The sequence below is a fragment of the Gorilla gorilla genome, chromosome 20 (genome assembly GCF_029281585.2).
Source record: "Gorilla gorilla gorilla isolate KB3781 chromosome 20, NHGRI_mGorGor1-v2.1_pri, whole genome shotgun sequence".
NCBI classification, from domain to species: Eukaryota; Metazoa; Chordata; class Mammalia; order Primates; family Hominidae; genus Gorilla; species Gorilla gorilla.
The window spans coordinates 62,787,506-62,917,329 of NC_073244.2; the positions used below are offsets into that span (position 1 = coordinate 62,787,506).

General features: G+C 50.5%; 6 protein-coding genes, 2 long non-coding RNA genes and 3 other non-coding genes across 24 annotated transcripts; 4 read left to right on the top strand and 7 right to left on the bottom strand.

Moving 5' to 3' along the window:
- Positions 1-1,994: 1,994 nt before the first annotated feature.
- On the bottom strand, positions 1,995-21,353 carry SMIM47 (small integral membrane protein 47). Of its 9 annotated transcripts, none has more exons than XR_008673920.2 (8): positions 20,911-21,352; positions 18,546-18,586; positions 15,624-15,687; positions 9,303-15,284; positions 8,736-8,835; positions 5,947-6,044; positions 2,209-2,268; positions 1,995-2,090 (listed from the first exon to the last, which is right to left on the bottom strand). XR_008673920.2 is itself a non-coding variant. In XM_055370209.2 (3 exons), exons 1-3 carry the CDS (start codon positions 2,594-2,596, stop codon positions 2,079-2,081), a joined length of 309 nt encoding a protein of 102 aa, XP_055226184.1. In that variant the 5' UTR covers positions 2,597-2,848; the 3' UTR covers positions 1,995-2,078. The 9 variants fall into 9 exon arrangements, 1 of the variants encoding a protein (XP_055226184.1); XR_008673918.2 differs by lacking the exon at positions 1,995-2,090 and adding an exon at positions 2,360-2,905 and having other exon boundaries at positions 2,204-2,268; positions 12,153-15,284; positions 20,911-21,340; XR_008673921.2 differs by lacking the exon at positions 8,736-8,835 and having other exon boundaries at positions 20,911-21,351.
- ACP4 (acid phosphatase 4) lies at positions 6,746-11,494 on the top strand. Its single transcript, XM_004061251.3, has 11 exons — positions 6,746-6,856; positions 6,925-7,029; positions 7,105-7,191; positions 7,987-8,133; positions 8,404-8,502; positions 8,573-8,668; positions 10,024-10,156; positions 10,228-10,310; positions 10,795-10,919; positions 11,124-11,302; positions 11,379-11,494. Exons 1-11 carry the CDS (start codon positions 6,746-6,748, stop codon positions 11,492-11,494), a joined length of 1,281 nt encoding a protein of 426 aa, XP_004061299.3.
- On the bottom strand, positions 15,359-15,449 carry LOC115931688 (small nucleolar RNA SNORD88). The gene has a single exon (XR_004068133.2). It is a non-coding gene; the product is annotated as a small nucleolar RNA SNORD88 (small nucleolar RNA).
- LOC115931687 (small nucleolar RNA SNORD88) lies at positions 15,772-15,862 on the bottom strand. Its single transcript, XR_004068132.1, has one exon. It is a non-coding gene; the product is annotated as a small nucleolar RNA SNORD88 (small nucleolar RNA).
- Positions 18,657-18,747, bottom strand: LOC115931686 (small nucleolar RNA SNORD88). Its single transcript, XR_004068131.1, has one exon. It is a non-coding gene; the product is annotated as a small nucleolar RNA SNORD88 (small nucleolar RNA).
- Positions 21,354-27,320: 5,967 nt separating the features above from the next.
- LOC129528652 (uncharacterized) lies at positions 27,321-34,254 on the top strand. The gene is made up of 5 exons (XR_008673928.2): positions 27,321-27,666; positions 28,663-28,825; positions 33,336-33,482; positions 33,857-33,986; positions 34,160-34,254. It is a non-coding gene; the product is annotated as an uncharacterized lncRNA (long non-coding RNA).
- Positions 34,255-35,112: 858 nt separating this feature from the next.
- KLK1 (kallikrein 1) lies at positions 35,113-39,744 on the bottom strand. The gene is made up of 5 exons (XM_019016132.4): positions 39,656-39,744; positions 37,669-37,828; positions 36,122-36,408; positions 35,867-36,003; positions 35,113-35,316 (listed from the first exon to the last, which is right to left on the bottom strand). The coding sequence occupies exons 1-5, from the start codon at positions 39,699-39,701 to the stop codon at positions 35,161-35,163; spliced, it is 786 nt and encodes a 261-aa protein (XP_018871677.3). The 5' UTR covers positions 39,702-39,744; the 3' UTR covers positions 35,113-35,160.
- Positions 39,739-49,156, bottom strand: KLK15 (kallikrein related peptidase 15). Of its 3 annotated transcripts, none has more exons than XM_019016134.4 (5): positions 47,409-47,482; positions 43,598-43,748; positions 42,813-43,096; positions 42,556-42,692; positions 40,949-41,893 (listed from the first exon to the last, which is right to left on the bottom strand). In XM_019016134.4, the coding sequence occupies exons 1-5, from the start codon at positions 47,449-47,451 to the stop codon at positions 41,741-41,743; spliced, it is 768 nt and encodes a 255-aa protein (XP_018871679.3). In that variant the 5' UTR covers positions 47,452-47,482; the 3' UTR covers positions 40,949-41,740. The 3 variants fall into 3 exon arrangements, with proteins under 3 accessions (XP_018871680.3, XP_018871679.3, XP_055226186.1); XM_055370211.2 differs by lacking the exon at positions 42,556-42,692 and adding an exon at positions 49,063-49,156 and having other exon boundaries at positions 40,951-41,893; positions 42,931-43,096; XM_019016135.4 differs by lacking the exon at positions 42,556-42,692 and having other exon boundaries at positions 39,739-41,893.
- Positions 46,493-67,054, top strand: LOC134757700 (uncharacterized). Its single transcript, XR_010132035.1, has 3 exons — positions 46,493-46,527; positions 47,058-47,252; positions 66,822-67,054. It is a non-coding gene; the product is annotated as an uncharacterized lncRNA (long non-coding RNA).
- Positions 67,055-70,824: 3,770 nt separating this feature from the next.
- KLK3 (kallikrein related peptidase 3) lies at positions 70,825-77,089 on the top strand. 4 transcript variants are annotated; one of them, XM_063702033.1, is made up of 5 exons: positions 70,825-70,911; positions 72,228-72,387; positions 74,009-74,295; positions 74,439-74,575; positions 75,515-76,152. In XM_063702033.1, the coding sequence occupies exons 1-5, from the start codon at positions 70,866-70,868 to the stop codon at positions 75,611-75,613; spliced, it is 729 nt and encodes a 242-aa protein (XP_063558103.1). In that variant the 5' UTR covers positions 70,825-70,865; the 3' UTR covers positions 75,614-76,152. The 4 variants fall into 4 exon arrangements, with proteins under 4 accessions (XP_063558103.1, XP_018871682.4, XP_063558102.1 ...); XM_019016137.4 differs by having other exon boundaries at positions 70,831-70,911; positions 74,439-74,612; positions 75,963-77,089; XM_063702032.1 differs by having other exon boundaries at positions 70,831-70,911; positions 75,963-77,089.
- A 25,528-nt stretch (positions 77,090-102,617) lies between these two features.
- On the bottom strand, positions 102,618-107,025 carry KLK4 (kallikrein related peptidase 4). Its single transcript, XM_019016146.4, has 5 exons — positions 106,965-107,025; positions 105,540-105,702; positions 104,838-105,088; positions 104,618-104,754; positions 102,618-103,343 (listed from the first exon to the last, which is right to left on the bottom strand). The coding sequence occupies exons 1-5, from the start codon at positions 107,023-107,025 to the stop codon at positions 103,191-103,193; spliced, it is 765 nt and encodes a 254-aa protein (XP_018871691.2). The 3' UTR covers positions 102,618-103,190.
- Between the last annotated feature and the right edge of the window lie 22,799 nt (positions 107,026-129,824).

The window sequence follows — 129,824 nt, forward strand, 5'->3', positions numbered from 1 at the left end:
TGGGAGGGGGGAGGGAGGTGAGGGCAGAGGAGGGGAGAGGGGGAGGAGGGAGGGGAGGGCAGAGGAGGAGAGGGGAGAGGGGAGAGGAGGGGTGAGAGGGGAGGGGGAAGGGGGAGGGGGAGAGGGGAGTGGAAGGGGGAGGGGAGAGGGGAGGGGAAGGGGGAGGGGAAGGGGAGGGGGAGAAGGGAATGGGGAGGGGGAAGGGGAGGGGGAGGGGGAAGGGGAGGGGGAGGGGGAGGGGGAAGGGGAGGGGGAGGGGGAGGGGGAGGAGGGAGGGGGAAGGGGAGGGGGAAGGGGAGGGGGGAGGGGGAGAGGAGGGGAGGAGGGAGGGGAGGGGGAGGGGGAAGGGGGAGGGAAGGGAAGGGGGAGGGGGAAGGGGGAAGGGGAGGGGGAAGGGGGAAGGGGAGGGGGAAGGGGGAAGGGGAGGTGGAGGGGGAGGGGGAAGGGGAGGGGGAGGGGAGGGGAGGGGGAGGGGGAGGGGAGGGGAGGGGGAGGGGGAGGGGGGAAGGGGAGGGGGGAGGGGGAGGGGGAAGGGAAGGGGGAAAGGGGAAGGGGGAGGGGGAAAGGGGAAGGGGGAGGGGGAAAGGGGAAGGGGGAGGGGGAAAGGGGAAGGGGGAGGGGGAGGGGAGGAGGGAGGGGGAGGGGATGGGGAAGGGGGAGGAGGGAGGGGAGGAGGGAGGGGAGAGGGGAGGGGAGAGGGGAGGGGAGGAGGGAGGGGAGGAGGGAGGGGAGAGGGGAGGGGAGAGGGGAGGGGAGGAGGGAGGGGGGAGGGGGAGAGGGGAGGGGAGAGGGGAGGGGAGGAGGGAGGGGGGAGGGGGAGAGGGGGAAGGGGGAGGGGGAGGGGGAGGGGTGCCGGGAGAGGGGAGGGATGGGAGGAAATTTGTTGGGCTTTTTCAGGAAAACCTAGCATGTGCAGTCAACCCTACTCCAAAGCTGGCTTTTCAGATACTGAGCTGAAATGAAATTGCTTTTGACTAGATGAGAAGGTAGGTGAAATGCAACTGAAGGTGGAAGTGTCCCCCAGGGCATTGACCTGAGGATGCTGGAGGTAGAGGCAGGGGGTGGGGGAAGGGCGCTAAGCAAGGGGGCTGCTAGCGAACTGCCTATGGGGGCGGGTCTGCACATTTTTATAGGAAGGGACATTGCTGGTGGGTGTTGAAGGTTAAACAGGAGTTTGTTAAGAAGAGAAAAGAGGCTGAGCACAGTGGCTCACACCTGTAATTCCAACACTTTGGGAGGCCGAGGTAGGAGGATTGCTTGAGGCCAGGAGTTAGAGACCAGCTTGGGCAACATAGAGAGACCCTGTCTCTAAAAAAAATTAGCTGGGCATGGTGGTGAACACCTACAGTCCCAGCTACTCAGGAGGCTGAGGCAGGAGGACTGCTTGAGCCTGGGAGTTCAGGGTTGCAGTGAGCTATGATCATATCACTGCACTCTAGCCTGGGCAATAGAGTGAGATCTCATCTCAAAAAGCAAAGAAAAAAGAGGAAGATGTGTTGATACAGTATGACAGTGATGAAGATGATGACGATAACTACAGACCCGCTGCAGCTGACAAAGTGCATTCACATTTTGGATCTCTGGCGGCCCTGGCTGTGGTTTTCCGGGGCCCATTGGACAAAGATTTTCGCCTTTGTCTGATGGAGAAGAAATCACAGGATCAAGGGAAATAACAAATCCGAAGCACACAGCAGCCTGTGTTGGTGCCGGGTGCTCAATCTGCCCTGCTTGTTCTTCCCTCTGTGCCCTTACACCAGGTTGAAATGTTCTTCCTCTTCTTGGAATGCCCCCACACAGACTCCTACTCATCCCTCAAAACCCAGCTCAGATTCCCAGCTCCTAGCCTCAAACCTACGAGGGTGGGCCCTCACCACTCTCCTACCTCAGACCCTGGAGTCCGGACCCCCATCCCACTCCCTCCTGAAACACAGAGCCCCAGGTGTGGTGTAGGCCTGAGGCCGGGCGCAGGGGCAGTGGGTCGGCGGAGCAGGATGTGCGGATTCAGTTACATTTATTTGGCCTCAGAGCGATGGTAGAGGGAGAGGCAGGGCTCTTGTGCGGGGAGGTCCTGTGTCTTCTCACTGCTGAGCCTGAGAGAGGAAAACAGGGAGATATACAGAGACGTGGGAGAGACAGAGAGACCAAGATGACAAAACTGGACCAGGGAGACAGAGACTCAGCCCCCACCTCTGCCCTTCTCCCGCTCACCTTGTTGAAGAAATAGATGGAGGTCAGGATGGTGAACAAGGCCATGGCCAGGGTCACATTCTGGGGGGGAGGAGATCAGAGGTCAGGACCCTTCCCCTCCCTGCCCTCTGCCCCGCCCCAGGCCTCCCTTCCCTGCCAGACCCCTCCTCACTTCCTGAAAGTTCATGGCCTTGGGACTCCAGCCACCCCTTGCTTGGTCTTCTCTCTCTTTCCTGGGCCTCTGAGCCAGAGAGGGGAGAAGCCACTGGAACCCCGAGAGGGGGTTGTCGGAGAGACCAGAATGGTGGCCATGGCAACGGGGAAAGGGCATTCTGGTAGAGGGGACAGGCAGGGGCATAGGGCAGAGACAGACCCTGGTGTGGCCCGCCACATGTGGTGTCTGTGACATCGGGACATGTGAGATTGGAGAGTCTCAACCTTGAACACCACACTGAGGCGTTTGGGTTTTGCCCCGGAGGGTGCTGGGGAGCCATGAGAGGGTTGAGAGCAGGGGAGGGACCAGGTCAGTTCTGGGTATAGAAATATCTCAAAACAGGAGCCTGCAGGCCAGGAGAACAGTTGAGGAGGCCCAGGCAAAATTTCCTTCTCCAGATGGGAGGATCACTTGAGCCCAGGGGGTCGAGGTTGCCATGAGCCAAGATCACGCCACTGCACTCCAGCCTGGGCAAGAGTGAGATCCTGTCTCCACAACTAACAACTGAGAAAAAATAAAATAAAATACATATGATACATTTGCGAGATACCTATTTACCTATCTATCGCTACCACAAAAATGGGGAATATACAATCTGCTATTCATGTAGCTATTTGCGTTATTTGTGGCGGATATAGTCTTGCTATTTTTGGTAGTTACGTTGTACAACTGTGAACACTTACTGTGGAAATATATGTGTGTATATATACACACACACACACACACACGCAAACACATATATATAGGGTTGGGTGCGGTGGCTCATGCTTGTAATCCCAACACTTTGGTTAAGTGAGACAGCAGAATTGCTTGAGCCCAGGAGTTCAAGACCAGCCTGGGCAACATTGTAAGATCCCATCTCTTTAAATATATATAAATATAGGCCAGGTGTGGTGGCTCACACCTGTTTTCCCAGCACTTTGGGAGGCCGGGGCAGGAGGATCACCTGAGATCAGGAGTTTGAGACCAGCCTGGCCAACATGGCGAAACTCCATCTCTACTAAAAAACAAAAAAACAAAAAAATTAGCCGGGCATGGTGGTGCACGCCTGTAGTCCCAGCTACTTGGGAGGCTGAGGCACGAGCAACACTTGAACCCCAGGTGGAGGAGGTTAAACTGAGCCGAGATTGTGCCACTGCACTCTAGCCTGGGCAACAGAGCGAGACTCCATCTCAAAATAATAATAATAAATAAAAATAAATAAATAAATAGAAAAATATATACTTTTATTAATGAAGCAATGGGTCCTTATTTGCTGATTCAGTGGTCACAGTTATACAACATCGCTACTATGAATAACAAGAATTGATTGTAAACACGATACCTCACGGCACCACCCAGAACATTCCAGAAGGCAACACATTCTGCAGAGCAAACGGCACCGTCTCTCCAACAAATCCATGCCACAGTGCAAAACAAAAGCAAGTAGCCTTGCTATATTTGAAAAAAATCCGTTAAGAGACACAAGACCAGCTTTGAGGGGTGATCCTGGACCGGGTTTTGGTTTGGACAGAACAAGTTATAAAGGCTCTTTGTAGCGGGAGGCCGAGGTGGGCGGATCACCCGAGGTCAGGAGTTTGAGACCAGCCTGGCCAACATGGTGAAACCCTGTCTCTACCAAAAATACAAAAATTAGCCAGGTGCAGTGGTGTGCACCTATAGTCCCAGCTACTCAGGAGGCTCAGGCACGAGAATCATCAGAACCCAGGAGGCAGAGGTTGCAGTGAGCCGAGATCGTACCACAGCACACCAGCCTGTGTGACAGAGTGAGATCCTGTCTCAAAAAACAAAACAAGACAAAGTCTCTTTGGGGAGAAACGGAGTGACATTTGAATAGGGAGTGGGTATCAGACAAGACGAAAGCACTACTGCCAAGGAGAAGAGGAGGTTAACTGAAAGACGCAGGTTACAAAATTGCAGGTTCTGTATGATCTCATTTTGGTAAGAAGTACATATATGAAAAACTGCATTTAAACATTAGGTTTCACTCTGTCATCCAGGATGGAGTGGAGTGACAGAATCAGGGCTCACTGCAGCCTCGACTTCGGGCTCAAGCGATGAGTGGCTGGGACTACAGGCATATGCCACTACACCTGGCTAGTTTTTTGGTATTTTTAGTAGACATGGGATTTCACCATGTTGCCCAAGCTGGTCTCAAACTCCTGGATTCAAGTAATCTGCCCACCTTGGCCTCCCAAAATGACAGGATTACAGGTGTCAGCCACCATGCCTGGCCCAGTTATATTGATTTTAGACTTCCAACCTCCAGAACTGTAAGGGAATAAATGTGTGTCGTTTTAAGCCACTGAGTGGTAACTTGTCACAGCAGCCAATACATCAGTAGATATGAAAGTGCTGACATCTCCAGGGGCTAGAACGTGGTTTCTAGTTTCTTAATTTTGCTTCAGGATTTTTTTCTCTTTTCTGTTTTTTTTAGAGACAGGGTCTTGCTGTGTTGTCCAGGCTGTAGTGCAAAGGCACAATTACAGCTCACTGAAGCCTCAAATTCCTGGACTCATGTGATCCTCCCATCTCAGTCTCTTGAGTAGCTGGGACTACAGGCACACGCCACCATACCATGCCTGGCTAATTTTTGTTTATCTTTTATAGAGATGGAGTCGGGTGCAGGGGATGGGTCTCACCATGTTGGCCAGGCTGGTCTTGAACTCCTGGCCTCAAGCAATCCTCCCACCTTGGCCTCCCAAAGTGCTGGGATTACAGGTGTGAGCCGCCAGCTCCTGGTCTGGCTTCAGCCTCCAGCTCTTCTACTTCTTTATTCCAGGGGCCTCTAGCCTATTTCAAGTATGAGGAGAGACAGAGATTCACAAAACTTTTGTATCTGGTGCAGGGGCTCACACCTGTAATCCCAGTGCTTTGGGAGGCCAAGGTGGGAGGACTGCTTGAGCCCTGGAGTTTAAGAGCAGTCTGGGCAACACAGCAAAACCCTGTCTCAAACAACAACAAAAACCCAGGACAGGACTGGAGGCTGACTGTGCACAGTGAAGCAGGAGAGCCAGCCAGCCCCAGGTGGTGCTGCGAAGTGTAGATTTTATTAGCATTGTGGGATGGTGAGGCCGCCTGAGCAGCAGACGATTGCCATTGAAAGATGACTTGTTGGCTGGGCGTGGTGGCTCATGCCTGTAATCCCAGCATTTTGGGAAGCCGAGGCGAGTGGATCACCTGAGATCAGGAGTTGAAGACCAGCCTGGCCAACATGGCGAAATCCCGTCTCCACTAAAAAAAAAAAAAAAAAAAAAAAAAATATATATATATATATATATATATATATATATATATATATATATATATATATATATATACACACACACACACAAAAATTAGCCGGGCTTGGTCGCACGTGTCTGTAATCCCAGCTACTAGGGGGAGCTGAGGCACGAGGATCGCTTGAACCTGGGAGGTGGAGGTTACAGCAAGCTGAGACTGTGTCACTGCACTCCAGCCTGGGAAAGAGAGTAAGACTACATCTCAAAAAAAAAGGAAAGAAAAGAAAAAAGAAAGAAAGGAAGATGACTTGTTATACTCACAGCTTCCCCAGAGGAGGGGGCATGCCACAGGGGCCACATGGGGACGCACCAAGGGTGCCCAGGAGGTAGACCACGAGCAAGCGGCTTCCTTGTGTTTTCTGTGGGATAAGGTAAGGTAAAGAGTGGCTGGTTGAGCCATTTCAGCAGGCTCTGGGGCACAGGGGCTGTCCTGAGTTGTCCAATACCCTGCCCCGGGTGATCAGGGCAGGTGGATGGTGGCCTGGGTGGTGGGTTGGCTGGTTTGTACAGGAGAGGCATGCGCTTGGGCCAGTCCCTGACAATCTCCAGGAACTGGTAACCCTGGGAGGGGCGGTCCTTCTATGATCAGCAAGGCCCCTGATGTCAAAGCATCAGAGTACAGAAAATCAAGCACATAGTTACTATCGTCAGCCTCTGCAACTCAGGGGGTCAAGGCTGTTGCTGAGACGAACAATGTGGGGTGGGGGTCTCTGTCCAAGTCTGCATCCAGGTTAAAGGCACCTGGGTTCAAATCGCAGCTTTGTCTGAGAAATCTCAGTGTTTTCTCAGGCCAGTTAGGGAACCCTTCTGTGCCTCAGTTTCCCCATCGGTACAATGGGGATGGTGGTAAGCACATCAGTGTCTCCTGGGGCAGCAATGAAGATGAAACGAAGATGAAACGGGTTAATCCACGGCTGGCAGAGGCGCTTGGGAATGGGATCTGTGGCCCCTGGGGGAGCGTGCCAGGGCCTGCTATAATGGGGGTGCTGAGTGCAGGGCTGGGACAGGCGGGGCTGCGGCCCAGACAGTGGGCTGAGCTCAGCGTCTGGGCTGGGTGGAAATGGCCGGCCTGGGGTTTTGGGGCCACCCTGCTGGACCTCTCCTGCTGCTGCTGCTGCTGGTGCTGCCACCCCGGGCCCTGCCAGAAGGACCCCTGGTGTTCGTGGCTCTGGTGAGGCGCCCCCACCCCGGCCTGCCCTTAGCTCCCCCAGGGCTAGCCCTGACCAGTCCTGTCCCCAGGTATTCCGCCATGGCGACCGGGCCCCGCTGGCCTCCTACCCCATGGACCCACACAAGGAGGTGGCCTCCACCCTGTGGCCACGAGGCCTGGGCCAGCTGACCACGGTGAGAAGCGGGTAGGTGGTGAGGGCAAGGGTGGGAGGGGTGGGGAGGGGTAGGCTGAGGCTGTTCTGTCCCCAGGAGGGGGTCCGCCAGCAGCTGGAGCTGGGCCGCTTCCTGAGGAGCCGCTACGAGGCCTTCCTGAGTCCGGAGTACCGGCGGGAGGAGGTAGGGCCATAGTGACCCCCACCTGGCCCCCTGACCTCCCACCTGTGACCTCCACTGACTACAACGCTCTCTTTGGGCCTCCACCTCTGGCCTTTGACCTCCATCAACCTGACTTGCCCTCTACCTCTAATCTCTGACCCCCGATACACTGACTAACCCACACTGACTTCTGACCCCATCTCAACCTGTCACATCTCGACCTCTGACCTCCATCAACTCTGACTTTATTTTCTGGCCTCCATCTCTGTTTTCTAAGTCCCATTGACTCCAATCAGAACTCTGGCCTCTGACATTTGACCCCAAACTTGATTTCGATCTTTGACCCTTGTTGACATAACTTGCCCTCTTGACCTCTAACCTTTAACCTCTACACTTTATCAATTCTGACCTACCTTTTCTGTCTCCTCCTATGTCTTCTGACATCCCCCAGCTACAGACAGTCCTCCTGACCTCTGAAGAACATGTATTGAACTCTGACTCCAAGTCCTCCAAGCTGCCCTCCTAAACTTGACCTCTAACCTCCAGCCTCCACTGATTCTGATCTTCCTTTTTGACCCTCATTGACTCAATTGACCCCCTAAATCCAACATGGCTGTCCAGCTTAGGACGTCCAGCCCAGCTGCTCCTGACATTAGCCTCTGGACCCTTGATCCCAACTTCCAACTTCGAAGGCCACCTGATTCTCAATGTCTGACCCCTACTCCAAAGTGAATCTGAGGCTTCTGATTTGCCACGACAGCTGACCTCTGTCCCCAGCCACGACCCCCCGCGTGTCCTCTCTCCACCCCGCTCCAGGTGTACATCCGCAGCACGGACTTTGACCGCACGCTGGAGAGCGCCCAGGCCAACCTTGCCGGGCTGTTTCCCGAGGCTGCTCCAGGGAGCCCCGAGGCCCGCTGGAGGCCGATCCCGGTGCACACGGTGCCTGTGGCTGAGGATAAGGTCAGGGGGCTGGACCCAGGTGTGGCGAGGGAGGGAGCGGGTGGAGAGAGAGGCAGCTCTGGGTCTGGCCGCCTGAGCTGGCTCCGAGAAGCAAGGCTGTCCTCGCGCTGGTCTGTCCAGACCAGGATGAGCCCCGGCCCACGCTGCTCTCCTGGATCTGGGAGAAACTGCGACAAAGACGCAGGGGCCGAGAGCCCGGGTTCCCCCGACCCGCTGTGAGACCCAAGGCAAGGCACACGGCTGTCCTCTCTGAGACTCAGTTTTCCCCAGCTGCTGAGGTTCCCCATGCGCAGCTGTCCCCGATACCACGAGCTGCTGCGGGAGGCCACCGAGGCCGCCGAGTACCAGGAGGCCCTGGAGGGCTGGACGGTGAGCAGGGCGGCGGTGGGGGGCGGAACGCAGGGGATGGGCCTGGGCTCACCCAGCCCCGCGCATCCAGGGCTTCCTGAGTCGCCTGGAGAACTTTACGGGACTGTCGCTGGTTGGAGAGCCACTGCGCAGGGCATGGAAGGTTCTGGACACCCTCATGTGCCAGGTGAGCCCTGCCCCTTCCCAGCCAAGGGTTTAAGGACACCTGTTTCCAATCCCAGCTTGCTACTCACTAGCTGTGTTCCCTCAGGCATGTAGTTAATCCTCTGTGCCTCAGTTTTCCCATCTGCACAGTGGGGATGGCAACACCGGTATCAACAGCTCCCCAGGACGCTGTGAGGATTCAAATGGGTTAATCCACGCACTGTGCTTACGATAGTGCCTGGTGTACAGTGAGGGCCTCGCCAGGGTTTGAGGCTACCCATTTGGCAACTCCTCCCCACAGTCCTATAATCAGAAAACCCAAAACCTGGGCAGCGGGGGCTGACCTGAAATGATGCAATGCCTTTTTTTTTTTTTTTTTTTTTTTTGGAGACAGGATCTCACTCTGTCACCCAGGCTGGAGTGCAATGGCATTATCACAGCTCACTGCAGCCTCCATCTCCCTGGCTATAGGAATTCTCCTGCCTCAGCCTCCCAAGTAGCTGAGGCAGGCAGGTGCACACCATCATGCCTGGCTAACTAAAAAAAAATTAATTTTTTGCAGAGATGGGGTCTCACTATGTTGCCCAGGAACTCCTGGGCTCAAACAATCCTTTCGCCTCCCCAAGCGCTGGGATTACAGGCATGAGCCACCATACCCAGCTAGTACTCTTGCTAGTCTTTGCTCACTCCAGCTCACGGGAATGTTCTGAATCGCAGGGTGGGAGCAGCGATGTGTGTGACTAAGGGGGCTGCCCCGGCCCTTGCTATGTGTGTTCCATGCTGTGTGGTGTCAGCACCATCAGACCTTTCTAAAGTCCAGAATGTCTGAGCTGTGAAATACCTCTGGCCCCAGGGGTTTCAGATAAAGCCTTCTGGGCTGTGTAATGACAATGTCTATTATTAACTAATAATCGCTGTTGGCTGGGCGTGGTGGCTCACACCTGTAATCCCACCACTTTGGCAGGCTGAGGTGGGCAGATCACCTGAGGTCAGGAGTTTCAGACCAGTCTGACCAACACAGTAAAACCCCGTCTCTACTAAAAATAAAAAAAAAAATTAGCCAGGAATGGTGGCACGCACTTGTAATCACAGCTACTTGGGAGGCTGAGGCAGGAGAATCACCTGAACCCGGGAGGCAAGGGTTGCAGAGAGCCAAGATTGCGCTACTGCACTCCAGCCTGGGTGATGGAGCAAGGCTCCGTTTCAAAACAAAAAACAACAACAACAAAAAATCACTGTTATCCACATCATGATTTCCCAGCCAGATCCAGATCCGGCCCATGGGTGGACTCAGAAGAGCAGGGGGCAGCACAGGCCTGCGGGGCCAGAGGCAAACTCGAGGGCTCAGGATGGTCCATCTGTCCTGTCTCCCCACAGCAAGCCCACGGTCTTCCACTACCAGCCTGGGCCTCCCCAGATGTCCTGCGGACTCTTGCCCAGATCTCGGCTTTGGATATTGGAGCCCACGTGGGCCCACCCCGGGCAGCAGAGAAGGCCCAGCTGACAGGGGGTGAGGTGTGGGTCCGGGAGGCTGGGGTGCCTTCCTCTGGGAGAGTCTAAGCTCTTTTTTCCCATCCTCAGGGATCCTGCTGAATGCTATCCTTGCAAACTTCTCCCGGGTCCAGCGCCTGGGGCTGCCCCTCAAGATGGTCATGTACTCAGCTGTGAGTCCTTGGGAAGCAGTGCCACGTGGCACTGAGGCACAGGGATGAGGGTGACAGCGATTTAGATGAGGAGGAGCCTGTGGTCCCAGTGGATCTCAGCCCACTGCCTGGGGTAACCCGTATCTCCAAACCCTACTCTCAGGCTCTACCATTAGTCTGGAAAGAGGTGACGGTGTAATGGGAGGAAGAATTTATGAATTAAATATAATTCCTTACTTGTTTTCTTTAAGAAACTATGATTGGACTAAGCAGTCTGTCCTTCCGGAGGAGAAAGGCTGCTTAGTCCAATCATATTTTGCACCTACTTGAGCAATCTTTATTAAGTGGCCGCCTGCAACTGTTGGTACTGCCTTCAGGAGAGGAAGGAGTAGCTTTGGGGGGTTGGTTCTAAGAAGCCTGGGGGACATCTGGATGCACAAGTCTAGTGTTCAGGAGAAAGGCCTCCAGAGAGAAGTGCCGTCTCAGCCCTCGGGTCCACCTGCAGCATGACAGCACCCTGCTGGCCCTCCAGGGGGCCCTGGGCCTCTATGATGGACACACCCCGCCATATGCTGCCTGCCTCGGCTTTGAGTTCCGGAAGCACCTGGGGAATCCCAACAAAGATGGAGGGTGAGAATGGTTTGGTGCCCAGGGACATGGGCGGGACAAAACTCTCAAAGCAAGGGGTGATGTGTCAGGCAGAGGGCATGGCCAGGCGGGGAGCTGCATGGGATGGTGCTGGGAGGATGACAGGTGGGAGTCAGAAGCCCTTTTCTCCAGGCTTTAAGATCAATGACAGGAGGGAGGAGGTGCCACCATGTCCTCTCTCTCCAGGAATGTCACCGTCTCCCTCTTCTACCGCAATGACTCCGCCCACCTGCCCCTGCCTCTCAGCCTCCCCGGGTGCCCGGCCCCCTGTCCACTAGGCCGCTTCTACCAGCTGACCGCCCCGGCCCGGCCTCCGGCCCATGGGGTCTCCTGCCATGGCCCCTATGAGGCTGCCACCCCCCCAGGTGACAGTCCTCTGTGTTGGGGTGGGAGTGGAGGGTCTCCAAGTCCTGGCACTCACCCACCGCGTTCTCCCTGCAGCTCCAGTGGTGCCCCTGCTGGCCGGAGCTGTAGCTGTGCTGGTGGCACTCAGCTTGGGGCTGGGCCTGCTGGCCTGGAGACCAGGGTGCCTGCGGGCCTTGGGGGGCCCCGTGTGAGCCAGAAACCAGGGCTTCCCTACCCCCAGCTGACACTGGACCCCAACATGTGTGCTCACTAGCTGCTCTGGCTTCTGTGACTTACTGTGCGCCTGTGTGCATGGGGAACGAGGGCTGTGTGGAGTCTCCGGCCTGGAAACCAGTGTGTGTGCATGTGTGCGTCTGTGTGACGGTGGCATGAGTGTGCATGCATGCGTGTCACATGTGTGAAGTTTCTGCACTTAGACGCGTGCACAGGTGGTCTGTACATACATGCTGGTAAAAACATGTCTGTGACATACATTCAAGCACAAATGTTCCCGTCTGAACAAGCAGGCATGCCTGCGTGGCACTTTTTTTGTAGAGACAAGATCTTTGTGGCCCAGGCTGGAGTAGTGGCATGAGCATAGCTCACTGCAGCTTTGAACTCCTGTCTCAAGTGACCCTCCTGTTTCAGCTTCTACAGGCGTGCACAATACCTGGTTTATTTTGTTTTCTTGGTATGTTGGCCAGGCTGGTCTCAAATTCCTGGCCTCAAGCAATCCTCCTGCCATGGCCTCCCAAAGCACTGGGATTACAGGTGTGAGCCACCACACCCAGGTGGTATGTTTATGCACCTTTCCATATAAGCATTGGAAGCAGGTAGGCTGGCTGAGGACATGGTGGACCCTGTACGTACCTCCACTTGCAGCTTGTGACGAGACCTTACTCAGTGAGCCTCGATGTGGACCATGTGCTCTGTGGAGACCAGGCTCACAGGAGTTGGACCCTCAAGTCTGGTTATTTGGTGACCTCCATAGCTCTCAATGCAACCATGAACTTGGGTAGAGTCGGGGGGATCTGGCAGCAGACCTGAGAAAGGTGCACGATTCAAAGCCTGGTTTCCGAGGCTGTGCGCCTCTGGGCAAGTGATAGGCCCTGATGTGTCTCACTTGGCAGAACCACGACTCTAACCCAGTGGACTCCACAACTCCCAAAATTAACTTCCTGGGGACAGGCAGAGAGCAGGGAAAACCGATGACACTCTCGGCTGTGCACTGTAACTGCTGCAAGTGATGTGGAGGCGCTGGCCAATACAGTAGCCATGACCATGTGTGGCTATTTAAATTTAGGTTAAATAAAATGGAGTGTTCAGCTCCCAACCATCACATGGGCCACACATCCACCACTGCAATCATTTATCAGATGCTGATGAGAGCTACTCCGCCCATACTCATGCAGCAGCAGATGCCGTGGAGCACCTGCATGGGTGCCGTTTGAGCCCCTGGCCCCCAAGGGGAGGCCACCATAGTGTGGCCTAGAGCAGGGCGCCCGCCCCTCCCAGGCCTTGCCCCACACCCATGGCTGTGTGGCACTAACCAGGGAACCTGTAGGGAGCCCTGGTACAGTGGATGCTTAGTTAACAGCCACTTGGCCCCCATTACATGGGGCAGTCGGAGGAAGGTTCAAAGCCACTCCCAGTGACCCAGGACCTAAAAAAGGGACAGGGTCCAGAAACGCCAGGGAGTGGAAGCTGGGACAACCCTTCCTCCACACAAGGGCCACCTGCATACTGCCCTAGCCCATTTCTTCCCAGGGTGCTGAGGGCAGCCTCTCATGCAGTCTCATCCCTGGGGAGTCCCCAGACCTGCCTCACTGCCCTACCCGGCATTCCCTAGAGGAGCTGGGTGGTCATGGGCCACCCCAGATGGATGCCAGGAGCCATGACCCTGGGAAGGCTGAGGAATGAACGCCCCTCATACTTTCTGGCCCTGGGAGGGAGCCTGGCTTCCTTGCAGGCTCACGGAGACCCCAAGTGTCAGGTGGGGTTACCTGTGGCTGTGACCAACTCCCACCTGGTGGCAAGAGCCCACCCTTTCCCAGCAGCCTCCTGGAAGGGCCCGTTCAGAGCTGGGGGCCTGCTAGTGGGCAGAGGCCTGGGTGGATCCCCCTGGACGCAGCTCAGCAGCTGAACCCACAGACGATTAAGCACCAGAGTTTGGAGTGTTCTGTCCGCTGTTTAACAGGGGCCCCTGTGCCCAAGGCCTCAGCTGTGAGGTCAGAACTGCTAGGGCTCAGTGAGTCCTCACAGAGCTGCCACCTGAGATTCCGGCCCCAGCACACCCTAAACCCAGACCACACAGAAGCCACACACAGCAAAAGCAGACCCATCAGAAGGGACTGGATGCCCACAGCACACAGCCAATGCACGCTTTCAGAGAAAAGGCATAGCAACAGAGACCTTAAGAGAAAACCCGTGACAGGCCAGGCATGGTGGCTCACACCTGTAATCCCAGCACTTTGGGAGGCCGAGGCGGGCAGATCACCTGAGGTCATAAGTTCGAGACCAGCATGGCCAACAATGGTGAAACCTCATCTCTACTGAAAATACAAAACTAGCCAGGCGTGGTGGCAGGTGCCTGTAATCCCAGCTACTTGGGAGGCTGAGGCAGGAGAATCACCTGGACCCAGGAGGTGGCGGTTAGTGAGCTGAGATTGCACCATTGCACTCCAGCCTGGGCATCAAGAGCAAAACAGTCTCAGAAACACAAAACAAACCAATCCTTACAAAAACGGAGTAAAAGCTTCAAGATGCTTTTATGTCAAGGGCGTGGGGTTGCCCTGCTTGGCCTGCGGTGCTTTAGGGCCCCATGTGGTGGAGGGGTGGGCACCCATGGTACCCACCCACCCTGCTGCCTGGGCAGAAATGCAACATGGCACACGATGCCTGGGGGATCACTCCCCCCAGGGACTCATGGTCAGTGTCCACTCACAAGGCCTGCTTCCCTCATGACGTCTGGCCAGTGACACCCACGGGGGAGGTTGGGGGCAGACACCCTTCTCTTCCAGCACCCTTGAACATGGTGTCAGGGTGTGGCTAGCTCGAGGGACACCGAACAGCTCCACAGGGAGGGTAGTGCCCAAGGCTTTTTGCCTCCCCTACCGTGTCCTGCACTTCCTGACTGCAGCTCAAACCAGGAGCAGCTCCCCCAGGATTCTGGCCTGCTTCACCCCTGGAGCACCAGGCCAGGCGGTGTGTCCTTGAAAGCCAGGCCCAGGTCTCATGGTGGCGTATGGACAGCTCCTCCCCATAGGCCTGGTCACAATAGGGAAGCAGGGGTGGCTCCTCCCCTAGCCTGCAGGAAGCCCTTGGTAGCCCACTTATCCACCTTCTCCTGGGTGTGTGGCTCAGCAGCCAAGTCCTTGTGCACTGGGTTGGGTCCCAGCATGAGCCTGGTGGCCTGGCGGGCCCTGGCACCATGGAGAGCAGCCTGCTGTCAGTGATGGCCTGGATCTCCAAGACGGCCTCCAGCACTGTCATGCCCTTGACCCGCTAGTGCTGGTACAGGACCTGGGTAACAGGCATGTCCTTGGGCGTCACTGGCTCAGGGGCAGAGGACGAGGTTGAGGAGAAAGCTGGATACCCCTGTCCATGGTGGGCTGGGGCTGGAAGGGTGGCTCAGTGGCCTCGAAGTGCCGGGAGGACTCCCAGGTGGCACCAGGCCATCAGCAGCCGGGTGGGCAGTGCCGTGCTGCTGTTGCCCTCAGGGCCTTGCAGTGGTAGCTGAAGACGGCACCTTGTCAGGTTGGATCAGGTCACCCAGCAGCAGCAGCTCTCGAGAGCTGAGGCACAAGGCAGGGGCCCGGCTGTACACCTACAGGACCCAGGAGAGCCTGTTGCGGTTCTTGCCCGAAGCGCCGAGATAGCCAGCTCAGTGTCCCTGCAGCAGGAGCAGAACCAGCTCCGGCCCAGGTGGGTGGGTGGCAGCACTTTCCTAGCCATGGCTGCAGCCACGCCTAGGCAGGAAACAGCAGAGAGTCTGGAGGGATGCTGTCAGGGGAAGGACACAGAAAAGGCACTGAATGGGGGAAACGGCCACACCCCCACCATCACCTCCCAGAGTGGGGCCCCTCAGACCCCCGGATGTCAAAGGTCCCGGGGTGCACTGTGTCCTCAGGGGCAGTCAGAGCCCAGTGCTGGACATCATGGGGTCCCCAAGTGCAGCCCTTTCAAGAACCCTGGACACTGGACATCTCACTGCAACCCAGCCCCAGCCCCCATCCCACCTCCGCCCCCCAACAGGGTTACTAAGAAGGTTAATGAGCCCAGTGCTTAGGGCAGCGCCTGGCTCAGCACTTGCTGGGCACCTGTCTACATCCGCCTTCTCACCGTCACCAGGAGTAACAGGCAGCCTCCTCTGTTCTTAACGAGTGATGGTCAGGCCCTTCAGCACCTGGAGGCAGGAGGGCACAGGGGAGGGGAGAAGGTCAGTGGGGTGCAGGGCAGCCAAGATACCCACCAGCCCTCCCCAGAGCCAGGGCCCCTCAGACCCCCGGGTGTCAAAGGTCCCGGGGGGCACCATGTCCTCAGTGGCAGTCGGAGCCCAGTGCTGGACATCATGGAGGCCCCGGTGCCCTCACCCCCTCCTGATGTGGGTCCCAGGACCACCTGCTGTCCTAAGGGGGACATCACAGAAGAGTGCTGAGAGATCAGGCAACAAACTGAATGACACTTGGTCCCTGGGGGTGCCAGGCTGCCTCCCCTCCCCATCCAGCTCAGCCTGGGTGTGGCTCCTTGTATGATCTAGGCCCACTGACCTCACCCCTCCCCGCCCCCCAGCAGCAGTGTTTCTCTGGAAAACGGGACAGAGAAGCCTGCAGACAGGCCCATCTGTGGGGTTCAGTGAGAGGACGGGGCCAAACCCTTCTGCTTGGGCCTCCCATGCCTAACGGGATACCCCTCAATCACCTCTGCTGCCCCCGGCCCAGCTCTTCTAAGCTGCTCTGACTTCACCAGAACCTTCTGTGACATGGGGAAGGGGCAGCTGCCTCTCAGTGGGACCCTGGCAGGATAAGTTCAGTTTATTCTCCGCAAAAGCACTAACACTGTGGGTGCTCGCTCAGTGTGAGCTGCTGTTTAACAACCACAGAAACACCAAAAGCTCCATTTTGCATAGAAATATGCTTTGTAGGAAGAGGGGGCCCTTGTTTAAACTAATCAAGGAAAATTAAAACCCAGCCCCCAGCCACAAACTAGCCACATTCCAGGTGTCCAAGAGCCACCTGTGGCCAGTGGCTGCCAGACTGCACAAGGTGAGGAACATTTCTATCTGGACAGTCGTAAGGAAGGCGCTGGCCCAGAATCCACAAATGCTACATGTCCCTTCTGTCTTCCCTATCCCGCACCAGCTCTGTTGTCTCACCTCTCACACATCCCTACCCAACTGGTACCGACCCCACTCATGTCCCCAAGAATCCCCTCTAAGCCAGCCATGACAAACGCTCAGCTCCATTCACTACCCCACAGAGGATCTCGGATTAAGAGCACAGGACCCGGCCGGGCACAGTTGCTCACGCGTGTAATCCCAGCACTTTGGGAGGCTGAGGCGGGCGGATCACGAGGACAGGAGATCAAGAACACCCTGGCTAACACAGTGAAACCCCACTTCTACTAAAAATACAAAAAAAAAAAAAAAAAAAAAATTAGCCGGACGTCGTGGCAGGCGCCTGTAGTCCCAGCCACTCAGGAGGCTGAGGCAGGAGAATGGCGTGAACCTGGGAGGTGGAGCTTGCAGTGAGGCGAGATCGCATCACTACACTCCAGTCCAGGCGACAGAGCAAGACTCCCTCTCAAAAAAAAAAAAAAAAAAAAAAAGCACAGGACCCTTAGAAAGATACTCAGGGGAACTGCAATCCCAGCCAACCCTGCCCAAAAGCCAGCTTCCTTGCCAGAAACAGCTGAAACCTCCAAGAACCCAGAGAACACACTTTCAGTTCTATTTCGCTGCAGCCACGGTTCCAGCTCCTGACACCTAAGGAACAAATGAAAATCCTCCCAGAGCTGAGAACACCTGTCTCTTTTCTGATAACACACACTCACGCTTCTCTGATTTTGCTCTTTGAAACAATTCTCCTGATAAAGCCTGTTATTTTTATTGTGAAAATAGGAGTTCCCTGAATTCTATCAGTTTATATATAAATGGTTCACTGCAGGCTAAGCTGTGCTTAAAGACACATTGCATTCAGCCTACAAAACCCATGAAGTAACGTGACAGGATCACCTGGTAGTTACTGTTTCTTTTCCACTGCTGAGTTTTGACATGTTTGATTAGTTCTTTCCCCTGAAACGCAAATGCTTGTTCCCTCCAGTCCACGCATTCCTCTTCTCATTCAAGCCCCACCTTTGGAAGGCGGGAAGCGCTAGTGCCCCGGGCCATCTGCTCGGTGCCTGCTCCACAAACAGCAGTGAGGCGCAAAAGAGTGATGGACTGGTGAACGTCTCCAAGCCTGTAAACAGCAGAGCTGGGGTTTGGACCCAGGCCTGCCTGCCTAGTTTTCCATAGCTGTGAGATGGGTGTTTTTTTTTTCTGAGATGGGAGTTTCACTCTTGTCGTCCAGGCTGAAGTGCAATGGCACAATCTTGGCTCACTGCAACCTCTGCTTCCCGGGTTCAAGTGATTCTCCTGCCTTAGCTTCCTGAATAGCTGGGATTACAGGCATGTGCCACCACGCCTGGCTAAATTTTTTTTTTTTTGAGACACAGTCTTGCTCTGTTGCCCAGGCTGGAGTGCAGTGGCACAATCTCGGCTCACTGCAACCTCTGCCTCACGGGTTCAAGCAATTCTCCTGCCTCAGCCTCCTGAGTAGCTGGGATTACAGGCACCCGCCACCACACCCAGCTAATTTTTGTATTTTTAGTACAGATGAGGGGTTTCACCATGTTGGTCAGGCTGGTCTTGAACCCCTGACCTGGTGATCCACCTGCCTCGGCTTCCCAAAGTGCTGGGATTACAGGCGTGAGCCACCGTGCCCGACCTAATTTTTTGTATTTTTAGTAGAGACGGGGTTTCACCATGTTGGCTGGGCTGGTCTCGAACTCCTGACCTCAGGTAATCCACCTACCTCGGCCTCCCAAAGTGCTGGAATTACAGGCGTAAGCCACTGCGCCCGGCCTGAGATGGTTTTTGTATGTAAACACTGAGTACAATCATTGGCACATCAATCAGTTTCTAGAGGTACGGTATGAAGTCAACCTAGACAGTGAAATATTTTAAACCCAGGTGAGTGAAGGAGCAGTAGCAAGGGTTCTTACCTGGATGGGCATGGTGGGTGGTCCTAAGCTGGAAGCTGCACCTGTAACACAGAAAGACACAGTGAGAGTGGGGGAGGAAATAGTCTGCAAGTCCACAAGCCATTAAAACTGGGGCCCCTCAGACCCCCAGGTGTCAAAGGTCCTGGGGTGCACTGTGTCCTCAGGAGTGATCGGAGCCCAGTGCTGGACATCATGGGAGCCCCAGCCCCTCTGCAACCAGGTCCTGAGGCCACTTACCTTCAGAGACAGAGGCCAAGCTAACAGAGCTTAAAGAGTAGGAAACGCGGCCGGGCACGGTGGCTTACGCCTGTAACCTCAGCACTTTGGGAAGCCTAGGTGGGCAGATCACGAAGTCATGAGTTCGAGACCAGCCTGGCCAATATGGTGAAACCCTGTCTCTACTGAAAATACAAAATTAGCCAGGCGTGGTGGAGCATGCCTGTAATCTCAGCTACTCGGGAGGCTGAGGCAGGAGAACTGCTTGAACCCAGGAGGCGGAGGTTGCAGTGAGCCAAGTCGTGCCACTGCACTCCAACCTGGGCGACAGAGCAAGACTTGTCTCAAAAAAAGAGTAGGAAACGCAAAACTCATCCAGAAGGTAGGAATGACCAGTTTTGCTCATGGAGACATCAAGATGCCCCAACCTCCCCAGTGTCACAGGTCCTCGGGGGACTGTCCTCATGGGATGGGTAGGACCCCAAATGCACTACATGAAGATGTCCCCAGTGTTCATCCCCCACTGTTTGCAGGTTTCTTTAGCACTGGCTACACCTGCACATAACCCATAAACAGAGAAAGCTGCCAAGACACAAATCCCCTGGAAGAACTTATTGAGAGAAGGGAGAAGAAATAAAGCCAACTTGTAAATAATAAATAATGAGCAGAGACCCTCGACTGAGTCAGGTTTGAACCTATCAGCTGTAAAAGACATTTCGAAGATGACTGAGGAACAACAGGCACAAAGCAGATTGTTAAATTGCAGTATTAAGGGTGACAATGCTAATAACATTAAGTAGAAAAATGTTACTGTAGGTACACAAGTACACTATTTTGAGTGAAATATGAACCTTTCTTTCAAGTAAGAGTCTGCTCTGTTGCCCAGGCTGGAGTGCAGTGGCGCGATCTTGGCTAAAGGCATCCTCCCACTTCCTTCATAAGTAACTGGGACTACAGGCCCGCACCACCACGCTTGGCTCACTTTACTATTTTTTGGAGAAATGGGGTTTTGCCATGTTGCTCAGGCTGGTCTTGAACTCCTAGGGTCAAGCGACCCACCCACCTCGGCCTCCCAAAGTGCTGGGATAACAGGCATGAGCCACCGCGCCCGGCGATGAAACTTACTTTCAAAACACTTAAGCACAAGGTTTTTGAATACAGCAAGATGGTGCAAATGTTAACTTTTCCCATTTGTTGGTAGATTTTAATATTGCCAAAGGAGGACGTGCCAACGATGAATGCATGAGAAAAATACTTTCACTCGTGACATGAACAAACTCAACGATTTTCTAGGTGGTTGCCTGAAGGAGGAAAGTCAAGTAGAGATCCTTGCTGGGTCGTGGCGGGGGAGATAGGAAATGGGCTAGCTGCTTCCAGGCTAAGCCTCCTCGGCAGGGGCATGAGCCCCGCTCAAGTCAGGAAACCGATGTTCAAGACCTTAAAGGACCTAAGCCAAAAACTAACGTTAACAAAACCCTCTCACGTGGCATGAACGGTCAGAACGACTCCCGCAGGTAAGCAAAGGCCTCGTTTGCTTCCTTCTATATCCATTCCTACACGACTCTCAAACCCGGCAATTCACCTAGAAACCTCACTCTCACTTCTTTGGTAACTCGATACCCTATCTGTGCCCCTATGGAACCCCCCAAAACCCTCTCCTCTCCCGTCCCCCAGTCTTCGTTCTAGGTTGCACAAAAATGCCAGCCGTCCAGAATTTTAAAAGCAAAAGAGAATTCCTAAGGAAGCACCTGTAGGTAGCACGAAGATGGAAACACTCGGAAAGAACTCAATGTCGCCTCCCAGCCGGCCCACCCCTCTCCCCCAACCAAACCGACAAGATGGCGGACGCCCGCGGCGTGCGGGCAGCACAAGGGGCGAGCTCCGCCGCGGGGCAGACGGACGGGGGTCCGCCCCAGCATCCCTGCTCGCGCCAGCTATAGGAGTCGCAAACTCCCAGGCGGCCCAAACAGCCACCACCATCTCCGCAGAAAACTCCCAGACTCGCCCCGGAGGGCGCTCTCTGGGTCCTTGCAAACGCCCTGACCCTTTCCACGCGACTACATGGCCGCTCCCGTTGCAGCCTCGAACCCTTCAGGACACGTGCGTCTTTCCACACAGCCGGAAAAAGTCATAAACTTAAGAACCTTACCCCAGCATTTCTCTCTCCGAAGCGGGCGCGGGTTGCAGCACACGCCATTTTATAGTGCGCGCCGCTCGCAAGGCCGGTCCTCGGCGCCAGCCCGCGCTCCGCCCGAGGCGTCCAATACATACGCCTGTTTGGGAAACCCCATTTCATGCTTAGGGAAAGGAATACTGCCTGCTTCCGCTAGAATCTTCCTGAACAAGCGAGGAGACGGTGTCTCTGGGGCTGACAAAAAGGGGCAAGGATATGATGGAAACGATTGTCTTGTCACCTGCGTCCGGCAATTCTGAAGACAGCACCAAAGATGGGCCGTGAAGAGAAAGGACCCCCGAGGGCGGCCCGACACGAGAGAGAATCCGCTGGGACTATTTGCGCGGCAGGAGCTTGAGCTGAGTGAGGCTGCGGAGGCAGGGCCCAAGCCGAAGGGCCGGACCCAAATTAAGTTCCAGCCACTGGGCTGGAGGCGGGGCCAGTGCCGAGATTGACCGGGGGCCGTCCTGGGAAAGCGCCCACGTGGCGCAGAATTAGAGGCGGAGCCTACACGGTGACGCAAGGGCCAGAAGGAGGGACCCTGTGTCTGGAGAAGCGGGGGATGGGGGCCTGGACCCCTGGGTCTGAGGGAGGAGGGGCTGGGGTCGTGATTCCCGTGTTTGGGAGAAGAGGGGGTTGGGAGCTGGGACTCCTGGGGCTGAGGGAGGCCTTTGGGGCTCCCACTCAGTTGACGGTCTAAGGCCTGGGGGCCTGAATTCTTGGTAGGGTTGGAGATCTGAGGAGTGTCTTTCGACTGATAGGATTATACATTCTTTCCACTTATATGATTATTTTGAAAATTAAAAAATGAAACTTCTCTACTCCAAACTCACTTTCTAGGAGTTTCACTGTCAACAATTTGGTGTGGACTTTATGTTTTCTTTTTTCAGCTGGAGTCTTGCTCTGTCGCCCAGGCTGGAGTCCAGTGGTGTGATCTAAGCTCACTTCATCCTCCGCCTCCCGAGTTCAAGCAATTCTCGTGCCTCAGCCTCCCGAGTAGCTGGGATTACAGGTGCCTATCACCACGCCCAGCTAATTTTTTTGCATGTTTAGTAGAGACAGGGTTTCACCATATTGGCCAGGCTGGTCTCGAACTCCTGACCTCAAGTGATCTGCCTGCCTCAAACCTCCCAAAGCACTGGGATTACAGGTGTGAGCCACCACGCCTGGCCTGGTATGGACTTTATACACACACACACATATTATGGATAAAGATACTTTTTTCCACTCTAATTTGTCCCGTAAGTTGTTTCCCCACATGAGTACGTACAGAATTATCTCATTCACTGAACAATGGCAACAGGCTCCTTTGTGTGAATTGAACACGCTTTGTTTAGCACGTCCCTGGTCATTTGGGTTGTTTTCTTCTTTCTAGTGAGGAGATTCCTTTCATGGACCTTGTGGTCTGGAGTAAAAGAAGAGACCTACATTCCTCTCTTAAGGCAATGAGAGACGTTTATGTCACTGGCTGCTGCCTCACTTTAGCATAAAAGCAAAGTCCTCGCTGTGACCCACACAACCCTTAGTGATCTGGCCCCTGTCCCCTCTCAGCCTGCATCTCTTTCCTCTCCTTTGGCCTCCCTGGTGCTCCTGGAACCTGCCAAGGATGTTTCTACTTCAGGGACTTTGCATGTACTGTCCTCTCTGCCTGGAACTGTTTTCCCCCATCTGCATGGCTTTCTGCCTCCCTTGGTCCTGTCTCTGCTCAGATGTCATCCTGGAATGGAGTCTCCTGACCTCCTTGCCTCCACTTTATATGACTGTGAGGCTCTCTTGTTCCGAATCCCATCTCACCTACCCTCCTATATTTTTCGTCATAACATTTACCTCTAACCTATTGTCTGCTTTATTTTATTTTATTTTTTGAGACAGCATCTCGCTCTGTCACCCAGGCTGGAATGCAGTGGCATAGTCATGGCTCACTGCAGCCTCGACTTCTCAGGCTCAATCAATCCACCTGCCTCAGCCTTCATGTAGCTAAGACTGCAAGAGGACACCACCACGCCCAGATAATTTCTGTATTTTTTGTAGAGACAGGGTTTCGCCTTGTTACCTAGGCTGGTCTTGAACTCCTGGGCTCAAGCCATCTACCCACCTCAGCCTCACAAAGTGCTGGGATTACAGGTGTGAGCCACCATGCCCGGCTCTAACTACTTGTTTATGGACATATTTTGCTGCCCTGCTGAATGTCAATTCCATAAAGATAAGGATTCGTGTCTAGTTTGATCAGTGCTATACATCCAGTGTCTAGCATACAGTTGCAGCTCCATCTGTGTTTAAAGATGAAATTTGCAGCGAGGAGTGGTGCTTTAACCCTATAATCCCAGCACTGTGGGAGGCTGAGGCAGGAGACTGACTTGAGCCCAGAAGTTTGAGACCAGACTGAGCAACATAGACCCCATCTCTAGAAAAAAATTTTAAAATTAGCCAGGCATGGTGTCACATGCCTGTGGAGCCAGCTACTCAGGAGGCTGAGGTGGGAGGATTGCTTGAGCACAGGAGGTTGAGGCTGCAATGAGCTGTTGCACCACTGTACTCCAGCCTGCGTGACAGAGAGAGACCCTATCTCTAAATTAAGTAAGTAAATGAATAAATTTGGGAGCCTTTTGCAGGAGACAAGGGGGAGGATTATTGCAATAGTACAGAAAGAGCACACACTATGGACCAGGCATTGTGCTAAATCCTATCTAGATTAAAGTACTATTATTATCCTCATTTTACAGATGGGTTCTACACCTTGCCTGTGGTCACAGAGCTACTAGTGACAGAGCCTGGACTCAAAACCAGGCAGCTTAGCCACTGTATGAGAGGGAGATAGATGGCAGCCCCAGGCCAAGGCCCTGTAGGACAATGATATGACTTTGTACTTGGCTTTCAACTCTGCCCTGTCCAGGAAATTGCTCTCTGTTAGCCCCAAACCATTTTCAAAGGGCCATTACACAGCCTTGTGCTGGGGGACTCTGGGGAAAAGAAAGACGGGGTGGTGGTAGGAGCTACTGGTAAGGGTAGAAGGTGAAGTGTGGGTGCAGGGGGAATTTGCTTCCGGAAGGGTAAATTGTTAAGGACTGCAAAAATAAAGGATGAAGCTAAAAGGGCTTGGGGAGAATGAGATATTCGGCAAACACTGATTAAGCACTATCTGTATGCCAGAGACCATTGGCTCAGCCTCTTTGTTGACCTTGTGCCTTGAGTCCCTTACTTGTGAGTCCCTTCCCTTCCCTATCCCTCTACCCCAGAGGGCCCAAAGATGGCCCCAGAGAGGGGTTTCAGTTCCACCAATGCTTCCAAGGCTCGGAGCTAAATTAAAGAATATTCTGGGTAGAAAATACAGATTATTTTAAAAGATAGATTATTAATCTGGATTGAGGCGGGTCAGAAGAGACTGAAAAAAGATGAGTCTTCGTGGGGTTAGGGGCCAGAGAGCAGGGTTGTCAGCGTGGGGTTAGGGGCCAGAGAGCAGGGCTGTCAGACACTTGGCAGAGAGCTGTGGGAGCAGGCCAGCGGTGGGATCATTCGCGTGTCTTAGGTCCGGATGGGCTGGAGTGCCAGGATAGACCAGAAGTACATGTAATTCAGATAGCACAAGACGTCTTGTGGAGAGGAAGAGGGCACAGGAGATGAGACACAGAGTTCATCCGCCCAATCCCAATCACAGTCCTGTCCCCAGGCCCAATTGCATGCCCTGCTCTGCATCAAACCCCATCCCCAAACCTATTCTTAAACCCATCACCAATTCCATCCCATACCCTAACCTATTCCCAAACCCATCCCTAAACCGAGACTCACCTACATCCCCTACACTGTCCCTAACCCATACCCAAACTCCAACCCAGTCCCATCCCCATTATCCAGCCCCATGTGCATCCCCAATCCCGCCTCCCACTTCAGTCACTTCCTATCTAGCTCTGTCCACAACCGCACCCCTGTCCCAAATGCTATCCCACAAGATTCCTGTCTGCATCCCTGAACCCATACCCAAACCCAACCTCATCCTCTCCCATACCAGTCATCAGGAAGAGGAAGACACTGGACCAGGTCAGGTAGAAGCTGAGTGCCAGCTGGTAGGTCATGCCTTCCTGCAGGTACCTGTGGGCCTGCAGCAGGTAGAACAGGATACCCAGTATGATGCTGGTTCCTGCATGAGCACAGGTGTTAGGAGGCTGAGAATCAGATATGTAAGGACTCCTTCCCATAGTCATGTGGCTGCCTGGCTCTGGCTCATTATTTCCCCACTTTCTTTAACCTCCCAGACCCTGTACCTTTGCTCCTAAGCAGGAAGATGGGCTTCTGACCATGTCCTGCTAGAGGACACTGAAAGGGCAAGCCTTGGGCTTTAACCAGGCAATGGTAAGTCTGTAACCACAGGTTTTGAGGCCAACAGCAGGGATCTTCCCTGCCTCCACCTCTGGACTTAGGGCAGTCATGTCATATCTCTGAGCCTCAGTTTCCTCATCTGTAGAGTGGGCACAATAATAGGACCCATCTCCTTGGGCCGTCATGAGGAGTTACTGAGGTTGGCACATTTCCTGATACACAGCAAGCCCTTAGGGATTGGGATTGATTATTTTCATTCTATTGGGTCTTTAATTTAGGGCTTCAGAAGCAATAGACAAGGAACTTGGTCATTCTGGATATATTGGAATGACATGAATTAAAGATAATTTGTGAATAGGAAAAGACTTTTTCGCCTGGACAGTGGAGTACTGGGTAGTTTTGTCTGATGTTATTGAAAAATAATATAGAAGGTATTTTTTGTTTAATTAAAAGGAGGAATAGACAGAAATGGTTTTCTTATAGAAAAATGTTCTGTTATAGATGGTTTAAAACGAAGGTGTTTTCTATGATGGTTTAAAACGAAGGTGTTTTCTATAGTTTTTAAAAAACTCATAGTTTTTTTGCGCAATATTCTATACCTTATACTTTATATTTAAACACTTAGGAAGAGCTACTAGATAAACTGCATAAATGGTTTTTTTTTTTTTTTTTTGAGACAGAGTCTCAATCTGTTGCCCAGGCTGGAGTGCAGTGGCGTGATCTTGGCTCACCACAACCTCCGCCTCCCAGGTTCAAGCGATTCTCCTGCCTCAGTCTCCCAAGTAGCTGGGACTACAAGCATGTGTCACCACGCCTGGCTAATTTTTGTATTTTTAGTAGAGACGGGGTTTCACTGTGTTGGCCAGGCTGGTCTCGAACTCCTGACCTCGTGACCCACCCACGCTGGCCTCCCAAAGCGCTGGTGTGAGCCACTGCACTCGGCCAAGTACTGACATTTCTAATTCAATCCTCAGTACATTTCCATGTGGTAGCAAATTTTGTCCTGATCCTACAGATGAGAAAACTGTGGCTTGGAGAGATGAAGTAGCTTGAACAAAATCACAGAGCTGCTGCTGATGGTGGGACAGGATTTGGGATGAGGTTAGAATGGGAGATAGGATTGGGTATTGGGTAGAGGTTGAAGTTTGAGTGTTAGAGGACGAGGTTGAGAGTGGTGTCGGGAATGGGTTGCAGTTGGGATGGGTTGTGGTTGAAGGTGGGTCGTAGTTGGGGTGGGTTGTGGTTGGGGGTGGGTTATGGTTAGGGGTAAGGATGGGTTGAAATGGGGTAGTTTGTGGTTGAGGATGGGTTGGAACAGGGATGGTCTGGTTGGGGGTGGGTTGGGATGGGGATGGGTTGTGGTTGGGGATGAGGATGGGGATGGGTTATGGTTGGAAGTGGATTGTTGTGGGGATAGGTTATGGTTGGGGGTGGGTTGTGGATGGGATGGTTGTGGTTTGGGTTGGTTGTGGTTGGAGTGAATTGTGGTGGGGAAGGGTTGTGGTGGGGATGGGTGGTGGTTGGGGGTAAGTTGTGATGGGAGTGGGTTGTGGATGAGGATAGGTTATGGTTGGGGATGAAAATGGATTGGATATGGGTAAGAGGATGGAGTGGGGAATGGACTAGATTGAGTTTGGCATTGAAGTTCACAGGTGATAGAATTGGGTTGCATTTGAAACATATGTTGAGGATGGTTGGGCATGCTGCAAAGTTGGTTGTTGAGATGTTTGAAGAGGTTGCGGATGGTAATGAGGATGGTTTGGTGATTGGAAAGAATGTAGAATTGGGATGGAGTAGGGGCATGAGGGAAAGGGATGTGAATGAGTTTGAGATCTGTTGGTGATGGAGATGGGACTTGAAGTGGAGGCTGGTATTGGGGCTGGAGATAGGGTTGGGCTGGTGGTTGATGTTTTTTATGGGAATGGGTTAGAGATTTGGAAGGAGATGGGGTTGGGATTGTGGATGATGGTCAGGATGGGGATGGGATTGGAGTGTGGTGGGGATGGGATTGGGTTTCATGATTGGCACTGGAGGAGGTACTCCTCGCCTTGGTTCCTGAGAGAAGTGCCATGCCTGTCAGGATGCTGGTGATGAAGGTGAAGAAATCCAGCATGGACGGGCTGGAGCTGGTAAAGAGGATGGTGCTTATTAGGGCTATGCAAAGGCAGAAGCTGGTGATGCTGGAGAAGAGGAGGAAGGCCCAGGAAAGGTCCAGCAAGTCTGGGGAAGGAAGATAATCAGGAACACCACAATTGGCCCAGGCTCTGAGTATGGGGACAAGGGTCACCAGTTGGTGTGGGAGTATTCTCAAAGCTCCTCCCTTGCAAATTATTTATTCTCATTTTAGGAAAATTTAAATTGGGCTCCAGAGAAGAGACATTGAGACTGATACTTCCAGCACTGAGGATCTACCTCTAGGTTGGTGAGGGCAGCTTCTTGGGCAGTGAGAAGTGGGGTGGGCAGTGAGGAGCATTCCCAGAAGTGAGGACCACTCTAGGGCTGTGAGGACAATCCTAGGGCAGTGAGAACCCTCTGAGGCAGTGAGGACTGTCCCAGTCAGTGAGGACCATCCGAGAGAGTGAGGTCTATCCCAGAGAGTGAGGACCATCCCAGTCAGTGAGGACTATCCCAGGGAGTGACGACCATCCCAGGCAGTGAGGACCATCCCAGGCAGTGAGGACCATCTCAGGCAGGGAGGACCATCCCAGGCAGGGAGGATCATCCCAGGCAGGGAGGGCCATCCCAGGCAGGGAGGACCATCCCAGGCAGGGAGGACCATCCCAGGGAGTGAGGACCATCCCAGGCAGGGAGGAGCATCCCAGGGAAGTAAGGGCCATCTCGGGCAATGAGGACCATCCCAGGGTGGTGAGGATTATCCTGGGGCAGTGAGGATTATTCCAGGGCAGTGAGGACCATCCTGGACCAGTGAGTACTATCCCAGGGCAGTGAGAGTCATTCGAGAGCAGTGAGGAGTATCCCAGGGCAGTGAGGACTATCCCGGAGCAGTGAGGGCCATTCTAGAGCTGTGAGGACTATCCCAGGGCAGTGAGGATTATCCTGGGGCAATAGGGACTATCCTATGACAATGAGTACCATCCCAGTGCTGTGAGGACCATCCTGGGGCAGTAAGGATTACTCTGGGGCAGTGAGGACTATCTCAGTCAGTGAGGATCATTTCAGTCAGTGAGGACCATCCTGTGGCTGGGAGGACCACCCTGGGGCCGTGAGAATCATAAAGTACCTGTGAAGATCATTGCAGGGAAGGAAGAAACCATTCTGTGACAGGTGGAGGGGTCCCTGGGATAAAGTGGAGCAATGGGTCCCAGGAGTGGTGAGGGCAGGGCAGGCCTTCCAAGCATCCTGGCTGTGCTCATGCAGGCAGGAGATGTCACAGCACTGCTTCTCCTCCCCCAGAAGTCTAGCTCAGAACTTGGCCTCCGGCCTGGGCACTGCCTCATACCTGCCAGAATTGATCTCAATGGAGCTGCACAATGAGAGGTTTTGCATGTTGTCTAGAGGACTTTGGTTGAGTTCAGAGCTGAGCACACTTGCCTTCAGACTCTCCTGGGACTCCCAGGTAACTGATTCAATGCTTTTGATACTGGGCTCGGGGCCGTAGGTAAGTGATGGGAGCACGTTGACAATGGCCCGGGCTTGGAAGTTGGGGGTTGGAACACTTAAATGGGCAGTCTCGGTTGTTGACAGGTAGTTTTGGTCATGATCTTTGTTGCTGGGGATAATTGATGATTAGTCAGGGGGTGAGAGCCTTGGATACTGAAGCAGTGAGTTTGGAAAATTGGTGAAGCACCTCGCATACTGAAATCGTGGCTGTAGGTAATGGCTGGTGTTTCTGGGATACTGATCTGTTGACTGCTGATAGCTGGTGTAGGGTCTTGGATACGGACCTGGTGATTGTGAATAATTGGCAAGGGGTCTTGGATACTGACCGGGCGGTTGCTGCTGGCTGGTGGAGGCTGTTGGATACCGACCCCGTGACTGTTCCTGGCTGGTGGAGGGTCTTGGATACTGACCCAGGAATTGTAGGTAATTGGCACCACCATGCCTGGCTAATTTTTTTGTAATTTTAGTACAGATGGGGTTTCACCATGTTGGTCAGGCAGGTCTCAAACTCTTAACCTCAGGTGATCCACCTGCCTCAGCCTCCCAAAGTTCTGGGATTACAGGCATAAGCCACTGTGCCTGGCCCTTATTATTATTTTTTAAGGTATAGAAATCTAGAATTGTTTTTTTTTTTTTTTTCTGAGACAAAGTCTGGCTCTATCACCCAGGCTGGAGTGCAGTGGCATGAGATCTCGGCTCACTGCAACCTCCACCTCCCAGGTTCAAGCCATCCTCTCACCTCTGCCTCCCACGTAGTTGGGACTACAGGGGAGCGCTACTATTCCTAGCTATAATTTTGTATTTTTTGGTAGAGGTAGAGTTTTGCCATGTTGCCCAGGCTGGTCTTGAACTTGTGAGCTCAAGCAATCTGCCCGCCCCAGCCTCCCAAAGAGCTGGGATTACAGGCATGAGCCACTGTGCCCAGCCTTAGAATTTTTAGGTAGTTTAATTTCTTCACCTTTGTCTCTGTGACTTTATTAATTGCTTCTTGGCTTCGGGAGGTTCTCCCTCCAGATTTTTGATGAACATTCAGTTCTGTTTTTTAAAATTCTCATTACTTATTTTTAGGTTTTGATTGTGATTTTGGAGTTGGTATGCAGGGAACATTGAATTCTGTGCTCCCTGCTGTCCTAAGGAAGGGACTTGAATTAGTCAGGAGTTTTTGGGTCACAGGTGACACAAACTCTTTTTTTAAAATTTTTTTTATTTTTTACTTTTTAAAATTTGAGATGGAGTTTCACTCTTTCACCCAGGCTGGAGTGCAGTGGCGTGATCTTGGTTCACTGCAACCTTCACCCCCTGGGTTCAAGCGATTCTCCTGCCTCAGCCTCCCGAGTAGCTGGGATTACAGGCGCCCGCTGCTATGCCCAGCTAACTTTTGTCTTTTTAGTAGAGACGGAGTTTCACCATGTTGGCCAGGCTGGTCTCAAACTCCTGACCTCAGATGATCCACCTGCCTCGGCCTCCCAAAGTGCTAGGATTACAGGTGTGAGCCATCGTGCCTGGCCACAAGTGACACAAACTCTAACTTGAACTAGCTTGAGTGAACTAGTTGTATTAGCTTGAGTGAACTAACTTGAACTAGCTAGGGGATCCTTTATGGGATCACCTGAGTGAAAAATGGTAATGGTAGGAATGCCTTCAGGCATGGCTGGATCCAGGGGCCCAAGTGATAGTATCAGATATTACTGTTTTTTGGCTATCGGATTGGCTTCATTCTCAAGGCTCTGTGTAGTGGCAAGTCAGAATCCAGTTAGGAAAATAAATCATTCCAGATTCTTCAGAAGGAAGTAAATACAAGGAATTTGTTCGTGAGTAACAGAGGAGCTGAGAAGCCAATAGGAAATAGTGAGGCAAACCAGGAGTTAGGAACTACAGGATGCTGCTACTTGGCCAGAAGGACAAAAGGAGGAGGTGGTATTACTACAGTCCAGAAACTGGAGCCCTCTGGAAGGCATAGGCTCATGGTTGGATTGCTCAGAAGTGGCTAGAATCAGAGAATAGATACAACTACTACTGAAGACCTGCCACATGCAGAGATAGAGAGGCTGATAAATACCCTGGCTTGCCCTCTCCTCCCAGAACCAGTCTTCTGCCAGTGCCTCCCATTAGTCAAACACAGTGATAAGATGGTGAGCAAAGGAGGCTGGGAAATGTGGTCCTTGCAGTGCAGAACAGGGCAGGGCGGGAAATGGATCTGAGAGCAGACAGACAAAAAACCGGCAGAGTTGTTAGCAACTTGGCAGACTTGGTAATAACTGCCGAGTCCGGTAGAAAAAAGTTATAAACAGTTCTTGCCAGAATCCTGTGTTGCTTGGGGCACATGAGCACCCTGAGCCAATTATATGGCCAGTGGAGTACAGTTGGCTGATTGGCTTATAACTGGGGCTGAGAATGGGGAATGGGCAGGAGGTGAAATGCATGGTGGGGAGGTAAGCTGCAAATGTCCACTCATTCTGACCAAATCACAGAGTGGGCTGCTCTCTGGGATGACGAGAGCCAGGGACTTGAGTGTCAGCTCAATGCTCTTTCTCTTGTCTGTTTTCCTTCTTAGTTTCACTCTCCCCATGAGGCTAGGTCCAAGGCTTAGGCAGCTTCAGGCTTGTAATCCTTGAGGAGAGACTGCTCTTCCCTGACAGCTTCCTAATAAAAAGTCTTGGGGCAGAGCTTGATTGGTTGGCTTTGGTCATGTGTCCATCTTTGGGCCAGTTGCAGGGTCTGCAGCTGGGGTACTGTGAGATTGGCTCAGCCAGAATCACATGATTACCTCTGTGGCCCAGAGGGCAGCATATGCCAGGAGAATCCCTCAACCAGGGTTATGTGAGTTGGGTGGAGGGTGTCCCCAAGAGATGTCAGCTGCTGTTCTGGGCAGACCAAATTCACCATTCAAGGTCTTGGTTTCTGGCTTGGTGCCCTCTCCCTGACCTCTGCTTCTTGACTCTTCAGTGAGCAGAAAGAACTAAGGGAACTGGCTGGGCATGGTGGCTCACACGTGTAATCCCAGCACTTTGAGAGGCCAAGGAGGGAGGATTGCTTGAGCTCAGTAATCTGAGACCAGCCTGGGTAACAGTAAGACCCCATCTCTACGAACAAAACAAAACAAAACAAAAACAAAAAACCAAGGGGTCTGATATTTCCCCCACTTCCCAGAGTGTTGTTGCTGTTCTGTATATATGATGATCCTTTATCTTTCTTGTTGGGTATTAGAGATGTGCAGTTTGCCAGAAACAAAGCAGATGAAGTCTTGGCCTATTTGGCTAAAACAATTTTGCACTGTTGAAAAGCAGACAAAGTAGAAAAAGGGCTAAAAGGAGCAGATGTAGCATCTCGGAAACAGGTAAACCTCTCTTCTGCTGGAAGTCTAAGTTGGATAAATATCCACTGTAAACTGGAACTAAGCTTTTGGGCACATTGGTTTTAGAGTATTTGACTTGAAAGTTTTTCTTGTGTGCAAATCTGTATGTGTTTTGTGGGGGCTCCCAGGTGTGAACAAGAGATGACATTAGGATGTCTGAGGAGGTTCTCGGCATGTGAATGGGGCCACTAGGGGACCTTGGGGGGTGACTAGCAGAGACTAGAGCAGAAGTAGGGTGACTTTGGAGAGGACTGGGGTGACCGAGGTGTCTTGGATAACTTTGAGGGTGCTGTTGACGGTGTCTGGGAGTGAAACTGAGGATACTAACATGAGTTGTTATGAGACACCTTTTAGGAGTTCAAGTAGGGTGACCAGGGGTGTCTGTGGGGGTGATTCTAGAAATGATTGAGGCTGGGCTCAGTGGCTCACGCTTGTAATCCCAGCACTTTGGGAAGCCGATCACCTGAGGTCAGGAGTTTGAGACCAGCCTGGCCAACATGGTGAAACCATGTCTCTACTAAAAATACAAAAATTAGGCTGGCGTGGCAGCAGGTGCATGTAGTATCAGCTAATCGGGAGGCTGAGGCAGGAGAATTGCTTGAGCCCAAAGGCAGAGGTTGGAGTGAGCCGAGATCACACCACTGCACTCCAGCCTGGGAAACAGAGCGAGACTCCATCTTAAAAAAAAAAAAAAAAGAAGAAGAAGAAAGAAAGAAATGATTGAAGTGATTCTGTGGGATAACCTTGAGGATGAGTGGGATGACCTTTGGGGGGTCCTCTGTGGGGTGACCTTGGGGGGTGTGTGGGATGGATTATGAGAGTGTCTGAGAATTGGGTTTTAGGTTAAGTAGGGGTGATTTGGGACAACTCTAAGGGTGTGACTGGGGGATGACTTTAGGGGTCCCTGGGGGTGACCTTGTGAGTGAGATTGGAGTTTCTTTGGGGTTTCTAGGAGGTGACTTTGGGGAGGTGAGTAGGGGTGATTTTGAGGATGTGCCAGACTTTGGGGTTGTCTGTTGGGCTGCTTGTGGGTATCAGCAGAGATGACTTTGGAGGGTGACCAAGAGGGGTATCTGGGGGTGACTCTGGGGCCCCGTTCCCCTCTCCCCAGTTCTCATCCATATGAGCAAGGGCTTCATGTTACTGGCTGTGGCCCTGTGCTGGGTCCTCCTCCCGCCCATGGCCCTCTCCTCCTGGCCAGTGGTCCTCCGCCTCAACATGGCCGACTTTGTCTTCAGTTTCCTCTGCCTCGGCATTGGTAGGTGTTGGCTCGGGGGGCGGGGTCCTCCCTAACCCCAGCCCTGCTCTCTGGCTTTCTGGAGGTGTATCTAGACGGAACCCTCGGGGCCTCTGTCTTAGCCTGTCTCTGGGGAGCTCTGACTCAGTTCTACTCTATCTGTGGGATGTCTCTCTCTCTCCCCCATTCTCTGTTTCCCTTTCTTTTTTGTCCCCTCTCTCCAGGTATCTTTCTGTCTGTTGTGAGGGCGTGTGTGTGTGTGTGTGTGTGTGTGTGTGTGTGTGTCTGCTTGTCACGGAGGGTGGGAGAGGATGTCTCAGTCCCTCTTTTCTTACTGGGGGTCATAGGGCTCACTGTCCAGCCTTCTGTCTGTCTCTGGCCCCACCCCATTGCAGGGCTCCTGATTTCTCTTCAGCCTGATGCTCTTTTCAGTTAACTGCAAGGCGGTGCACCCAAGTCCGGTGGTGTCCTACCTGGTGACCTCCTACCTGTGCTGGGACGCCAGCGACTTGATGCTGCACTCCGGTGAGGGCGGGGCCTCGGGAAGCGGGTGGGGCCTAGGGTGGGACTCGAAGTACAGCGGCCCACCTAGCCATCTCCCAGGAGCCGTGTCCTACCTAAGCCCAGTGGGCATGTGAAGCAGAGGGCAGCCCTTGAATGCGCGGCGGCTGAGCTACCGCGGGTGGGCCGTGCAGCAGGGCGCAGCGAGGCGGACATCCAAACAGCGGAACTCAGACACTGACTCCGAACACACCCCGGGCCTTCCCATTTCATACACCCTCGAGGATGAGACCCAAGCACCTCCAAGGAATAGCACCCGAGGTCTTCAGGACACCGAACGGTAGCCATGGCCAGATGCCCGGCCAACCCCTTCAGCGTGGCCACGCCCTGGATATTCGACCTCCCCTGAGGCCCCACCCCCTGATATCAGGCAACGCCCTCCGAGGGGACGGGTGGCAAACTCCAACCCTCGCTCTAGGGCCCGCCCTTTGCGGCTTTGTCCCTGCCCACTGGGTCCTCACAGTACCTCCACCCCAGAAGTCCAGCATCCCCTCCCGTTCTGCAGACACTTGTCCAGCGTCCCGCTGAGCTCGGCAGTGTGGCTAGTTTGTGTGGCCCTGACCCTGGTGCCCAGCCTTCGCAGGCCACACCCTGAAGCCACTCTCCACCCGCTCAGCCAGGGTGGTCTGCATGGAACTTCTTTCCCGGAGTTGCAGCCTCAGCTCCGATGTCCACCCTTGTCCCCAGGTGGACACAGCACCGCCCAGCATTTAACTCCACCCTTCTGCGGAACGGGCCCCTCCCTGGGAAGGCATGGCTTGCAATAACATCCCTCTGTACCTTTTCTGGCTTCCCCGCCACAATAAAACCTCTCAGCCTCAGACCCTCCATTGCCCCCCACCTCCCCACCAGGGCAGGGTCCATCCTAGCGTGAGTGAACTGTTCTGGCGTCCCTGACTTGCCCTTTGGGATCTGAGCCTTTCCCTGCCTGTTTGTCTGCACCTGTCACAGCCCCTTCCTTTCCCCACCTGCTGGTGACCTCAGACTTCCAGGCATGAGACTGACACAGCTGGGGTGGCCCCAGCCTCAGCCGAGTGGGTCCAGGTGCACCACATCTGGAAAGATAGGTGATGGCAGAACGTGACACACATTGGATGCACATTTGATTTTACTGGGGGTAGGGGACAGGGCTGGGCGTTCAGGAGTTCTCCGCTATGGTGTCCTCGATCCACTTCACATAAGACAGCACTCTGACGGCGACAGAAGGCTTATTGGGGGTTCCACAAGGGACGTAGCCCCATGATGTGACACCTTGGAGCACACCATCACACATCAGCGGGCCCCCTGAATCACCCTGGGAGCACAAGGTGGGAGGGGAGAGTGAGAAAGGTCTACGGGGCCCAAGTTCTGCCTGGGGAGCCCCAGCTCTCAGACAGGGCCTCCAGTGCCCACTCCCAGAGGAAGGTGGGCAGGGATTCCCACAGAGGGGACAGGGTCTCCAGTCCTGGCCAAGGGGGAAGGGACCTCAGGGTCCAGCTCCTGCATGTGGGGCAGGGTCCAGGAGGACAGTGCCTGCAGACAGGTCAGGGGGGAGGAGGGCCAGGACCATCTGCAGGACGCTGCCCCTGCGGGTGCATCGCAGAGGCCACCTCTCCAGGACCACTCTCTGACTCGACAGTAACTACACATTACCACGAGGAACGGTGAACTCTGGTGTGGGGGGTGAGATGCAGTTGTCCCTGGATGGGCGGGGGAAGGAGGGGGAGCTGGGGCACTGACAGGGCGAGTGGCTACAGCTAGCTGGGAAGCAGTGAAGCAGATGCCTGGTTAGCTCTCAGAAGCCAGTTCAGAGGCTGAGTCCCCTCCCTCAGCCCTTCCAGACCCTGGGGGCAGGGCTGCCTCACCACACAGGTGTCTTTGCCACCTTCCGGGTGTCCGACACACAGCATGAAGTCTGTCACCTTCTGGATGTGGGCTTTTTCGCACTCATCATTAGGCAGGATTTTGAGGTCCACACACTGGAGATCATCTGGAAATGAGACTACGAACCCGGGAGAAAAAGGGCTGCAGCCCGACCTCACCTGCTTCCCTGGCCCTTTCTCCCTTGGACGCAGGAGTCCCCATCCCCGCCTTGGGCTACACAGTCTGTCCCCACATACAATTCTCTGGTTCGATGCTGCCCCAGCCGGAAGCCAAACAGGTGCTCCCCACTTCGGGTTCCCGGGTGGGCAACTCCACGACCTTCACAGCGTCTGTGATAACGGCAGGCTCCGTCAGGCGGAGCAGCATGAGGTCGTGGCTGTAGTCCTCCTCTGCTTGGCGGGTGTGGTTCTCCAGGAGGCTCATGTTGAAGCCAGGGTGTGGGAAGCTCTCACTGACATGAACAAACTGGGCTGTGTTTTCGTCATCAAACAAGTTGTGGCGACCCAGCCAGAGCTGGTAATTGCTGGGGAAAGATGGGAATGGAGGGATGAGAAGACGGGAAGGGGAAAGGGGGATGGGGCAGGGGAGCATGGGGGAGGGTCCCCAAGAGGGAAAGGGAAAGAGAAAAATGTGGGTGGGCGGAGACAGAGGAAGAAAGATATAGTTATGGAGAAATACAGACAGCGAATGGGAAGATGAAAGAGTTTGAGAGTGCAAAAGGCAAATGAAGAGACAGAGAGCAAAAAAGAGCTCAAAAGGACAGAGGGGTGAGAAAGGCGGAGGGGAGGGCAGTGAGAAACAGGGTGAGCAAAAAAGAGGCAGATGAGAAGGATAAAAGACAGGGACAGCGAGAAACAGGCCCAGGGAAGAGGGAGGAAGAGAGAACAGAACACGGAAGGCAGCGAGAAGCAGACAAATGAAAAAGGATGCGGGACGTCAGAGTGAGAACTAGAAACAGAGGCAGAGAGGAAGGAGGAGTGACCGAGTGTGGGAGAGAAAATGGAGGGAGGCCTTGGGGGAGGGTGGGGGCAGGTGGGGGCAGGAAGGGAGGAGGGGAGGCCTGAGAGCCGCTCAGCTGCAGCTGGGGCTGTGGTGCGGGCTCCCCAGGGGCAGGTGGCCTGGCCTGAAGTCCAAGGTCGAGGCCCCCTTCCCTCCCCAGCACCCTCCCGCGCGTTTCTCGCCCCGCCTCCTCCTTCCTCCTCCCTCCGTTGCCCCACCCAGCTCCCGCTGAAACCAGCCCTTCCCTGTGTCTCTCCAGAGTGGAGGGATATCCTGTGAGGGGGGGGCCTGGAAAGAGGGAGAGGCGCCCCCTCCCAGGCACACAAGTTGGGGATAAAGCCCTTCCTTTACTCTGGGGCCTCCCTTAGGTCCATCTGGGTGTGTGTTTAGTAGGGATGAGGGAGCGGTGAGGTAGAGACCCAGAGAGAGAGAGATGGGTAGAGAGATGGAGGGTGAGACACAGTGACAGAGATGCCACAGAGAGACTCAGAGACAGACAGAGACAGGGGAGATGCAGAGACAAGGAGACAGAGGAGAGAGAGGAAGATGGAGACCAGAACACAGTCACACAGAGACACAAGCAGAACCAGATCCCAAGAGACCCAGGCAGCCTTGGGGAGGGGTGTCCAGCCCAGCTCTGCCCTGCCATGCGACCTGCGCCAGAGCCTTCCTCTCTGCCTCAGCCCCCCAGTCTTGCCTGAGGTTATCCAAGGGGAATGCCACTGGCCTGTCAATCCTGTGGCAGCATAGATGCCCTCCTCCCAGACCCCAGGCCCCTACTCACTCGCTGATGCAGTGGGCAGCTGTGAGCACCCACTGGCGGTGCACCAGGATGCCCCCACACTGGAAAGTGCTGAAATGGTACAGAGCCGCCTGCCAGGGCTGGGAATGCTGCTCACACTCCTGGCCTCCCACAATCCGGGACTGAATCGGGGGCGCAGCACCTGCAGAGGCAGTGCTGGGTCAGGAAGGGCAGGGTTGGCAGGAGAGGCTAGGGACAAGGCTAGGAGAGGGAGCTGGGCTGTGGGTCTGAAGGGACATTGCAGGTAGAGGACCAGGGCTGGAGGTTGGGGACATGGGCAAGGGGTGTTGGGAAGGGGTGGGACTCTGGACTGTTCCCTGGGCTTTTGGAGTGGTGGCTGGACCTGGTGGGGAGATTTTGTGCTCTGACAGTAGAGCAGCCTCCAGGGATCAGGGTAGGAGACATGAGACAGTGTCTGGAGCAGACACTGCATCTGGGCGTCAGGTCATTTGGGGTCTGGGGCTGGGGGATGGGAGGTGGTGGGTTAGGGGAGTGGAAAGGGATTCTGGAAACCAGGGATCAAGGCGCCAAGGGTGGGACAGGATCAGAGGCTCACTGAGGAAGAATCTGGAGGGCTAAGGGGCTCCTAGGCTAGGGAAACAGGACCTGGGTTGGGCTTTTGAGGTTCAGGAAAGGATGCAGCTTTAGGGAACCAGGTCTGAGAGGTAAAGAAGAGCATCTGGACTGAAGAGTTTGGGGGTGACTTGGGGTCCCTACATTGGGGTTGGAAGGGGCCAGCTTGGCTGGGACAGTTAGATTTCAGGGCTTCCTGGTTAAAGCGTAAAAGAAAGGGCTATGGTTAAGGCTAGAGGTGGGCTTCCGAGAGGTTTTGGGGTCCTTCCTGTGAACCAGGAATGGCAATCTGAGGGGAGGTTGGGGCCCTGAGAACACAGTTGCGGTCAGGACTGGGACGGGGCTCAGGAGGAGGGAGGCGTGAGTGGCAGTCCTTCTCGGACAGGGTGAAGGATGGGATCTTCGTTTCTCATGGGGATGGGGTTCATGGTCTGAGGGTACTGGAAGGATGTGGGGTCCTCTTGGAGGCAATCCCAGGAAGAGGATTGGAGAAGTGGTGAGAACAGGCACCAAGCAGCTGTGGGAATGCAATGCAGGACCCACTTGATGTGAGGTTGTAGAATCACATACTGACTTGGGGGAGGCCCGGGCAGAAGCGCTGGCTGAGAAGGCATTCAGGATCCTTGGGGTGGGGTTCCAGAAAACCAGAGCTGTGTAGGAACAATTCAGGCAGAGAAGGGCTGGGGCCTGGGGCGGGATGGAACTTCCCCAAGGAAAGGAGCATGTGGTGGGAGGGTGTGGTGTTTTTCCTGGGAGAGCTGGGGGTGCTGGGTGGGAAGGGACATTTGCAGACCCCCCCCATACCAGATGGGGGATCCCACATGCCAGTTTGGGAAGCAGGGTTTTCTGGTGAAATTTGGGGGACCCTGGAAGGACTGGGGAGACCAGATGTCAGGGTCTGGAGGACACAGTTGAGAGCGGACAGCTGGATGGAAAAAGTCACTGGAGTGTGGTGGGATTTGTAGACTCAGGAGCCAAATAGGTGGCCGCAGGGAACTAGGGGGCAGGAGGGGATGATCAGAGTCCTGTGGGATGGGGGAAGCCCATGGGAGGGTTGGGGTCCTCCAGAGAGAGACAGAGATGGTCCAGAATCTGCCCCTTTGGTAAAGCGGTGAGACAGGGCGTTGGCTAGGGAAGAGGGGAAAGTACTGAGGCTTCCTGGGAGGAGCAGGAATCTGGTGTGGGAGTGAGCACTGTGACAACATGGAGGAGCAGGGGTGGAAGTTTAGGGTGGGGCCGCGCAAGATAGATAAGAGCCGGGGCACCCTGGACCAGGATAGACTGTGGGCTGGAGGGATGAGGGTGGGGTGTTGGAGGGGAAGGTCTTATCGGGGGGGGTGAGGCCAGCAAGAGAATCAGGGCCCGTTCCCCCTCCCACATCCCCCCACTGTCTCACCAGTCCCCCCCAGGGACAGGGCGAGGCACAGAACCAGGAACCACATGGTGACAGAGGTGTCCAGGGGCCAGCAGGTGGAGGAACTGGGGAACCTCCCTGGGGAGCCTTTTAAAAGCCCTTATCCCCTCAGAGCCCCACCCCTGCCCTGCTGGCACCCAGATGTTGGCCAAGGCCCTTCCCCTGTTGCCTGGGGGCTGGACAATTGCCCCCCCTCCGATCCGCAGAGCTGTAGACGGGGAGGGAGAGCCAGCACCTGTTCTGCAGGCCCTGGTTCACGCTGGACGCATTCCTGGGGTTGAAGCCAGGTGGGGCAGGGCCTGTGGCTCTGGGGCTTTGCTCTGGGGAACAGCCAGTGAGGCAAGGGGGGACTGAGGGGAAGCAGAAACAGGAGGACGGAGGAATCAGTGACCCCTGGTACAAAGCCCCATACACCTCAGTCTCAATTAAGGCCCTGCACCCCCAGACCTGGTGCCCTCAAATACCAGCAGTTAGGGCTCTGATTCCCTGCACCACTCGGAGCCAAGATACTAGCATCTCAGCTGCCAGTTCCCCCTGAAATATAAGCCTTGGCCTTCAGAATGCCCTGGTTCTTGCACTCCCAGACCCAGGACCTAGGTCCCCAAAGCTACTGTTCCTTTCATAATAAAACTTTGGGGTACACATCACCACATTCCTAGTGCCTCCAGATCCAGGAATGTGAAGTTTCAGGGGTCTCCCAGGGTAAGTTCTTTAGCATTACAAAATCCAATGTCCCTCCCAAACAATGCTGGGGTCTCAATGAGCCTCCCACTTCTTGCTCCCAGTTATGGGTGCTCAACGTCCTGTCCTCCAAAGTCCCAGAGATCTGGACAACCTTCCCTCTCAGGTCAAGATCAGGCTAACCACAGATTCCAATGACCCTTCCTCCCCACCACCAGTACAATATTTAGGTCTCACGAGCCAGGTTCATGTACTTCAACATTCAGCGACCTTGAACATCACATTTTGTGGTCTCTGAAGATAATTAGGAACTAGATTCCTGCAGCCTCAATGGTAAACCCATAGGCTTCCACCAGGTTGTCTTGGCTTTTTGGTAAAATCAAAGCAGCTCAGAGTTCCAGCCTCTGCTGTGTATCAGGGACCTGGCTAAGAAAAGGACAGTATTTGCCTTTTTGCCATGGCTACCAGGAAGCCCAGAACTAAATCTTTTTTTTTTTTTTTTTCTGAGATGGAGTCTTGCTCTGTCACCAGGCTGGAGTGCAGTGGCGCGATCTCGGCTCACTGCAACTGCTGCCTCCTAAGTTCAAGCGATCCTCCCACATCACCCTCCCAAGTAGCTAGGATTACAGTCGTGTGCCACCACGCCCGGCTAAATTTTTTTAGTATTTTTAGTAGACATGGGGTTTCACCATGTTGGCCAGGCTGGTCTTGAACTCCTGACCTCAAGTGAGCTGCCCGCCTTGGCCTCCCAAAGTGCTGGGATTACAGGTGTGAGCCACCATGCCCGGCCCAGAACTAAATCTTAAAGAAAAAGCCATTCTTGGTAATCTAGTGTCTGTTAGGTCCTTTAACTGGGATCCAGAGATAGAGGGTATTTACTCAGTGCCAGACACGATTTTAATCAGTTCAGACGAATCATCTCATTTAATCCTCACAACAGCCCTTTGAAATCAGCAATAAGATGGTCTCATTTTACAGATAAGGAAACCAAGGCGAAGTGAGATTGGGCCTCTTGTTCAAGATCACACGGGTGGTCATGTGTGTTGAATGAATGGAGCCCTGCTTCAAGCCGCTTCTCCTCACCTAGGGATCGGGGTGGTGGGTGAAAAGGAACAGTGTACAGTGTCTCTGGGTTTCTCTTTGACCCCAGAAAAAAGTCACAGAAATTCCTACAGAGAAACTTGGATCAGCGCTTTGTTATCTTGGCATTAAACAGGTGACCTTGAGCGCCAGCTTTGTCCTCAGGTGGAACAAGTCCTTGGCTAACATCTGGGCCTTGGACAGGGTCTTGGGGGATGGCTCCGTTCTGTTCCATGTCAGGCGGGGCTGCTGGCCAGCTGTGGGGGCTTCTGCTCAGTCAGGGGCACAGGAGATAGGCTAGAATAGTCAGTTCCTCTTCATGGTTTCCCTGATCCACTCCAAGTAGTGGCAGACTTTGGTATAGACACCAGGCTTGGTGGTGTTGTCACAAGGGACGTCACCCCAGGACACAATGCCCTGCAGGATGCCCCCACAGACCAGGGGTCCCCCAGAGTCACCCTGTGGGGAAAAGAGGGGGTCTCAGGTTGAGTGAAACCTCCTGGATTCATCCTCATCCTAGTCACCATTTGCAATCTCACCCCAAACCCAATCCATCCCCATCCCAGGGAACCCCAACCCAACTCAACTCAATACAGCCCAGTTTATCCCAAATAGAGCCAACCCAACCCCAACCCCAATTCAACACAGCTCAGTACAACTCACCCAACCTATATCCAATCTCACCCCCATGCAACTCCAGTGCAACTGAACTAAGTTAAATCCAACTCAGCCCACATCCTCACCATTCAAAATCAAATCAAACCCATGCCCATCTGAAAATCCAATCTCAATCTTCATGTCTTCTGCATTCCAAACAAAATCTACCTCATTCCAATTCAACCCTGACGTATTTCCCACCCAGAATCAAACCAAACCATTCCCATTCTCAACCCCAACCCATGTCATCTCAAACTGTCACATTATCCACCTCAAACAACGCAATCCCCACCTATAACCCCAACTCCAACCTCACCCCTATTCTAACTTCTCTTACTACTCCATCTCCAAGCCTAACCCTAGCATCTTCTCTGGCCCAAAGCAAAGAAAATCCAACCCCATCCGGACTCCCACACCTGTCCCCATCCCTCTTCTTCCGCCTGATGGCCCCTCTGGGCTCTGACCTCACAGGATTCTGCGCCTCTGCCCTCCGCGCCTGCACACACCATGGTGTTTGTCAGGCGCCCTGGGTAGCTCTTGTCACAAGATGTGTCCGAGATAATGCTGATGTTGGCACAATGCAACGTATCTGGGAGACTCACTGGGGAAGACAGTGGACTTGGAGCAGATCCATAAATTCCGGCCCTTGTCCCCTCCGCCCAAGAGCCCTGGAGCATAGGATTCCTTGAGGCCTCGCATCCAGCTCCATCCTTTCACGCACCTTGTGACCGGGGGCTCCCAGCGGTCCCAGGCTCGTTGTGGGACACCAGGCCCCAGCCAGACACCACACAGGCCTCCCCCGGGTGGGGGCAACGCGTGGGTAGCACCGCGGGGCGCACCTGGGGGGTCAGGCGTGCGGGCTGGACTAGACGCAGCAACATGATGTCGTTGCGGTGGCTGCGCGCTTCGTAGCGCGGGTGTGGAATGACCCGAGACGCGGTCCGTAGTTGCTCTGGGCCATCGCGCTTGCGCAGGTTGTGCTCTCCCAGGCGCACTCTCATGAAGCTGTGCGGGCGAGTGGTTTTCCCGCCAGTGGAGTGCGGGCCAGTGGTTACCCGCAAGTAGAGGACAGAGAGATCAAAGAGTGGGCAACCCGAGGTCCCCCGACCCTTTAGAAATCTCGACATCCCATTACCTTTTCCCAAGACCCTGAAGCCAATGGTTCCAGCCCCTGCTCCTCAAGGACCAACGAGTCTGAAGTCAGGCACACTCCTAGAACTCGATCCCCTCCAACTACTCCCAGCCCCCTCCTGGTCTGTCCCCGAATCCAGGATTCTCACATCCCTAGAACTGAGGCTCAAAAGCTGGAACTAGTCTTCTCCTTCCTTCTTCAGAGATCGAAGGCTTTGAAACACACACTCCTTCCTCATCCAGGGGCTTGACATCCAGCCTCCTCGTCTTTCAGAACCCAGGAGTTCTGGCGTCTGCCTCCGTCTTCCCCCAAATCTAGGAGCTCTTCCCCCCCCCACCAGGCTCCCTCAGGACCCTGAGCCCCTGCCTTCATACCGGCTTTGGCAGTGGGCCGCAGACAGCACCCAGTGTGGGGAGATGAGGGAAGCGCCACAGTTAAAGCGTGCACGCTCGTAGAGGGCCACTTGCCATGGCTGGGAGTGGGGTGCACACTCGTCACCTTCCAGCAACTTGTCACCATCCTGGGCTGCTAGGAGAAGGGGTAGAGGATGCCTGAGGACAGGGACGTTTACATTGCCTCCTACACCTTCCTTGCACCGTGCCCTAACTACTATATGCCTATGCCTTTCCCCTAACTTCTCAAGACACCCTGCCCTGTTTTTTGTTTTTTGTTTTTTTGTTCTTTTTTTTTTGAGACAGAGTCTCACTCTTTTGCCCAGGCTGGAGTGCAGTGGCATGATCTCAGCTCACTGCAACTTCCGCCTCCTGGGTTCAAGTCATCCTCCTGCCTCAGCCTCCCGAGTAGCTGAGGTGCCCGCCACCACACCTGGCTAATTTTTGTATTTTTAGTAGAGACGAGGTCTCACCATGTTAGCCAGGGTGGTCTCAAACTTCTGACTTCAAATGCTCTGCCCGCCTCAGCCTCCCAAAGTGCTGGGATTACAGGTGTGAGCCACCATGCTCCGCCTGCCCTGTTGTTTATTTACAACCGCTGCCTGTTTTCTCCAGAACTCTAGCCCCCACCCCATTTGCTATAAGACTCTGGGAGAGAGAGAAAGGGGAACAGACCAGAGGGCAAGAAGTCCTCTGTGGTTGGGGGTGGAGACAGGGGCACTGGATACAGGTTCAGACAGGTGGTCACTTGAAACCAGTCATTCACGGTCACCAAATTGTCACAGACGTCAAACGCATGTGGCCACTCAGTATGTGTGACCCAGCCTTGGCCCCAGAGTCTGGACATGTCAGCCAAATTCAGTGTGCAGTATGAGTCCCAGATGTGGCTATACAAGGTCACGGACATGCATACATGCACATCCAGCTTCCAAACTTAGGTACAGCTATGGACAGGACTGGAAGCTGAAATTCACTTGCATGCACATGGGTTGCAGCTTCAAGAATCACAGCACAGGCTGGGTACGGTGGCTCATGCCTGTAATCCCAGCACTTTGGGAGGCCGAGGCGGGTGGATCACCTGAGGTCAGGAGTTCGAGACCAGCCTGGCCAATATGGTGAAACCCTGTCTCTAACAAAAATACAAAAAATTAGCTGGGCATGGTGGCGGGTGCCTGTAATCCCAGCTACTCTGGAGGCTGAGGCAGGAAAATCACTTGAACCCCGGAGGCGGAGATTGCAGTGAGCGGAGGTTGCTCCATTGCACTCCAGCCTGGGTGACAAGAGTGAAACTCCATCTCAAAAAAAAAAAAAAAAGAATCACAGCACAGATGTTCATATGTGTATATGAATATGGATGGTTAAGACACGAATACACACACACACACACACACGCACACAAAACACACACACAGAATTGGATATTGTTCAGACCTAAATTCAACATCTCTAGTGTGAGTCTTGGCATCCGGTGTCACAGACACTTGCATACAGGGTCTGGACAAAGATGGGTCCTTAAGCCTGGGTTCGAATGTACTAGCTGTGAAACTTTGAGCAAGTTATTTGACCTGTCTGTGCCTCTGTTTCCTCATCTGTAAAATGAAGATTGTTGTAAGGATGAGGTAGGAATGTGTATGTGTGTGTGTGCATGTGTGTATGTATGGTGAGTGATACCTAGCCCTTGTAGCTACTTAATAATATTAGTTGTTTTTTGCAAATGACACCTGGATTTAGTCATAGGGACATACGTGTGAAAGTTCAGGTCCATCCTGAAGATGGCCAAAATAAGTCAGACATCTGCACAGAATTACCTATAATAAATAGTCAAGGTTGGCCAGGTGTGGTGGCTCACGCCTGTAATCCCAGCACTTTGGGAGGCCAAGGCCGAGGTGGGTGGATCACCTGAGGTCAGGAGTTTGAGACCAGCCTGGCCAACATCGTGAAATCCCGTCTCTACTAATAAATAAATAAATAAATAAATAAAAATACAAAAATTAGCCGGGCGTGGTGGTGCGTGCCTGTAATTCTAGCTACTCGGGAGGCAGAGACAGAATTGCTTGAACCTGGGAGGTGGAGGTTGCAGTGAGCCGAGGTTGCACCACTGAACTCCAGCTTGGGTGACAGAGCGAGACTCCGTCTCAAAACAACAACAACAACAACAACAACAAAAAAAAACAAAAAAAAAAAGTCAAGGTTAAAACCGTGATTCACCCACAAGACATTTTGTAGAGTTAGAGCTGCAGACACCAACCCAGAAGGCCAACACTCAGATGTGGACTTGCTGTCTGGGGCGGCACCCAGACACGGGGCTGGGCATTCAAGGTCAAAGACATGCAGCTGAAGCCAGAGGCAGCCAGGGCAGGACATATTTATCCATCTCTAGATCAGCCCCCAAGCCAGATCTGTGGAGTCACTGATTGGGTTTCACATATGGGGATCTGGTTCATGCATGTGGAGAGGATGTGAACATACAGGGCCTTGTATACCCACTGCACACGCGCAGGTACGCACACACACACACACACACACACACACACAGAATGGCATTGTGCTTAAGGACATGATTAGAGACATTCAAGGTCACAGGACCAGGACACCTCTCCACTGGGCAATGTGGATGCATCCCCTGAAGGTTGAAGCCATGCATACTCCCACCCACACAGGGGCAGGATTTGCACAGCCAGACCAAATGCCCACACTCTCCCCATCACAGTCAGGAACTGGGCCAAAGGCCCCCGTGAGACCAGGGGAATGCGGATGTGGTGGACAAGGGGCTTAACAGAGGAAGGGTGAGGTCGTCCTCCGAAGGGCGGAGGGTACGGGCTGAACAGCTGGGCACCGAGGCTGCACCTGGCCAGTCCAAGCCAGAGGAAGGTGGAGGCCCCAGCTGGGCGCAGCAGGCAGGCGCGAGGCAGGTAGGTGAGTGCACAGAGAGAGCCGGAGGGGAGGCTGGAGGCGTGGGGGTCTGAGGGGCCCCCAGGAGTGAGGGTCATTTGTGGCAGAACGTTAATGAAAGTCCACCCCCCAATTTCTCCAGAAGAGAGGCATCAGGTTACAATTAATTTCTTGGTGTGTGGCAGCTGAGTTCAGTCTGGAGTTTGCCTGACACCCAAGGTGACCTTGATGTTGTGGCCATCCCTCTGAGCCACAGCCCCTTCCCTTGTCAAATGAGGTCGGTGGTGCCCACCACACATAGACGTTGTATGTAAGCTCTAAGCACCGTGCCTGGCTTGCACACCTGAAGGGGCACTACCTGGGCCAGGCTTATGCTTCTGCCTCACACACAACCACATTTAATCCCCTCAAAGACCCTGTAAGAGACAGGGAGTGGCAGGCGTGGGACTCACGCTGGAGTCTGTGCTGTTGGCCTCTCAGCACTTGTCTAATGCTTGCTATGTATATTACCTCTGTTATGCTATTGAGACCTCACTGTTATTGTCTCAAGCGGGTGCTGTCTTATAGAGAAGGCATTCGAAGCCCAGAGAGGTGAAGCAGTTCCCTCAAGGACACACAGCAAGGAAGCGGTTGCCCCAGGACTCAGCTCAGGTTTGTGCAACCCCAGGACCGTGTTCCTTGTCGTGGGCAGCGAGAGGCCCCAGGCAACATAGCGACTCCAGAGCAGCAGCGCCAGCACCTGACGGTAAGGGCTTAGGGACATTGGCGCAGGTGGAGGGTGAAGGAAGGATCTTTAGTGGTCTCTGGGTGAGGTAGGGGCTGGCAGATCACTGGGCCCAGACATGCTTGGGAAGGGGGCACCTGCTCCCACAGACCTGGCCCCCTCCTGGGGCCACCTCACCTGTGGATGCCAGCAGGAAGGAGAGAGTGAGGAGAAGCCACATTGTGGAGGAGGGACCAGGGTTCGGCTGCAGTCTGGGGAGTGAGTGAGAGAATCCAGGTGAGGCAGGACCCTTCTGCCTCCACCAGGATCCCTCCAGACACAGACTTATCCCATCCACTGTTAATAAATTTCTTCTGACCACCGGTATCCCCTTCCCCCAACCCCACTCTGCGCTTCCTTCTGGGTCCCCCATCTCTGGAAGGTTTACTCTTCCTCTAGGCACTCGGACAGACCCTGCCCCACCTCCTCCACCTGTCAGCCCCCAGCACCATGCTACCAGCCCCTGGATCTCTCTCCATCATCACCAAGGACCCCTGTCTCAACTTTTTTTTTTTTTTTTTTGAGACGGAGTCTCACTCTGTCACCCAGGCTGGAGTGCAGTGGCACGATGTCGGCTCACTGCAAGCTCCACCTCCCAGGTTCACACCATTCTCCTGCCTCAGCCTCCCGAGTAGCTGGGACTACAGGCGCCCACCACCATGCCCGGCTAATTTTTTGGAAATTTTTTTTTTTTTTTAAGTAGAGACAGGGTTTCACCGTGTTAGCCAGGATGGCCTCAATCTCTTGACTTCGTGATCCACCCACCTCGGCCTCCCAAAGTGCTGGGATTACAGGCATGAGCCACCGCACCTGGTCTATCTCAACCTCTTATCTGGCCTTTTGGGTCCCCGTCCAGTCCAGTCCCCTCCACCAGCTTGCCCTCCAGCCATGACCCCAAAGGGTCTTTCTACATCTGGAGCTGGCTGTGCCCCTCTCCTGCTCACCACCCTCCATGGATCCTCAGCACCACCAGGATAAAGTCCAGCTCTTCAAATTCACTTTCTTTCTTTCTTTTTTTTTCTTTTTTTTTTTTTGAGACGGAGTCTGGCTCTGTAGCCCAGGTTGGAGTGGAGTGGCATGATCTCCGCTCACTGCAACCTCTGCCTCCTGGGTTCGAGTGATTCTCCTGCCTCAGCCTCCCAAGCAATTGGGATTACAGGTGTGTGCCACCACGCCCAGCTAATTTTTGTAATTTTAGTAGAGACGGAGTTTCACCATGTTGGCCAGGCTGGTCTTGAACTCCTGACCTCTAGTGATCCACCTGCCTCAGCCTCCCAAAGTGCTGGGATTACAGGCGTGAGTTGCCTGGCCCCAGCCTCACTTTCAAGGACAAAAGTGGCTTCTTCCCTTCCAGCCCCTCTCCCTGGGTCTCCCATGACCTTGTCCTAGACGCAGCCAGTGCTGCCATTGTCCCTCCTGCCATTTCATGCTTAGGCTGTTCCTCCCACCGCATATCCAATGCCATTCCCTTCCAGCCCCGCTTCCTCCTTGAGGCCTTCTCTGACCTCCCCTGACCCTCAGTGGTGTCTGCCTCCCCTACTAGACTGGCAGCTCCCCGAGGAGCTGGTCTGACTCCACTCTGGGTCTCCAGTACTGCAGGGCCTGACCCACAGGAGGCCTCAGGAGGCTTTGAGAGCGAATTGAAATCCTTCTTCCCCATATCTTCCAAATTCATCTTTGTCCTCTGACACTCTGCCCCCACCTCTTCTGGGAGGCCCCAACACCTAACAGGTGTCTCCCCTGAATCCCACAGCACCCATTCTGTCTCCATTACAGCGCAGATGCCCCATACTTGCTGAGGTCTGGCCTGTTCTTTTCTCCATCTGGGGGTCTTGAAGATGGAGCTCAGGTCAGGTTCTTTCTGTGTCCTCAGCACTGCCCCGCCTGGGGCCTGGTACACAGGAGGCCTCCGGGAGGTTGTGCTGAACTGACTTGAACCCGTGATCACTCCTGACCACGTTCTTGGCTCTGATACAAGTGCTTCAGGGACGTCCTCCTGATCCACTCCATCCCCCTCCCTCCCCACCACTGCAGCTCCTTCTGGCCATTCCAGGACATTTTCTTGGTTCAGGTTCAATTTGGGGCATTGGTAAAGGACACGTGGATCTACCCATGCCCTTGACACTCAGTTCTCCAAGCGTGGTCAACGTTTCCCCTTGAAACCAGGGCACAGTGAATCTCCCCTTTGCCACTCCCTCCAGTCTTGTCTCAAAGCTCTCACCTCCTCCAGATCCTCCGGCAGCATCTAGGGCAGCTTGGGTGCCAGAAGGGAGCAGGTACCAGGATGCCTGAATTTATAAGCTCCCAGTCCCAGCTGGGTCTGGGGGTGTGGTGGTGTAGGGTGGGGTGGGAGGTGGCTGAGAGTCAGGTTTACAGGCAGACGCCTTGGTTGCTGGTGGGGTGGGAGACTTGGCCTAATGAGCATTTATTAGGTTGAAGCTGTTGTCTGAGTCCACAAAGAGGAATTCTCCACCAGGAGCAGTTCCTCAAGGGGGAGGGGACAGGAGGACAAAAACAGAAATTAGGAGGAGATCAAAAGACAGAGTCTGGAATTTGGGGTCTGGAGTGTGGAAACTGGATCCTAAAGTCCCTGTTCTTGGGCTTGGGGCAGAGTTCTGAATCCCGGGTTCTGGATCCGGATCTGGTTCTGGATCTGGGTCTTGGATTCCAGATTTGAGGATCTTGAGTTGGAGATTAATGACCTGCAGTCTGGAATATGGATTTCAAAGTCTGAGTTCTTGGGCTTGGGGTCTGGAATCTGGATCCTGGAGTCGGGCCTTTGAGTGACAGATCGTGAACCTTGATTCTGGATCCTGGGGCATTCGAATCTAGAACCCACAATAGGAGCCTGGAATCTGGTGTTTGGAATCTGGCAATCGAGGCTGGAAACCTTTGCACCTGCTATGAGAAGCCTGGGGCCTAGACTACAAACGGTAGATTTGGGATTTTGAATTGTGAGGTCTGGATTCTTTTTTTTTTTTTTTTTTCCTGAGATGAAGTTTCGCTCTTGTCACCCAGGCTGGAGTGCAATAGCGTGATCTCAGATCACTGCAACCTCCACTTCCTGGGCTCAATAGATTCTCCTGCCTCAGCCTCCTGAGTAGCTGGGATTACAGGCGACCACCACCATGCCCAGCTAATTCTTATATTTTTAGTAGAGACAGGGTTTCACCATGTTGGCCAGGCTGGTGTTGAACTCCTCATCTCAAGTGATCCACCTGACTCAGCCTCCTAAAGTTCTGGGATTACAGGCCTGAGCCACCATGCCAGGCTTGGGGTCTGGATTCTACAGTGTGGATCTAGCCTCTGAGCTTTCAGGAGTAGACTTTGGAACATAAAGTCTGGAGTTTCAAATCTGTTTTTGCATTGAAAAGCTGGACTGTGGCTGGGCCCAGTGACTCATGCCTTTGGGAGGCTGAGGTAGGAGGATTGCTGGAACTGAAGGGTGTGAGACCAGCCTGGGCAACATAGCAATACCTCATCTCTACGAAAAATCTAAATAAATAAATAAATAAGTAAGTAAATAAATTTTTAAAAGGCTGAATTGAGAGACAGGGACCTGGCTTTCACGATTCTGAGATTGCTAGAATCTTGACTCTAGAGTCTGAATTTAGAGTCTGGGAACCTAGGGTCTCTATTCTGGTCCTGTAGTCTTATTTCTGGGTTCTAGAGCTTGAAATCTGGATTCTGCATCCCAGAGGCTGGAGATGATCACTGAGATGACCCAAGGCTTTGGGTATTTGAGGCTGGCTTCCAATGTCTCAGAACCCCAGAGGGCCCCAAGCAATTATCTAGAGTCTATTTTGGCTTAATTAATGAGGAGGTCCCGAGACAGGAGGGACTGACCTCACTCAGGTCACCCAGTGAAGGATCGACCTGTTTTAAGCGTGGTCTCTCCCCATGTGTGGAAAGTCATCATCTTTATGGGAAGGAGTCGCGTGGGATTCAGCCATTTTAGAACTATAGGCCCCTGGAATTTCTAGAATATCAGACTTTCAGATTCTAAAAGCACAGGCCCTAAGACATTCTGGCAGTGGAGGACACTCTGGAAAGTAAGATTTTAGAATAGCCTAGAACCACAGAGCTCCAAACACTCTAGAACCTTCGAACATCGGGCACTCTGGAGTCCCCAGAAACCTCATGCATTCTAAAACGTCGGGTCTCCAGACATTCTACAAGCCCAGACCGGCAGACATAATAGATCCCCAGGTTGGAAGCTATTCTAGAACTCCTATGTCCCTTTGCCTCCCTCCCCACAAATTGATGCTCGAAGTCTGCGGGCCTCACCCTGGGCCACGGCTTCAGCTGAGCAGCCCTGTTTATGGAATGCGGCTGCAGGCCACTCCCCCGTGCCAAGTGCTCTCTTTGTAGGATCTCACTCAGGCTCCCGGCAGCCCTGTGAGGTGTTTATATTAATAACCTTATGGCTTCCTGCTGAATACGGAGGAAACTGAGGCCCAGACAGGAGGCAGCACAAGCAAGGTTCCTGCAGAAGCGAGAGGCCACGCGGGAGAGGAATCAGTGTTCCGACTCCGGAACGCCCGGTGGGCCCTTTCGCCGCCACCCCTGCAGCCGCCTCCCTCTGTTGGGGCGCGGTGGTGACGAGGGAAAGGAGCCGAGCCCTTGGGACTTCCTCGGTGCCAGGTCTGTGCTGAGCGCTTTCCGTCACGATCGCACGTGATCCTCCTTCTAACCAGCCTAGGCAGGTACTGATGAAGTACCCCTGATACAGACGGGGACACTGAGGGCGCTCCCGCCGCGCCGAACCCAGGCGCGCACCCAGTCTGCGCACGGCTCCCTGGAGGGCGCGCAGCCAGCGGCTCCCGCAGCCCCGCCCCCACGCGGTGACGTCAGCGCCCCGCCCCCGCCCACTGTGGCTGGCTCAAGCCCGCGCGATCGATGTCCTCCTGGACGTGTCCGCGGACGTCCTTCACCTCCACCGCGGCCTGGGTCCCGCCCACCGCGGCCTGAGTCTCACTTTTGCCCCGCTCCTCCTCCTGAGAACATTCCCTGGGAGTTTTTCATCAACTCCCGTGGTTCATCCACCAACCACGCAGGTCTCCTCCATCTGACCCTGAACTCCGGCTTGGGCAGCCACCTGCTCCTGGGCGCCCCCTGCACCACTGTCCCTACGCCCCTCTTACTTACCGAGTCCCAACTCATTGCTCTGTTTCCCCAAACCCTCCTTCCCTGTTCTTCCACGTTCTTCAACTCAGGGGCAGCGTCACCGACCACCCAGTTATTCGGCCAGAAGCCCTTGGCACTGACCTTGCCCCATCTCTCCCCTTATCCCCTACAGCTCATTGGTCCCCAGCCTTGTCCCTTCGGCCCCTGCCTCTCTCTGCCCCGTCCCCTCCTCTCTGTCCCCTTGGCCTGGCTCCAGCTCAGACGTCCTCCTCTCTCTCTGGACCCTCGCCCCTCCTGTCCGGGAGGACAGCCTCCTGTCGGTCACCACGTAGCCCTAGAGGGTCTCTCTGCACTTGGAGATCACCCCGCCCCTCCCCTGCTCACATCCTTCACTTGCAGCTCCCCATCACCCCTGGGCAAGGTCCCGGCTTCTCGGTCTGCAGTTTTAAGCCCTTTGAGATTCCCCAGCAGGAAAAAGCCTCCCCTCAAACCCCCTTCTCAGGGGGACTGCAGACTGCCCAACTCGGGAGCGGGACTGGACTCGTGGTGCCCGAAGGGCCTCCCCATGAGGTGCTGGCCCTCTTCTAACTTAGTCTCACCACGGCCTCCGTTCCTTCTGGAACCAGACAAGCTGCTGTTTCAGGGCGCTGGGTCTGGATCCAGACAGCATGGGTGCAGATCTCTGTTCCACTACTTACTATTTTGGGAGACCCTGGTAAGAGTTTTTTCTTCTCTGTGTCTCAGTTTCTTATCCTTAAAATCAGAGGATCCCCTCGTAGAGTTTTTCGAGGAGTAACGACTTAGTTTGTGTTAGGAGCTCAGAGCATATAGTAAATTATGACGATTCATTCATTTTACACATGAACAGACGGGAGTGCGGGGGCCACTGGTGAAGGTCACCCAGGCTGCAGAAGTGGAGTCAGGAGAATGGTTCTCGGGGTCCTGGTGCCCCTTGTGAGAAGCATCAGCTCTCTGGGTGTCAGGTGCTCATCTGCGAAGGGGTCTTCCTTTGCGGTGGGGTGGAAATGGGAGGGACCTCACAGGGGTTGGATGAGGTCATACCCATGGAGCAGGTGTGCGAATCATAAAATCAGGCTGAAGCTTGCAAGACCGGTTAACACGGCACGTGATTCAGATGTGACCGCTGGAGCCAGGTGGCCCGGGTTTGAGTTCTGCCTCTGTCCCATAATACTGTGCACCCTCAGGCAAGTCACTTAGCCTCTCTGTGCCTCAGCTGCCTCATCTATAAAGTGGGGGTAATAATTGCTCCTCCCTCTTCTGTAGGAGTGTTTTGAGGTGTTCATTCTTGAAATCTGTGCTTGGCACTGAGTGAGCGCTGGGCCATTATCAGTCTGTCCTATTGCCCTTGGGAACTGAAAGCTGGGGAGGGGTGGTTATGTGGGGTCTCTCTCAGATGACACAGTTGGGTAGCAGCAGATTTGACACTGGAAGAAGCCACTGTGCTTTTTGTTTTGCTTTGTTTTCTGTTGTTTTTTGTTTTTTGTTTTTTTGAGATGGAGTCTCGCTCTTGTTGTCCAGGCTGGAGTGCAATGGCATGATCTTGGCTCACTGCAACCTCTGCCTCCTGGGTTCAAGTGATTCTCCTGCCTCAGCCTCCTGAGTAGCTGGGATTACAGGCACCCACCACCACAGCCGGCTAATTTTTGTATTTTTAGTAGAGTTGGGGTTTCATAGTGTTGGCCAGGCTGGTCTTGAACTCCTGACGTCAAGTGATCCACCCACCTTGGCCTCCCAAAGTGTTAGGATTACAGGCATGAGCCACCACGCCCAGCCAGAAGCCACTGTTTTGATCTCCCAGATGTGGTATCTTTTTCTGAATCCCTGTGACCCCTTTATCAAGACCCCTGTTTTACAGATGGGGGAACTGAGGCCCAGGGAGAGGAAATGGAGGTGGGAGACCCTGGTATGAGAGTGTGACGTCAAGCAAAGAGAATGTCACACGCAGACGAGTTCTTCTCTGAGACTATTTCCTGGGCTGTGCTGGGGGAAGCTGGAGGGGAGGAGGCAGAAAAACCCACATCTTCTCTTCTTTTGTCCTGGGAGGGACTTACCGATAGGTGGCATCAATTGTGCGTTTGTTCATAGGAGGTTTACTCCTGGGTCTGAGGGAGGAGGGGCTGGGGGCCTGGACTCCTGGGTCTGAGGAGGGAGAGGCTGGTGCCTGGACTCCTGGGTCTGAGAAAGGAGAGGCTGGGGCCGGGACTCCTGGGTCTGAAGGAGGAGTGGCTGGGGTCCTGGACTCCTGGGACTGAGGGACGAGTGGCTGGCGTCCAGGACTCCTGGGTCTCAAGGAAGAAGGGCTGGGGGGTCTGAGGGAGGAGGGGGTTGGGGACTCAGACTCTTGGGTCCAAGGGAAGAGGGGCTGGGGTCTGGACTCCTGGGTCTGAGGGAGGTGGGACTGAGGGCCTGCACTCCTGGGTCTGAGAGAGGAGGGGCTGGGGGGTCTGAGGGAGGAGGAGGCTGGGGGGTCTGAGGGAGGTAGGGCTGGAGTCTGGACTCCTGGGTCTGAGGGAGGAGGGGCTGGGGGCCCGCACTCCTGGGTCTGAGGGAGGAGGGGCTGGGGGCCCACACTTCTGGGTCTGAGGGAGCTGGGGCTGGGGAGGTCTGAGAGAGGTGGGGCTGGGGGGTTTAAGGGAGGTGGGGCTGGAGTCTGGACTCCTGGGTCTGAGGGAGGAGGAGGCTAGGGATCCGGACTCCTGGGTCGGTGGGAGGAGGGGCTGGGGCATCTTAGGGAGGTGGGGCTGGGGCCTGGACTCCTGGGTCCTGCACTCTGGGCTGGGAGAGAAAGGCCTGCCCTGCCTGCTTCTTCCTGTGTTCCACCCCGACCCATAGACCTCTTCGCTAGAGTCCTGAGCCCCCAGCCCACTTTCCAGCTCCCTCCTCTTCCCTTTCTGGAAGCTTCCCTTCTGCGTTTGTTCATAGGAGGTTTGCTCTTGGGTCTGAGGGAGGAGGGGCTGGGGTCCTGAGCTCCTGGGTCTAAAGGAGGAGGGGCTGGGGAGTCTGAGGGAGGAGGGAGGTGGAGGCCCAGACTCCTGGGTCTGAGGGAGGAGAAGCTGGTGCCTGGACTCCTGGGTCTGAGAGAGGAGAGGCTGGGATCTGGGACTCCTGGGTCTGAGGGAGGAGGGGCTGGGGTCCTGGACTCCTGGGTCTGAAGGAGGAGGGGCTGGGGGGTCTGAGGGAGGAGGGAGCTGGGGAGACGTGTGTCTTCTCCCTCCCGTGACTCCTGCTCACTTTCCCCATGTCTGTGTTTCTGCTGCCCTCTCCCCGTGATCCTGTCAGCTTCTTTTAGTTTTTATTTTTTAGAGTTGGGGTCTTGCTCTGTTGCCCAGGCTGGAGTGCAATGGTGCAATCACAGCTCACTGCTACCTCAAACTCCTGGGTTTAAGCGATCCTCTGGTATCAGCCTCCCGAGTAGCTGGGACTACAAGTGTGTGCCACCATGCCTGGCTAATTTTTAAGTTTTTTTTTTTTTGTGGAGATGGGGTCTTGATATGTTGCCCAGGCTGAGATTGTAAAAAGTCATCATGGAATACCCCACCTCCCAGTGCAGGAAAGCTGGCTGTGGTATTGCCAAGAATGATGTTTATTGCAGCACTATTCCCAATAGCTAAGATTTGGAGACAACCTAAGTGTCCATCAACAAATGAATGGATACAGAAAATGTGGTACATATACACAGTGGAACACTATTCAGCCATCAAAAAGAATGAGAGCCTGTCATTTGCAACATGGATGGAGCTGGAGGTTATGATGTTAAGTGCAATAAGTCAGGCACAGAAGATAAACTTCGCAGGTTCTCATTTATTTTTGGGAGCTAAAAATTGAAACAATTAGCCGGGCACTCACACCTGTAATCCCAGCACTTTGGGAGGCTGAAGCAGGTGGATCACCTGAGGTCAGGAGTTCAAGACCAGCCTGGCCAACATGGTGAAACCCCGTCTCCACTAAAAATACAAGAATTAGCCAGGCGCAGTGGCGCGTGCCTGTAATCCCAGCTACTCGGAAGGCTGAGACACAGAAGTGCTTGAACCTGGGAGGAGGGGGTTGTGGTGAGCCAAGACCTCTCCAGTGCACTCCAGCGACCTGGGAGACAGAGCGAGACTCCATCTCCAGAAGCCTGGAGAAACAGGGACAAAAAACAAAAACAAAACCAACTGAGTTAATGGAGATAGAGAGTAGAAGGATAGTTATCAGAGGCTGGGGAGGGTGAGGGTATGTGGGTAGTGGGGAAGTGCGGATGGTTAATGGGTATGTGGGTAGTGGGGAAGTGCGGATGGTTAATGGGTACGAGGAAATAGAGTAAGATCTAGTATTCGATAGCACAACAGGGTGACTGTGGTCAATAATAATTTAATTGTACATTTAAAAACAACAAAAAGAAAATAATTAGATTGTTTGTAACACAAAGGGTGAATGCTTGAGGTAATGGATACCCCATTTACCCTCATGTGATTATTACACATTATATGCCTGTATTAAAATATCTCATGTACCCGTTAAATATATCCCCCTGCTATGTACCCACAACAATTACAAATTAACAAAAAAAGAATAATGTGGCTCTTGCCAGGTTTCAGCTCCACCCTTGCTGTGTGTGTGGCGCGTTGTGTCCCCAGGTCCCTCTCAGTGGTCCGTGGAGAGCATTACCACCTGTCACTGTCTACTATCTCAGGGCAGACCCTCTCTCCTCTCTCTTCCTCCATCTCTGCACCCCACAAATAAAGTGGCAACCCCCCCTGATGTGTGTCTTTGTAGAATCTGAATGTGATGAGATTTCCAGAAAATGCCAGTGTGCCCCTGGATCGTTGGAGGAGGGTGGGGTGGGTGGAGGGGACAAGTTTGCCCCATTGGGGAACCACTGGTCTATACCTGTCACTGAAGCTTCCTTTCTCCCCTGCACCTGACTCCACACCTCAGGACGCAGGTCAGGAGGGCTGGGGGATGCTCTAGCCTTGGCCAGGTGGGCCTCGAGATGATTGTTCACTGCAGGAGCATTCACCTTTTTAGATGGGTGCTTCTTGTCTAGAGAAGGAGACACGGGGAGCTGGAAAGAGAAGCCTGGAGAAATAGGGACCGGGCAAAAACAAAGGAGGGTGGAGTCGGGGAGTGTAGAAGAGATAAAGCAAGGACTGGAGTGAGGAAGAGGCATCAAAAGAGGGAGGGAATGGTGAAGGCAGAAAACCGTGAGAAACGGGGAGTGAGAAGATAGCCTGAGAAAGACAGGATCAAGCCAGGCGTGGTGGCTCACGCCGGTAATCCCAGCACTTCAGGAGGCTGAGGCGGGCGGATCATTTGAGGTCAGGAGTTTGAGACCAGCCTAGCCAACATGGTCTCTACTAAAAATACAAAAATTAGCCAGGTGTGGTGGTGTGTGCCTGTAATCCCAGCTACTCAAGAGGCTGAGGCAGGAGAATCGCTTGAACCCATGGTGGGGTGGAGGTTGCAGTGAGCCGAGATCACACCACTGTACACCAGCCTGGGTGATAGAGTGAGACTCTGTCTCAAAAACAAACAAGCAAACAAGAAAAACCAGGTAAACTGAGGCTGGGTTTTGTATCCCAGACCAAATGCCTGCACTTTGAATGCCTGGTTGGGAAGCCTGAGATTATCCTGCAGGGAAGCATCGAGAGCGTGAACTGAATGGTGTTAGGAGACAATTATCCATGGCTCTCTTACCTTTCTGCCTGTCTCCTGAAAAAGGTATTAGCCACTTTTTAGTTCCAGACTGTCTTTTTATGGATGTTTCTCTAGAGCATCAGAGCATGTTTGTTCACTGTCTTAGATAATAAAGATAATGTCCTTCCATAATGATTTATTTATTGGCTAGGATAGTAAATACAATATGCCCTTCCAGGGCAGGTGGATCAGCAGTCCACGATAACAAAGGTAATATATCCCCGAGTTTCAAAGTCAAGCAGATTTCCTTGCATCTCCCTTATAAGATTGAAGATTTGCAAACACACGTAAACAGAGGTTCCCCAGCATTGACACAAACCACTGTGTGTGTGCAGCATCTGCCTGATCCACTCTGATCATCCCTGTAGGACCTGGGGGGCAAGGTGAGCCCATGTGAACATGAACCTCATGCTGCCTGCTGTGCCATGAGTAATAAAGTCCTTTGTCTCTGACCCGGAGTCGTTGTGTGTTCTGCCAATAGTTTCACTGGATACAAAATTCTTGGCTGATAATTGTTTTGTATAAGGAGGCTAAAGACGGGACCACAATCCCTTCTAGGTTGTAGGGTTTTTGCTGAGAAATCTGCTGTCAATCTAATAGGTTTTCCTTTATAGGTTACCTGATGCTCCTTCATCTTGACTTTAGATAACCTGATGACTATGTGCTTAGGGGGTCATCTTTTTTGTTTGTTTGTTTGTTTGTTTTGAGATGGAGTCTTGCTCTGTTGCCCAGGCTGGAGTGCAGTGGTGCGATTTCGGCTCACTGCAACCTCTGCCTCCTGGGTTCAAGAGACTCTTCCACCTCAGCCTCCCGAGTAGCTGGGATTACAGGTGTGTGCCACCACACCTGGCTAATTTTTTGTATTTTTAGTAGAGAAGGGGTTTCACTGTGTTAGCCAGGATGGCCTCGATCTCCTGACCTTGTGATTCGCCTGCCTCGGCCTCTCAAAGTGCTGGGATTACAGGTGTGAGCCACTATGCCCGACCAGTGGTCATCTTTTTGCAATGAATTTCCCAGGCGTTCTTTGAGCTTCTCATGTTTGGAGATCTAGATCTCTAGCAAGGCCAAGGAAGATTATTCCCCTCAAATATGTTTTCCAAACTTTTAGATTTCTCTTCTTCCTTGGGAACATGAATTATTCTTAGGTTTGTTGTTTAACACAATCCCAAACTTCTTGGAGGTCTTGTTCATTTTTTAAAAATTCTTTTTTCTTTGTCTTTGTTGGATTGGGTTAATCCAAAAGTCTTGTCTTTGGGCTCTTAAGTTCTTTCTTCTACTTGTTTGATTCTATTGCTGAGACTTTCCAGTGTATTTCGCATTTCTCTAAGTGTGTCCTTCATTTCCAGAAGTTGTAATTGTTTTTGATTTACGCTATTTCTCTGGAGATTTTTCTGTCCATATCCGGTAACACTTTTTAAAATTTCTTTAAGTTGGTATTCACCTTTCTCTGCTGCCTTCTTGAGTAGCTTAGTAATTGATCTTCTGATTTTTTTTTTCTGGCAATTTCAGAGATTTCTTTTTGGTTTGGATCCATTGTTGGTGAGCTGGTGTGATCTTTTTGGCGTGTTAAATAACCTTGTTTTGTCGTATTACCAGAATTGGTTTTCTGGTTCCTTCTCCTTTGTAGACTATGTCAGAAGGAAGATCTGGGGCTCAAGGACTGCTCAGATTCTGGATTTAGCTACCCAGTGGAGCGTCTGGGCTCTGGGCTGGTATTGGGGGGTGTCTGCAAAGAGTCCTGTGATGTGATTCATCTTCAGGTCTCTTAGCTGTGGATATCAGCACCTGCTCCGTTGGAGGTAGCAGAGGAGTAAAGTAGACTCGCTGGGGGTCCTTGGTTGTATTATTTTTTAGTGTGCTGGTTTTGTGTTGGTTGGCCTCCAGCCAGGAGATGACACTTTCAAGACAGCATCAGCTGCAGTAGTGCAGGGAGGAAAACAGCTTGCCCTAGGGTCACCTGGATAAGTATTCAGGTTTCTCAGGTGGAGGATGGGGCCAGAAAGCTTCCAAGAGAGTATGTCCTTCGTCTTTGGCTACCAGGGCAGGTAGAGGAAGACCATCAGGTGGGGGCAGGGTTAGGGGTGTCTGAGCTCAGACTCTCCTTGGGTAAGGGTCACTGTGGCTGCTGTGCGGGGTTGGGGTGTGGTTCTCAGGCCAATGAGGTTATGTTTCCAGGGGGGTTATGGCTGCTTCTACTGCATCATGTGGGTCACCAGGGAAGTGGGAGAAAGCCAGCAGTTTCAGGGCTCACCCAGCTCCCATGCAGCCCAAAAGGCTGGTCTCATTCCCACTGTGTGCATCCCCAATCAATGCGCAGTTTGTTTCCAGGCAGCGGGTGAGCAGGGCTGGGAACTCGCCCCAGGCTACAAGCCTCCCTGCAAGCAAGCAGGGCTTTCAGGTTTCGTGCCTCCCCACCTGCTGCAGCTTCTGTGCTCACGTCTGCACTCACAGTTCACCCCCTCCCCTGAGTTCTGTCCAGGAAACTTCGTGTTCAGTTGAAATTGTTGCAAAGTTCAGCTGGAAGCTTCCTTCTCCCTGTAGTCTTTCCCCAATTCCATTGGCAGCCCTCCCCAAGGACCCCTGTGAGATGAAGTCAGAAATGGCTTCCCTGGGGACCACCAGTACCCTCAGGGCTCTTCCTGCTGCTTTCTCTACCCCCCGTATTTCATTCAGCTCTCTAAGTTCATCTCAGCTCCAGGTAAGGTCAAATCCTTCTCCCATGATCTGGACCTTCAGATTCCCCAGTGAGGATGTGTGTGCAGGGGTGGATGATCCCCCTTTCACACTTTCACACTTTGAGCACTCGCAGTTTTTCAGCTGTCTCCTGGAGCCTGCAGCAGCAATATGCTTCCTTCAAAGGGTCTGTGGGTTCTCTTGGCTTTCCTGGTATGTTCCTGCAGTAGTTCTTGGAGCAAAAATTCAAGACGTGAGTCTCCACATGCTGCTCTGTCCATCTGAGTGGGAGCTGCAAGTTAGTCCTGCTTCCTAGCCACCATTTTCTCCCCACATTAGCTTTTTGACTTTTCTTTATATATATATATATATATTTTTTTTTGAATTATACTTTAAGTTCTAGGGTACATGTGCACAACGTGCAGGTTTGTTACATATGTATACATGTGCCATGTTGGTGTGCTGCACCCATTAACTCGTCATTTACATTAGGTATATCTCCTAATGCTATCCCTCCCCCCGCCTTGACTTTTCTTTTTTATTAATTGCCTGTTCATATGCTTTGTCCATTTTTTTAGGGGTTGCTCTCTTGTTCATGTCAGAAGTTTCTTGTGCCTTCTAAATGGTGATCTCTTTTTGGTTTTGAACGTTGTATAAGTCATCTTTTATAAATAGAAATTCTCAATTCTTATACAAGTTTCTGGATGACAGTGCCCTCCAAGCAAAAATTCTAAATTTTCCTATAATGAAGTACATCTGAATTTTGGTCTATGATTTGTGCTTCTGAAATTGTGTCAAGAAGCCTTTTCTTTGTGTTAGCTAACAAAGGTTATCTCTCATATTTTCTAGCCTCTCTAACCCTCTCTGTTTGTCCATCTGTTTCTGTATCTCGTCCCATCTATATAGCTATTAATTAATTTCTCATTTAATTGATATTTGCTAGTTGTCACAACTGTGACTTGATGAAGATAACATAAACTCATAATAATATCCCTCAATAAGAAAAGGAACAATAAACTAGTGTCATTAGCCTATAAACCGTGTTAGATTAATTGGTGGATCAGAACACTTGAAATGTCCTGAAATCTTTCAGCTGACATTTGAAAGAAACTTACTATTATTTCTCCCCAAATTGGGCAAAAATCCTAGACAAATCATATGAAATTTAAATAAATAAAAGCTTTGAAGCTGAAAGAAATGTTTCTAAAAGACTAATAATGAAAAACAGATTTTGATCAAATATGATAAAAATGAAATTATTTTTCTTCCCCTAGGAAATGAGATTACAGGCCAGGTGTGGTGGCTTACACTTGTAATCCTAGCACTTTGGGAGGCCGAGGCAAGCGGATCATAAGGTCAGTAGTTCGAGATCAGCCTGGCCAACATGGTGAAACCCCTTCTCTACTAAAACAAAAATACAAGAATTAGCCAGGTGTGGTGGCATGCGCCTGTAGTCCCAGCTGCTCGGGAGACTGAGGCAGAAGAATCGCTTGAACCCGGGAGGCAGAGGTTGCAGTAAGCCAAGATCGCACCACTGCACTCCAGCCTGGGCGATCTAAAAAAAAAAAAGAAAAGAAAAAGAAAATCAGATTACAAAATCATTTGATGATAAGCAGAGATAACTGAAGAGTATGAGGACAAAAGAATGTAGGAGAAGAACTTTATAAAGCATTTAAGACAATTGCTAAATTAAAAAATTCCACATCTTCTAAATTTTGCATTGATTTTGGTACTGTATACTCTTTTAAATAGTTCCCATATTATTCCTTTTATCATTTAGATTCGCTATTTACATTTGTTATTTCTTTTCCCATTAGAATAATCTGGGTTATACCTAAGTTTATATTAAGAATCTTTTATTCTTTTTTTGTTTTTAAGAAGCTGAAGACCTCAGAAAACTTGATCAACATGAAATATGGTATGAAGTAGTACTCAATAAAGAGAAAACATGATGGTAATCTTGAAGAAAAGCACCATATTCATCTCTGTATGTCCTTCTGTGTCCCTCTCTGTCCCTGGGGGAGGGCCTCTCTGACCATCTCAGGCTGTCGTAGTGGGGATTCTGGAACTCTGGAGTGGAAGGATTCCTGAGACCTTTCTGGGCATATGCGAGGTCAAACACTAGTTTCATAATAATCTGTACACATTATTTACCTTTCTCACTCTTTTTTTTTTTTTTTTTTTCTGAGATGGAGTTTCACTCTTGTTGCCCAGGCTGGAGTGCAGTGGCACAATCTCAGCTCACTGCAACCTCTGCCTCCCGGGTTCAAGTGATTCTCCTGCCTCAGCCTCCCGAGTAGCTGGGATTACAGGCGCCCGCCACCACGCCTGGCTAATTTTTGTATTTTTAGTAGAGACAGGGTTTCACCATGTTGTCCAGGCTGGTCTTGAACTCCGGATCTCAGGTGATCCGCCCGCCTTGGCCTGATAAAGTGCTGGGATTACAGGCGTGAGCCACCGCACCTGGCACCTTTCTCACTCTTATTCTCTCACAAGCACAAGGTGGAAGTTTCCAGAGCCTACATGCTGTGATATTGTAGCAAATTAAACCCTGAAGCAGATATGAGAGTCCAGCTGCCTTCTATTAAGCCAGACGTTAAAGAGACTTGCAAAAGTGTGTAACATTTTTTCTCACTAGTTTTTTTTCTTAAAATATAGCTATTTTTCATTAAAATACATTATGTTAACATATATTTATTATTATTTAAAATAAATTAATAACTGAATATTTTAAAGATTTCTCAGTTTTAATATCTACTGTGGTGAGTATCAATAGATATAGTTAATATAAACAAAAACCCACGAAAGGCCTTCAGTAATTATTTTGTTTTGTTTTTTTTTTCGATGGAGTTTTGCTCTTGTTACCCAGGCTAGAGTGCAGTGGCACAATGTTGGCTCACTGAAACCTTTGCCTTCCAGGTTAAGGTGATTCTCCAGCCTCAGCCTCCTGAGTAGCTGGGATTACAGGTGCCTGCCACCACGTCCGGCTAATTTTTGTATTTTTAGTAGAGATGGGGTTTCACCGTGTTGGCCAGGCTGGTCTCAAACTCCTGACCTCAGGTGATCTACCTGCTTTGGCCTCCCGAAGTGCTGGGATTGCAGGCGTGAGCCACCATGCCCAGCCCAATAATCCTTTTTTTTTTTTTTTTCTGAGACGGAGTCTTGCTCTGTCACCAGGCAGGAGTGCAGTGGCATGATCTAGGCTCACTGCACTCTCTGCCTCCCAGGTTCAAGTGATTATCCTGCCTCATCCTCCCGAGTAGCTGGGATTACTGGCGTGTGCCACCACGCCCAGCTAATTTTTTTGTATTTTTAGTAGAGACAGGATTTCACCATGTTGGCCAGGATGATCTCGATCTCCTGACCTCGTGATCTGCCCTCCTCGGCCTCCCAAAGTACTGGGATTACAGGCGTGAGCCACAGCGCCTGGCCCCAGCCCAATAATTCTTAAGAGTGTAAACATGTCCTGAGATGGAAAATGTTTGAGAACCACCATTCTAGACATTTTCCTGAATTCTAGAGTGTGGGAGTGTAGAACCCGGAGCTTGGCTTCTGGAGCCTAGATTCTGGAATTTGGAGCTGGGATCTGAGGCTTGGCTGCAGCAGTGTGGGGCTGGCTTCCGGAACACAGATCTGACATGCTCATCTGCTGCGTGGGGTTTACTATCTGCCTTGAATCCTAAAGTCTGCCCCTGAGGGGTCTGGAATCTGGAATCTATTATCTTTAGTTGAACACCTCCAGTCTGCGTTCTGCTTTGCAGAGCTGGATTCTTTACCCGTGATCCGTTCTGGCATTTCAACTTCACATAGAGTAGGCCACTTCATGGTACTGTTTTCAACCAATCAAGCAAATGAATCGTTAGAGCCCTTTCTAATTCCCCTAGTTGCAATGTTAAACCCAATATTTCTGTTTAGTGGGTCCATATTAATAAATTCAGCCTGATCTAACCTTATATTCCTTCCACCATTATTCCATACCCACCCTTAATATGCATTCCCACATATATTTCCTGGATTTCTGTCTATATAATGGGTAATCCCGGCTTTGCCAGTTTCTAGTGACCTAACATCTCTGTGACTCATGTTATTCTACTTTAAAGTGAAAATAATAACAGTTCCTGTACAGAGTTTAGGGCTTCCCAAGATGACCCTCCATTGTGACATCAGTTGAGATTCCAGGAGAGTCCAAAAGATCATCCTTAAGGTTCAGTCGTTTGCTAGGATGCTCATGTTTGTGGTTTATTACAGCAAAAGGATACAGATGAAAATCTGGCAAGGGAGAGGTGAATGAGGCAAAGACAAGGAGAACTCAAAGTGCGAAGCTTCCAGTTTTCTTTTCCCAATGACATCGTGGAAAGCACTAACATCTCTGAGATGTGGCAATAGTCACAGTGTATTACTTCCAGGGAACTCGACTGAGCGTTGATGTCCAGAGATTTTTTTTTTTTTTTTTTGAGAAAGAGTCTCGCTGTGTGCCCAGGCTGGAGTGCAGTGGCACAACCTTGGCTCACTGCAAGCTCCGCCTCCCAGGTTCATGCCATTCTCCTGCCTCAGCCTCCCGAGTAGCTGGGACTACAGGCGCCTGCCACCACGCCCGGCTAATTTTTTGTAATTTTAGTAGAGACGGGGTTTCACTGTGTTAGCCAGGATGGTCTCGATCTCCTGACCTCGTGATCTGCCCACCTCGGCCTCCCAAAGTGCTGGGATTACAGGCGTGAGCCACCGCACCTGGCCGATGTCCAGAGATTTTTTGGGGGGCTCCATCACACAGACATGTTGACTGTCTTCATGGTTGACTTTTAGTATCCAGCCCCTCTAGAAATCTAGCTGATATGGTGTGGCTCAAAACCTTCAGCACAAATCACACCGTTAGACTATCTGGTGTGGCCCAAACCTTCAGGTGAACAAAGGCACTCTAATCTGGCAGGATATTCCAAAGCATTAGAGATGACCTCTTGCAAAGAAATGGAAAAGAAAAAGAAAGAAAGGAAAAAAAAAAAAAAAAAAGATGACCTCTCAGGCTCTGAGGGGAAAGGCCTGAGGTCTTTGAGCAAGGTCAGTCCTCTGTTGCACAGTCTCCCTCACAGGGTCATTGTGACGATCAAATGTGGTCACGTGTATGAGGCACCAGCACATGCCTGGCTCTGGGGAGTGCCGTGTAAGTGTATGCTTGCACTGCTGAATGGCTGGGATGTGTCAGGGATTATCTTCAGCACTTACAGATGCTCATCTCATCCTCACAGCATCACTATGGGGATGGGTATTACTGGCCTCATTTGATGGAGAAAGTGGCTGTGGCTCAGAAAGGGGGGACCACTAGACCAGGGACACTCTGGATGCTGGGGACTCCAGAGACCACGACCACGCACCAACTGCAGAGAAATTAATTGTGACCTGATGTCCCTGTCCTGGAGAGGGTGGAGGTGGACCTTCACTAACCTCCTACCTTGACCCTCTCTTTTAGGGCTCTTTCTGACCTCCACCATGATACTAGGACCCCATTGTATTCTGTACCCTCTTAACTCTATGAACCCCACTGCCCACTGCATCCAGCTGGGTCCCCTCCTATCTCTATTCCCAGCTGGCCAGTGCGGTCTCAGTGCCCAATTGTTTGTCAGTAACTCTGAAGGAGCTGACATCTTACTGACTTGCAAACAAATAAGCTAACTTGCCAGAGTTTTGTGAATGCTGGCAGAGTCCATGAGACTCCTGAGTCAGAGGCAAAGGCTTTTACTGCTCACAGCTCAGCAGACAGCATGAGGTTCATGTTCACATTAGTACACCTTGCCCCCCCCCAAATCTTGTAGGGTGACAAGAGCAGTCTAGGTGGATGCTGTGCACACAGGGTTTGTGCCACTGGTGAGAAACCTGAGATTAGGAATCCTCAATCTTATACTGGGACAACTTGCAAACCTGCTGAGCCTTTGTCTCTGATGAAGATATTATCTTTATGATCTTGGATTGAAAACAGACCTACTCTGGAGGAACATATTGTATTTATTGTCCTTGACAGTAAACAAATCTGTTGTAAGAGACATTATCTTTATTATCTAGGACAGTAAGCAAGCCTGGATCTGAGAGAGATATCATCTTGCAATGATGCCTGCTTTACAAACATCCTTGAAACAACAATCCAGAAAAAAAAAGGTGTTGCTGTCTTTGCTCAGAAGACACACAGATACCTGACAGAACCATGGAGAATTGCCTCCCAATACTGTTCAGCCAGAGCCTTCCACCCTTGTCTGCAGGACAATCTCAACATTCCACCATTAAATACTTTTTCTATCACATCCTGCTTCTTTATGCCTAACTAAGGTTCTAGGTCCCGATCGACTGTGTCTGGCAGCACTCCACTGCCAAACCCAGAATAAGGCAGTGCTCAGGATCCTGAAGGAGCATGGCTGGGGATCAGAACTTCTGGGTTTGAGTGAGGAGTGGGTCCAGCCTCTTGAATTTCAAAGGAGGAAGAGGCTGGATGTGAAGGTACTGGGGGAGGGAAAGTGTCAGTTCCGAACTCTTAGGTCAATGAGGGAGGAGACTGGTAAGGTCCCAGCTCCTGAGGTACTGATGTGGGAATGGCCTAAGAATCTCATATGCTCAGGAAGAAGGTGCTGGAATCCTGAGGGGTAGAGTTCTGGGTATATTTGTGGCTTAAGGCTCTTTGGCCCCTGAAGGGCAGAGGCTGGTACCATTAGTTCCAGGGTTTGGGGTGATAGTAATGGGATCTCTTGATTCCTCAAGAGTCCGAGGATCGAGGGTTGCCCATTCTTCCATCTTGCCACCTAATCCTTACTCCACTTGAGGGCATCACCAGCCCTTCTAGTTCCATGAAGGTGCCCCTGGGCACGCACAATCTGAGCATGAAAGATGCCCCAGAGGCCTTGGGTGTCATCCACTCATCATCCAGCATCCACACTCTGAGGGCGTGGCCAGCACCATGACGTCATGTTGCCGTGACTATCCCTGCAGCGTGCCTCTCCAGCCATCTGCCAACCGTAGAGCTGCCGACATCCTCCTCTGGTGGGAGTGGCCTGCATGGTGCCAGGCTGAGGCCTAGTGTCAGACAGGGAGCCTGGAATCATAGGGATCCAGGACTCAAAAGTGCTAGAGAATGGCCGTATGTCGCCATCCATGAAATCTCAAGGGCTTCTGGGTGGAGGGTACAGGGACCTGAACTTATGGGTTTTCCCCAGGCCCACTGCTCTCCCAAGTGAGTCTCCCAGATACGAGGCACTGTGCCAGCATCAGCCTTATCTCCACCACATCTTGTAAAAGGGACTACCCAGGGCCCTGATGAACACCATGGTGTGTACAGGAGTAGGAGGCGGAGGCACAGACTCCTGTGAGGTCACAGCCAAGGGAGCATCATCATGGGTGGGGAGGAGGCAATGGACAGGCTTGACAACTGGGATGTGGTTGTATTTGGTTTTCTTTGGTTAGATAAAGTGCTGGGTATAGGATTGAGAGTGGAGTATGAAGACCAGTTAGGATGGAGGATCAGATTGGCGTTGGGTTAGAGATGGGGTAAAATTGTGCTTCAGATGAGTTTGGGATTGACACTGTGGAGGTGGTTTGGGATGGCATGGCTTTGGCATGGAAATAGATTTGTTTTGATGTTGGCTCAGAAATCCATGGGGATTGAATTGGGGATGAAGCTGGGTTTGATTTTGGAGGCAGAAGACGTGGAAGTAGCTGTCAGATTTGACAGTGGCCATGAGTTTTGTTTGATGGGGAATCAAACAATGGGGGAAGACATAAGGGTTGGCTTGTTAGGTTAAGTTGCATTGGGTTGATGGGGTCGGGGCTGTGTATAATGCAGTTGGATTGGTTTGTATTAAATTCGGTTGGGTCAGGTTTTGGTTGAGGATGAGTTGAGGATATGCTTGGGGACACCGGATCCATGAGGTTCTCACTGGAGTGGAGACAAACTTCCTTTCCAGGATGAATCCGGGGAAGCCTTAATTCACGTGTAGGGGAGGTCAGGCCACTGGCTAAGTATATCCTTCCACTCCAGCTCTAAGATGGTCTTAAATTGTGATTATCTATATCCACTTCTGTCTCCCTCACTGTGCTTGGAGTTTATCTGATCACTCAACTAGAAACAGGGGAAGATTTTATCAAATTCTTTTTTTTTTTTTTTTTTTTTTTTTGAGGCAGAGTCTCACTCTGTCGCCCAGGCTGGAGTGCAGTGGCACAATCTCGGCTCACTGCAACCTCTGCCTCCCAGGTTCAAGTGATTCTCCTGCCTCAGCCTCCTGAGTAGCTGGGATTACAGGCGTGCACCACCACGCCCAGCTAATTTTTGTATTTTTAGTAGAGATGGGGTTTCACCAATATTTGCCAGGCTGGTCTCGAACTCCTGACCTCGTGATCCACCCGCCTCGGCCTCCCAAAGTGCTGGGATTACAGGCGTCAGCCACCGCGCCCAGCCACTTTTGTCAAATTATTGAGACACAGCTAGGGCTGGATCAAGTGAGCTACTCTGGTTTTATTGAACAGCTGAAATAACCAACTTTTTGGAAATTGATGAAATCTTATGGAGTTAACAGTGGAGGTACCAGGGCTCTTAAGAGTTCCCGATTCTCTTCTGAGACTACAAATTGTGATTTTGCATGCCACCTTAATCTTTTTTTTTTTTTTTTTTTTAATCAAGGTTTCGGTCTCATTCTATTTCCCAGGCTGGAGTTCAATGGTGTGATCACAGCTCACTGTAGCCTTGAACTCCTGGCCTTAAGAGATTCTCCTGCTTCAGTCTCCCAATAGCTAAGACTACAGTGGTCCACCACCATATCCAGGTAATTTTTAAATTTTTGGGGGGGCCAGGCACAGTGGCTCACGCCTGTAATCCCAACACCATGGGAGGCTGAGGTGGGTGGATCACAAGGTCAGGAGTTCGAGACCAGCCTGACCAACATGGTGAAACTCTGTCTCTACTAAAAAAAAAAATAGAAAAATTAGCCAGGCGTGGTGGCATGCAGCACCTGTAATCCCAGCTACTCAGGAGGCTGAGGCAGGAGAATCACTTGAACCCAGGAGGCAGAGGTTGCAGTGAGCTGAGATTGCGCCACTGCACTCCAGCCTGGGTGACAGAGTGAGACTCCGTCTCAAAAAAAAAATTTTTTTTTTTTTTTTTGTAGAGATGGATCTTGCTTTGTTTCTCTGGTTGGCCTTGAACTCCTGGCTTCAAGTGATCCTCCTACCTTGGCCTCGGAAAGTGTTGGGATTACAGGCGTGAGCCACCATGACTGACCTGTCGTTTAATCTTGAGATACATAAACCTGGCTCCTAAAGGCTAAATATTTTGTTGGAGAAGGGGCATTGGATTTTGCATGAGGATGATTCTGACCTGGGAGGGCAGGTCAGCAGGCATCTCTGTTGCACAGATAGAGTGCACAGGTCTGGAGAACAAGGAGTGGGGGGTTATTGGAATTCCACATTGTTTGCTGCACGTTGGATTTTGAAATGCTAGGGAACTTTGGGAGACTCATATTTCTGGGCTAGAGTATCTGTGGACCATAAGATCTTTTTATGATGACAGTAGCAATGTATCTGTGGAGCTGGATTCTGGGTTGGGAGTGCAAGGAAAAGAGAGTACTAAATGCCAAGACATCTATTTCAGGAGCATGAGAAATAAAAGTTCTAGTTTCTGGGCTCAGAGTGGTGCAGGGATCAGGGAGTCTCACAATCCCCTGAGTGCTGGTGTTTTAGGGCACACTGGGTCTTGGAGTGCAAAGGATCTAGGCACGTGAGGCTTTGTATGAAGAATCGGGGATCGTACCCACCCCTGTTTCTGTTTCATCCTGGGCCTGTCTCCTCTGCCTTTGTCCCCTAGATGAAGTCTCCATGAGGTACAGGGCCTGGTGCATCCAGGGTGATCTAGTAATTACAGAACAGCAAGTGCTAGCTCTCCCTTCCCTTCCACAGCTCTGGGTGTGGGAGGGGGTTGTCCAGCCTCCAGCAGCATGGGGAGGGCCTTGGTCAGCCTCTGGGTGCCAGCAGGGCAGGGGCGGAGTCCTGGGGAGTGAAGGTTTTATAAGGCTCCTGGGGGAGGCTCCCCAGCCCCAAGCTTACCACCTGCACCCGGAGAGCTGTGTCACCATGTGGGTCCTGGTTGTCTTCCTCACCCTGTCCGTGACGTGGATTGGTGAGAGGGGCCATGGCTGGGGGGATGCAGGAGAGGGAGCCAGTCCTGACTGTCAAGCTGAGGCTCTTTCCCCCCCACCCAGCACCCCAGCCCAGACAGGGAGCTGGGCTCTTTTCTGTCTCTCCCAGCCCCACTCCAAGCCCGTACCCCCAGCCCCTCCATATTGCAACAGTCCTCACTCCCACACCAGGTCCCCGCTCCCTCCCACCTACCCCAGAACTTTCTCCCCATTGCCCAGCCAACTCCCTGCTCCCAGCTGCTTTACTAAAGGGGAAGTTCCTGGGCATCTCCGTGTTTCTCTTTGTGGGGCTCAAAACCTCCAAGGACCTCTCTCAATGCCATTGGTTCCTTGGACCCTATCACTGGTCCACCTCCTGAGCCCCTCAATCCTATCACAGTCTACTGAGTTTTCCCATTCAGCTGTAAGTGTCCAACCCTATCCCAGAGACCTTGATGCTTGGCCTCCTAATCTTGCCCTAGGATACCCAGATGCCAACCAGACACCTCCTTCTTCCTAGCCTGGCTATCTGGCCTGAGACAACAAATGGGTCCCTCAGTCTGGCAATGGGACTCTGAGAACTCCTCATTCCCTGACTCTTAGCCACAGATTCTTCATTCAGTGGCGCACATTTTCCTTAGGAAAAACTTGAGCATCCCCAGCCTCATTCCCTGACTCTTAGCCCCAGACTCTTCATTCAGTGGCCCACATTTTCCTTAGGAAAAACATGAGCATCCCCAGCCACAACTGCCAGATCTCTGATTCCCTAAATCTGCATCCTTTTCAAAACCTAAAAACAAAAAGAAAAACAAATAAAACAAAACCAACTCAGACCAGAACTGTTTTCTCAACCTGGGACTTCCTAAACTTTCCAAAACCTTCCTCTTCCAGCAACTGAAGCTCGCCATAAGGCACTTATCCCTGGTTCCTAGTACCCCTTATCCCCTCAGAATCCACAACTTGTACCAAGTTTCCCTTCTCCCAGTCCAAGACCCCAAATCACCACAAAGGACCCGATCCCCAGACTCAAGATATGGTCTGGGCACTGTCTTGTGTCTCCTACCCTGATCCCTGGGGTCAACTCTGCTCCCAGAGCATGAAGCCTCTCCACCAGCACCAGCCACCAACCTGCAAACCTAGGGAAGATTGACAGAATTCCCAGCCTTTCCCAGCTCCCTCTGCCCATGTCCCAGGACTCCCAGCCTTGGTTCTCTGCCCCCATGTCTTTTCAAACCCACATCCTAAATCCGTCTCCTATCTGAGTCCCCCAGTTCCTCCTGTCAACCCTGATCCCCCTGATCTAGCACCCCCTCTGCAGGCGCTGCACCCCTCATCCTGTCTCGGATTGTGGGAGGCTGGGAGTGCGAGAAGCATTCCCAACCCTGGCAGGTGCTTGTGGCCTCTCACGGCAGGGCAGTCTGCGGTGGTGTTCTGGTGCACCCCCAGTGGGTCCTCACAGCTGCCCACTGCATCAGGAAGTGAGTAGGGGCCTGGGGTCTGGGGAGGAGGTGTCTGTGTCCCAGAGGAATAACAGCTGGGCATTTTCCCCAGGATAACCTCTAAGGCGAGCCTTGGGACTGGGGGAGAGAGGGAAGGTTCTGGTTCAGGTCACATGGGGAGGCAGGGTTGGGGCTGGACCACCCTCCCCATGGCTGCCTGGGTCTCCATCTGTGTCCCTCTATGTCTCTCTGTGTTGCTTTCATTATGTCTCTTGGTATCTGGCTTGGGTTGTGTCTCTCCGTGTGACTATTTTGTTCTCTCTCTCCCTCTCTTCTCTGTCTTCAGTCTCCATATCTCCCCCTCTCTCTGTCCTTCCCTGGTCCCTCTCTAGCCAGTGTGTCTCACCCTGTATCTCTCTGCCAGGCTCTGTCTCTCGGTCTCTGTCTCACCTGTGCCTTCTCCCTACTGAACACACGCACGGGATGGGCCTGGGGGGACCCTGAGAAAAGGAAGGGCTTTGGCTGGGCACGGTGGCTCACACCTGTAATCCCAGCACTTTGGGAGGCCAAGGCAGGTAGATCACCTGAGGTCAGGAGTTCGAGACCAGCCTGGCCAACTGGTGAAACCCCATCTCTACTAAAAATACAAAAAATTAGCCAGGCGTGGTGGCGCATGCCTGTAGTCCCAGCTACTCAGGAGGCTGAGGGAGGAGAATTGCTTGAACCTGGGAGGTGGAGGTTGCAGTGAGCCGAGACCGTGCCACTGCACTCCAGCCTGGGTGACAGAGTGAGACTCCGCCTCAAAAAAAAAAAAAAAAAAAAAAAGAAAAGAAAAGGAAGTGTTTTATCCCTGATGTGTGTGGGTATGAGGGTATGAGAGGGTCCCTCTCACTCCATTCCTTCTCCAGGACATCCCTCCACTCTTGGGAGACACAGAGAAGGGCTGGTTCCAGCTGGAGCTGGGAGGGGCAATTGAGGGAGGAGGAAGGAGAAGGGGGAAGGAAAACAGGGTATGGGGGAAAGGACCCTGGGGAGGGAAGTGGAGGATACAACCTTGGGCCTGCAGGCCAGGCTACCTACCCACTTGGAAACCCACGCCAAAGCTGCATCTACAGCTGAGCCACTCTGAGGCCTCCCCTCCCCGGCGGTCCCCACTCAGCTCCAAAGTCTGTCTCCCTTTTCTCTCCCACACTCTATCATCCCCTGGATTCCTCTCTACTTGGTTCTCATTCTTCCTTTGACTTCCTGCTTCCCTTTCTCATTCATCTGTTTCTCACTTTCTGCCTGGTTTTGTTCTTCTCTCTCTCTTTCTCTGGCGCATGTCTGTTTCTCTATGTTTCTGTCTTTTCTTTCTCATCCTGTGTATTTTCGGCTCACCTTGTTTGTCACTATTCTCCCCTCTGCCCTTTCATTCTCTCTGTCCTTTTACCTTCTTCCTTTTTCCCTTGGTTTCTCTCAGTTTCTGTATCTGCCCTTCACCCTCTCACACTGCTGTTTCCCAACTCGTTGTCTGTATTTTTGGCCCGAACTGTGTCTTCCCCAACCCTGTGTTTTTCTCACTGTTTCTTTTTCTCTTTTGGAGCCTCCTCCTTGCTCCTCTGTCCCTTCTCTCTTTCCTTATCATCCTCGCTCCTCATTCCTGCATCTGCTTCCTCCCCAGCAAAAGCGTGATCTTGCTGGGTCGGCACAGCCTGTTTCATCCTGAAGACACAGGCCAGGTATTTCAGGTCAGCCACAGCTTCCCACACCCGCTCTACGATATGAGCCTCCTGAAGAATCGATTCCTCAGGCCAGGTGATGACTCCAGCCACGACCTCATGCTGCTCCGCCTGTCAGAGCCTGCCGAGATCACGGATGCTGTGAAGGTCATGGACCTGCCCACCCAGGAGCCAGCACTGGGGACCACCTGCTATGCCTCAGGCTGGGGCAGCATTGAACCAGAGGAGTGTACGCCTGGGCCAGATGGTGCAGCCGGGAGCCCAGATGCCTGGGTCTGAGGGAGGAGGGGACAGGACTCCTGGGTCTGAGGGAGGAGGGCCAAGGAACCAGGTGGGGTCCAGCCCACAACAGTGTTTTTGCCTGGCCCGTAGTCTTGACCCCAAAGAAACTTCAGTGTGTGGACCTCCATGTTATTTCCAATGACGTGTGTGCGCAAGTTCACCCTCAGAAGGTGACCAAGTTCATGCTGTGTGCTGGACGCTGGACAGGGGGCAAAAGCACCTGCTCGGTGAGTCATCCCTACTCCCAAGATCTTGAGGGGAAAGGTGAGTGGGAACCTTAATTCTGGGCTGGGGTCTAGAAGCCAACCAGGCGTCTGCCTCCCCTGCTCCCCAGCTGTAGCCATGCCACCTCCCCGTGTCTCATCTCATTCCCTCCTTCCCTCTTCTTTGACTCCCTCAAGGCAATAGGTTATTCTTACAGCACAGCTCATCTGTTCCTGCATTCAGCATACGGTTACTAGGCACCTGCTATGCACCCAGCACTGCCCTAGAGCCTGGGACATAGCAGTGAACAGACAGAGAGCAGCCCCTCCCTTCTGTAGCCCCCATGCCAGTGAGGGGCACAGGCAGGAACAGGGACCACAACACAGAAAAGCTGGAGGGTGTCAGGAGGTGATCGGGCTCTGGGGGATGGAGAAGGGGTGGGGAGTGTGACTGGGAGGAGACATCCTGCAGAAGGTGGGAGTGAGCAAACACCTGCCGTAGGGGAGGGGAGGGGAGGGCCCTGCGGCACCTGGGGGAGCAGAGGGAACAGCATCTGGCCAGGCCTGGGAGGAGGGGCCTAGAGGGCGTGAGGAGCAGATTGGAGGTTGCCTGGCTGGAGTGAGGGATCGGGGCAGGGTGCGAGAGGGAAGAAAGGACCCCTCCTGCAGGGCCTCACCTGGGCCACAGGAGGACACTGCTTTTCCTCTGAGGAGTCAGGAGCTGTGGATGGTGCTGGACAGAAGCAGGACAGGGCCTGGCTCAGGTGTCCAGAGGCTGCCGCTGGCTTCCCTTTGGGATCAGACTGCAGGGAGGGAGGGCGGCAGGGGTGTGGGGGGAGTGATGATGAGGATGACCTGGGGGTGGCTCCAGGCCTTGTCCCCGCCTGGGCCCTCACCCAGCCTCCCTCACAGTCTCCTGGCCCTCAGTCTCTCCCCTCCACTCCATCCTCCATCTGGCCTCAGTGGGTCATTCTGATCACTGAACTGACCGTACCCAGCCCTGCCCATGGCCCTCCATGGCTCCCCAATGCCCTGGAGAGGGGACATCTAGTCAGAGAGTAGTCCTGGAGAGGTGGCCTCTGCGATGTGCCTGTGGGGGCAGCATCCTGCAGATGGTCCCGGCCCTCATCCTGCTGACCTGTCTGCAGGGACTGTCCTCCTGGACCTTGCCCCTTGTGCAGGAGCTGGACCCTGAAGTCCCCTCCCCATAGGCCAAGACTGGAGCCTTATTCCCTCTGTTGGACTCCCTGCCCATATTCTTGTGGGAGTGGGTTCTGGAGACATTTCTGTCTGTTCCTGAGAGCTGGGAATTGCTCTCAGTCATCTGCCTGCGCGGTTCTGAGAGATGGAGTTGCCTAGGCAGTTATTGGGGCCAATCTTTCTCACTGTGTCTCTCCTCCTTTACCCTTAGGGTGATTCTGGGGGTCCACTTGTCTGTAATGGTGTGCTTCAAGGTATCACGTCATGGGGCCCTGAGCCATGTGCCCTGCCTGAAAAGCCTGCTGTGTACACCAAGGTGGTGCATTACCGGAAGTGGATCAAGGACACCATCACAGCCAACCCCTGAGTGCCCCTGTCCCACCCCTACCTCTAGTAAATTTAAGTCCACCTCACGTTCTGGCATCACTTGGCCTTTCTGGATGCTGGACACCTGAAGCTTGGAACTCACCTTGCCAAAGCTCGAGCCTCCTGACTCCTACTGACCTGTGCTTTCTGGTGTGGAGTCCAGGGCTGCTAGGAAAAGGAATGGGCAGACACAGGTGTATGCCAATGTTTCTGAAATGGGTATAATTTCGTCCTCTCCTTCGGAACAGTGGCTGTCTCTGGAGACTTCTCACTCAGTTTCAGTGAGGACACACACAAAGACGTGGGTGACCATGTTGTTTGTGGGGTGCAGAGATGGGAGGGGTGGGGCCCACCCTGGAAGAGTGGACAGTGACACAAGGTGGACACTCTCTACAGATCACTGAGGATAAGCTGGAGCCACAATGCATGAGGCACACACACAGCAAGGATGACACTGAAAACATAGCCCACACTGTCCTGGGGGCACTGGGAAGCCTAGATAAGGCCGTGAGCAGAAAGAAGGGGAGGGTCCTCCTATGTTGTTGAAGGAGGGACTAGGGGGAGAAACTGAAAGCTGATTAATTACAGGAGGTGTGTTCAGGTCCCCCAAACCACCGTCACATTTGATGATTTCCTAGCAGGACTTACAGAAATAAAGAGCTATCATGCTGTGGTTTATTATGGTTTCTTACATTGATAGGATACATACTGAAATCAGCAAACAAAACAGACGTATAGATTAGAGTGTGGAGAAAACAGAGGAAAACTTGCAATTACGAAGACTAGCAACTTGGCTTTACTAAGTTTTCAGACTGGCAGGAAGTCAAACCTATTAGGCTGAGGACCTTGTGGAGTGTAGCTGATCCAGCTGATAGAGGAACTAGCCAGGTGGGGGCCTTTCCCGGTGGGTGTGGGACATATCTGGCAAGATTTTGTGGCACTCCTGGTTACAGATACTGGGGCAGCAAATAAAACTGAATCTTGTTTTCAGACCTTATACTGTGTAATTGTAAGTGGACATTTAGTAATGTACAGGGGGTCAGGGAAAGACGGGGGATAGTGAATGCACCTGTGGGACTGGTTTGGTTTTGTGATTGAGTAACCCATGGAGTTATCTCTGCAATGATGAATTGTTTGAAAGAAACCTGATTGTTTTTATATTGAATTAGAAGTTAATAAGCATGCTGAAAGATAAGAGAAGATGTTAGGAATATTGAGCAAGACTAACATACATAAAATATGAGAAAAAGTAGGTAGGAAATATTAGGTTGGAAAAATATGATAATTGGAAAAAGTAAAAAAAAAATGGATTAATAGAATTGAGTAGAGGTGAAGAACGCAATAGTGACATTTTAGACCAGACTGAAGAAAAATGTCAAAGAAATACTGAATGATGTGAGTGCTGGCAGTGCAGATACTGAACACTAAAGACTCAGGAAGAGAGAAGAATAGGAGAGGAGGAAACACATGACTGAACACTGAAGGCAGGTTTTTTTTTTTGTCTTTTTTTTTTTTTTTTTTTCACAGAGTTTCACTCTTATCGCCCAGGCTGGAGTGCAATGGCTCAGTCTCGGCTCACTGCAACCCCTGCCTCCCAGTTCAAGTGATTCTCCTGCTTCAGCCTCCCCAGTAGCTAGGATTACAGGTGCACACCACCACACCTGGCTAATTTTGCATTTTTAATAGAGACGGGGCTTCTCCATGTTGGTCAGGCTGGTCACGAGCTCCTGACCTCAGGTGATCCACCTGCCTTGGCCTCCCAAAGTGCTGGGATTGATTACAGGCGTGAGCCACCGCACCCAGCCTGAAGGTAAGTTTTATAGAATTTAAAATACCTGAACGACCTCAGATCAATAGAATCCATAGAGTGTGATTGAGTAGAAAGAAGGAAAGGCTATGAAACAAAAAAGAAAACTAGTATTGTCATCGACAAAAAATGTCATTGACAAAGCCCTGGAGAGAAAGGATGGCGGAAATATTGAAGGAAAAGAATGTAGAACTGGAATATAAATTCCTTCCAACAGTTTGGCAGTGTGTATCAATAGCCTTTTTTAGACAATGCAACGTTCTCATACATTGCTTAAGGGAGTATAAATTGGTATCCTCATTTTAGAAAATGATTTAGCAGTATGTGTTGCAGCTGAACATATGCATGACCTATCAGTATCAATCTTAGAAATATACCCCCTAGAAACCCTAGAAATACTTCATATTTTCATAAAAATCCTCGTACCAGAAAGTTCATAGCATCCTCAAACCAGAAACTGCTCAAAATGTTTATCTATAGGAGAGTGGAGAAATAAATGGCATATTCATACCAATGAATAGTGTGTGTAATGAACAAGGATTATGTTTCATCCAAGACAGAGATGGGGCTTTAAAGAGACTGCCACAGGAACACAAAGAGAAAACCAGAGACGGAGAGACAGCAGGGGAAATAGAATCTGAGATAGACAGTGACAAAATTGGGAAGAGAAAAAACAAGGTAGCTAGAGACACACAGAGAGACACAGACAAACAGGAAGACAGCATCCCCTCGTGGTTAACATCACAGCTTCTGTTTATTAAGCACCTAAAGTGTTACAACTGCACAGATCCCACTGAACCATGGGCCCTCTCCCTCACCTCCCCAAGGAGGCAGCATGCAGGAGCTCAACTAGGCAGAGAATCCAGGAGTCCTGAGGTGGTTGCATGAATGGACAGCATACACTAAATGAAGAAATGCTAGACCTGCCCAGGTGTACTGAGCACGAGGGATTTAAAGGCTTTGGGTAATGGGAACACGATCATACATTCATCATTGTGACCTGCACACCCACCCTGGGAGGCTCCAGAGGGCGCACCTTTCACTACAACAGGAGAAATGAATTTGTGAGGGGAGTACCAGCATCCTTGAAGAGCTGTATGATCCCTCACCTCTGTAGGTCAGAAATTATGTGGGAATGGCTGACACTGAAGCAGGAAATCTCAATTCAGTGAGGATAATTGGATACCAAGATGGTTGGGGCCAAGTGATGCTAATTTCACCTAAACATCGGCATGGTTAGTACAATAGACAGCACAGTCAACACAGTAATCATGATAGTCTGACTTCAGAGAACTATGGTGCTGGCTAGTTGATCACAGTGTTCCTGGAAGAGAAATAGATTGGAAAAGACTAAATTATTTCTATGTAATCAGAAGACTTCTTGGGTCCAGTGAACAGAAGTATAATTTGAATCATAAAAGCAAAGAATCCTGGCCCATCGTTCAATTCATAAACTTGAGTCAGTTACCAGATGTTTTGGAGATTATTGGACACTGATTCTTAACTGACACTAATTACAAGAGATCCAAAACACCACTGTAGTCCAACAATCGGTGTAGCGCCTGGTGGAGGTCAGGAGTTGTGGCCGAGGCCCATCTCACAGTGGGTCCCGTGGGTCTCTGAACCTACCCTTCGGGTATTTCACCAATTACAGAATAATGCATAACTGGGACAGGCATGCTGAGAAAGTGACAGAATTTCCACATAGGCTTCCAGACCTGTGGATGAGGGATGTTACACCAGACAAGTCCAGGTGGAAGTCACTAGGACTTAGCCCCACCTAGGCTAGCCCCACCTAGCCCCACCTAGGAGGGATCAGGGGTTACGCCAAGCCCCAGTCCTTCCTTTATCATGTGGCTGCACCCAGCTGAATCCCGTCCTATCTCCACACCTAGGGAAATCATAAACCAAAAGCAAGTCTGCATTCCTGCAGGGATTACGGAGGTTGGTGACACTGTCAATGACTGAAGGACGCAGGAGTGGTGGTTCCCACTACATCCACATCCAGTTCACCTATTTGGCCCATGCTGAAAACAGACAGATCTTCGGGGATGATAGTGAGTTATCCTAAGTATAACCAGGCAGTGAATTTCATTACAGCTCTTCATGTGGCTTCATTGTTTCAGCAAATAACACATCTCCTGGTACCTCATATGCAGCTATTGACCTGGTTAATGTTTTGTTTCACCTCAATATCTTAATAAAGGCAACCAGCAGCAGTTCGTTCTCTACTGACAAGGCTTTATTATCCATGAATATCCTCTTGGTGTCTCAGTGATGATGCATCCACTGTCATTTCTGATCTTACTAACGTGTATCTTCTGTTTTTTTTTGTCTTTGTTATCCTGGCTACAGAATTATCAATTTTATTGATCTTTTAAAAGAAACAGTTGTTTTAGTTGATTTTCTCTATAGGTTACTTGTTTTTAATTTCACCAATTTCTGCCGTAATTTTTATTATTTATTTTCTTAGGTTTGCATTAGGCTTAAATTGTTCTCTGAGTCCATGGGAGGTTGGACTGGAAGCTGGGATTCAGAGTGGGAGGCTGGGAGTGGGTCCAGATAGAGGGTGTGGCTGGAGGTGAGTTCTTTGGGACTGGAGAAGATCTAGGGGCTAGGTGGGATGTGGCTAGTGTCTGATGGGCTGTGGGGCACCCAGGGGTCTGACCTGGTGTCTGAGGGAACAGTAGATCATCTGGAGATGTGAGATATGAAAACGAAGAGGAAGAACATGTTGGGCAGGAGAAAACACAAGGGTGGTAAAAGGAAGTTTTTTTACATAGCTGTTGGGATGAATTTGTATCTGGAGAGATTCAGGTGGGGCCAGGAAGGTTCAGCTTTGTCCTGGTTTACACTCCCCACAAAGGAGGGATCAGGGGTTACACCAAGCCCCGGTCCTTCCTTTATCATGTGGCTGCACCCAGCTGAATCCCGTCCTATCTCCATCTCCAGTTGTGCTGGTGCAACCTCAGTGCCCATGTGTTTGTCAAGAACTCTGAGGGGCTGACATTTTACCAACTTAGAAACAAAAAAGTTGGCCTGCCACACCTTCACAGGTATTGGCAGAACACACCAGAACCTGGCCAGAGACAAAGGACTTGATTACTTGACACAGCAGGCAGCGTGAGGTTCATGTTCATATGGGTTCATCTTGCCCGAGTCCTATAGGGTGACCAGAACAGTCCAGGTGGATTTTGCACTCAAAGTGGTTTATGCCACTGCAGAGGGTCCTGAGTTTCAGAATCCTCAGTCTTATAAGTGGGCACTAGCAAACCTGCCCAGCATTTGCCTTTTGCTTTTTAAAGAGACAATGTCTCACTCTCTCCCAGGTTGGAAGGGAGTGGTGGGATCATAGTCCACTGCAGCCTCAAACTCCTAGACTCAAGCAGTTCTCCCACCTCAGCCTTATGAGTAGCTGGGACTACAGGCTTGCACCACCACACCTGGCTAATGTATGTATGTATGTATGTACTTATTTTGTAGAGAGGGAGTCTTGCATTGATGCCTAGGCTGGTCTTGAACTCCTGACTTCCAGCGATCCTCCCACCTCAGCCTTGAATCTTTGTCTTTGGTGGTGATATTATTTTTATTACCCTGAACCACAAACAGAATTGCTGCACAGGGGCATATTATATTTATTGTCCTGGACAGTAAACTAGTCCATTCTGGGAAGACATAATTTTTATTATCCTGGACAGTCAACAAACCTGCTCTGATGGAGATACCAACTTGAAAGACTACTTGTTAGCCAGACATCCTTGATAGATATTATTGAGTAAAACGGTGTTAGTACCTTTGCTCAAAATACATATAGAAATGTAAGAGACTCGTGGAAATTTGTCACTCACTACTCAGCTCCTGGCCTCCACCCTTCTCTGCTGGAGAGCCCCCCCTTTCTTCCCTTCCACCTCTCATTCACTGCATGTTCCCCCAGTTCTCCCAGTGTTCTGGGCCCTGTTTATGCCCGTGGTAGGTATAACAACGGTAATTCAATCTGGATGAGCAAACCCTGCCCTACTCTTCGGTGCATATGTGTGTGTGACTTTGACTTTGAAGGTCCTTTGACTTTGAAATGTCTCTGTTTGGTATCTGTGCATAGTGCAGCTCTGTGTGTGCATGTACATGGGTGGTGGGAGTGTGAGGCTCTGCCTGTCCACTACCTGCCCATATGTGTGCATTTGTCCCCAAATGCAAAACCTGGTAAGTCACCTTCAATACCAAGTACCTCTGATGTGGGCACTGATCCAGAGGTAGGTTATTTCCTATCCTGGCTGCCTGTGTCTCTAGCTACACCTTTGACGTTGAATGGCCAACCGTGTGTCTGGGTGCTACCCTGGCATCTGCTCTAGTGGGTCCACATCCGAATGCCTGGCCTCTGGGTCTGTGCCTGCAACTTTGAATCACCGCACACTGGCTTCTGCGTGAATCGCAGTGTTGACCTTGACTGTCATATCCGGTCCTGTGCCTATGTCTGAATTACTTTGGCCATATTTGTTTCTCAAATCTGAATATCCACAGATGCTATGTATCTCCCACCCATCTAACCTTTACAGCAACCTCCAATTTACAGATGAAATGGAGGCACAGTGAGATCAAAGAATTTTCTCAAAGTCTCAAAGCTGATATTTTTGAATGCAGGTGGTCAGACTCTGGATATAACCACCATACTGATGTCTGTGAATCAGTGTCTGGGACTCTGAGTGCATATCCCTGTCTCTTCCCTTTGTAATCTTATTAAAGACCCAACCTTGTACATCCAGACCCTGTGTGCAAGTGTGTACCCACGTGACCTTGCACACCCAGAGCCACACTGGAGGTTATGAATTTAGGTTTGAGGTCTTATGTCCAAATCTGTGTCTATGAATTTGTATGTGTGTGCTTACACCCATGCCTGTCCATATTTATATGCACATGTGATCTCTTGGGCTGTTATTATATAAGCCACATGTACATGCATATGAATTTCTGCTTAAGCCACACAGTCTATATATGTATCCAAGCCTGGAAACCATCTTGTGCCTGTATGTATGTCCATGACCTTGTGTGGTCACATATGTGTCCTTCCCTGGCATGCTGAGTTTGGCTTAGATCTCCAGATTCTGAGGCCAAGAATTCTACCGTACAAATTGAATGGACACGTCTGTTTGAGTTCTCTGACATATCAAAGCAACCGTCTGTCTAAACCTGTATCCAGTGAACCTGTCTCCATCTCCAATCACAGAGGGAATTTTGCCCTCTGGTCCTTCATTTCCCTTCTGTCTGTCTCTCTCTGTCTCTCAGGAACCTATCGCATGTAGGGTAGGAGATGAAAGGAGAAGTTCTGGAAAAACAGGCTGCAGCTGTAAAACCTAAAGAGAGGAGAGTGCTTCAAAAATAACAGAGGCTGGGCACAGTGGCTCACTCCTGTAATCCCAGCATTTTAGGAGGCCAAGGCAGGCGGATCACGAGGTCAGGAGATCGAGACCATCCTGGCTAACATGGTGAAACCCGGTCTGTACTAAAGAAACAAAAAACAAAAAACGAAAAACATTAGCTGGGCGTGGTGGCATGTGCCTGTAGTCCCAGCTACTCGGGAGGCTGAGGCAGGAGAATCGCTTGAACCTGGGAGGCAGAGGTTGTAGTGAGCCTAGCTTGCACCACTGCACTCCAGCCTGGGTGACAGAGCAAGACTCTGTCTCAAAAACAAAACAAAACAAAACAAAAAAGCAAACAAAACTAACCCCCCCAAAAACCAGAGACTTCCGGATAAATTGTGGGAAAAGCATATGTGAATGGTTTTCACATATGTAGGTGCTGTAGGGCACTGGGAAGGGTGGCCACATAGGAAAAAGTCTCTGTTCTCAGGGATCCTCTATTCCTTTCCGCAGAGGCTCAGGATGGCAATGGGGAGGTGTGGGGAGGGGTGAGAGAGACTCGAGAGAGAGAGAGAGATGGGCAGAGAGATGGGGACTGAGATACACAATGACAGAGATGGCCGAGAGAGAGAGATGGGCAGAGAGATGGGGACTGAGATACACAATGACAGAGATGGCCAAGAGAGATGCAGAGAAAAACAGAGACGGGGAGACACAGAGACAAGAAACAGAGAAGAGAGAGGGAGATCAAGGCTGAAACACAGCCACACAGACACAGCAGAGCCATATACCAAGAAACACAGAGAGACCAGATGGACAGAGATACAGTGAGAGACCAAGGCAGCCCCCAGGAAGGTGGTCCCCAATGCCTGTTCATGCAACCTGAACCAGAACCTTCCCTGTCTCTCTGCCTCTGTCCCCAGCCTCATCTGAGGGGAAATGCCCAACTGTTATTCCTGTGGGGCACAGACACCCCTCCCCAGACCCCAGGTCCCCACTCACCGGGTGATGCAGTGAGCAGTAGTGAGCACCCAGTGAAGATGCAGCAGGACGTCCTTGCACCGGAAGTTGCCGAAATGATACAACCCTGCCAGGGTTGGGAAGGCTTCTCACACTCCCAGCCTCCCACAATCTGGGACTGGATGGAAATCACAGCATCTGCAGAGGGAGTGCTGGGTCAGGGAGGGCAGGCTTGGCAGGAGGGCCCAGGGACTGGGCTAAGAGAGGGAGCTGGGCTGTGGGTTTGAAGGGGGCAGAGGACCAGGGCTGGGGATCCAGGGACACAGGAGGGCCTGAGATTCTGGACCATTCCTTGGGGTCTTGGGTTGGTGGCTGTTCCTGGTGGGGAGACTTTGCTCTGAGAGCAGGGCAAACCCCAGGGATTAGGGTAGGAGACATGAGATTGTCTGGAGCAGGCATTGGGTTGGGAGCAAAGTATGTGGGGTGATTTGGGGTCTTGTCTAGGAGGCTGTGGTGGGGAGGTGAAGGACAGAGTGCTTGTGGGTTTATGAGCTTCTTGAGTCTGGGATGTCCTGCTCCTATGGACAGGGGACATTTTCCCAAGTTAGCAGTTTTTTCAGCCAAATTACCTAATATGATGCTACACCCAGATCAGGGTGGCAGGAGAAGAGTCAGGAATGGGGACCTAGGGACAGACACCCTTCTCCCCTTCCTGGTCAGCACTCTCTGAAGACAGTGGGTCTCTTCTCTACTGGTTCCACGTCTCTGCCATTAGCTCAGATTCCATCTTCTTGTCCTTGTCTTTCCGTCTCCATCTCTGTTTGTCTCTTTGAATGTGTATATTTGTGTGTGTGCATCTTATTTTTTTTCTGTTTCTCTAAAAATCCTGTCTGAGAAAAACTTTACTAGTTATTCTAGAGGAAGGAAGTCTTAAGGATTAGCTTTCTGAATTAGTTCTGGCATTTCTAGTTTTTGGAATTGGTTCTGTAATGCGAATAAATTAAAGGCACCACAACTCTATTTTCAGTAATACAAACAGAAATAAAAGTCCATGGTGTGATGTGGCAATAGAGATATGCAAAATAACACCACTGGATATTCCTAATCAAATAAAGGAGCAATGACCAGGGTGATCATGTATATGACACTTTAGAATATTTTTTAAAGTAACAAGCATAATGAAATTGGATGATTGCTTCTAGTTGTGTTGCCAAAGTGGAAAAAGAAAAGAATGAGCACAGGACTTTAAATTTCCAGATCTCAGACTGAAGAAATAATCTAAAGTTGCTGTGTCTATGATGTTGAAAGAAACCTTTATCTCCTGTAGCCACAGAGCTGAGATTTCTGAAAATCAAACCTAGAATCTTATTGTGTGAGTGGCTGAATTACAGTGCTAATTAAATCCTCAGCATACATGCTGTCTGCCATTAAAGTGAAGGCATAATTGAAAGGGTAGGAATCCCAAAAGTTGGAATGAAGACATATGGGAAGACTCTGATTATGGTCAGGAGACTGGGGAAAGGGTCTAGTTAGAGGATGTGGCCTGAGGCTTTAAAAATGAAGATCCAGGGGACAGATAGAATGTGGCCAGTGTCTGGCAGGATGTGGGGCACTTGGCATCTATCCTGGTGCCTGAGGAAGCAGTGAACTCTCCCAAGAGGGAGAACCCAAGAGGAAGAGCACGCTGGGGAGGAGGAGAGACAAATGGCGAAAGGAAATTTATTATGCCAAAGGTGGGATGAATTTGTATCTGGAAGGATCCAGCTAGAGCCAAGAAGGTTCAGCTTCAGCTTGGCTTACACTGCCCCCAGAAAAGTTCAACTCAGCCTTGTTCCCTCTTCTGTTATTTGGCTGTGCCCAGCTGGGGCCCCTCCTAACTCCAAGGGCCAAGAAAGTTCAACTTCAGCTTGGCTTACACTGCCCTCAAAAAAGTTCAACCTAGCCTTGGTCCCTCTTCTGTCATGTGGCTGTGCCCAGTTGGGGCCCCTCCTACCTCCCACCCTTCCATCTCCAGCTGGACAGGTGCAGCCTTAGTGCCCAACTGTTTGTCAAAAACTCTGAAGGGGCTAATATTTTGCCAACTGGCAAACAAATAAGTTAGCCTGCCACAGTTTTATGGATACTGGCAGAACACACTGGATTCTGGATCAAAGGCAAAGGACTTTATTACTCACAGCACAGAAGGCAGCATGAGCTTTGTGTTCACATCAGTTCGCCTTGACCCTAAGTCCCACAGGAATGATCAGAGAAGTTTAGGAGGATCCTGTGACACGGTGCTTTGACCCACAGCTGGGAAACCTGAGCTTAGGAATCCTGAATCTTATGAAGGGACTATTAATATTTGTCCGAGAGGGAGACACATTCTTTGTTATCCCGACCACAAACAGACCTGCTCTGGAGGAACATACTATATTTATTGTACTGAACACTAAACAAATCTGCTTTAAGGGACACATTATTACACTGGTCGGTAAGCAAAGCTGTTTTGTTGAAAACACCATTTGCAAGATGGCTTGCTAGCCAAACATCCTTGATAGTCCAAAGCAATTTTTTTTTCACTTTGAAGACATGTAGAAACATGAGAGGCCCATGGAGAATTTTCTCTCAGAATCATAATTTAAATTCTATAACCTTCCCTGCAAAACAAACTTATACTTTCTTCCTTATACCCCTTGCCTGCCACATCTGTTACCCTAGCCTCACCAGTGTGCCAGGCCCAGTTCCCAAAGATGGCAGGAAAAATATGGGGATCTGATCTGGATGTGCCCTATTGTTGCTGTCTGTTTACGTGTGGATTTGACTTTGAGGGGACATAGCCACGTTTCCCAGTGTAGAGGCTCATGGTCTTCTGACTGTGAAAAGTCCTTGTTTGGTACTTGTGCATAGTGCAGTTCTGTGTGCGTGTGTGTTTGTGTGTGTGTATGTGCATGCACATGTGTATGTGGTGGGTGTGCAAGGCCCTGCTGTCCACTACCTGCCCACACATGTGAGCCATGTCCCCACATGGGAAAACTGATGAGTAACCTTCAACACCAAGTATCTGACTTGGGGGGTGATCTAGAGACAGATAAATCTTTCCTGTCCCAGCTGCCTGTGTCTCCAGAATATGTCTTTCCCCATAAATGCCCAACTCTGTGTCTGGGAGTTGCCAGGAATCTAACCTATGAACCTGTGTTTGAATGTCTGGCTCTTTGGGTTGGTGTCTGCAACTCTGAATCACCACTAAGTGGTTTTATGGATGAATCACAGTATTAGCTTTGACTAACTTCATCTGGGTCTGCACATATGTCTGATTTTGGCTATATTTGTTTTCAAAATCTGAACATCCACATGTATGTACCATAACTAAGTCATGTGTCCTTGATTAAAATAACTGATATTTATTACTATGCATTACAGTTACTGTGTGCCAGGCATTATCATGCACACACACACACAGGCATACACACAAAGACACATTTTTCTTTTTAAGTCTTAAGGAAACCCCCATGAACAAATGAGGAAATGGAAAGACACTGAGGTCAAATAATTTTCTCAAAGATTCAGAAATAATATGTTTGATCCCAGGTGGTCATACTTTTGGATACAACCACCATACTATAGACCCATGTCTGTGAATTGCTTTTGGGGGGGGCTACTCAGGATATGTCCCCTCAAAGTCAAACCCAACACTGCATATCAGTGTCTCTCTCCTGTGTACCTTTACTAAGGCCCCCACCTTGTACGTTCAGACCTTGTGTGCAAGTGTGTGCATCTGGAACACTGGGTGTCCAGACCTACAGTGGAGTGTAGATTTTGGTCCAAGCTTCTATGTCCAAAGCTCTGTGTGTGTGTGTGTGTGTGTGTGTGTATGCACACGTACACCTATGTCTTTTTTTTTTGAGACAGAGTTTTGCTCTTGTTGCCCAGGCTAAAGTGCAATGGCACGATCTTGGCTCAAGTCAACCTCTGCCTCCCCAGTTCAAGCTATTCTCCTGCGTCAGCCTCCCGAGTAGCTGGGATTACAGGCATGTGCCACCATGCCTGGCTAATTTTGTATTTTTAGTAGAGACGGGATTTCTCCATGTTGGTCAGGCTGGTCTTGAACTCCCAATCTGAGGTCATCCACCCACGTTGGCCTCCCAAAGTACTGGGATTACAGGCGTGAGCCACTGTGCCCAGCCACACCCATGTCTTAACTCCACACTTACATACAAATATCAATGTCCCTATAGTGATCCTCGAAGCTGAGATCTATTTATATGTTACGTGAAGGTAAGCTGTAAATGCTGTACCTACCAATACCTAAGTCTGAAAGTCGGTTGTGCATATATGTAGGTCCACAATCTAGTATGGCCACATCTGTGCCCTTGTATGACCCTGAGTTTGGCCGAGATACCCAAACTCTGGGACCAAATTTGTGTGTCATACATACTGAGCGTCACATCCATTTAATATCTGTGACAGATGAATGACCCTGAATGACTGGCTCCAAGTGACCACTTGTATGAACTCACTGTATCCAGTGACCTTATTTTCATCCCCAACCACAGAGAACTTCTTGCCCTCTGGTCTTTTCCCCTTTCTCTCTCTTTCGGGAACCTATAACACATGAGATGGGTGGTGGGAACAAAAAAGGATACAGTTCCAGGGAAAAGAGGCAGAAGTTTTTTAAAGCTAGAGAGAAAACAGTATTTTAAAAACACATCAGAGGCTCCTGGAGAAATTGAGGGGAAGGCATAAGTGAAGAGTATGTAGGTAGATAAGGGCACAGTCAGGGAATAGGAGGTGAGAAGGACCCTGTCCTCATGGATCCTCTACTTCCATCCCAGAGGCCTAGGATGGTGACTAGGTCCTGGGAACCGAGGAGTATGTGCTCTGCTCCCAATCTTGGCAAGTGATTCTCTTTGAATGTGGACATTTTAACTGTGGTCCTTCATGCACTGTCCCCCGCTGTGAGCTCTCTGAGGCCCACTACCAAACCTGGTAAGAAGGCAGGGGTCAGGGTCCTGAAAAACATGGCTGGGAGTAGGAACCCGTGGGTTCTGTACCTGGAGTTGGAGAAGGCCGAAAGCCGGGAGTCCAATGTCTCGGAGAAGGAAAATGTTGGGATTCTGGACTCCTGTATTTTAATGGGTTGGGGAGAGAGTCCTTGACTCCTCTGAGGACAAAAGTACTGGAGCTTGGGGACTACAGCCCAATGGGTGTGTGCCCACACATTGGAACTCTTAGCTATCTGAGAGGCAGGAGTAGGGGCCATTGGTACCAGGGCCTGGGGAGGTGGTAAGTGGAATTTCAGATTATCACAGGGCTTGGGGATCCCAGATTGCTAACATTTGGGTCTTTCTGTCTACTCCACACTCAGCTTGTGGGTAACCACTGGCCTGCTAGCTCCCTATAGTTGCTGGGCCAGCAGGAGCCCGGTGAGCAGGAACTGCGCAAGCACGCTGGTTCTAAACAGCTGAAGGGCGTTTGGCGCATCTTCTGACATCATCAGCACTATGAGGATCCCGGCACACCACTATGGCGTCACTTTGGCGCAACTAGCCCACCATCACCCTGCGCCTCTCCAGTCACATGTATCACATGGCACTGCCCACGTCTGCCCCTTGTGGGTGTGTCCAACATGGTGTCTGACTTAGGCTTTGCATCCATAGGGAGGAGCCTAGGACCACAGGGAGGCTTGGGTCACAAGATGCTTGAGAAAAGCCAGATGTGTCCAGTCTATGAAACCTGAAATACATGGCTTTTGGGAAGAGGGGAAGGGTCCTGAATGTATGGGTCCTTCTCAAGTTCAGGGTCTTCCCTGGTGGGTCTCCTTGATAATTGTATTGTGCCAACATCAGCATAATTTCAGACACATCTGGTAACATGGACTACCCAGGGCACCTGATGGACACCTTAGTGTGTGCATGTTTGGAGGGCGGAGGTGCAAATGGTCCTAAAATCTTGATCTTGGTTACTAATGTTGTTGGCTGTTCCCCTAAACTGCACATCCAGAGCAAATGTTGATTTGTCGCATCCTAGACCCTGCCCTCAGCTACACCCCTGTCTCCACCGCAATCCATCCCAACACCATCCTCATCCCTAACTTTGTCACCATGGCCTGCCCTTGAGAGCTGATGAAAAGGAACGCCCAGAAAATGGAACTTACGGCCAGGCACAGTGGCTCATGCCTGTAATCCCAGAACTTTGGGAGGCCAAGGCGGGTGGATCACCTGAGGTCAGGAGTTCGAGACCAGCCTGGCCAACATAGTGAAACCACGTCTCTACTAAAAATACAAAAATTAGCCGGGTGGTGCGCGCCTGTACTCCCAGCTTCCTGGTGAGGCTGAGGCTGGAGAATCGCTTGAACCCAGGAGGCAGAGGTTGCAGTGAGCCGAGATCACATCACTGCACTCCAGCCTGGACAACAGAGGGAGACTCTGTCAAAAAAAAAAAAAAAAAAAAGGAAAGAAAACAGGTGATGTGTGCAGAAAACCAGGAGATATAGAGTCAACAAGCATCAGAAAAAAGGTCAAAACAAAAGGTCGAAAAGGGCCCCCCTGCAACAACAACAAAAAAGAAAATGGAAGTCACCTGCCAACGTTACCTAGTTACCCAGAGGCTGAGCTGAGATTCACACCCAGGGCTGACTAGGTCTTTCTCCTGCATCTCCTCCCCTTTTCTTGGAACACCTACTTCTCTCAGGTTATCCTTTTCTTCTGAAGCTTCCACAGTTGGCTCAAACCCAGGGTTCTGAGACAACCTAGTCTCCCTGACTCCATGGAGGCTCTGCTTCTCATTCAGACCTAGCAAAATGATCTAAAGCTCACTCCACCAATATTGAGCTCCTAGCCAGACCTTACACCAAGGTAAGCCCTGGCCCATGTTCAAGCCCCACCCCTCCTAAAGTCTTACCCCTGCTCAAGCCCTGCCCCTAGCCCAAGCCCTTTCCTCTGTGCAAGCTTCTGACCAAGGCGCTGCCCTCTGCTCAAGCCCCACCCCTTATCAGGCTCCACCCATCCCAAAGCCGTAACCCTGCTCAACCCCACCCCTGCTCAACTCCACCTGTGCCCCAGGCCCTTTGCACAAAAATTAGCTGGGCATGATGGTGCACACCTGTAGTCACAGCTACTCTGGTGGCTGAGGCAGGAGAATCGCTTGAACCCAGGATGTGAAAGTTGCAGTGAACCGAGAGCATCATCTCTGACCAAGGCTCTGCCCTCTTCTTAAGCCCCGTCATGCATAAGGCCCCATCACTGCTAGCCTGCCACCCCTGGCCTGGGACTCTCCTCCACTCAAACTCTCCTCCAGCCAGCGCTTGCCTCTTAGCTGATGCTCTGCCCCAGACCCACCCAGCACTCACTTCTGGAGGCAGTGTGCAGCTGACGGCACCCACTGTGGATGCTCTAAGATGCCCCAGCTTCTTAAAGTTTTCCACTGACGGTGCTGGCTGCCTGCCAGGGCTGCAAGTGCAGACTGCATTCCTGTTGCCACCAATGAGGACTTTGCTGGCACTGGAGAAAGTGCTTGGGAATGGAGTCTGGGATCCTGCAGGGGGAATCACAGCTCCTGGGGATGGAATCAGGACACAAAGTGGAGGGGTTCAGAGTCGAGGGTCAGGGTTAGGATTAGGAAGGTGTGGGTTGTATTGAGGGGTGTGATGGTTAATATCAAGCATCAACTTGATTGGATTGAAGGATGGAAAGTACTGTTCCCTGGGGGTGTCTGTGAGGGTGCTGCCAAAGGAGATTAAGATTTTACTCAGTGGACTGGGAAAGGCAGACCCACCCTCAATCTGGGTGGGCACCATCTAATCAGCTGCCAGCGTGGCCAGAATAAAAGCAGGCAGAAGAACGTGGAAAGACTAGACTGGTTTAGCCTCCCAACTTACATGTTTGCCCATGCTGGATGCTTCCTGACCTCGACATTGGACTCCAAGTTCTTCAGCTTTGGGACTTGGACTGGCATCTTTGCTCCTCAGCTTGCCGACAGCCTATTGTGAGACCTCACCTTGTGATCATGTGAGTCGCTTCTCCTTAATAAACTCCCCTTTTTATATACATCGATCCTATGAGTTCTGCCCCTCTAGAGAACCCTGACTAATACAGGGGGGATAACATGGGCAGGGTATCCAGGTCTGCTTTTTGGGCTGGGGCATGATGAGGCTAAAGGACATGTCAGTTCTTTTTTTTTTGGAGACAGAGTCTTGCTCTGTCACCGAGGCTGGAGTGCAGTGGTGTGATCTCGGCTCACTGCAAGCTCCGCCTCCCGGGTTCACGCCATTCTCCTGCCTCAGCCTCCTGAGTAGCTGGGACTACAGGTGCCTGCCACCATGCCTGGCTAATTTTTTGTATTTTTAGTAGAGATGGGATTTCACCATGTTAGCCAGGATGGTCTCCATCTCCTGACCTTATGATCCACCCGCCTTGGCCTCCCAAAGTGCTGGGATTACAGGCTTGAGCCACTGCACCCAGCCAGGACATGTCAGTTCTAAACTCCAGGCCCCTGGTCTGTCCCTCCGACACCTCCTCTTACACCATCCTCAGACACACAATTTCTTTTCGTTTCTTTCTTTTTTTTTTTTTTTTTGAGGTGGAGTCTCACTCTGTCGCCCAGGCTGGAGTGCAGTGGCGCAATCCTGGCTCACTGCAACCTCTACCTCCTGGGTTCAAGCAATTCTCCTGCCTCAGCCTCCAGAGTAGCTGGGACTACAGGTGCCTGCCACCACACCCAGCTAATTTTTTGTATTTTTAGTAGAGACAGGGCTTCACTGTGTTAGCCAGGATCATCTCGCTCTCCTGACCTCATGATCCACCCACGTCAACCTCCCAAAGTGCTGGGATTACAGGGTCTCCCAGCTAATAAATGGCAGGGCAGGGCTTTGAGCCCAGGCAGGGCAACTCCACAGCCTATTTCCTTAACCACTGTCCTATAAGGCCTCCCAAGGCCCCAGTGGGCAGGGCATGACTAAACATGCAGCTATATGTCAGAACCGTGGAGTCAGGCTCAGGGACACAGGACCAGGTGACAGGCACAGGGCACAACCTCCCATGTGACATCACGCTCGGCTACACACACTCTTGCAAAGCTGCAGGGTGACTCATACAATGTGGTCACACCATGATACACACAGCACATGACACTGAACCAGACAGGTACAACCACAAAGATCCAGTCACATGGTAAATTATAGTGATATCATAATCCAGAAACAGCCTCGGATGAATGGAAATGCCTGTTCACCCTAATACACAAAAATCACACAAGTACAGCCACACAAGCACCCCCATAAACACGTCACACAGGCATGTAAACTTAGAAGCAACCCTGTCTGCTTGAAGACGGTGACACTTTGGGACATACACATCACAGACGCAGAGCCATGGACCAAATTGTGTCCCTCCCTCTCCAGACTTATATGTTAAAGTGCTAAGCCCCAAGATAGTGGCATTTGGGGCTGGGACCCTTGGGAGGTGAGGAGGGTTAGCTGAGGTTGTGAGGGTGGGGCCTTCATGATGAAATTAAGTGCCCTAATATGAAGAGGAAAAGAGGGAGAGAGAATTGAAACCTGCTAAACCTCAGACTTGGACTTTCCGGTCTCCAGAATGGTGAGAAATAAATTTCTGTTGTGGAAGCCACCCGTCTGTGTTATGTTGTTATGGGAGCCAGAGAAGACTAAGACACACACAACTTACACCCCTCTCCCACCACACACACACAACACACACACCTGTGACATTGTGGACGACATATCCCAAGAGCCTGGTGCAGGGGGTTTCTGCTGTGGTCATCAGGCTGGCACCTGGTGGGGAGGGGATTCTGGGATTCTTTAGCTGTCTCCCTTCTCCACCCTCCCACGGAATCTCTGGGCAGCAACAGCCATAAGGGATCCTCTCCACCTTAGGCGGTGAGACCCTGAAACCATAACCTAGGGCAGAGTTTCTCAACCTGGCCGCTACTGACACTTCTGATTGAATCATTCTTTGTTGTGGGCACTGCCCTGTGTGCTGTAGGATATTATGCAGCATCCCTGCCCTCTGCCCACTAGATGCCAGTAGCACCCTCCTTGCCAAGTCATAGCAACCAAAAATGTCCCACTGTCCAGTGGTCTCTGGGAGAAGTCAGTGTTAGCAACATCTGGAATGAGAGGGAGTGATGGGGAGCTGGAGAGATGGAAACTCAGAGTGCAAGAAAGGCAAAGAAAATCAGTGACAGAAACAGAGAAAGTTAGATAGGGATAGAGACACAGAGACACTGATACAGAGACACCAAGACGGAGGCTGGGGGAGACAGAGTCAGAAAGCTAGGATGGGGAAGATGGAAACACAGGCACAAAGAGTTCTCAGGGTCAGTGAGTCTGAAAGGTATGGAGACGGAAATACAGGTGTTGACAGCAGACACAGCCTACAGCCTCCGTGCCCAGGCATTGTTCTAAGCACTTGACATGCAGTAATTCACTTTCATAGGAACCTTACCTGGAAGATTTGATTATTAGCCCCATTTCACAGAGTTAAGTATCAGAGAGGTTAAGTAACTTGCCGAAGGTCACACAGCTATCAGCAGTTTATTCCATTTTTACTGCTGAATAGGATTCCGTTGTATGGATGCACCACGGTTTATCTGTCCACTCGCCAGTTTATGGAACGTCTGTCACTGCTTTAACACTGCAAACTTCCCTCTCCCCAATCTTCCGTATTATTTAACTTATTATATATGATTTGTACTAATTTACAATATTACATTAACACATATAAATGTATATCTAATTTGTTATTTATTTTATTGGATGTATTTTCTATTGTTTGTATCTTTCAGCTACAAGGACAAGGATCTTTGCCAGTTTTGTTCACTGGTTTATCCAAAGCCCCTGAAACCCTGTCTAGCACATAGTAGGTACCTGATAAGTACTTAGTAAATAAATGAGAATGAACGGATGGCCACAAACTCTTTCTATCACTGTATTTCTCAGTTGAGCTTCTCGGTCAGGGTACTGCCTCTCTGGCTGTTTCTGTCTTTGAGACAGACAACTAACACACACACGCTCTCTCTCTGTTTATATCTGTCTCTCTGTGGCTGACACTCTCTCCATCACTCTTTCCTGTCTCTTTCAGTAGATCTCTCACTGGAGAGATCTCTGAGTCTCTAGAGGGTGGTTGGGGTCTTGTCAGGGGTCTGAGGTCTGGAGTCAACCTTCAGAATCTCCAGTTTGCGTTGTGGAATCTAGAGCTTGGAATCTGAATTCTGGGATTTTGGGGTTTGGAGTGAAGCATCTGGAATCTAGACGAGACATCAGCAAACTATTTCTGTAGAAGTCCTGAAAGTAATTATGTTAGGCTTTGTGGGCCAGACAGTCTGTGCTGTAATTGCTCATTTCTGCTGTCCCAGCATAAAAGCAGTCATAGACAACACAAGAAGGAATTAATGTATGTTCCAACAAAATGTTATTTACAAAAACACACAGCAGCTGGATTTGGCCTGCAGGGGTGATTTGTTTACTTCTGATTAAACTGGAACCTGGAAAATGGAACCCAGAAATGGAAGTCTTGGTTCTAGAGTCCAAAGACTGGTCTGATATCTAGAGCTTGGACCAACAGTCTGACCTCCAGGAAGATGAAGCTCAAAGTCTAGAATCTGAATTTGGTGACTGAGGTCTTCATTTTGGAGTTCAGATTTTTGTATGTAGATCACAAGAGACTGTCACTTCATTGCAGTACAGTTTAGCCCTGAAATTGGGGTTTAGCCCAGGAGGGTTCTTGGCTTCACTCAGGAAAGGATTCAAGGGTGCTGGTAGTGTGAGACAGCAATTTTCGTTGAATGGTGCTGCTCCTTGCAAAGCAGGGCTAACTCATAGGCAATGTGCCCAGAGTCAGCCACCTATGGGCTCTTGGCAACTATATTTATACTCATGTAAATCCACTTTCAATTACATGCAAATTAAGTAATGGGTCAATGTAAATTGAGGGGTCATTTATTTAGAACTTTCTAGGAAAAGAGCAGTAACTTCCAGGTCATTGGCATGGAAAGGAGCAGTAACTTCCGGGTCACTGCCATGGAAAGGGGAGGTAACTTCTGGGTCATTGCCATGGAAAGGGGAAGTAACTTTCAGGTCATTGCCATGACAGTTTATAAATGCCATGACACTGGTGAGGGTGTTCTATACCAATGAGCAATGAGAGCAGATAGGGATCACTTTTGTCTTCATCTGGTCATTCCTGCTGGTTTTTTTTTTTTTTTAAGATGGAGTCTTGCTCTGTCGCCCAGGCTGGAGTGCAGTGGCACGATCTCGGCTCACTGCGAGCTCCACCTCCCGGGTTTATGCCATTCTCCTGCCTCAGCCTCCCGAGTAGCTGGGACTACAGGCGCCTGCCACCACGCCTGGCTAATTTTTTGTTTTTTAGTAGAGATGGAGTTTCACCGTGTTAGCTAGGATGGTCTCGATCTCCTGACCTCGTGATCTGCCTGCCTCGGCTTCCCAAAGTGCTGGGATTATAGGCGTGAGCCACCACGCCCAGCCTTTTTTTTTGTTTTTTTTTTTTTGTTTTTGAATTTTATCCTGTCTGGACTTGTCTTGGTCAGCAGGGTTGTGACCAGAAAACAAGTCCTGCCAGTCTCCCACCTGACCTTTATAAAACATTGTCTGGATAATCATTAAAAGTCGTTTGGTCTAGTTGTCAGTATGACACAGAGAGAGAGGCCTTCCCTTCCTACCACTGGGGACTCCTGCCTGCTCCCTGTGACTGGACATGTTTCTATCCAACTAACTAAGGTCTGGCATCGTCCTATGGAGTTGACCTGAACTGTCTGTCTTTTCTTCAGAGCAAGGAGTGCCGCAGGGGCCCAGGTGTCACCATTTTGTTATTATAGGCAACCCCTCCAGGCTGCTTGTAGAACCATCTGAGGCAAAATTACTGATCAAGTTCATGTCTATCCAGGTAAACCTGAGATGAGTAAAATGACCTGTCCATCCATTCACTAAGGTCTTATGAACTGTCCACTCATCCCCTGAGGTCCTATGAATGTTTTTTTCTTTTAGAGACAGGGTCTTGCTCTGTCACCCAGGCTGGTGTGAGCATAGCTCACTGGAGCCAAGAACTCCTAGGCTCAAGCAGTTCTCCTGCCTCAGCCTCCTGAGTAGCTGAGGCTATAGATGCACACCACCACACCCAGCTAATTTAAAAAAAATTGTAGAGATGGAGTCTTGCTATATTGCCCAGGCTGGTCTCAAACTCCTGGCCTCAAGCAATCCTCTTGCCTCAGCCTCCAAAGTGCTGCAATGCCTGGTGCCTGTGAATTTTTTTTTTTTTTTTTGAGACAAAGTCTTACTCTGTTGCCCAGGCTGGAGTGCAGTGGTGCCATCTTGGCTCACTGCCACCTCCACTTCCTGGGTTCAAGTGATTCTCCTGCCTCAGCCTCTCTAGTAGCTGGGATTACAGGCACGTACCACCAGGTCTGGCTAATTTTTGTTTTTTTAATAGAGACAGGGTTTCGCCATGTTGGCCAGACTGGTCTTGAACTCCTGACCTCAGGTAATCCGCCCGCCTTGGCCTCCCAAAGTGGGCTAGATTTTGATTTCTATATGTAGAAATTGTATAGATAGGTTAATAGTGTTATGGAAATTTATGTCCTCATTCTTTTTTATTGTGGTAAAGTACACAAAATATAAAATTTACAATCAGTGGCATTTAGGACACTCACGATGTACAACCCTACCAGTATTAATCCAGAACATTTTTATTACCCCAAAAGGAAGCCTTGTACACATTAGCAATCACTCCCCACTCCCCCCAACCCCCAGCTCCTGGCAATTACTAATCTGCTTTCTGTCTCTATGGATTTGCCTATTCTGTATTTCATATAAATAGAAGCATAATTCAGCCACAAAAGATCGAATGGAATAATTCAGCCTTTTGTGGCTGAATTATTTCACTTAGCATCATGTTTTCAAAGTTCATCCATGTTTAGTATTTCATTCCTTTTTGTGACTGAATGTTCATTGTATGAATATGCCAGAAATTACTTATCCAATTTACTAGTTTTACCTGTTGGATTGATTGTTTCCAGTTAGATGCTGTTATTAAAAAAAAAGCTTCCATGAACATATATATAGGTGCACATATATAGAGTCTAAATCATTATATATATATCATATATATTGCAGATATGCATAAGTTTCTTTAGTGCGTATACTCAGGAGTGAAATTTCTGGGCATTAGATATGCATATCTTGGCCAGGTGTGGTGGTTCATGCCTGTAATCCTAGCACTTTGGGAGGCCGAGGCAAGCAGATCACCTGAGGTCAGGAGTTCGAGGCCAGCCTGGCCAACATGGTGAAACCCTGTCTCTATTAAAAATACAAAAAATTAGCCGGGTGTGGTGGCAGATGCCTGTAATCCCAGCTACTCAGGAGGCTGACGCATGAGAATCGCTTGAACCTGGGAGGCAGAGGTTGCAGTGAGCCGAGATCGTGCAACTGCAATCCAGCCTGGGCAACAAGAGTGAAATTCCGTCTCAAAAAAAAAAAAAAAAAAAGATATGCATATCTTTACCATTTCTACTTGAGGTCATGGAAATATCCTCCTAAATTATGTCCTAAAAGTTACATTGTCTTGCCTTAATCAGGTCTAATCTACTTGGAACTGATTTCCGTGTGTGGTGTAATGCCATTTTTTTTCCATACTGATACCCAATTTTCCCAGCAATACCTACTGAAAAGACATTTTCTCCACTGCTTTACAGTGTGATTTCTGTTTCATATAAAGTGCCTATAAATGCATAGGTCTGCTTCTGGCTCTGGGTTCTATTCTATTGGTATGTTTGTCTATGTCTGTGCTAATATCACACTTCTCATGATAAGTTACAAGTAGAAAAGGCTACCCTCCTTGCTTTTCTTTGGAAGTGTGCTGGCTGACTTTTGCCCTTGCCCTTTGTTCTTTTTCATAAATTTTAGAAACAGTCTGTCAGGCTCCAGAAAAATGCTGCTGAGATTTTGGTTTGGAATACATTGAATATTAAAATAAATTTGGAGATAATTCTCCTCTTTACAACATTGAGTTTTCTCCTCCGTGCACATGGAACAATATATCTCTCTATTTATTTTGGTCTTCTTTTCTTTCTCCCCTCCCCTCCCCTCCCCTCCCCTCCCCTCCCCTCCCCTCCCCTCCCCTTCCCTCCCCTCCCTTCCCCTCCCCTTCCCTTCTCTTCTTTCGAGATGGAGTCTTGCTCTGTTGCCCAGGCTGGAGTGCAGTGGTGCGATCTCAGCTCACTACAACTGTTGCCTCCCGGGTTCAAGGGATTCTCCTGTCTCAGCCTCCTGAGTAGCTGGGATTACAGGCGTGAACCACCACGCCCGGCCTTTGGTCTTCTTTAATATGTCTCTATGGTATTGGATATCTTTGAAGACTTATTTTTAGGGTCTTCATGGATTTTACATTTTTTGATTTTTTAAAATTTTGTGGCAGTTACATAGAAATGCAGTTGATTTTTTATTGATTTGCTTCCAACAATCTTGCTAAATTATATGATTATTTCTATAATTATTTATTGATTATTTGGGACTTTCTGCATTCACAATCATATCAACTAAAATATTTTATTATTTTTTTTTTTTTTTGAGACAAGAGTCTTGCTCTGTTGCCCAGGCTGGAGTGCAGTGGCGTGATCTTGGCTCACTGCAACCTCCGCCTCCCAGGTTCATGTGATTCTCCTGCCTCAGCCTCCAGAGTAGCTGGGATTACAGGCACATGCCACCATGCCCAGCTAATTTTTGTATTTTTAGTAGAGACGGGGTTTCACCATGTTGGTCAGGCTGGTCTCAAACTCCTGACCTCAGGTGATCTGCCCACCTTGGCCTACCAAAGTGCTGGGATTACAGGTGTGAGCCACCACGCCCGGCCAGCTCTTTTTCTTCTATAATTATGTGCTTCTGGCTGCATGTTTCTCTCCGAGCACTGTAGTAGGCACACGCAATACATGTGTATACATCTTGTATTTTCCTTAGCATTTAATTCCAAATATTTTCTAATTTCCATTATATCTCTTGTTTGAACTCTGGGTTCTTTAGGGGTGTTCCTTTAAAATCAAAACACACAGTCCTAGATGAGATAACTCAGAAACAGCCAGTCAAATACCACATGTTCTGTCTTATAAACGGGAGCTAAACAGTGGGTACAGACAGGCATAGAGTGAAATAATAGACATTGGAGACTCCGAAAGGTGGAAGCATGAGAGGGGATGAGGCGAAGGAGGAAAAATGACCTGTTGGGCACAGTGCACACTACTTGGGTGATGGGTACAGTAAAAAGCCCAGAGTTCACCACCACACAACATATCCCTGTAAGAAACCTGCACTTGCGGGCGGGGCGCGGTGGCTCACGCCTGTAATCCCAGCACTTTGGGAGGCCCAGGCGGGCGGATCACGAGGTCAGGAGATCGAGACCATCCTGGCTAACACGGTGAAACCCCGTCTCTACCAAATATACAAAAAATTAGCCGGGCGAGGTGGCGGGCGCCTGTAGTCCCAGCTACTCGCGAGGCTGAGGCAGGAGAATGGCGTGAACCCGGGAGGCGGAGCCCGCTCGTGCCACTGCACTCCAGCCTGGGCGACAGAGCCAGAGCGAGACTCCGCCTCAAAAACAAAAAACAAAAAAAAAACTGCACTTGCACTCCCTAAGACCATTTTGAAAACACATGAGGATTTTCTGTTTATCATGATTTCTAGCTTAATTACATGGTGGTCAGACAACATACTCTATATATTCCAACTTGGAAATTTGTTGAGACTTGCTTGGTACCCCAGTAACAGGTTCACTTTTGTAAATGCTATGTGTGGTTTTTAAATTGAGGTAAAGTTTTTATTGAGGTATGCACAGTGTGGCGTTACAGTTCAATGAGTTTTGGCAAATGCATACGCTCATGTAATCCTCACTTCTGTAAAGTTATGGAAAATTCCCATCACCCGAGAACGTTCTTTTATGCTTCTTCCCAATCTGTTTTTTTTTTTTACTTTTATTTTTGAGATGGAGTCTCACTCTTTTGCCCAGACTGCTGTGCAGTGGTGTGATCTCGGCTCACTGCAGCCTCTGCCTCCTGGGTTCAAGCAAGTCTCCTACCTCAGCCTCCAGAGTAGCTGGAATTACTGGCCCCCACCAACACACCCATCTAATTTTTTTTTTTTTTTTTGAGATAGAGTCTTGCTCTGTCGCCCTGGCTCGAGTGCAGTGGCGCGATCTTGGCTCACTGCAACCTCCACCTCCTGGGTTCAAGGGATTTTCCTGCCTCAGCCTCCTGAGTAGCTGGGATTACAGGCACCTGCAACGATGCCTGGCTAATTTTTGTACTTTTAGTAGAGACAGGGTTTCATCATGTTGGCCAGGCTGGTCTTCAACTCCTGACCTCAAGTGATCTGCCCACCTTGTCCTCCCAAAGTGCTGGGATTACGGGTGAGCCACCGCACCTGACCCCAATCTGTTTCTATACCTATTCCCCTCTCCCATCCCAGCAACCAGGCCACATTGAATAATTTTGCCTGTTCTAGAATTTCATATAAATATAATCATATAGTGTATCATATTTTGTGTCTGGCTTCTTTCACTCAGAATAATGATTTTGAGATGCATGTATGTTGTTGCTTATATCAATAGTTTATTTCTTTCTGGTGCAGAGTAGCAATCCATTGTATGGATATATCACAGTTTGCTTATCCACTCACTTACTGATAGACATTTGCTTTATTTCCAATTTCATTATTATGCATGAAGCTACTATAAACATTCTTAGGGAAGTCTTTTCTATGGCTATTACCTAAATACCTATGAGTAGAATTGCTAGCCATCATGTGGATGTATGCCTGTCTTTCTAAGAATCTGCCAAGCTGTTTTCCAAAACGGTTGTACCATTTTATCCCCTACCCCCAGCAATGTAGGAGAGTTACAGCTGCTGTAGATATAACCAAGACTTGATGCTGTTATTCTTTTCAATTTTAGCCATTCTGGTAGCTGTATGTCTTTTGAAATGATTCTATATTTTTCAGGTACTGGGTGCAACATTCCATATATGACCATGAAATAGAGTATGTTAATCGTATTGTTCAAATTATCTACATATTTATTCAGTCTCCCATCTCCTTGCCCCTCAGTTGCCCCATTCTGCCCCTCAGACTTCCCTCTTTCTACTCCTTGGTCTCTATAGCTGTCACTCACAGTAGCCCTCTCCACAATTCTCCCCACTAGACTCTAGCTGCAGCAGCCAACTTCTGAGACACATGCAAATTAAAAATTCTTGAAATGCAGTTAAGAAGACAAAAATGAATATAGATCAACTAAAGCTGAATAGTTAAACTAAGCAAGAAAATCTCTATGGTTACCATTTGCTGACCTGACTTTTCAGAAACTGGACAACATCCATGGCACTGGTTTCTCTTAACTATCCAGGGAATGGCCCCTCCCTCTGAAACCCTGTAGCCCTCCTGGTCAAAGCTCGCATTTCCCAGATAGGGAAACTGAGACCCACGGAGGGAAAGCCATTTGCTGGAATCTCTTGAATGGAAGGGGAAGCAAGGAGGACACTACAAACAGAACCTGCGCTTCTCTTAGACTTTATTTCTGGATCTAGGGGAAAGGGACAAAAAATGCAAAACCAACTGGTAAGGTTGGGTCAGCGTGCCACAAGGGGGCACTGTGTACAGGGAGAGTCTAGGTGGCATTGGACCGCTGGGTCTGAGGGAGGAGGGGCTGGGACCTGGACCTCTGGGTCTGGGGAAGGAGGGGTTGGGGGCCTGGACCTCTGGGTCTGAGGGAGGAGGGGCTGGGGGGTCTGAACTCCTGGGTCTGAGGGAGGAGGGGCTGGGGGCCTGTACCCTTGGTCTGAGGGAGGAGGGGCTGGGGGCCTGGACTCCTGGGCCTGAGGGAGGAGGGGCTGGGAACAGATATTCCTGAATTCCTTCCGCAGGATGTATTTGGGGGTCAATTTCATGGGTTCCCAGTCCCCATAGTTAACTGGCCTGGATGGTTTTCTCTATCCACTCAGTGAATTTGCAGAGGTTGGTGTAGACGCCTGGCACGCCAACTTGGCCACACGGGGCTTTTCCGAAAGACACAAGGCCCTGCAAGTACCCATTGCAGATCAGGGGCCCCCCAGAGTCACCCTGTTGTGAAGAGAGGGAGAGTCAGAATTCGAAACACAGAGAGGTGGAAATAGATGTGGGATCAGAAAGGAACTAAATGAGACTGAGAAACAAAGACAGAACCATCATCAATAACAACATAGCCCAGCAACATATCTGTTGGAAGTCCCATTCCAGATCCCTGACTTCATCTAATCCTGCTTCCCGATGTCCTATGTCCTGAATGCTGGCTGCTTCTCTTGGGCTTGTGGTCTGTCTGTTTCTGTTTGTCTGTCTCTCCTTCTTTGTCTCCTTTGTGGCTTGTTTATCTGTCTCAGTGTCTCTGCATCTCTTTGTAAAGTCTTTTTTTTTTTTTTTTTTGAGACAGAGTCTTACTCTGTTGCCCCCAGCTGGAGTATAGTGGTGTGATCTCAACTCACTTCAACCTCTGCCTCCCGTATTCAAGCGATTCTCCTGCCTCAGCCTCCCAAGTAGCTGGGATTACAGGCGCCTGCCACCATATCCAGCTAACTTTTGTATTTTTAGTAGAGACAGGATTTCACCATTTTGGCCAGGCTGGTCTTGAACTCCTTACCTCAAGTGATCTGCCTGCCTTGCCTCCCAAAGTGCTGGGATTACAGGCATGAGCCACCATGCCCAGCCTCTTTGTAGAGTCTTGATTTTTCCTATTTCTCTTCGTGTTTCACCTCTATGAATCTGTGTCACTGTTGCCCTCTGGGTACACAGTTGACCCTTGAACAACCCTGGTTTGAACTGCACAAGTCCACTTATACTTGGATTTTTTCAGTAAATACATTAGAAAAATTTTAGGAGAGTTGCAAAAATTTAAAAAAATTCACAGATGAACTGTGTAGCTTAGAAATATCGAAAAATTCCAACAAAGGTATATCATGAATGCATAAAACATATGCATAAATCGACTATTTATGTTATTGGTAAGGCTCCCCGTCAACAGTAGGCTATTTCTAGTCATGTTTTTGGGGAGTCAAAAGTTATAAGAGGATTTTCTGTTGGGTGGAGGTCACCGCCCTCAGGCCCCATGCTGTTGGAAGGTCAACTGCATTTCTATGTGTGTGTGTTTCTGCCTCCCCATGTCTGTTTCTGTTTCTCTCTTCCTTTGCTTCTCTTTATTCCTGTGTTTATTTCTCTGTCTCTCTCAGTTTCTCTCTCTAGTTGTCCCTGTCTCCCTCTGTGTCTCTCCATCTCTGCATCTCGCCATGCGGCCCTGTGTGTCTCTCTCTCCCCCTTCTCCACCCTTCCCTGAGTCGCCTGCCCTCCCCTTTCCCTTCTCTCACGTTGCAGGAGTCCTTCTGGTCTTGCCCTCCGCCGGCGCAGAACATGCTGGGGTGGTACAGCGGGTCATAGAGCTTACTGCAGACCTCCTCAGACACCACCGACACGTTCACGCACTGCAGCACGGTAGGCATTCTGCCTGGGACGCAGAGCTCTGGGTCAGCCCCAGCGACTGGGCAGAGGACCTCCTTGAAGAGGGCAGACACACACCCGTGAGCTCACCGTTCGCCAGCAGACCCCAGCCAGAAACGAGGCAAGAGTTCCCCGCGGTAGGGCACTGCAAAGCAATGCTGATGCTCCGGATGGTGTCAGACTCAGACACGGATTCGTCCAACTTGATGAGCATGAGGTCGTTGGCGAGCAAGGGTCTGTTGTACTCTGGGTGCTGTACGGAGAGGCTGGCCTCCACCATCTGGCTCCCTGGCTCTTGGTCGGCCTCAAGACTGTGCAGGCCCAGCCCGATGGTGTAGGAGCTGTGGGCCACGGAGGGCAGGTCAGTTTTGTGGCAACTACATCCTTACCTCCATTCTCATCTTCAACCCCATTCCCATCCCCATCTCCTAACCCCAACCTCACCCTCTTCGCCAAACACCCTAAGAGCTACTTAACCATGGTCTCAAATCCTCATTCACAAAAATTCAGGGACAAGAACTTGCCTTAGTTCACTAGAGACTCAGCACTGGGCTGAGATTTCAAGTCAGGGCTCTCTGAGTCCTTCCGAAGCAAGGTTCCCGCCTCCCAGCCCTTCCCTCTGGGCTCCCCGGATCCAGGCTCATTCCGTCCTCCTCCCAGAGCCTTCACCGCTGTTTCCCCCTGAGCACCCCAAGATGAGCTTGATATTAGGCCCCTGCCTTCAGCCAAGGTAACCTCCAGGCCCCGCCCCCGGACCCAGGCCCTGCCCACTCCCCCTACCTCTGCACTCACTTCTGGAAACAGTGTGCGGCTGACAGCACCCACTGCGGATGCACCAGGACGCCCGAGCAGAACAATTCGTTTTCCATGACCAGTGCCGCCTGCCAGGGCTGCGAGTGCGGGCTGCAGTCCTCGCCGTTTATGATTTGGCTGCAGCTACCAGAGACGAGCGATCCTGAGGGCGGAGTCAGGGATGGGATCGTGACCGGGAGGCGGGCCCAGGGTTCCTGGGGGTGGGCTTACTAGCAGGGGCGTGGTCAGAGGTTCACAAGCAGTCAGGGCTCCTCGGGGCGGAGTCAGGGCTGGGAACGGGCTCAGGAGGCGGGCCCAGGGCTCTTGGGGGAGGGGTTACCGAGCAGGGGCGTGGTCAGGGCTTCAGGAGCAGTCAGGACTCTTGGGGGGCCGAGTCAGGGCTGGGGGCGGGCCCAGGGGGCGGACCCAGGGCTCCTGGGGGTGGGGTTATGGTGCAGGGGGCATGATCGGAGCTTCAGGTGCTGGTCCAGGATATAGGCCTAGGGCTCCCGGGGGCGGTGATCAAGGTGCAGGAGCCTGGTCAGGGATTCAGGGTAGTCAGGGCTCCTGGGAGGAGAGTCAGGGCATGAGGGTGGGCTGAGAAGGCGGGATCAGTGCTCCTAGAGTTGGGGTTACAGCGCAGGGGCGCCATCAAGGCTTCAAGAGCTGGGTTACGGCTAGGGGCAGTCTCAGAAGGTGGGACCAGGGCTCCTGGGGCGGAGTCAGGGCTCTGGGGTGGGCTCTGGAGGTGAGACTGGTGCCATCGCGGTGCAAAGCCACGGTCAGGAGGGGTTCAGCAGAGGAGTCTAGGCTCATAGCGGTAGGATCGGGTCCTTTGGGGTGAATTAAAGCTCAGGGGGTGGAGTTGTTGCTGGGAGCAAGGATCGGGTCACTTGTCTGCGCAGACTGATGCTCAAAGAGTCGGTCCTGCGCCGAGTCACTCCTATCCTCTCCCAGCCTTGCCCACAGTCACACCCAGCCACAAGCCCATGCACACCAAAACGCCATTTTATAGTCCTGTGAGGTGAGTTCCTTGGGGATGGTAGAGGGGGATCTCAGGACTGAAGACCCAGGAAGCAGGCACAGATTCCCAGCAATGGATCACTCCCCAGGAAGCACAATCTCCTGCACCCTCGGCTTCCCCTGTCCCCATATCATCATTACACTGTTGTCACTCCACCAGATATTCAGAGGCACAAACTGTCAGAGTCTCACAGGTACAACCACACACCCAGGCACACTGCCACACACAAATTCACCACGATACAAGGAGTTGCAGGGGCACAGCCATGGGGGACGGATAACACGGTACTGTCTCACAGGCAGCTTTGCAGTCACAAGCAAGAGGACACTGAGTCACACCTAAACATTAACAAACACTGTGCCCCCAAGCACGGACAGACACACACACGCATACTCAGATACCTGCGACACCAAGGATGAGGTACCCCAGGAACCAGCCCCAGGGATTTCCTGCTGTGGCCATCACGTCAGCACCTGAGGATGAGGACTGAGACTTAGCCGTGTCTGGGGATCTTCAGCCCAAGTCTCTCCATCCCTCTCTTTGTCCCTCCCTTTCTTCCCTCTGGGACGTTATTAGGTAGGCAAGAGCCTAGACCATCTACCCCCTCTCCCATCCATGGACCCAGAACCTAGAGAGACAGATTTAGAGACTGAGAGAGAAAAAGAGAGAGAGAGAGATGGGAAAAGAGAGAGAGAACTAGGTAGAAAGGAAAGTTTAGAGAAAGCATCTAGCCATCTGTGAATGGGGAGAGATGGTGTCTAGCCACCCACGAACAAGCATGGAGGGAAGACACACAGAGAATCAGAGCCGGAGAGACAGAGTGTTTGAGAGATATCCTCAGAGACAGTCTGAGAGTTAGACATGGAGATATAGATTCAGAGAGACAGAGAGAGAGAGACTCCTAACTAGAGACAGTGACTCCTAACTAGAGACAGTGAGATATCTGTCTAGAGAGATGTGGAGATAGAAGGCACAGAGGCTGAGAATCCAGCGACATGGAGCTGTAGGGAGAGTTGGATCATGAACACTGCAGGCTTTTAGTGGGGGACCACCAGGCCTCTTACCCGGCCACCTCTGGGCTCCTGGATTCCACTGCTGGGCTGAGCTCCAGCCTGCTGCCTCCCGCAGGGGCCTCCTTGGGGCTTATAAGCATCCTCAGCCTGGGCTGGCCTGCCCCCAGGGGATGTGTTCCAGGGGTCAGGTGCTGCCAACTTCCAGCTCAACTCTCTCAGGCTGCCTCAACTCTGACCAGGCAGTGGTTGGGGGCCCAGAAGGGGCTGGCAGCAGGGTCCAGGGACCCAGGGAGGAGACCCCTGCCCAGATCCTAGACTCCACTCTCCTTTTTCTTTCTCTCTCTCTCTCTCATTCTATCTCTTTTCATGTTCTTATTCTCTCTCATGAGATACCTCTCTCTTGCCTGTATCTCTCATTTTCTCTTTCTCTTCTTTCTTTCTCTCATTCTCTCTCTCATTATTTTTCTCGTGTTTTCTTTCATTTCCTCTCATTCTCTCCTGTTCTCTCTCATGTTCTTTCTCTTTCTACATTAAATCTCTCCCTCCCCTCCTCCTTCATCCCTCTCTTTGTGTGCTCCTCCAGCAAATTTCCCCGGGTTCCTATCCAGCCTACATCACGAACTATTTTTGGAACCTTGGGCAAGTGACTGCACCCCTGTGAGCCTGTTTTTCCAACTGTAAAACTGGAGGGACCATTATGCCCCATTTCCCAAGTGGATTCAAAGAGGTAATTCAGGGAAAGGCACACAGTGCCAGGCACATTGTAGGCTCTCGGTGAGCGGGAGAACTAAAAAGTCTTTGCTCAGTGAAAAGCAGCTGAGTGCCTACCACACTCCGAGCTCTGCGGCAGGTGCTGGGGCCACAGGAAGAACCAGCAAAGTCCTCGTCACTGAGGATCGCGTCCTACAGGGTGGCACAGACCATAAAGGAAAACTGCAGGGACCAGCATGTAAGGTGGTGGTCGGGGAGACTCAGAGAAGGGGAATATTTAAGCTGAGAGCCCAGGGAAGAGGAGGAGGAGGGTCCCCGCAGCAGGGGCGGTTGCGGGGTGCAGGGGAGAACTTGGCTTCAGCCAGAGGAGGGCAGGGCGGGTAGGAGGGCAGACCGGGAACCGGGCAGGCCTGCAGGAGTTTACGTACCAGGATTAAGGAGCTTGGGTTTTACTTAAGTGCAATGGATTTTAAGCACGAGGATGGAGTGACATAATCTTATTTACTTTTTAAAAACTTCCAGGGCGGAGAGTGCTGGTGGGGGCGGCGCGGGGCGGGGGGCAGTGGCAACAGCCCAGGTGGGAGGTGACAGGGTCAAGGGAGAAGAGAGGTGAATGGACGCGGGGTCCCCTCTGCATGTGGAGCCAAGTTACTGCCCGATGGATGGAAAGTGGGGGGCCAGGAGCAGAGGGGCCAAGGATGGCATGGAGGCTTGGTCTGCTGGCTTGCGCTCTACGGATCTTGCGGAGACGCATAGGTGCGGGAAGGGGGGTGGGGGGTGAGAGGGTGCCGTAGACCGCGGAGGGTGCACAGAGGGGCAGGCCGAGGTCAGGACTGCCGAGAAAGAAACAGTGGGGACTCATCAGGGGAGAGGTGGTGTTTACAGCCACGAGGCCGGGTGAGATCATCCAAGGAGTGGGTGGGTGTAGACCGCGGAGCCGGCACGGGTGAGGGATGGTGCCCGCAGGTGACCGCGACGAGGCAGGAATGTCTCTGTGTCTGTCTCTCCTGGGTCTCTAACACTCTTTCTTTCTCCTTCCTTACTTCTTTCCCCCACACCCCACCCCGTGTGTCCGTCTCTCTTTCTCTCTGGCTCTCTTTTCCTCTGCCTCTCTGGTCCCATCTCTGTCTCTCTCCCCCTTGTCTCTGTTTCTCTCACCTGCCAGACTAGAAGCATCCCAAGTGAGACCCTCCCCCAACTCTGTCCTGGGCCCGTGCGCCCCCAGATAACTCTGGGCAGGACGGGACACAGGCTGGGACCACAGAACAGGAAGCCCTGGAAGGTTTCTGTCTCTGTCTCTCTTTTCCCTGTCCCTGTCCCTTTCTCTCTCTGATCCCATCTCTCTCGCTCTCCCTCTGACCTCTGTCTGTGACCCTCTGATCTCTGTCTGTCTCTGTCTGCCCCTGTGTGTCTCTCTTTCCTCCTGTCTTGGTCTCACCTTGCCTTCTCCCTCTGTCTGTGTCTCTGCACCTGTGTCTCTGTCCATCTTTCTCTGTGTCTCTCTCCTCCCATCTCTGTCTCTGTCTCTGTCTGTGGCTTCGCACCTTTGTCTCTATCTTTCTCTCTGTCTCTCTCTCCTCCCATCTCTGTCTCTGTCTCTCTGTCTGTGTCTCCGCACCTGTGTCTCTGTCCATCTTTCTCTGTGTCTCTCTCCTCCCATCTCTGTCTCTGTCTCTCTGTCTGTGGCTCTGCACCTTTGTCTCTGTCTATCTTTCTCTGTCTCCGCTTTCCTCCTGTCTTCTCTCGTGTTGCTCTGTCTTTGTTTTCCATGCGCTTCCAACACTTCTCCCTTCACTCTCTTCATTCTGTCTCAACTCAAGTGTTACTTCTTCAGAGCCCTTCCCTGAGCCCTCCCCTAGTCTGATTCAGGGTCTTCACTCCCCTATTTGTTTTTTCATCTTATAGCATCCTACATGCTCCTTTAGAGAATTTGGTACAATGTATACACGTATTATTGTGTGTTTCTTTTTCTTTTTTTTTCTTTTTTGTTTGTTTGTTTGCTTCTTTGAGATGGAGTCTCACTGTGTTACTCAGGCTGGAGTAGAGTGGTGCGATCTCTGCTCACTGCAACCTCCGCCCCCCGGGTTCAAGCGATTTTCCTGCCTCAGCCTCCCCAGTAACTGGGATTATAGGTGCCTGCCACCAATTCTGGCTAATATTTGTATTTTTAGTAGAGATGGAGTTTCACCATGTTGGCTAGGCTGGTCTCAAACTCCTGACTTCAGGTGATCCGCCCACCTTGGCCTCCCAAAGTGCTGGGATTACAGGCGAGAGCCACCGCGCCCGTCTTGTGTGTTTATTTTTCTAGTAGCTGTTTCTTTCATTAGTGTGGGAGCCCCTTGGGGACAGGGCTGGTGTCTGTTATGTTCACTGATAAAAACTATTCACTGCAGATGTGTTGAGTGGACGGATAAAGGCAGATACAAAAATAGAGAGAGACAGACAGGAGAGGGAGAGATGAAGGCTGATGGAGAGAGAAAATAACAACAGACAACAATGGTAGCTTACTATTAATTAACATTTAGAATATGTTAAATTAATTGTAAGGAGGTCGAGAACTTACCATATGTCTGGCCCTCTTCTAAGTATTTTAAATGCAATAACAAATGTATTCCTCAAAAAAATCTAAGAAGTAGATGCTGCTATGAACTTTGTTTGACAGATGAAGAAACTGAGGCACAGAGAGGGTAAGTAGTTTACCAAGGTCACAGAAAGACTGAGGCCAAAAGAGAAGAACAGACAGAGGTGGGTGGATGGAGAGTAGGAGAGAGCTGGGAACACATTGGGAGATGTGGCCAAAAAGATAGGAAGACGCTGAAAGAGAGACACGTCTCAGGAATTAGGAATAATCATCACTTTAAAAATAATAAAATATCAGGTTGGGCGCGGTGGCTCATGCCTGCAATCCCAGCACTTTGGGAGGCTGAGGCGGGTGGATCACCTGAGGTCAGGAGTTCGAGACCAGCCTGGCCAACATGGCAAAACCCCATCTCTACCAAAAATACAAAAATTACCTGGGCGTGGTTGTGGGCCCCTGTAATCCCAGCTACTTGGGAGGCTAGGGCAGGAGAATTACTTGAACCCGGGAGGCAGAGGTTGCAGTGAGTCGAGATCGCACCATTGCACTCCAGCCTAGGTAACAAGAGTGAAACTCTGCCTCAGAAAACAAACAAATAATAATAATAATGATAAAATATCTAACATTTATCTATCACCTCTCTTCTAGTTGTCATGGTAACAATTTTATACAAGTTAACTAGTTTTAATTTTAATAACTCCCTGAGGTACTCATCATTATTCCCAATGTGATGAAAGAGGAAATGAACGCACAGAGAGGGCAAGGTACTTATTGAAGGTCACACAGCAAAGCAGCCATGCACGTGGGCTGCCTGACCCCAGAGCCCATATCTTGAGCTGTTATGCCATCTCTCTCTATAAGTCAGGAAACAGAAGCTGAAGCCAAAGGACAGGTGGGCCTTCCTGTAGATACACAGGTCATGGGGGCCCACCCTGGCCCACTATCCATCACCTGAGTCATCTGAGTTCACCCCCACCTGCGGATGAGATGCAGCCTCAGCCAGAGAAGCCAGGGAGTATTGCTGGGGAGGGGAGGGAATGCGGCCACAGACGGGGCCACCCGCCCACCGAGAGAGCCCGCTCTTACTGTATAACTGGAAGAACAAGCCCCTTCTACCTCCCATCCCCCTGGGGGCTGGCTGAGCCACAAGAGGCATGAATCTCTGGATGCAGTGGTGCCGCTGCACTAAGGCCCCGAGGCAGCCCCAGCCATCTCTGCTGAGGTGTCCAGAGCAGCCCTTAGGGAACTGACCCCTGAGTTTTCCTCAGTAACCTCAGGGAACTCCTGTGGGCTGGATTTGAACAAACCTCAAGGGTGGAAGAAGGCATCACTCTTGCTTTTTTTGTTTTGAGATGGAGTCTCGCTCTGTCGCCCAGGCTGGAGTCCAGTGGTGGGATCTCGGTTCACTGCAACCTACTCCTCCCAGGTTCAAGCAATTCCCCTGCCTCAGCCTCCCGAATAGTGGGGATTACAGGCACACGCCACCACACCCGGCCCATCCTTGCCTTTTATTCAGTAACATAAGGCTACTTTGGGGCAGATTGTATTACACAAGAAAAGTCTTTTCCTTCCTTAGTATGGACGACAGGATATTCAGTAGGAAGAAAACTCAAAAGTCCTGGTGTGAGTGGCTCCTTTTCCTGCTCCGGTCTCAAGAGGAGAGAGGCTGGGACTGAATGGTGCAATCCTGGAATCTCCTCCAGAAGTGGGGAGGATGGAGAGACGGACTTTGGGAGAAGGAAAGATGGAGCTCACTCCAGCATGAGGGAGGTGCGGGGAGGCAGAGAGAACACAGCCCGTTTGCCGGCAAGATGGGAGGATGGCTGTGGGCTGGGGGGACAACTCTGGGGAGGATCTTCTAGCCACTCTGCAGCAGCAAGTAGAAGAACCCCAGTAAATAATAAAGGAGGGCTGGGCACAGTGGCTAACACCTGTAATCCCAGCACTTTGGGAGGCTGAGGCAGATGGATCACTTGAGCTCAGGGGTTCGAGGCCAGCCTAGGCAACATAGTAAGACCCCGTCACTACTAAAAATAAATTAGCCAGGCATAGTGGTGCACGCCTGTCGTCCCAGCTACTCAGGAGGCTGAGGCAGGAGGAGGATCGCTTGAGCCCAGGAGTTCAAGGCTGCCGTGAGCCAAGATCACACCACTGCACTCCAGCTTGTGAGAGCAAAAACAAACAAACAAGGCTGGGCATGGTGGCTCACGCCTGTAATCCTAGCACTTTGGGAGGCCAAGGCGGGTAGATCACCTGAGGTCAGGAGTTTGAGACCAGCCTGGCCAACATGTCGAAACCCCGTCTTTATTAAAAGTACAAAAAATTAGCCGGGCTTGATGGCGCATGCCTGTAATCTCAGCTACTTGGGAGGCTGAGGCACGAGAATCACTTGAAGCCAGGAGATGGAGATTGCAGTGAGCCAAGGTCACGCCACTGCACTCCAGCCTAGCGACAGAGTGAGACTGTCTCACACACAAACTCACCAAAAAAAAAAAAAAAAAAAAAAATCACCCCAAAACCCCACAAAAACCAAAGGAGCAGAAGTTATGATGGTGGCCTCATTAACCAAGGGCTGGGCATCCCCCATTTTTCTAGCAGCAACCAAGCTGAGTCATCAGACATCACTTTACAGAAGAAGGAGGATGGATGGGACCCCAAAGTAGCTGTGACATTTCTTGCCAGGCAGATGGGGACAGGGGCAGTGGGCCTGGAGCAGGCTGAAATCAATTAAGATCTAATTGTGCAGGCCATAGTGGGCAGGTGTGGTCAAGGGACTAGCTTTTAAATTTTATTTAGGTTTTTTTTTTTTTTTTTTTAGATGGAGTCTTGCCCTGTCGCCCAGGCTGGAGTGCGGTGGTATAATCTCGACTCACTGCAACCTCCACCTCCTGGATTCAAGTGATTCTTCTGCCTCAGCCTCCCGAGTAGCTGGAAATACAGGCACACGCAACCACACCTGGCTAATTTTTTTGTACTTTTAGTAGAGACGGGGTTTCGCCATGTTGGCCAGGCTGGTCTCGAACTCCTGACCTCAAGTGATCTGCCCACCTCGGCCTCCCAAAGTGCTGGGATTACAGGTGTGAGCCCCTGTGCCTGGCCTTATTTAGTTTTAATTAATTTAAATGTAAACACCGACACTTGATTCAGTTATTGGGAGAGTTTTAATTAAGTATGTTTGGAACAACCTGGGTGCGTGAATCATCTTTTTCAACTCTAAACTTTCTGGGCTCTGAATGCAGATCAAATATTTCTGAAAAAACTTAGCATCCAAATTGCGATGTGCTGGGAGTGTAAGTATACGCACTGGATTTCGAAGAACTGGTGTGGAATAAAGAATGTAAATTCTCTTACTGATTTTTTTTACATTGATTACATGTGGAAATGACAAGTTTGGATATATCAAGTTTAATATGTTACTAAGATTAATTTTACCTGTTTCTTTTTCCTTTTAAAATTTATTTATTTATTTATTTATTTTATTTTTGCAGAAACAGGGTCTCACTAGTTGCTTAGGTTGGTCTTGAACTCCTGGGCTCAAGTGATGTGCCTGCCTCAGCCTCCCAAAATGTTGGGATTACAGGCGTCAGGCACTGCACCTGGTCCAGGTTTCTTCTTAAATGTTCCCTCCTGACCACCTGTCTAGAATGGCTCCATCTCTTTACCCTGATTTTATTGTTATCAAGTATGTAAGTCTGTATTCATTTCATTTCCCATTGCTGCTGGAGTGACTACCACACGCTCAGTGGCTTAAAACAAAAGAGATGCATTTGCTTACAATTCCAGAGGTCGTAAGTCCAAAGTGTCTAAAGTGGGCTAAAGTCAAAGTGTCAGTAGAACTGATTCCTTCTGGAGGCTTCGGAGGAGGCTCTGTTTCCCCCTTGTTTCCAGCTTTAAGATGTCACCTGCATACCTTGGCTGGTGGCCACATCCTCCATCTTCAAAGCCAACAGTCGCCTGCATCATCCTGACCTCCGCTTCATGTACTCACCCTCCTTCTCTGACGGACTCTTCTGTCTCCCTCTTATGGGTGATCAAGGTGATCTTTGTGATCACCTGGAGCCCCCTCGGGTAATCCAGGATAATCTCCTCATCTCCAGATCATCCACTTAATCCATCTGCAAAGTCTGTTCTGCCACGTGAGATCACATATGCACGGGGTCCGGGGATTGGGACAAGGACATCTTTGGAGAGGGGGCATTATTCTGTGTAGTCAAAAATCGCGGCATATTCAGTGATTTGCTCGTTTATTGTGCCTGCCTCTGCTAGACCATAAGCTCCATGAGGAACAAAACATGACCCTGTCAGGGTCACCATTGTATCCCCAATGCCAGGGACGATGCCTGGCACATAGTAGTTGATCAGTAAACATTCACTGAGGACTGGCCTGGTGCGGTGGCTCACGCCTGTAATCCCAGCACTTTGGGAGGCCGAAGTGGGCAGATCATGAGGTCAGGAGATCGAGACCAGCCTGGCTGACACAGTGAAACCCCGTCTCTATCAAAAATACAAAAAATTAGCCAGGTGTGGTGGCGGGCGCCTGTAGTCCCAGCTACTCAGCAGGCTGAGGCAGGAGAATGGCGTAAACCCAGGAGGCAGAGCTTGCAGTGAGCCGAGATCGCGCCACTGCACTCCAGCTTGGGCAACAGAGCGAGACTGTCTCAACAAAACAAAACAAAACCATTCACTGAGGACAAATGTTCCAAGGACAGAAAAATTCATGCTCTTATGAACAAGTGACTTACAGTAACAGAAACCATTTTGAAATTGGCATTGAGTTTTACACTGATTAAGAGACGGACTCTGGAATACACACTGTCATAGTTCAAATCTCTGCTCTGCCATTCACTAGCCGGGCAACCTTAGGCAAATCGTACTGTCTCTGTGCCTCGATTCCTTATCCATGAAATGGGGATAGTTACAGTAGTTGTCTCATAGAATGTTAGAAGGATTAAATGAATGAGTACATACAACGCAGTTAGAACTCTGCCAGGCGCAAAGGAAGTGCTTCATAAGCGTTAGCTTTCATTGTCATTATTAATATTATTCTGCAAATATCTGAAATGATATTTAACAAAACATGATGCAAACCCAAGCATAGGGGATTCGTTTGTAGTTCCAAATAGATTAAACATCTCAGCAACACTTTGGAAGATTCTTATTGTCTCCGCCTTGAGCTCACCATGAACTCAAGGAGCGAGAGAATACAGTCCGTACAAGTTGTGAATCCTGAAAATCTGAGACAGGTCTCAGATGTTTCAGAAAGTTTATTTTGCCAAGGTTGATGACGTGTGCCCGTGACACAGCCTCAGGAGGTCCTGACAACGTGTGCCCAAGGTCAGCAGAGCACAGTTTGGTTTCATACATTTTAGGAAGACATGAGACATCAATCAACATATATAAAATGAACATTGGTTTGGTCTGGAAAGGTGGGACAACTCGAGCGGGGAGGGGGCTTCCGGGTCAAAGGTAGGTAAGAGACAAACGGTTGCATTCTTTTGAGTTTCTGATTAGCCTCTCCAAAGAAGGCAATCAGCTGTGCATTTATTTGTTATTATTATTTGAGATGGAGTCTTGCTCTGTTGCCCAGCCTGGATTGCAGTGACGTGATCTTGGCTCACTGCAACCTCCACCTCCCAGGTTCAAGCGATTCTCCTGCCTCAGCCTCCCAAGTAGCTGGGACTACAGGTGCCCACCACTAAGCCTGGCTAATTTTTTTGTATTTTTAATAGAGACAGGGTTTCACCATGTCAGCCAGGATGGTCTCAATCTCCTGATCTTGTGATCTGCCCGCCTCAGCCTCCCGAAGTGCTGGGATTACAGGCGTGAGCCACCGCACCACAGCCAGATATGCATTTATCTCAGTGAGTAGACGGTGGGTTTGAATAGAATGGGAGTCTGGTGGGCTCTAAGCAGTGCCCAGCTGGACTTTTCCCTTTAGCTTAGTAATTTTGGGGGCCCCAAGATTTATTTTTGTTTCACGAACTCATTTCAAAACTGAGTCTGGATTTCATTCTCCTAGCTTGACAAATTCAGCTGCCAAATTGCTGATTAAAAGCAGATTTCCTTCTTAAAGAGGAAAGCTATGGTTTCTTTCTGAAAGGAGAGGAGAGAGCCTTATCGTTTCTGTTTCATAAAAGGAAACTTTCATGAACTGCTTCCTGGCTCCTCTGGTTATGGAGTGAAATTCATTGCAATTTCTTAGGATCTCTACCCGGGCCACCCACAGAGGGCTCTTGAACAACATGCAGGCTGCAGACACATCTGGCCTGTCTCGTAGAGTCTGGACTTTTTTATTTGCTTGTTTGTTTGTTTGAATGGATCACGAGCATTAAAAGGTCAAGAGATTGCAAGTTTCTCTTGAAAAGGCCACGGTATCAGTCAATATCATGCCTGCATTCCCACGTGGCCATAATCCAGCATCAGCAGGTGCTGAGTGGCCACCCCGGGGGGCACCCTGCGGTTTTCCTTGGCCCACACACAGTCAGCTTCCCTCATTTATACTTCCTGCCTGGCCCCAGGAGGTGGCTGAGTTTGTGACCTCGGTGGAGAAAAAAGCATGGACACACAGAGACATGGATATAAAGAGATCAGAGGGAAAGAAAGTCACAAATAACGAAGCAACACAACAAAAGGAGTCATCCATCACCCTGACCATGAACATCATCATCATCATAGCTACTCTTGTAACGTACTTTATCTTGTGCCAGGCATTATTCTAGGCTCTTTGTAAATGTGAACTCATTTAATCTCCTGAACATCCTATGAGGTAGGAACTATTATCACCCCCACTTTATAGATTTAAACAAAGTCACAGAGAAGCTCCCGGGTTGTTTGCAGAAAACAGCGGGCAGGTGGAGAGCGCTGGGCTGGGCACTCCCCAAGCTCGGAGCAAGTGCGCCTACCACTGTGCAATACTGCCACCTAGTGGAATCTGAGAGACATTCTCGGGGAGGACTAAAGGTTGTGGGCCCAGGGTTCTCTTGCGCCGGTCACCCTGGGCCGCAGCATCCGGCTCAGGGTCCAGAAACGGGAGCAGAGGTGGCAGGAAGCAGGGCTGGCCGCCACCAGAGCTTTCCACCTGGGGACACCAAGTCCTGGTCCTGACTTTGGGTCTCTCAGATGTAAAGGGAGGGGTTCAAGCGTGACATCAGGCAAGGGCTGAGTGTCTGGCCTCATGGTCGGCTTTCCTCAGCTGAGGATAGCGACATCGCATGGGTTTATGTGAAGTTTCAATGGGGACGTCCACACAACACGTTGGACACACAAGAGCCCGGCAAATGGTATCTCCAATTATTGCTATGAATACAATGAAGTCACCTGGTGACCTTGGTTGTCCTTCGCCATCTCCCGCTCCGCTGTGCACCCATATACTCAAATAACAACCATGCAGATAATAATAATAATTAACTTCTCACATAATTGAGTGGCTATAGTCATTTTTTAAAAATGGAGACAGGGTCTCACTACGTTGCCCAGGCTGGTCTTGAACTCCAGGCCTCAAACAGTCCTTCCACCTCGGCCTCCCAAGTGCTGGGATTACAGGTGAGTCACTGCACCCAGCAGATTCTTTAACTTGAGTTATTGTACTTAATATTATAGGACAAAATCATAAGCCTGTCTTAAAAAAAAATGGTGCAGGGCCGGGCATGGTGGCTCACACCTGTAATCCCAGCACTTTGGGAGGCAGAGGTGGGCGGATCACCTGAGGTTGGGAGTTTGAGACCAGCCTGACCAACATGGAGAAACCCTGTCTCTACTAAAAATACAAAATTATCCAGGCGTGGTGCTGCATGCCTGTAATCCCAGCTATTCGGGAGGCTGAGGCAGGAGAATTGCTTGAACCTGGGAGGCACAGGTTGTGGTGAGCTGAGATGGTGCCATTGCACTCCAGCCTGGGCAACAAGAGTAAAACTCCATCTCAAAAAAAAAAAAAAAAAAAAAGTGCAGATCCCCAGCGCTCTCACCTGCCACTCTGTTGTCTGCAAACAATCAATTTCTGAATTGATTTCTTTCCCCATTTGAAAAGGAAATCAGCTTTTCTCCGCAAAATTCTCACTGGCTAGATTTGTTAGATTGGGGAAAGGTGAGAAGAAAGCAAATCTTTCTTTGGTTCCATACTTACTCAAGGGGGAGAACACTGCCGCTAATTGGTAACACATGCTAAATGTGTGTGCTGTAAAACAGTCTTAAGGGATTTGCAGGAATTAATTTGTTTATATTCCCAGCCACCCTAGGAAGTTGCTACTGTTTCTATCGCCACCATAAATAGGGAGAAACTGAGGCAAAGGGAGATTAAAGTTATTTTCTAAGTCAAGGTGCCATGGTTCACACCTTTAATCCCACTTTTAATCCTGGGAGGCGAGGAGGGAGGATTGCTTTAGTCCAGGAGTTCGAGGCCAGCCTGGGCAAAATAGTGAGACCCTTTCTCTATTAAAAAAAATTTTTAAGTCATTTTCCAAGGTCACACAGTAAGGAGCAGCCAGGTTTGGACACAGGGACTCTGGCACAAGTGTGTGTGTGTAACATCATTTCTATTTAATTTTTTGAATAGAAAATATTTTCGGCCAGGCACTATGGCTCATGCCTGTAATCCCAGCAGTTTGGGAGGCCAAGGTGGGCGGATCACTTGAGGCCAGGAGTTCAAAACCAGCCTGGCCAACATGGCGAAACCCTGTCTCTACTAAAAATGCAAAAGTTAGCTAGACATGGTGATGCGTGCCTGTAATCCCAGCTACTTGGGAGGCTGAGGCAGGAGAATCGCTTGAACCTACGAGGCGGAGGTTGCAGTGAGCTGAGATCGCGCCACTGGACTCCAGCCTGGGTGACAAAGTGAGACTCCATCTCAGAAAAAAAAAAAGAAGAAGAAAATATTTTTACATGGTAAAAAAATATGTTTATAAAAAATACAGAGTGATAAACCTCCACCTAACTTTGTTCCCCACCCTGTCCTGTCTTCATCCCTCTTCAAAACACAAAAACTAGAATATGTTTTTTTGGATCATCTTCCAGGATTTTGTGGCACATGGACAAATGCATACAAAGATGTGTTTTTATTTTATTTCTCTTGCCTTTAGCCACCAGGCTGGGTTTCGCACCAAGAAACGTGTCTCCCGGAGGTTAGACTACTTGGTGAATTCTCTTTCTTGTTATCAGCATTGAAGACCTGTAATGCCTGGTTAGTGTCCAGGTTTGTGAAACACTGTTTGGATAATTACACAAGTTATAAAACAATAGCTGGTGTGAAAATTACAGATGATTCATAATTACACATATGGCTGTCAAGCTTTCTGCTAGAGAGTCTTTCAGCCTGGGAGAACTCAGTGGGAGGAACTTTTTTTTTTTCCTAAAGGGATCTCATTGCTCATTCTGCAATGATTAGAGCTGGCCAGAAAATAGACACTGGCAATACAGCAAATAAAATCGAAGGGAAAATGCAGTCAGAGAGATCTAGGAGGATGACAATATTTTTTACTGAGCACTTCCGATATGCCAGACACATTTTTATTATGACATTTTATTTTGAAATAGTTCAAAACTCACAAAAAGTTGCAAACTAGTGCAATAATGCCCATGTACCCTTCATCCAGATTCTCCCAATGGTAACATTTTTTATAAGGATAGTACACTGTCAAAACTAGGAAAACATCGTTGATACCATGCTGTTAACTCACATAGAGACCTTATTTGGATTTCATCATTTTTTACATCTCTCTCTCTGTCTCTCTCTCCACCCCTTCCCCACCATCTGTTTGTCTCTGTTTCTCTCTGTCTCTCTTTTCATGTATATAGTTCTTATAGCTCTATAGATAAAGGTAACCATCACCACAGTTGGGATACAGAACTATTTCATCACCATAAAGAAATTTTCAGGCTGCGCGCAGTGGCTCATGCCTGTAATCCCAGCACTTTGGGAGGCTGAGGTGGGCGGATCACTTGAGGTCAGGAGTTCAAGACCAGCCTGGCCAGCATGGTGAAATCCCATCTCTACTAAAAATACAAAAAATAGCCGGGTGTGGTGGCATGCACCTGTAATCCCAGCTACCTGGGAGGCTGAAGCATGAGAATTATATGAGGTACCTAAAATAATCAAGTTCATAGAGACAGAAAGTAGAATGGTGGTTGCCAGGGGCTGCTGGGAGAAGGAAATGGGGAGTTGTTGAGTGAATACAGATTTTCAGTTTTGCAAAATGAAAAGGTCCTGGAGATTGGTTTCATAACAATGTGAATATACTTAACAATACTGAAGTATACACTTAAAAATGGATAAGGCCGGGTGTGGTAGCTCATGCCTGTAATCCCAGCACTTTGGGAGGCCGAGGTGGGCAGATTGCTTGAGGTCAGGAGTTCGAGACCAGCCTGGCCAACATGGTGAAACCCCGTCTCTACTAAAAATACAAAAAAATTAGCCGGGTGTGGTGGTGAGCACCTGTAATCCCAGCTACTGGGGTTGGGGGTGTTGCTGAGGCGGGAGAATCACTTGAACTCGGGAGGCACAGGTAGCAGTGAGCTGGGATCGTGCCGCTGCCCTCCAGCCTGGGCAACAGAGCCAGACTCCTCTCAAATAATAATAATAATAATTAATAATATAATAAAATAGGAAGATCTGCAAAGGAACCCCAGATCCTGCACTACCTCCCTTACAACTCTCACCAAAGGAATCCTTTCTCTCTCTCTCTCTCTCTTTCTCTCTCTCTCCCTTTCATTTCTCCCTCTCTGTTTGCCCTTCTCTTTCCAGATCTCTCTCTGGGTCTCTTTCTCTTCATCTCTCTTCCTCCCTCCCTCCTTTCCTTCCTCAATCCTCTTGCTCTCCCTATGTCCTTCTTCCATCACTTTCTCTATGATCAGTGTTTCAGTCTCTCTCTCTCTCTCTGTTTCTCTCTCTCTCTGTTTCTCTCTCTCTCTTTGAATGTCACCAAAGCTAGCTCTTCCCCTCTTTCTGAATCTTTCTCTACCCTCCCCACCCCCAGTCTCTTTAAACTTGAGTCTTTCCGGTGAGGTGGTATGAGCCTACAGTCCCAGCTACTCCAGAGGCTGGGGTGGGAGGATCCCTTGAGCCCAGGAGTTTGAGTCCAGCCTGGGCAACATAGCAAGATTCTGTCTCCAGAAAAAAAAAAAAAATCTGAGTCTGTTTGTCTCACTCTCCCCAAGTTGCTCTCTTTAAGTCTCTCTGAGTCCATCTGCCTTAAATCTATTCCAGTATATCTCTCTGTTCCTCTCTTTCTTCCTTTTCCTCCCTTCCTCTCTCCCTCCTTCCTCTCCCCTCCAAATCTGTCTCTCTCCATCTCTCTCTGTCTTTACATCTCTTTGAGTCTCTTTCTTTTCTTTTCTTTCTTCTTCTTTTTTTTTTTTTTTTTGAGATGGAGTCTCGCTCTGTTGCCTAGGCTGGAGTGCAATGGTGCAATCTCAGCTCACTGCAAACTCTGCCTCCTGGATTCAAGTGATTCTCTGGCCTCAGCCTCCTGAGCAGCTGGGATTACAGGCACCCACCAACATGCTTCGCTAATTTTTGTATTTTTAGTAGAGACAGGGTTTCACCATGTTGGCCAGGCTGGTCTTGAACTCCTGACCTCAGGTGATCAGCCTGCCTCGGCCTCCCAAAGTGCTAGGATTACAGGTGTGTGAGTCACCGCACCTGGCCGAGTCTTTCTTTAAAGTTCTCAGAGTCTCCCTCCTTCCCCCCTTCCTACCCCTTCACCTCACATCCTTATGGCTTTGGCCCTATGTACCTATGTTTGCTTTCGCTGGCTCAATCTAGTGTTGTGGTTATCGGCACGGGCTTAGGACTCCTACGCCCTTGACTCAAATTCTGGCTCTGCCAAGTACCAGCTGCAGAAATTGAGCCAAATGCACCAAGCCTCCCTGCTCCTCAGCCTCCTGGCTGGCTGAGGGCCTCCCTCCTAAGGTTTCTGTCAGGACCAGGAGGAATAAGCATGCAATGAATGCAGTGAGGTGTCTGGCACTGGATGAATGGTAGATGTTGTCATCATCATCATTATTATTATTACTAATAAAAGGTAACCCACAGCCAGCCTCTCTGTAGCCAACAATTAGATGCTTATCCAGTGTGTGGAATGCATGGGGGGAGGGCCCTCCCACCAATAAAATTGGGGCCACTCCCTGACCTCGGTTTCTCGCCAGGATCAACCACCCCAAGAGTGAGGACCGGGTGGAGGATGTTCCAGCTTTCTGAGCCACACCTGCTGACATTTTTCGCCCTCAGTCAAAGCCTATCTGAGATCCTCAGCCAATTCTGTGCATTTCATTTTTTTTTCTTTTATAAAAAGTGGTTTATCTATTTCCCTTTTTATTTTAGAGACAGGTCTTACTATGTTGCCTAGGTTGGTCTTAAACTCCTGGGCTCAAACGATCCTGCTGCCTTGGCTTCCCAAAATGCTGGGATTACAGGTGTGAGCCACAATTCTGTACATTTCAGAGAGATATGTATTCAAGTGAGAATCAGCCACCGCTGGGTTACATTAAGTGTCTGGTTTAGCAAGTCAGGGATATGAAACAGCATCAGAAGGTGGCCACAGTGAGCAGGAACCACAACACACAAACACACACACACACACACACACACACTAGTCTCACAGGTGGCTCAGCTCCAGGTCAACATCCATGCAAGCTATGGCTTGACAATTTGACAAGCTACTTTTTACTCCATTTATAGCTTAGGTGAAGAGGTTGAATATTAAATGCATTATTGTCATCACTGGTTCAAACAGATTCCTTTCTTCATTTTCTTTTCTTTTTTTTTTTTAAGATGGAGTTTTGCTCTTCGTGCCCATGCTGGAGTACAATGGTGCGATCTTGGCTCACTGCAACCTCTGCCTCATGGGTTCAAGCGATTCTCCTACCTCAGCCTCCCGAGTAGCTAAGATTACAGGCATGTGCCACCACGCCTGGCTAATTTTTTGTATTTTTAGTAGAGGTGGGGTTTCTCCATATTGATCAGGCTGGTCTCGAACTCCTGACCTCAGGTGATCTGCCCACCTCAGCCTCCCAAAGTGCTGGAATTACAGGCGTGAGCCACCATGCCCGGCCCCTTTCTTCATTTTCTCTCTCTCTTTCTGTGCCTTCTTTTCCTCCCTCCCACTCTCCCTCAGTCTTACAAAATGTGCAGTGTGGTTCTTATGTATGTGTGAATGTGTGACTTGAATTTACTTAACTGGCGTTGGGTGATATTCTTACTCTATCCTAAGCCACTTTGCAAATAGCACTATGTTTTTAAGGCCCACCGGTGTTGTTACGTGTTCATACGTGTGTTCGTTGCATCCGACTTCTGCATAGGAACCTCATGGCGGGACGTCCACCACATTTACACAATTCCCCTACTGATGGGCACTTGGTGGCTTCCAGTTTCTGGCCACTGCAAAGAACACTGCAAAGCACAAGCTTGTACGTGTCCCCTTGTGGGTGTGTAAGAATTTCTTTGGGATGTATAGCCAGGAGAGAAATCGCTGAGTCATTGGGTGTGTGTATACTTGTTTGATGAAATAGCATCAGCTCCGTCTTCATAATTGGAGACACCACACTCAACCCAGTTGCACTTGAACATTCGAATGTCTACACATCCCTGACAGCCCTTGACCTTGTCTGCCCTTCTCAAAATGAGAAGACTACTTGATGTAAAGTCACGTCTCAAGTTACAGTATCTAAAAAGTTTGAACATCTCTCTCTCTTTTTAGAGACCAGGTGTAAGTCTGCGATCACAGCTCATGGCAGCCTCCCAGGCTCAAGTGATCCTCCCACCTTAGCCTCAAGAGTAGCTGGGACCACAGGCTGACACCACCATGCCTGGCTAATTTTATTTTATTTTATTTTATTTTTTATTTTTTATTTTTTTTTTGAGACGGAGTCTCGCTCTGTTGCCCAGGCTGGAGTGCAGTGGCGCAATCTCGGCTCACTGCAAGCTCCGCCTCACGTGTTCACGCCATTCTCCTGCCTCAGCCTCCTGAGTAGCTGGGACTACAGGCGCCGGCCACCACGCCTGCATGCCTGGCTCATTTTTAATATTTTTTTTATAGAGGCCGTGTTTCGCCATGTTGCCCAGGGTGTTCTTGAACTCCTGAGCTCAAGTGATCTGCCTGCCTCGGCCTCCCGAAGTGCCGGGATTACAGGCACGAGCCACCGCGCCTGGCCTTGAACATCTCTATGTGCATGTTAGCTTTTGGAATTCTGCTTCTGCAAATCACCTCTTTGTAGCTTTTATCCATTTACCTATAAGGATATCCATATTTTTTCTCATTAATTCACAGGTGCTTCTTGCATATTACAGGTTCTAGTTCTTTGTCCATTTTGGATGTTACAAATAACTTCTCCCATTCTGATAAATGCCTATGAATGGTCCTTACCTTCTCTTAAGCCAAAATGTTTAATTTTTAAATAATCAAACTAATCAATGTTTTGTCATATGATGTGTGTTTTTTTAGGTCTTAAGAAGTCATCCCCTATCACAGAGATTCAAAAATAGGCCGGGTGTTGTGGCTCATGCCTATATTCCCAGCACAGGGACGCCAAGGCAGGCGGATCACTTAAGGTCAGTAGTTTGAGACCAGCCTGGCCAACATGGCAAAACCCCCATCTCTACCCAAAAATAGAAAAAGCAGCTGGACGTGGTGGCATGTGCCTGTAGTTACAGCTACTTGGGAGGCTGAGGCATGAGAATCGCTTGAGCCTGGGAGGCAGAGGTTGTAGTGAGCCCAGATCATGCCACTGCACTCCAGCTTGGACGATAGAGTCTTCAAAAAATAAATAAATAAAATAAATATATATTCACCATGATTTTTTCTATTAATTTTATAATATTATCTTTCACACAGTGGTCTTTAATATAGTTGGAATCCAATTTCATGTGTAGTATTAGAAATCTAGGCTTCTTTTTCTCTGCACAGCAGATGAGTTTTTCTAATGCCACTTACTAAATATACCATCATTCTCCCATTAATTTGTGTTGATATTTTATCTTATATTAACTCCCTAATATATTATATGATGATACATCAGTTTCCTATGATTCTCTTTCTGGGACCTCTCTCCTGCCTCTCTGGTCTACTTGTCTGTTCTTGCACTGATCCCACCCTTTTTTAAAAACATTAATTTTGTTTTGTAGCATGTCTTAATATCTAGTAGGGCGAGGAGCTTATTTCTTACACCACCACAGCCGCATTTTTCTCACCACTTACATCACCATGCAGGAAATACACTGTTCTCCTCCACCCTTAATGGGAACAATTTACAGACATCTGTCCCCTCCTGGTTCTGGATCCAGCCTCCATGTTAAAAAGACATCTTCATCCAGGAAAAGAAAGTCAAGGCTGCCTAGGAAAATCTGCACAATGTCTTAGCTCATCTTTCAGTTTCTAGAAGCTTCATTTCCCATACCATCCTCTCTATATCGGCATATAGAAAACCAACTACGGTAGCCCAGACACCCAAGATTGTATTCTGCCTGTTTGAAGCCCAGATGTAGGAAGTCCATGCATGGAGCTCTGAAGGAAATCATCAGAAATGTGAGCTGCTTTTTGTAATCCCATCTTTATCCTGCGGCTTTTATTCTCATCGTGCAAGGTGGCTGGTCTGCCTCCAGGCACACATATTCCAGGTGAGAAGAGGTGGAAGGTCCAAAGGTCCAAACATTACTCTCTCTCTCCTATTTATTTATTTATTTATTTATTTATTTATATTTTTTATTTTTTTAAGACAGAGTCCTGCTCTGTCGCCCAGGCTGGAGTGCAGTGGTGTGATCTCGGCTCACTGCAACCTCCACCTTCCGGGTTCAAGCAATTCTGCCTCAGCCTCCTGAGTAGCTGGGATTACAGGTGCCCACCACTGTGCCCAGCTAATTTTTGTGTTTTTAGTAGAGATGGGGTTTCATCATGTTGGCCAGGCTGGTCTCGAACTCCTGACCTCGTGATCCACCCTCCTCGGCCTCCCAAAGTGCTGGGATTATAGGTGTGAGCCACCGCACCCAGCCTACTCTTTCTCTTTTATCAGCAAAACAAAAACTTCCCCAGAAACTCCAGCTTTGTCTTCTTGCTTATAACTGGATGACATGGCCACCCGGATGTATCCAGGTCATGTGCCAATCTGAGCAATACTCGGGCTCGTCAGTAATGCAGTGGGAAGAATGATAAGCACATCTCAGTTGCACCCAGCTTGCCCTGTGCCAAGTCAGACAAGTCACAAAACACCAACCTCTGCCTCTTAGTCCACACACATCTCCCCTCTGTTCGCCTGTTTGCCCTTGAGCCTGAACTTGATGGGAAAATACATCCAGGCTCTGCCATTAGCAACAATCAGCGTGGGGATAGTGCTTGCATCTTTGGTGGGCAGAGAACCAAGCACACTGTTTCTCCTAAACTCTTGGTTTATTTTTCTTGAGACAGGGTCTGGCTATGTTGCCCAGGCTGGTCTCGAACTCCTGGGCTCAAGCAATCCTCCTGCCTCAGCCTCTGAAGTAGTTGGGATTACAGGTGTCAGCCACCATGCCCGGCCTCTCTTCTTTTCATCACGGTTGTAGCAATTGTTCCACAAGCGTATTACCTTTACAACTGTTAAAGAAACTAGAAACTACCCAAATGTCTCCTCATAGTAAAAAAATGGATCAATAAATCGGAGTACATTTACACAATGGTATACTGTGCAACGATGAGAATAAAACATTTACAACCATAAACAAAAACCTGGGCAGACCACACAATATATAATACTGAGAAAAAAAAAGCCCAACACAAAATAATATAAGACACTCATTGCTTTTTTTGTTTGTTTGTTTGTTTGTTTGTTTTTTTAGACAAAGTCTCACTCTGTCGCCAGGCTGGAGAGCAGTGGCACGATCTCAGCTCACTGCAACCTCCGCCTCCCAGGTTCAAGCAACTCTCCTGCCTCAGCCTCCCAAGTAGCTGGGATTACAGGTGCACGCCACCATGCCCGGCTAATTTTTGTATTTTTAGTAGAGACGGGGTTTCTCCATGCTGGCCAGGATGGTCTCGATCTCTTGACCTCGTGATCCACTCGCCTCGGCCTCCCAAATGATTTATTTATATAAACTTATTATACTTCTATATGTCTATGTAAATAAATTTATATTTATATGTTGTTCATAAATGGGCAAAATTAATTTATGGTGATAGAAGTCACAAAAGTTGCTACACTTGGGGAGAAGTCATGAAAGTCGCTACCCTTGCAGGCGAGGGAGTTAGGTAGTAATGGAAGCGGCTACACTTGGCAGGGGAGGTAGTGACTGCAAGGAAGACCCCACTGGTTTTTCTGAGGAGATGCTTAGGTTCCGTGGCTCTGTCTGAATGCTGGTTACAAGGGTGTGTTCTGTTTTGTGAAACTTCACTGCCATTTATGATACTTCTGTGCATGTTTCTTTTTTTTTGTTTGTTTCTTGAGACAGTCTCATTCTGTCATCTAGGCTGGAGTGCAATGGCGTGACCTTGGCTCACTGCAATCTCCACCTCCCAGGTTCAAGCAATTCTCTTGCCTCAGCCTCCCGAGTAGCTGGGATTACAGGCGCCCACCACCGAGCCCGGCTAATTTTTGTATTTTTAGTAGAGACAGGGTTTTGCCACATTGGCAATGCTGGTTTCGAACTCCTGACCTCAGGTAATCCGCCCGCCTCGGCCTCCCAAAGTGCTGGGATTACAGGCGTGAGCCACCATGCCTGGCCCTGTGCATTATCTTTCAATAAAAGTTAATTTAAAATATTGCTGCAAGGGCATCTATGGGGCAGACATCATTGGTTGTTCATCCTCTTCTTTTATGTCAGAATCCTGATTTCTCTCAAGGAGCAGCTTCTACATGCTTTAGGGGAGGTCCTCCACTCCACCATGAAAGAATAATCCTGTTTGGTTCAAATCAACCATGTTAACCTCTCCATCCCACTCCCCACCCCACCCCACCCCACCAGTCTGTGACTGGTTTAGGAAAGGACATGTGACCCAATTCTGGCCAGTAAGAATAAGATAAAATTCTGCTGGGGTGGTTTCTGGAAAAGCATCATCCTTCTCAAAGACAGACCCACTACGGGTGTTGATCTTAAGGATGATGACCCCCCACCGAGGAGAACCAAGAGAAACACAGCCTGACACCCTGTGTCTGGAGCCGCCCTTACCTGGATTTCTTGATATGTGAAATTAAAACTTATTTACTATTGAAGACAGCATGAATCTTCTCTTACTTGTTCCTCAAAGCAGCTTAACCGGAAACATCATTTTGGAAAATGCGCTCAAGACTGCCCCTTAGCTAGGATTCTGCTTCTATCTAGATTTTTTTAAGATTAAAAAAAAAAATTGAGGCCAGATGGCTCATGCTTGTAATCCCAGCACTTTGGGAGGCTGAGGTAGGCAGATCACCTGAGGTCAGGAGTTCGAGACCAGCGTGGCCAACATAGCGAAACCCTGTCTCTACTAAAAATAAAAAAATTAGCCAGGCATGGTGGCTTACACCTATAGTCCCAGCTACTCAGGAGGCTGAGGCATGGAGATTGCTTGAACTGGGGAGGTGGAAGTTGCAGTGAGCCAAGAATATGCTACTGCACTCCAGCCTGGGTGACAGAGTGAGACTCTGTCTAAAGAAAAACAAAAACAAACCAACAAACATTGAATTACAACTGTCACCCAGTACTATCTGCCCCTATTTTCACACCACACCACACACCCTGGCACCTCAGTCTTTCTGGAATGTCCCCTAAAAAGTCGTGAGGACTTGTAAATGGCTAGGCACAAAGGGGAAGATAAAAGTGACAATTATTGGATCATTTTGATGTATGTGTCCTTCTCTCACACCTTTGACTGTTCATCAGGCAGACACTTCTTATCTCTTCTTCCTTGCTGGTAAGGACTGCACCTGTGACAGAGAAATGTCAGAAACTCACTTTCTCAGCTTCTCTTGAAGCTAGAGTGTCAGCATTGGGACCTTCTCCAATGAGTGGTCATTGAGACCCAAGAACA

Bases quoted from the DNA above. Each gene is read 5' to 3' on its own strand.
- SMIM47 (XM_055370209.2), bottom strand. From the start codon at position 2,596: ATGTCACAGACACCACATGTGGCGGGCCACACCAGGGTCTGTCTCTGC. The intron at 2,269-2,359 runs GTGAGGAGGGGT...CCTCCCCCCCAG, and splicing joins AGGCCATGAACTTTCAGGAA to AATGTGACCCTGGCCATGGC.
- ACP4 (XM_004061251.3), top strand. From the start codon at position 6,746: ATGGCCGGCCTGGGGTTTTGGGGCCACCCTGCTGGACCTCTCCTGCTG. The intron at 6,857-6,924 runs GTGAGGCGCCCC...TCCTGTCCCCAG, and splicing joins CCCTGGTGTTCGTGGCTCTG to GTATTCCGCCATGGCGACCG. The intron at 11,303-11,378 runs GTGACAGTCCTC...TTCTCCCTGCAG, and splicing joins TGAGGCTGCCACCCCCCCAG to CTCCAGTGGTGCCCCTGCTG.
- KLK1 (XM_019016132.4), bottom strand. From the start codon at position 39,701: ATGTGGTTCCTGGTTCTGTGCCTCGCCCTGTCCCTGGGGGGGACTG. The intron at 37,829-39,655 runs GTGAGACAGTGG...CTGCCTCTGCAG, and splicing joins CCTGTCCCTGGGGGGGACTG to GTGCTGCGCCCCCGATTCAG. The intron at 36,004-36,121 runs GTATGTGGGGAC...CCGGGTTCGTAG, and splicing joins CAGCATCGAACCAGAGAATT to TCTCATTTCCAGATGATCTC.
- KLK15 (XM_019016134.4), bottom strand. From the start codon at position 47,451: ATGTGGCTTCTCCTCACTCTCTCCTTCCTGCTGGCATCCACAG. The intron at 43,749-47,408 runs GTGAGGTGGCCC...TTCTCCTAGCAG, and splicing joins CTTCCTGCTGGCATCCACAG to CCCAGGATGGTGACAAGTTG. The intron at 41,894-42,555 runs GTCAGAGCCCAG...TTTTCCCCACAG, and splicing joins GAGGCGCAGAATCCTGTGAG to GGTGACTCTGGGGGACCCCT.
- KLK3 (XM_063702032.1), top strand. From the start codon at position 70,866: ATGTGGGTCCTGGTTGTCTTCCTCACCCTGTCCGTGACGTGGATTG. The intron at 72,388-74,008 runs GTGAGTAGGGGC...CTTCCTCCCCAG, and splicing joins GCTGCCCACTGCATCAGGAA to CAAAAGCGTGATCTTGCTGG. The intron at 74,296-74,438 runs GTACGCCTGGGC...CCTGGCCCGTAG, and splicing joins CAGCATTGAACCAGAGGAGT to TCTTGACCCCAAAGAAACTT.
- KLK4 (XM_019016146.4), bottom strand. From the start codon at position 107,025: ATGGCCACAGCAGGAAATCCCTGGGGCTGGTTCCTGGGGTACCTCATC. The intron at 105,703-106,964 runs GTATCTGAGTAT...CTCCGCCCTCAG, and splicing joins CCTCATCCTTGGTGTCGCAG to GATCGCTCGTCTCTGGTAGC. The intron at 104,755-104,837 runs GTGAGCTCACGG...TCTGCGTCCCAG, and splicing joins CTGGGGTCTGCTGGCGAACG to GCAGAATGCCTACCGTGCTG.